Source organism: Daucus carota, chromosome 6 (assembly GCF_001625215.2).
Source record: "Daucus carota subsp. sativus chromosome 6, DH1 v3.0, whole genome shotgun sequence".
NCBI lineage: Eukaryota > Viridiplantae > Streptophyta > Magnoliopsida > Apiales > Apiaceae > Daucus > Daucus carota.
The window spans coordinates 23,119,884-23,241,779 of NC_030386.2; the positions used below are offsets into that span (position 1 = coordinate 23,119,884).

A 121,896-nucleotide genomic window follows, 5' to 3' on the forward strand; every position below is an offset into this window, starting at 1 on the left:
CATAGTAAACTCTCTTATTACAAAGAGTTCATTCACAAGGCTTAAAACATTTCACAAGTGTTTTTATTTTATAAATCTTATTTTTAAAATGTTTTGATGACTAAAATAGTTAAAACCTTGAAATTGGGAGGTCTGCAATTTGTATACATATTTTGTTACCCAGTCTGTTTAATCTGTGAAAATTATACATATCATTGGTTTCTGAAATGTCTCAAGCAGAATAGTGCATTTTACATGATTTCAATGAACTTGTAAATTCAAAAGATTGATCCCAAATATAATATACTTGTAATTTCACATGTTTTATCAATACATTCTGATGTACTTAATTTATTTTTTTCCCAGATGAGAGCTATGTGACAAATGGATATTTGGATACAGTAGTGGATGGAATTCCAGGAATGAAAGGCATGAAATTGAGAGATTTCCCAAGCTTTGTCAGAACAACAGACATCAATGATATTTTGTTTAACCACCTGAAAAACGAAGCTGAAGCCATTTCTAACTGTGATGCACTCGTTATACACACTTTTGACGCGTTGGAAAAAGATTCTCTGGATGCTATTTTGGCCATTCAGCCACAAACTTACACAATTGGTCCATTGCTTAATCAGATGCAAGACAAAAACCTTGAATTCATGGGCTCTAATTTATGGAAAGAAGAAGTTAGCTGCATTGACTGGCTCAATCAGAAAGAAGCCAACTCAGTTGTGTATGTCAACTTCGGTAGTATTACTGTAATGTCTAAGCATCATTTATCTGAATTTGCGTGGGGACTAGCCAACAGCAAGAAACAGTTTTTGTGGATCATTAGGCCTGATGTAGTTACCGGTGACTCTGCCATGCTTCCGCCAGAGTTTCTGACAGAGACAAAGGATAGAGGCATCATTGCAAGTTGGTGTCCACAAGAACAAGTACTGAATCATCCGGCAATTGCTGGATTCCTGACTCATAACGGGTGGAATTCAACAATTGAGAGCATTTCTGGTGGAGTGCCAATGATCTGTTGGCCGTTTTTTGCAGAACAACAGACTAATTGCCGATACTGTTGTGTAGAATGGGGAATTGGAATGGAAATTGATAACGACGTGAAAAGAGATGAAGTGGAAGGGCTTGTGAGAGAATTGATGGATGGTGAAAAGGGTAAAGATATGAGGAAGAATGTACTTGACTTGAAGAAGAAAGCACAAGAAGCTTTAATGCCTGGTGGATCGTCTCTGAAGAATTTGGACAAACTTATACATCAGGTTCTACTACATAATTCTAATAGTTCCTGAAATGAGTGATTGATTTATGGAATCAATCATTTGTGTATGAGCTCAAATTGTCAAATGCATTGTGTGTGGAGTTATTGAAGCCTTTTGAGTTGTGTTAAATTTATGTATTAATCTTTTTTCTGTATTTCACTCTGTTGACAATCCACCAACACTGTGGTATGTGATAAACCCAAATACAATGAAGGTCCTGATAAAACTCAAAGACACAGTGAGTGATTAGTAACCCTCCAAACCAGAATAGTTGCCAAGAACATGTTGAAAATATAATAAACACTCTGATTGATAGCCCGGAATTTTTTTCTTTATAATGTCAAAGAAAGTTCAGAAAGAATGATAATTTCCATCGAGAATGAATAGTCTGCGACAAAGATATGATTCAAATCCTGCAGCATGAACAACACATGCTTAAAATATTTAGTTGAATGTATTATGTTGCTCAGTGGCGGATCTGACTATAAAGTTAAGGGGTCAATTTTTTTGTAAAAAAATTAAGAGGGGTCACAAAAAAATTAAGAGGGTCAATTTTTTTTGTAAAAAAATTAAGAGGGGTCACAAAAAAATTAAGAGGGTCAATTTCAATTTTACAACCTAAAAATACTAGTTGATAACCCGTGCCAAGCACGGGTTTAAATAAAATTTTAAAATTTGTAATTTATTAGAAGAATAATGTTTTTTAGTTACATTATCATATTTTTATTATACCTATTTAAATTATTGTTTTTAAATGATATTTAAATTATTGTTATTTAATATAAGACTTTCTATATATTAAAATTTGATCCAACTTTAAATTTATTTTCATAACAATATGGGTATCCGTTCTATGGAGTTCATAAAATAAGAGTATTGGCGTCCAAAATTATATAAAAATAATCTACTCGTCTCAGTTTTAATTCTAGTTGAAGTTTTTGTAGATCTAACAGCTGTTGTAGTTGTTTGACAAACTGATATTATAGTTTGACAAAATTAATTAACTTTCCAAAAGTAATTTGATATCAAATATTTTGACGTATGCATAGACTTTTAGTTCTTTTATTATGTGTTGCAATATGGATAATGACTTCATTTTGTTTGAGTTTCTATTTGTCAAGTCAGTGTTACCACCGCCTTATTTGTCTTTATCGCAATCTTCTGAAAAACACTGAATAATAATAATTATTATTATTAAAGAAAATATGACCAAGTTTTTTGGTACTTTGGTATCAATATTGAATCTTGTTTATTTTAATTCTGAAATATGATAGAAATTTTATAAATTTGTTTCGTAAATTAAATTGTATGAGTTTTAAAAATTAAAACGAATATTTGACGTATGTCTAGAGTTTCGGTTCTTTTATTATATGTTGCAATATGGAAAATGACTTCATTTTTTTTGAGTTTTCATTTGTCAAGTCAGTGTTACCACCGCCTTATTCGTCTTTATCGTAATTTTCTGAAAAACACTAAATGATAATAATAATAATTATTAAAAAATATATGATCAAGTTTTTTGGCATGTTTCAGAGTTCAAATAAATAAGGAATTCATATTGATATTAATATAATATCCTATCAATAGAATAATAATGTCAACGAAATTATTCGTTTTAATTTTTAAAACTCATACAATTTAATTTACGAAATAAATTTATAAAACTTCTATCATATTTCAAAAAAAAAATAAACAAGATTCAATATTGATACCAAAGTACCAAAAAACTTGATCATATATTTTTAATAATAATTATTATTATCATTTAGTGTTTTTCATGAAATTACGCTAAAGACGAATAAGGCGGTGGTAACACTGACTTGACAAATGGAAACTCAAAGCCATTGTCCATATTGCAACATATAATAAAAAAAACCTGAAACTCTAGACATACGTCAAATTTTCGTTTTAATTTTTCAAACTCATACAATTTAATTTACGAAACAAATCAATAAAATTTCTATCATATTTCAAAATTAAAATGAACAAGATTCAATATTGACACCAAAGTACCAAAAAACTTGGTCATTTCTTCTTAATAATAATAATTATTATCATTCAGTGTTTTTCAGAGGATTGCGATAAAAACAAATAAGGCGGTGGTAACACGACTTTACAAATAGAAACTCAAAGAAAATGAAATCATTATCCATATTGCAACATATAATAAAAGAATCAAAACTCTAGACATACGTCAAAATATTTGATATCAAATTACTTTTGAAAAGTTAATTAATTTTGTTAAACTATAATATCAGTTTGTCAAATAACTAAAACAACTGTTAGATCCACAAGAACTCCAACTATAATCATATATAATGTTTGCCTATTAGATTGAATATAACAATTACGACTTAAAATTTTGAATTTTATTCAAGATTTAAGACGCCATAAACGAACTTATATGTGTTGATCTTGAATATATTTTCACAATTTAAAATATCAAACAATATAATGATTTTATTAATATAGAATAATTTTGGACGCCAATACTCTTATTTTGTGGACTCCAAAGAACCGGGACCCATATTGTTATGAAATAAATTTAAAGTAGGATCAAATTTTAATATATAAAAAGTCTTATATTAAATAATAATAATTTAAATATCATTTTAAAACAATAATTTAAATAGGTATAATAAAAATATGATAATGTAACTAAAAAAGACATTATTCTTTTAATAAATAACAAATTTTAAAATTTTATTTAAACCCGTGCTTGGCACGGGTTATAAACAAATTAATAAACTTATACCTCTTATTAATAAGCGAAACCACGTTTCAGTGGAACATCGGTACCAAAGTACCAGAATTTGGTCATCTTATATCATATTTAATAATAATAATAATAATAATAATAATTATTATTATTATTATTATTATCCCATTAAAAGTATTATATTATCATTAGGAGACTTATATTGGTCAGTAATTTATAATATTTAAAGATATTATAATTAAAGACGACTTCTATAGTTATTAGGATTTTATAATCAATATAAAGTTTTAACTTAATAATGATAATCATTAAACTATTATGAAAAAAATGTCGTATTGGTTAGTATTTTATAATTTTATTATATTATTATGAAAAAACTTTCATATTTATTATAATTTTATAAATAAAGATTTTAATATTGATTAGGATTTTATAATTATCGGACTTTGATATTGATTAGGATTTTATAATTAAAGACTTCAATGTTATACTATTAAAAAAAGACTTCTAATGTTGTTAGGATTTTCGGCATTCAAATAAATAAAGGTTTATATTGATATTGATAGCCAAATCGATATTATCCATATATATACTTTTTATTAAAGTGCAAAATTTTTCTTGAAGAACATTGGTACAAAATAGTGAACTATCAGAATTTGATTATTATCATGTAATTTAACGTTATCCTACTCTTCACAATATTATAATATTATTATAATAAAGGAAGGGGGTGGTAGCACTATCATAACAAACGCAAATTCCAGCGAGAATAAAATTACTGTGAATTCTCTGGTTATAATCATAAAAGGAGGTTTACAAGACTTTGTCAAAAAAATTTATAAATAAATTAATTTTTAATTCATTCAATTTATAATCTCTTTATAAGTTTATATTAATTTGACAAATATCCATCAATATTAAATTTATAAGAACTTCAATTAGCGTTACAGTTAATAATATTTATTAGACGTCTAAAACAATTATGAATTAAAAAAATTAAGTTTTATTAAAGATTGAATACACTCTCAGCCAATTTATATATGCCGGTGTTGAAATTTTTTTTCCATTTATCTAGAATCAAAAACAACATAATGATTTTATTAAAATAAAACGTACCATTTTAAAATAAATTCATATAATAACATGCATTTTGAAAATATTTATTTTGAAAAATAAAACTTAAACATAATTAAATATTAATATGTTAATGCATAATAAGTTTTGTATCTCAATAATAATAATTTAAATAACTAGATCAAAAAAATTAGATTTCTAATAAGTAATAAACTTAAAAAATTCATATAATCCCGTGCTTGGCACGGGTTATAAACTAGTATCTATAACTAATATTATTGGTCTTTTTTGGCTAATTTTTTTTCATGAAATAAGGATTTATTTGGTAAAAAAAGTACTCACTTATATATATATTTCAGTTTTGAATAAATAAGTATTTAAGAGTGTTTAGTATTTTTTAAATTTTCTTAAAAATTATTTGTTTAAACAAAGTGTATTTTTTTCAAAAATAAATATCACATGTCCAGGGATTACTTATTTCTGGTTAAATAGGAAAGTGGATCTCGCAGACTTCTACGTACACCCCAAACGTTTAATGATCAGCTGCTAACATTATCATGCAGTTATTCAAACTTCGCTTCCTGTCCATTGATTACATTTTTCATCTTAATTGGGCTGAGCTTTATATCACCATCATTTAAGGTTCAAGGTCAAGTCAAGTTCAATTAGTATAGATAAACTGCAAAATACACTTGATCCACGATTAAGTTTATGGTACCAGAATTATTCAATTATCTGCAGAATACAGATATTCAGTTATTGGTGCATGATGATCAACACATACATATCAGATATATTCAATTATTGATACATGATCGTATTCATAAATGTAGCTTTACCAATATTTGTGACGACAGAAATCAGTAATCGGACCTAATCGATTAAACTACCGATTCCGGATTTATGAAAAAAGAGAATTAATTGGAATGAAAGCTGGATGTATTATAATATTAAGATATTATTTAATATTTAGTTATTATTATATTAGTTATTTATTAATAAATATATATTTACTATGTCATAGTTATATAATTGTTCAATTTAAAGCAATATAATATTTTAATTTTAATAAATTATATACTTTGATCTAAAATGAAATCAATGAGTAATAATCGGATGTCAAAATCGAATCGACCGGTCACCTCGGGAATTAATCAGTTTAATCGGGAATTTTTAGAACATCGTGTACATGCGAAAATTAGGAACTAAATTTCGAGGAATCAGCAAATCTCTGCAGCAGTTTCCACTGTTACCCGGTAGAAAGCACAACTCACCAACTCAGATACGGCCTCAAGCGACCGGACACGGCAATTTGGTATCATCGAAACTGTGGACATGAAAAATGTACTTTAAAATATATATATTTGTGATAATCAGAATTTTATATGTAAAACACTTAACATTTATTTTCATTCATAAATCACAAGTTCATAACTGAGTAACGAAAGCTTCATTCATTATTCAAAATAAGTGGAAGACTAATAGTAAAAGCTCAGTCAGTATTTAACTGATCCTTTTCCTAATCAGCCATCACCCAGTTTTTGACTAAAACGATCCTTATAATTTGAGTATCTGTTCTAAGATATTCTCGACATAAGCCATACTCGAATCCAAGATATAAACCCTTAACTACTTGGACTATGCAATCGTGCTCGCCATCCAGTTTTATTTTCAAAAGTATTTATTTAAAGCTTAGATTCTTCTCCAAATTTTTCCAGAGGGCTCAAACGAAACGGTTTGAAGAAATGAGGCGCCTCTTTCTCCAGAAAATCCAAGTGCTTTTCACAAAGATGCATGAACACAATCCAATCCCCGTTATTCGTAGGGCTGGGCATTGGCATGACGAATCCCGTGTTGCCTCTCCAAGGAGAAAGAAAGGACACGAACGAGGGGTGACCCCAACCAAAGTTTAATTTAGAGACCGGAAAAAGCTGGCCCGAGGAAATGACCACAGCCACGTCCTCTGTGTCACTTGGATGGAATGAAAAAATCGCGTACATTGCTCTACAAGGACGGTGAGTTTCGATACAATCAACAAGTCCCCTGAAATGCTCCTCATTTGCTGCGCTCTCCACGCATGCACGCACTTTATCTGCAGTTTCAGAAAGAGCCATTGATTTAAGTTCATCAACACTAGCATTAATATACGGAACTGACAACACATTTCCGAAGTAATTGTTCGTGGATTTGCCAATAATATTTCGTCCATTGACTACAATTCCCAGTTTGCATCTTTTTTCGTCTTCTGTGGCGGCTTTTGCTAGTAACTTCCATAACAAGGCACTAAAGGACTCGAATTTGGTTCGACCAGGTCCTGCTAGAGATTGGAGATGCTGGATTTGGCGAGCACTGATCTTGTAAATGCGGCTTTGGAGATGGACTAATGGTGGTGCACTGGTGCTTGTGGGGAATCAGATGATGCAGCTTCGAATAAAACATAGTTGTTGTCAATGGTAGCATCAGGGTGGCTGATATTTCGAGGATGGAGGAGTGAACGGAGATAGTCAGGGGAGGATACTGATGCGATTTTATCATCACCGCAGTGTTTGGATCTGGTCATATAAGCCCATGCAACTAGGAAGATGCTAACTGAGTGAGGGTCAGCTACGCGGTGATCAAAGCTGCAGCATATCACCAACGCGCCACACCTCATCTCTGTCACCTGGATCATTCAAAAATTAGTACTTAACATTGTATCAGAGCTAGGGACGGAATTTGGGGTCTTCCATATTAGTCCTTCTATCTCAATTAAATTAAATTGTTTACTTGGCTGTTGATCTGTATTTGTGCACTCTTGTGGGTGATTTGAGTGTTAAGAATGATAGTGAAATCCACGTCATTCTGTACATATTTCTGTATCTGTTTCCGTTTCTGTGGACTTAGCATTACTCATGAATCATGAATCATGATATAATCAATCACATTATAGTTTTGTTAAGACAGTTAAGTTAATAAAGCATGCATACGCACCTGTACCGAAAGAACACCACGTTTTCTTACAGGAAAAAGGCAAGGATAGACAGAAACATCTAGTTTGTGGAGATCAAGACATTGGAGATCCATATCCGCGATAGCCTGGACAAAATCCACACCGTGATTATTGCAAAGTATTTCAGGTTCGCCTTCATTATTGAGAACTACTTCTCCAGCAAGCGAATAAAAGGGTACCAATACTTGACTCAGCCCTCTCTTCACCATGCTTATCATCACCTCATTATTCATGCTTCCCGCGTTATAGCAGAACAAAATTCCAATGTCACTAGGGGGCACCAAAAGGTCCAAATTCAACATGGGTAGCCGTTGCACTGTAAGTGGCACGAAAGGTGCCACCACCTCTGTCCTCTTCACTACCACCTCAACTCCTCTTTCAGATGAACCCATTGTAGCAATTTTTAGCCAACTACTTGAGAAACCAATCATATATACATGATCTAATAAAGCTCTACTGAAGCCAGTCTTCTGTAGTACAAGTACGTGGAAAATTTTACACCCTTAAGCGCTCAATTATCAACAGATCACATTTTTCATCTCAATTGGGCTAAGGTATACAGGAATCACCATCATTTGAGGTACAAGGTCATGTCAAATTCAATATTTCAACTGCAAAATACGCGTGTCACGCGACAATTGAGGTTATGGTACTAGGATGATCCACCAGACATGCATAATAGAGATATTCAATTATTTGTACATTATCAACACATACATGTCATTCAATTATTGATACATGATCATGGTCGTACATATAATTGTTGGATAGGCGGATTTTGGTATTATTACTATTGAAATTACCATCTAAAATTCATCTGCAGAATTTGTGAATAGAACTGATCATGTAATAGAAATACGTTTCTGACTAGTTACATCTGTCTTCTCTTCACTGCTTAAACAATTTTATGCGCTCCTCAGATTGCAGAAATTTATACAACAAATGTGGGCTCTGTATCAGGGAGTTCCATGAGTTCAATTGCAGTTCTCAGATGATACTGAAGAGACCTTTTGTGATGCATTTTTATTGTTACATTTACAGGCCGGTGCTCATTCATTTATGTTTTGAACCAGTCTGCATCCATTTATCTATGAAATTGTAGAATTTTACTAAGATTCATATAGCCATGAATATATTGAGATTAAAAGGGGAGGCTGATTAGATTGTGAATTAAGTATTGTGTTGTTATTGGTGTGTCAGATCAAAGTTTAGACACTTTCAAAGGGCTAATGAAAGCAAATGGCGTGAAGATACGAGGCGCCTCTTTCTCCAAAAAATCTAAATGCTTTTCAGTAAGATGCATGTACACAATCCAATCACCATCATCTGTAGCACTGGGCATTGGCATGACAAATCCAGTGGTGTCGCCCCAAGGGAAAAGGAAGGACCCGAATGAGGGGCGGCCCCAGCCAAAGTCCATTTTGGTGACCGAAAAATTCTTGCCAGAGGAGACTAGGACAGCCAGCTCCTCTGTGTCACTAGGCAGGAATGAAAAAATCTTGCACATTGCTTGAAAAGGACGGTGATTCTCAACCCAATCGACGAGTCCCCTGAAATGCTCTCCATTTGATGCGCTCTCCACACATGCATGTACTTCATCTGCAATTTCAGAAAGAGGCATTGATCTGAGTTCACCAACACTAGCATCAATATACGGAACTGATAATACGTTTCCAAAGTAATTCTCCAAGGATTTGTGGTTTATAGATGCAGAATTTCTGAGAAAATCTCTTCCATTGACTACAATTCCCAGTTTGCACCTTTTTTGGTCTTCTTCACTCTTCAATATTCATTAGCACAATGAAATACTTCTGTATTGATTAGAATTTTACTCCTGTTAAAGACTTCAATATTGATTAGGACAATGTCATTTAATTTTTTTTATTTAATAAAAATAATTATTATAGAATTATGAAAAGTTTTTCGTATTGTTAGAATTTTATAGTTGTTATTATAACAATTATTAATATTATACAATTATGAAAAGACTTCTATGTTGATTCAGATTTTATTATTAAAAATTTCAATATTGATTAAGATTTTATAATTATTAGTGTTTAGGATTTTGTTATGTAACATTTATCACACAGTTAAATCGCTAACAATTTAACTTATGAAACAGTATTCATATCAAAATTTGGGTATCATCACATTATTTTTTAATTTAAACTTTCATATTGATTAGGATTTTATAACCATTATTATACTATTATCAAAAGACATCTATATTGAATAAAATTTTATTATCAGAGATTTCGATATTCATTAGGACAATGAAAGACTTTGTATTGATTAGAATTTTACTCCTGTTAAACACTTCAATATTGATTAGGATAATGTCATATAATTTTTTTATATAATAACAATAATTATTATAGAATTATGAAAAGTTTTTCGTATTGTTAGGATTTTATAGTTGTTATTATACATTGTTAGGATTTTATAATTATTATTATACAATTATGAAAAGACTTCTATGTTGATTCAGATTTTATTATTAAAAATTTCAATACTGGTTAAGATTTTATAATTATTAGTGTTTAGGATTTTGTTATGTAACATTTATCGCGCAGTTAAATCGCTAACAATTTAACTTATGAAACATTATTTATATCAAAATTTGGCTATCATCACATTATTTTTTATTTAACAATTATTACTATTATCAAAAAATTTCTATATTTGTCATGATTTTGTATTATAACAATTATCTCACTAATAAAAATATATTCCCAACAAAATTATTTGTTTTAATTTCTAAAACTCAATAATTTAATATACGGAACAACTCTGTAAATCTTTTATCATACTTCAGATTTCAAATAAATAAGAAGTTCATATTGATATTAATATAATATCCATATATAATTTTTATCAATAAGCCGAATCAATATCATCAAAATACTAAATATCAAAATGCCAAAATTTTATTATTATCATATAATTTTTAATAATAATAATAATTATTATTATTATCATATAACTATGAGAATACTTCCATTTATGATCAGAATATTTGTAATATATAATGATTATCACACTAACAAAATTACGGTCAACAAAGCTACTCATTTTAAATTTTAAAACTCAAATAATTTATTTTATCAAATAACTTTAATTTGGTTATCATCATATAATTTTTTTTATTCAGCAGTAATAATAATTATACTATTATAGATTTTATAGTGAAATAATGTCCTACCAATAGAATAATAATGTCAACGAAATTATTGGTTTTAATTTCTAAAACTCATAAAATTTAATTTACGAAACAAATATATAAAATTTCTATCATATTTGAGAATTAAAATAAACAAGATTCAATATTGATACTAAAGTACCAAAAAACTTGGTCATATATTTTTTAATAATAATAATAATAATCATTCAGTGCTCTTCAGAAGATTGCGATAAAGACGAATAAGACGGTGGTAACACTGACTTGACAATGAAAACGTTTTCAAAGAGAATGAAGCTATTGTCCAGAAGATTGCGATAAAGACGAATAAGGCGGTGGTAACACTGACTTGACAATGAAAACTCAAAGAGAATGAGGCCATTGTCCATATTGCAACATATAACAAAATAACTAAAACACAAGACATAAGTCAAAAAATTTGATATCAAATTAGTTTTGGAAAGTTAATTAATTTTGTCAAACTACAATATTAGTTTATCAAACTCCAACTAGAATTATATATGATGTTTGCCTATTAGATGAATAAAATAACAACAATAATTTCAATAAGTATATCAAAAATATGTTTTGTCCAATAAATAATAAATTTGAAAAAATATATAATCCCGTGCTTGGCACAGAGACCCATATTGTTATGAAATAAATTTAAAATAGGATCAAATTTTAATATATAAAAAACGTCATATTAAATAGAAATATATGAGAATACTTCCATGTATGATCAGAATTTTTGTAATATAATGATTAACACACCAACAAAATTTCAGTCAACAAAGCCATTCAATTTAAATTTTAAAACTCAAATAATTTATTTTATAAAATAACTTTAATTTGATTATCATCATATATTTTTTTATTCGGCAGTAATAATAATTACACTAATATAGATTTTATAATAAAATAATATACTACTAATAGATTACTAATGTCAACGAAATTATTCGTTTTAATTTTTAAAACTCATACAATTTAATTTACAAAAAAATTTTATAAAATTTCTATCATATTTCAGAATTAAAAAAAAAAACAAGATTCAATATTGATACAAAAGTACCAAAAAAATTGGTCATATTTTTTTTAATAATAATGATTATTACCATTCAGTGCTCTTCAGAAAATTGCGATAAAGACGAATAAGGCGATGGTAACACTAACTTGACAAATAGAAACTCAAACAGAATGAAGTCATTGTCCATATTGCAACATATCATAAAAGAACCGAAACACAAGACATACGTCAAAATATTTGATATCAAATTAGTTTTGAAAAGTTAATTAAATTTGTCAAACTACAATATTAGTTTATCAAACAACTATAACACCGTTGTTAGATCTACAAAAGCTCCAACTATAATTATATATAATGTTTGCCTATTAGATGAATAAAATAATTGCGACTAGAAAGTCGTATATTAAATAACAATAATTTAAATATCATTTAAAATAATAATTTAAATAGATATAATAAAATATGATAATGTAATTAAAAAAGACATTATTCTTCCAATAAATAACAAATTTTAAAATTTTATTTAAACCCGTGCTTGGCACGGGACATTATCCTAATCAATATTGAAGTGTTTAACAGGAGTAAAATTCTAATCAATACAAAGTCTTTCATTGTCCTAATGAATATCGAAATCTCTGATAATAAAATTTTATTCAATATAGATGTCTTTTGATAATAGTATAATAATGGTTATAAAATCCTAATCAATATGAAAGTTTAAATTAAAAAATAATGTGATGATACCCAAATTTTGATATGAATACTGTTTCATAAGTTAAATTGTTAGCGATTTAACTGTGTGATAAATGTTACATAACAAAATCCTAAACACTAATAATTATAAAATCTTAATCAATATTGAAATTTTTAATAATAAAATCTGAATCAACATAGAAGTCTTTTCATAATTGTATAATATTAATAATTGTTATAATAACAACTATAAAATTCTAACAATACGAAAAACTTTTCATAATTCTATAATAATTATTTTTATTAAATAAAAAAAATTAAATGACATTGTCCTAATCAATATTGAAGTCTTTAACAGGAGTAAAATTCTAATCAATACAGAAGTATTTCATTGTGCTAATGAATATTGAAGTCTTTAATAATAAAATTCTATTCGATATAGAAGTCTTTTGATAATAGTATAATAATGTTTATAAAATCCTAATCAATAGGAAAGTGACCAAATTTTGGTACTTTTGGTACCGATGTTCCAAAACTTAAAATTTAAGCGAAATATTCTATCACATAACATTTCAGTGGAACATCGGTACCAAAAGTACCAAAATTTGGTCACTTTCATATTGATTAGGATTTTATAGTCATTATTATATTATTATCAAAAGACTTCTATATTAAATAGAATATTATTATTAAAGACTTCAATATTCATTGGGAAAGACTTCTATATTGATTAGAATTTTATGAAAAGACTTCTATATTGATTATAAATAAGAAGTTCATATTGATATTAATATAATATCCTATCAATAGAATAATAATGTCAATGGAATTATTCGTTTTAATTTTTAAAAATCATACAATATAATTTACGAAATAAATTTATAAAATTTCTATCATAGTTGATTCATATTTAATTGATAGATTTTTTATACAGTTAATTTTATGTTAAATTGTTCGATAAAATATAATTTGTAATTAATTTAGAGTTATAATAGATATATGTCACATATTTCATATTAATATCGAAGTCTTTAATGATAAAATTCTATTAAGTCTTTTGTAGTAGTATAATAATGATTATAAAATCCTAATCAATATGAAAGTGACCAAATTTTGGTACTTTTGGTACCGATGTTCCACCGAAATGTGGTTTCGCTTATTAATAAAGAATCAATATTGAAATCTTTAATAATAAAATTCTAATCAATACAGAAGTCTTTCATTGTCCTAATGAATATCGAAGTCTTTAATGATAAAATTCTATTAAGTCTTTTGTAGTAGTATAATAATGATTATAAAATCCTAATCAATATGAAAGTGACCAAATTTTGGTACTTTTGGTACCGATGTTCCACCGAAATGTGGTATATCAATATTGAATCTTGTTTATTTTAATTCTGAAATATGATACTCCCTGCGTTTCTTTTTTCTTTTCCTGTTTGTGATGTCGGTACTCTTCATAACATGAGACAAATTACTAATTTACATCTAATCTATAAAACTAAATATAGTCATGAGTGATCTTGTTGAATTCGTATTCACGAGTATTTTAATACGGTGAAGTTTTTATATTTAATGCTAATACGAAATTGAAGATATTAACGATCAAAAGTGTGTGTTGGCAAACGTGAAAAACACAAATAGAAAAAGTATTTAGAGACAGAGGGAGTAGAAGTTTTACAAATTTATTTTGTAAATTAAATTGTATGAGTTTTAAAAATTAAAACGAATAATTTCGTTGACATGATTATTCTATTGATAGGATATTATATTAATATCAATATGAACTCTTTATTTATTTGAACTCTGAAGCATGATAAGATTTATAGAGTTGTTCCGTATATTAAATTATTTGAGTTTTAAAAAATTAAAACAAATAATTTTGTTGGTAATATATTTTTATTAGTAAGATAATTGTTATAATACAAAATCTTGTAAAATATAGAATTTTTTTATAATAGTAATAATTGTTAAATAAAAAATAATATGTTGATAGCCAAATTTTGATATGAATTTTATAGAACAGTTTCATAAGTTAAATTGTTAGCGATTTAACTGTGCGGATAGGATAAATGTTATATTACAAAATCCTAAACACCATGGAAGTCTTTTTATAGTAGGATAATAATATTAACCAATATTGAAATTTTTAAGAATAAAATCCGAATCAATATAAAATTCTGTTCATAATTGTATACTAATAATTATAAAATCCTAAAAATGTATAATAATAAGTATAAAATCCTAACAATATGAAAATTTTTTCATAATTCTATAATGGTTATTGTTATTAAATAAAAAATTTATATAACATTGTCTAAATCAATATTGAAGTTTTTAATAATAAAATTCTAATCAATACAGAAGTCTTTCACTGTGCTAATGAATATTGAGGTCTTTAATAATAAAATTTTATTCGATATAGAAGTCTTTTGATAATAATATAATAATGAATATAAAATCCTAATCAATATGAAAGTGACCGAATTTTGGTATTTTGGTACCGATGTTCCACCGAAACGTGGTTTCGCTTATTAATAAAGGGTATTGATTGATGTAAAATATTAAAAAAAATATAATTAAGGGGGTCAGTTGCCCCCCTTCCTCTACTAATTCCAACTTTGATGTTGCTTCATCCATGAAACAGATTGATAATGATAAAATCACAACTATGATCATAACTTCTTACATCTACAACTACGAACCAGAAAGCTCCGCAACTTCTACGAATGCAAAAAACAAAATTATCTAATATACTACCAAGGTCTAGAGACGATAACCAAACAATGCGAGTTTAGTGGAGACGCCAAAGAACTTGTCTTCATCTTCTTGCTGCTGAGTACACACACCCAAGTTCTTGATTTTATCTATCGTTGATGTGGCGGTAGACGACCAGAATGCTTATGTTTGTGCCCATGTTTACTCTTTCTCACTCCACTGCGCTGCTGATGATGATGGTGGTGGTGTTTCTTTTCAGAATTTTCGGTAATCAAGATCTGCTTAAGCCTGATCTTTAAGGGATCGGAAGTGGGTATGACTGTGTAGTGGAAACGAGGAGAAGAGAGTGGATGCTTGATGATCAGACGCACCATGATTGTATCTCAGTAATCAACTAGTTAAGAAGATGTAGCTTCGAAATAATAATGTGTAGAGTTGCATTGCAAACGCTCTGTTTTTATATGGAGGTATGCACTGATCACTTGATCATCAAGTCAAGGAAATTTTTTCGAGGCCTTTTCCCCTTAGGAATATCATTTGGTTTGTATATTAACTATGTTCATGTTTTTTTACTGGTCTAATTTTTCTTGGTTGGCAAACGAAATCCACTGCTATTTAATATTAAATTATTAAAATTTGATATATAATTAAACATTTACGTCTTATATTAAATTTAAACATATCCGAGCAACTCATATTTATACAACTTTGATATTTATACAATTTGATGTGATTACTACTAGTTATAGTATTTTGTTGTATATGCTCCTCTCCCACAGCTGAGTATCGCTCCATGGGTGATGTATGCTGTGATTTTCAATGGTTAATTAATTTATTTCTAGAGCTTGGGTGTCTTGCTCTTACCCCAATCACTCTCTTTTGTGACAATAAGTCTGCTCACTATATTGCCTCCAACCCCTTGTTTCATTTTATGAACGTACAAAGCACATCGATATTGATTGCCATATTGTTCATTCTAAGCTTTAGAAGGGTATCATTAATTGCTCATTTACCCACTAACCAGCAGCCTGCTGATCTTCTTAATAAGTCCTTCTCTTCTGCTACTTTACAATTTCTATTGTACAAGATTGCGGTCTGCAATCTGTTCCAACCCTCAATCATGAGGGGGATATTGATATAGACACTTCATCAATAACAGAAAAGCTGGTCAATGAGAAGGGTCAACAGTACACAGGCGGGGAAGTTAGTTAAATCCTGTATATTACAGTTGGCAGCTTGTGGTGCTTCATATAGCATACAGATCAGGACACTGCAGTATATAGAGTATATATTGTAAAGTTGGAGTTCACAAGACAAGCACTGAATCATCCGCCAATTGCTGGATTCCTGACTCATAACGGGTGGAATTCAACAATTGAGAGCATTTTTGGTGGCGTGCCAATAATCTGTTAGCCTTTTTTTGCAGAACAACAGACTAATTGCCGGTACTATATATTGTGTGTGGAGTTATTTAAGCCTTTTGACTTGTGTTAAATTTATGTATCCATCTTTTTTTGTATTTCACTCTGTTGAGTGTTGACAATCCACACAGTATAACACGTATGATTGAACCTGTAAATACCTCCACCAACACTGAGGTATGTGATAAACCCAAATATAATGAAGGTCCTGATAAAACTCACAGTGAGTGATTAGTAACCCTCCAAACCAGAATAGTTGCCAAGAACATCTCCGAGGAACTCATATTTATACAATTTGATGTGATTACTACTAGTTATAGTATTTTGTTGTATATGTAATCATTTGTATTTTTAATATTGTTCATTGCAATGTTCCTCTTCAACTCTTTAAAATTTTTAACAAAAATCCAATAAATTATATTATAAATAAAAAATATTCTATGTATCCCTGCATTACCTTTATCTAAAAATATAAACTCTGCTATATTTGGTGAACAATATATTTTATCAATCACAAGCATGCATGGTTATCAATACAAAACCCATCTGATTGGTAATGCATCACATTAATATTTGCAAAAAATACAATTAAACGGTGAAAGTAGATTAATTAAACTTTCGGTTGATCAGATGATAATTAATTACCTCAAACTTTACCCAAGAAGCTTTATAAATTTACCCAGAAAAATTTTGTTGCTTAGTTCATGAGAAACAGATTGATAATGATAAATCATAACTATGATCATAACTTCTTACATCTACAACTACGAACCAGAAAGCACCGCAACTTCTACGAATGCAAAAAAACAAAATTATCTAATTTACTACCTAGATTCTAGAGACGGTAATCAAACAATGCGAGTTTAGTCGATACGCCATAGAACTTGTCTTCATCTTCTTGCTGCTGAGTATACACACCCAACTTCTTGATTTTATTCATCATAGTCCCCTTTGATGTGGCAGTAGACGTAGCCTGTTGATCCTTCCCAGATAAGCCCAGCCTTAAACTCAAATCAAGCGACTTACGACCAGAATACTTATGTTTGTGCCCATGTTTACTCTTTTTCTCTCCACTGCGATGATGATGATGGTGGTGGTGGTGGTGGTGTTTTTTCTCAGGAACTCCGGTGATCAAGATTTGCTTAAGCCTGATTTTTAAGGGATCGGAAGTGGGTATGACTGTGTACTGAAAACGAGGAGAAGAGAGTGGATGCTTGATCATCAGACGCACCATGATTGTATCTCAGATATCAACTGGTAGTTAAGAAGATGTAGTTTCTAAATAGTCACTTGCATTAGTCTGTTTATATAGGGAGTATATGCTGATCACTTGATCATCAAGTTACTAGTTGGAAACTTTTTTCTAAGCCTTTTCCAACTAGAAATATTTTGCTGTATATATTTATATCTTAAATATAATTAATTGCAATGTTCCTTTTCTTTACTGGGTGTTTACTAATCTCAACTCTTTCTCGTAAACAAATCAACATCAAATATTAAAATTTGATTAACAAAATTTTATATATTTATATTTTTTATATTAATACACATATTACATCTCCTATTGTTTTAAAAAAAACTCATACAATTAGTCCTTCAATTTATTTAGAATATTAACACTTTTATTATTAAATTAACACCTAATTTGTTTCAAAAAATAAATTCTTGTAACTAGTATTAATTAAAAAAAAATTATATCATTAATTAGTTAATTATATCAAAATTTTAGAACAACAGATTAATCTTAGAAACTTAAGATATCCTTCATAGATCATCTGGCTCCTTCAGTACCCCTGCCATTGATTTTTACTACATGGCCAATGAGCATGTAAAAAGTTTTGAGAGTACATGCTCTGGAGAAATCATTGTCCGAGGTTTTAACGGTTCTCTACGTACCCCTTTGCAGGTAGATTCCTGGAAGATGATCTTTTAGTTCGTTGCAACAACCAAGGAATTAAATACATAGGAGCCACAGTTGATCAATGTCTGAAGGACATTATCAAAAGAAGACTTGAGTGGGAACTCCTTGATTGTCTTGCTGCGGATCATGATGAAGCAGGTTATTCAAACTCAAGTACTCGTCCTCTCTTGTCTTCGTTCAAGTAAACACTTTGAAATGTGGTGGAGTTGCGTTTGCAGCCAAGGCTCACATAAGATAGCTGATGCAGTCACTTTCAAATCTGTCTGTGTTTTTTGCTCTAATTAATATTTCTAGCAAACAACACAGACAGATTCCATCCGTTATGGTTCATCATTTGAATTTTAAACTTTTACGTCTTAGTCCAGAAATATGACATGGAATCAATCTCTGAATAAGTTTCCCCAAAAATGATGATTTTAGAATTACCATTTGTATTTGTTCCTGCCTTGGCTGGCATTTTAACATTTTACACTTTTAAATTATTTACATTAACCTCTATGAAAGCTAATGCCTAATTTCTCATATTCTTAGTTCTGTTTCCTCACAATCTGCTGAAGTTTAGTAACAAAAAGTAACCATAGGTGGATTCTACAAATATTTGGAGTAGTATCAAAAAAAGAACAGTAAAGTGAATATTACTTTACTAAGAGTTAAAAATGGATTCTGTTTCTCTCTGCGCTCTCATGCATTCAAACTTCCTTTGAAGATTTCAAGGGATGAGCAAGAGCATGGTGGTTTTAACACTTCACAAATCATATCAAAATTATCTATCAATAGTCAGAGTGTTTTAATCATAATATTGTTTTCTATTCACCTTCTCTTCATGTTCTTGATTAGCTTCTATAAAAGGAAACACATGATATGCCATTCGAAGATAAAATTCCACGAGCACAAGGGTTTTCTAAAATATATACTGTTAAACATAAACATATATAATGTTGCTTAGTTCAAAAAGAAAGTGATTGATAATGATAAATTGCATAAGTACGATCATAATTTCTTACATCTACAACTGCGAAAAGAGAAAGCTACTGCAACTTCTATGCAAGAAAAAAAAAAACATCTGAGACGCCAACTAGAGTCTAGAGACGATAATCAAACAACGCGAGTTTAGTCGAGACGCTATAGAACTTGTCTTCATCTTCTTGCTGCGGAGTATACACACTCAAGTTCTTGATTTTATTCATAGTTGATGTGGCGGTAGACGTAGCATCTTGATCCTTCCCAGATAAGCCCAACCTTAAACTCAAATCAAGCGACTTACGACCAGAATGCTCGTGTTTGTGCCCATGTTTACTCTTTTTCACTCCACTGCGGTGATGATGATGATGGTGGTGGTGTTTCTTTTCAGAATTTTCGGTGATCAAGATCTGCTTAAGCCTGATTTTTAAGGGATCGGAAGTGGGTATGACTGTGTAGTGGAAACGAGGAGAAGAGAGTGGATGCTTGATGATCAGACGCACCATGATTGTATCTCAGAGATCAACTAGTTAAGAAGATGTAGTTCAAAATAGTGTGTAGAGTTACTTGAAAACGCCTCTGTTTTTATAGGGGAGGTATGCGGTGAATGGTGATCACTTGATCATCAAGTCATTACTAGGGAATTTTTTCGAGGCCTTTTCCCACTAGAAATACATTTTGTTTGTACTGTAAGAAAAGAAAATCTTAAAAATATGTTACGGAATTATATTTTATTGAAGTATTAAGATATGTGCCTTGTCTTCGTCCCTGATGTATAAACTCAATGATGGCAACTAAACACGAGGATTGCGCTCGTTGCGGGACTTAACCCGACACCTTACGCACGAGCTGACGACAGCCATGCACCACCTGTGTCCGTGTTCCCGAAGGCACCCCTCTCTTTCAAGAGGATTCCGGCATGTCAAGCCCTGGTAAAGTTCTTCGCTTTGCATCGAATTAAACCACTGGGACTGAGGGAGTATGTAATAATTTATATTTTTAAATTTTAATATTGTTAATCGCAATGTTCTTATACCTTAATGGTACGTAACTTATTAATCTAATTTTTCAAAGGGATTGCTGCCAATAAAAGCATATAATAATTATATCGAAAAATTTATTTTGGAAATTAAAATTGATATTTATAAATTTATTTTTGATATTATTTAATATTTTTTATCTACAGAAATAAAATATTTATTTTAATATATTATTACACATTGATAAATAAAATAGAAAAAGGGGACTTATTTCTGAACATAATCGCCGGCAGCACGGCCTATATTACACTGGAAAAAGCAAATTTAACAAAAAGGGGTGGTGGCGCAGTTGGCTAGCGCGTAGGTCTCATAGCAAAGAGTAATCCTGAGGTCGAGAGTTCGAGCCTCTCTCACCCCATATCCTTTTTACTGTTTCATTTTATCTAAAAATCTACCATTTCACTCTTTACAATCAAACATGGCGTCAAAAAGAAGCGGTGGCAAAGGGGAAAGGAGATACTAGCAGCACTACAAATCAATAATGCCTGTGTCTCAAGACCAGGGAATTTATATTCATGCCAATGGTCATGTTAAGTGTTTAAATTTACAGTTCATGTGAAGGAATGTCATTGTCTCCTCACTTTTAATGCAAGTAGCATACATATACTATTTCTCTCAAAAATTCCCTTGCACTACCTGCAAGACACACAGTCACAGAGTGTCGTAAATAGCCACATCTGATTTTTTACAGCAACAATGCCACATCGCTTGAACCCTGACAAGAACATATTCCTAATTAACGAGAATAATAGCTCCTCTCGATTATCTCCTGCTGTTGACAGCTTCACCCTTGTTTAGGTTGGACAGTTCTTCAATAAGCTTCCTCTCTTCGCCACTTAACCTTTTCGGTATCTCAACTTGAACTCTCACCAGCTGATCACCCCTCATATTGGTTTTGTTCAAAAAGGGCACACCTTTTTTGGCCATCACCAGTGTTGTCCCTGGTTGAGTCCCGGCTGGAATCTTCAAGTCTACTGGTCCGTCAACTGTAGGAACTTTCGTGGTGGTTCCTAAGATAGCATCAATGTAGGAAACCTTGCAGGTGTAGACAATATTGGTGTCCTCACGTTTCAGAACTGGATCTGGCATTACGTCAATCATCACAAAAAGATCTCCGGGAGGTCCACCTCTTCTTCCTGCGTTACCTTCTGATCTGACTCGCAATCGACTGCCACCATCCACTCCTGCTGGAACTTTTAGGCTTATCCTCTTCGACTTTCGTACCCGCCCATCCCCGCTGCATGTGGTGCAAGGAGTTGATATCTCTCCAGTCCCATTACATGAAGAACAAGTCATTACCTGCTGGAAGACTCCCAACGGGGTTCTAGCTGAAGATACTACTTGCCCTTGCCCGCCACATGTGCTACATCTTGATGGATTGGTTCCCGGTTTCGCACCCGACCCATTGCAAGTGCCACAACTCTCGAGTCGTGTTATTTCTATCTCCTTTTCAACCCCAAATACAGCTTCCTTAAAGTTCAAAACCAGATTGTATATCTGATCCTCACCTTCCATTGCTCTGTTTTGGGAGGCCCTTCCTCCCATGCCACCCATGCCACCGAAAAATGACTCAAAAAGATCGAAGGGGTTGCTGAAGTCCTGTCATAGAGGAACAATTGATTTGAACAAACAGTATAAAGAAGTAACCTTTAATAATCAAACCCTCCGTGAGATGTTAGTTTCAAATGAAGAAAAAACTCACCCCTGTGCCCATCCCAGCACCTTTAAGCCCAGCCTCCCCGTACCTATCATATATGGAACGTTTCTCGTCATCTGATAAAACCTGTACATCAGGATTCAATTAAAAACGTAAAGCTGATAAAACTGCAATACTTCAACTAGGATATTGAACAAAATTGCACCTCATAAGCATTGCTTATCTCCTTAAATTTTGCTTCAGCTCCAGGTTCTCTGCATAACAAGAGCTAGACTTCAGAAAATACAGAGACTTGTCTTAATGAATTGTTTAAAGAAAAGAGTTGCAGAAATAGTGCTTGGGCAACCCTCTCACTACAATTACTGGCCAAGGAATCTTCATTGAAGAGAACCCTATACTACTGTTGCTGTTAAACCCATCTTGCACTAAATATTACATAATATTATAAGTTGAAGTTTATTGCATCACTCTATATTGCACCATAACGTATATGTCAAATTTAACAATTTATGAAAAGAAAGATACAATATGATAAAATAAACAGAGCAGCAAGATGAGTAACTGTTTAGAGTTTTTGCCACTTCTAAAACAAATAATCTCTAGACTGTTAACTATTAAAACAAAGTATCACTTCTGCTTATTTCATAAACCAAATATGATGATACACACCTATTCGAATCTGATTCTAATTTTACAGTAGTCCTAGATCTCAAACTAGTGGCATATGCTTATAGTGGGTCAAAATTCAAATAAAGGCTTACTGTGCTATTACCCCACCAGAAGCCACTTGAAACTCAAAGACATGTTAAATTTTAAAAGTTTGACAACCATGTTCAGAATACTTAAATAAACATGTTCGGGGTGAACAGAGATAACTTCATGTTTAGATTTAATTTCAACCTACACATTTCGATTATAATACCCTGCTTATATTGCCATGTAAATGATATTGTTCAACACTTACTCCTGCATAGGACAACAGGGCTCCCATTCTAATAGGCTTTGTCCGATACCATCAGAAACGACCATATTAGAAACCAAGAATCTACTAGGCTCACTCAACCACAAACCACAAAACTAAAATGCCCATCAGCTTTGAATTCAGCCAGAGGCTTTCAATCATCAAGAGGATAAGGTAGTAATCTCCGTTGGTAGCATAATGCAACCACAATTGGTCAGGGGTCACCCTACAGTTAATATAGGGCCCCTGCTTAGTTTTCCAAATAAATATAGCTTGGAGGGTTGCATCTATCATAGATCAATAGCAAAAGAAACTTAAAAACTCTGCATCTTGGGATAGGCCAAGAAAGGCTAATCTGCCAGTAAAGTCCTTTATCAGGATCTAAGAGTACAGATCACTTACTTGTTCACATCGGGGTGGTAATTCCTGGCAAGCTTCCTGTAAGCTGAAAACATGAACACTAAATCAGTCAAGTGTAGCAAATAATGGCTCATACAGCCATTACTATTAACTAAAAAAGATGAACACGTTTTTTACAAGTGAAATCAAACCTATCACAGCATCAGTGTCCTACAAAATATCATATGTCATGTACTGCTTGACATAATACATGTGTTAAATATATCTATACCATACTATACTATTAAAGCCAAAATTAATATTTTGGTCGCAAATCGGGCTGGCGGTAGGTCAGTATTTGGACCAGTTTACCGGCCTTTTAAACTATAACGTGTTGGGCCGGTTTATGGGCTTTTTATATTATAACATGTTTTAATTAGTATTTGTGATTATAACTAGAATACATAACCATTCGCATTAAAATCTATCATTGGGGCCCATTTTGTTTATAATGATATATACGAGTTTAACTACTAGAAACTTATTTAACGTGCCCTGTAAAAAAACTATTTAAAATACATTATAAAATTATATCAATCCAAACACGTTTATTGATTATTTAAAATCTATATTAATTAAAACACATATTATTCGAACAAATGTATCATCAAAATAAAACATAAACAATAAAACAAAAAATATTGAAGTCACCCGTACATCACAGGGGCTATATATATATACTAGCTTATAGCCCGTGCATGGCACGTGTAACTTATAATATTTGTATTTTTATCGTATATATTTTAATATATAGTTTTATTGTGAAGAAAAGATTATGTTAGAATGATATATCTTTTTTAATTAAAATAGAATTCTAAAAATTTAATAAACGTGTTTGGGTTAATTAAATGTGCTTTTATACAACATATTTTTGCTTGCAAAATATACCTAATTTGCAAGATTTTCAATGGGATAGTGATTTTCATAGAACATGTTTTACAAAACAATACATTTTACAACGTTTTTGCAAAAAATGTATGGTCTCTGTCATCTCCAATAAAATAGTGGTCTCCATAAAACTTTTATATATATATACACACACACATTAATACATACATATATGCAAATGATTAAATAGAAACCAAGATTAAAATAGAAACCAGAAACTAATCTAAACCCTTTGATGCATCTAATCTAATAGTTCCCTAGAAGTCACCACACACAACTAAAATACACCCTCTCACACGTGATCCTACATAATCACCTCTTTCTAATTTGATTTTTCCCGTCAATCGGTGAACTTTTTTTAAAATCTGACTTCCCTATATTTTTCTTCATCTCCCAACCATCGATATGCATACCATATGAGCTATATTTCAATGCGATTTAGAATTTTTTAATTTTAGTTTCAAGTTTTTATTTTAAAGAGGTTTCCAGTGGAGTGGGACCCTGTATATACGCGCGCGCGGGTGTGTGTGTATCAAGTACAATTGTATAACATTATATGTGATATTTCTGTTACGAGAGGAGAGGGTCTTGTGAGATACAAAGATAGGGTAACGAGAGAGACTTGGGTTAAGAATATATGAAATCACGAAATATGACGAAAATGGAGGGGAGCAATGAAATTCATTGCCACAAGGTCATGGCTATATTCTTAAGTTCATCATAAGCCCTCAAAGTGCTAATAACATCAACTATATTGACACTGCTCACAGAACGACTATTATACTAATTGAGACTATTATACTAATTGAGCTACTACCTTAAAATTGTGTTCTCGAGTTGAGATTCATATAGATTAGAGTTAACATAAACGATGATCTCACACAGACATGTTTTAAAATCTTTTTAATGACGTAGGCCAACTTCGCTAACAAAATCTTCGAGGAATGCTTGGGAAAGAAACCAAACATCTCTATAAATTAATCACAATGGTATAAATAATTTTGTCTTTTCTCCCTTAAAGAATTTTGAATGGGAACACGAAATAACATTTAAATCTCCTAAACTCCTAATATATACTTCTCCATGAAAAGTGAGATCAAAGTTCATAGACAAGAAAAGAACTTAATCACCCATTGGTCAGACGACTGTGTAATTTGTACTCCCGGATCAAACAAGATAGTGTGCTGTGTGGGTGTTTGGGTACAGAAAAATGGGGCTTTTCTTTACTTTGAAGTAGTTCCAACTTTTCCCTAATGTTTGGACTACACAAATAAGCAGCTGAACTTATTTTGAGCTTATATACGGGAGGTTGAGAAGCCATCCCCCAGCTTTTTTTTCCTCATGCAGCTTTTGTAACTAGTAATTCACTGGCTAAGGCCCCATTTGCAAGCTAGACATGGTATATTTCAATATCAATTTTATAAAATGATGCATTTGTGACTAAAATTTCATTATAATAAATTAATGATATACATGGATCTAGGGAGTTAGTAATAGTATCCTGGTACATGTAAATTATGAATCGTTGTTTTCAGTAACCAATTTTGGCTGGGAAGTTTAGATATCTGAATCCATTATTTGCAAAGCCGGATCTCATGACATGACATTTACAGAAGAATGTGCAGAATGAAAAATGTGTTGACAATCAAAGTAATTTCACCGAAGTGTATGCAAACAACGTAAATCAAGTAATGGTTGCATGTCACCTTTCTGTATTTATACAAAAATAAGGGCCATTGATCGACACTTATGGTGGAACTGATTGATATTTAAATGTATTTTAATAGCAAAGAATTGGTTAAACATACCGCTTTTAATTTCTGATTTGTTGGCATTTTTTGATACACCAAGGATAGAATAAAAATCCTGCATAATACAAACAACACAATTGCACTGACCTCAAACACTAGAAAATTTGTCAATCACATAGACAAACCAAAAATATATAAACACAAATATACTTGACTTGAAAAAAGAAAGAAACAAGTAAAAAACTTACACTATTAGCTCTAACAACAAGGCGCGCTCTCCTTTGATGAGAGGAATTATTATATAATCTGGTATTATATAATGCTGGCAAGGGAGCATGAGAAAACATTGCTGAACCAGAAGAGGCCAGTGCTTTTATCTTTGATGACAAGCTACACATAAAACAAAGAAACATTATATGCCACCTCAAGCAAGAACGAGTGCAGGTGTAGTGGGAGAAATTTGCACAGCAAAAATAATGTACCCAAAGTCCAACAGATAGTGATTTAAGATATTGTCTATAAAAAACGATTCAAGCCACTTCACTGCCCATATAAATTAACTGAATTCATTACTGAAATCCAGTGACTCTAACCTTTCAAAGACAAACCTTTGAGGTTTTAACCACAAATGCATTTCTAGTATTTTACACCTATTACATTCTTTACACAAGATATCTAACACATATTAGCTTGCCTCATTATAAAGCTCTACTAAATTTTAGTGAAATATTATGAGCAAAGTGCATCATGTGTACTTAAACTTGAGCCGACATACCAATTGTAATACCATGTTTTCAAAATTACCATTTGCAATACCATAGATCACAATCACCCATCACATCCTGATCCCCTCAATTATAAACCCTAACTCTATATACAATTAAAAATCAAAGATAACAATATATATATATAGGCTCATGATCAAATAGAAACCACTCTTAAAATAAAAACTAGAAACCAGTTTCCCTACCACTATTTATAACTACGGGTATCACTAATTTATACTGCACTAATCACTGTTTTTATACAGTATGTAAACAGCGATTTTTATTGTCAAAATTGAGAAAATCTACTAATTTAAACTATTGATAATCGATTATAGATGATCAATTTAATCCGTAGGAAGGTTCTTGACGGTAGGAAGCCGCAAGAGAAGTTGTATGATGATGGTAAGTAGTCGTTAGTTTTGTAAGTTATGATGGAAAGTGTATGTGACTATTGGTGATGATAGACAATGGTGGCAAGTCATGGAAACGTCTAGTAATGGTGGTAAGAGGTCTATTATCACGATTTGGGTGAAGATGATGGTCATATACGTTGCATATATGTGTATATATATATATATTTATATCCGCGAGATATGCTATATATAAATTAGTGATATGTTATGTACAAATTAGTGATATCTGTAATTAAAAATAGTGATAAAATACTGTCCAGAAATTGGTTTTTAGTTTTTAGGCTAATTTGGTTTCTATTGGAGTAGGACTCTATATATATATATATATATATATATATATATATAAACTAATCAAAATTCAAAGAATCCAAACAACGAAGATTAAGGATATATGCAATAACATATATTGATCTCCCAATAAAATAATAATTAGTCATCCACTCCTCTAGATAGGAGGCCCGTCAGCTGCTAAGTAAGCAAAAAATTGACATCCAACCATCGGACTTTAATGGATGGGCCTAATTTACAAAAATTGAAAGGTAAATGACATAATCTGGTTTTTTGTTCAGTTGGAAACATCAAACTCAAATAATGAATTTATTTTCTTTTTCCAGTTTTACAAATCAATATTTATTTTAACCCATTATAAATTACATATGTAAAATTCTATTTATAAAAACACGTCATTTTATTCCGATTATGGATCTTAGCTCGATAATGTTTAATAAATTATTTGTGATCCTATTTTCAAAATACTGTTTTGTATATAATGTTCTGTGTATTTAGTTTATATATTCATTATTCGATTAAACATATATGTTTTTGCAATAAAATAATTGTAATAACTATGCAAACATAGGTTATTTGTAATTAATTTGCATACTAATGAAATAAATAACATGGCAACCTATTCCAGTTGCCAAAAATCGAACACCAGACTTTATTAATGGGGGGTTACAACCAAATATTTAAAAGAAAGCATGTTTGAGTTAAAATCGGTAAAGATGATGTCAACTTTTCCATTCTTCACAAATACAGTAGTGTTTACATCAGATTCATTTACAACTCTACAACCCTGGTATTGACAATGCAGTGCAATGACATTTTTTGTTCCCTAACATGTGATATCTTTCATTTGCACGAAAGAAGTCACCGAAGAGATGTAAGAAAACAAAAGCAACTGGAAAAAATGTGCAGAACAAAAAAATAGCATGGTTCTAAAATCCTTTAGAGTCTAGACAGTAAACAAACATATTTTTTGAAACAAATACTCACTCATGTGAAGATACCGATAAATTGCTCCTTGCAGAAGCTCTCATAGTTAACTGAGGTTGCCCTCCCCATCGAGCCACCCATGTACTACCACAAGGAACGACTGCCATTTGATATGATCTGTAAAGAGACATAATGAAAAGTTTGGTAATTTTACCTGTCTTCTGCAAACTAGAATATAAAAAAAAAACACTGTAAGCTGGGAATCGATAGTATGCAAAACTTTTGCTAATCATGTCAAAGGACTCGGATTACCATCCCCTTAACTGAATATAGGTACAATCAGACCAAAAAGTATGGTAATAGAAGATATTAAGTACTATCGATGTCGGGAACTATCAAGGCCACATCTAAGATGGTTGGCTTCCAAAATTGAACACTGGCCTCAATAAAACTTTTGCAGCAGCAGATTGTTAAAAGAGAAAGATTATATTTAATTGTTTGCTTCAACTGCAAATTCAGACTGTAAATTTAAACTTATAGCTATTTCCACACGAAATTCAGATGCTCAACAACAAAATCACAATAGACAGAATAATATTTAAACCTTCGGTAACTGCAAAAGTGTGCATCTAATCTTCCCTAAAGCATCATTCCAACTCAAATGACAAATTCCCACTAAATTACATTATTATATACCATACCCATTTAACAAATACACACACCAAATACAAGAAAGTGAGCAAGATTTGATTTTTACATGAAAACTGAATTTCCCAAGTCCCAAAATGAATAGAACATACACTATGCAGCTTAAATTTAAGGGTCTAAAACATGGGTATTATAAATGTATAATCAAGAAAAGTAGAGTATTTTAAAATACAGTATTAAGACAGAATTAAAAAAATTCAAACCTGGGAAATGAGAATAGGATTGAAGCAAGTGTTGTGAGGTTGAGTGTTGGTAGTTTAGACAGTGATTGGGTTTAACAAGAGACTCCCACCAGATGGAAAAGAGGAATTTTCTGGAATATTATAGATACACAGACACGTATGTATAAATCAATATTTGTGACCTGAAGTATAGTTTTGGACTTGACAGGAGTTCTTGATTTTGTGCGCTCATCTGTATGGAAATATCCCTGCAACCGCATTTTCACACCATTAAATATATTCTATTTGTCTTTTTAGAAAAGAAAATTGTAAATCGGATCCGAAGAAATTTATGACAATTAACAAAATTCAAAAAACGATCTCGGTACATTTTTAAGTATTGGTCATCGTATGTGACAAAAAAAACCACTATTGGTCGTCGTAACAACTCATTGAGAGCAAAAATTTTATGTATTTATTGTCCTTGAAATTTCATGTAAACTTTTTTTACCAAAGAAATAGGTACTTTCATAAATTTTTATCATTCTCAAGTATATGAATAATTTCTGAAGAAACATCCTTTGCCTTCCATATGATTGAAGTTGTGAATATTTAAATGATAAACTCAAAAGATAAATGAAAATAATGATTGATATTAATTTTATAAAAAAAATTGAAAAAGTAAAACAATTCAATAATAAAAAATCACAGGACATTCATATATATAGTCGAAATTGAACAAACTCTTCCTATTTGAATAGGTAATCAAACGATTTTTTGAAAATATGCATCATGTGATATTTCAATTTTTGTTTTGAGCAATCAACCATAAATACATCATCATAAGAATCTATGTCACTGAATAGTATGAAAATCCCACACATTATGATCCTGATTATGATGAACAACAAATTAACTTGAACAAAAACCAAATCACACCAGAATAGACTAAACAAATCACAAATAAATTAGAAAATTATTATAAAAAAAAGAATTAAGATCAATAAAAAGAAGAAAAAATCAGGATGAAAACCACCCTCAGATAACAGGACGCTACTTCAAGAGAACAGAGACAATTTTAATATCTTTATAAAATTTTGAATAAAACATTGAGAGAGACGTCTTAAAAAATCCGTAAGAAATAATTCGGAACATATGTTTTGTAAAGAGTAAATAACTTATAAAAGAGTTACTCCCTCCATTTTGAAATACAAGTCTCTTTTTTTAGAACACATTTCTAACTCTTTTGACTGTTTAGTTAAAAAGAATAATTTTTAATTTTTTTTAAATTATAATATTAATCATACACTGTTATTTTAAAAAAATATTAAAAATAATGATTTTAAATGTACGATCCACATAAGAATGGGCGTCAAAAAATCAAATGACCTGACAAAGCACATTAGACCAAAAAATACGGTGCAAACGCTCAATGAAATGAGCAATGCTAGGTACCCCAAAAGATTTTCCCAAAAATTGTTACCAAATGATGTGGCAAACAAGTGGAGAGTTATGATTGGGTGATGAATGAATCTACAAGGGGGCCTCATTATTTTGGGAGTAAATGCAACCAATCAGGATTAGACACCTCATTTGGGAAAAAAATTTGGGACAATTTTTTGGGGTCCCTAGCATTTTCCCAATGAGATACAATCGGACATGCTTAGCAAAAAAAAAAAAATACAATCGGACATGAGGTGGCTGTAATAAAACACCCGGTATCTCTCTGTCTGGTCCATCTATCTTTCCTCCTACATACAAAATCCCCGTCTCACACTCCCTAGTCCCTTGTAGTTGTATGTAGAGCACTCACATTCCACACCGTGCGCATTTCCTATAAAATATTACTAAAAAACAACACACACTCAATTTCACACACAATTTGCCCAAAATGGTGTCTGCCACCACCGGCCTTACTTTCGAATCCCTGCCGGAAATTAACTTATCTGACCTCTCTCAATCCGAGCTGCACACTCTCTCTTTATGCTCTGTTTCTGCTTTTAAGCTTCATAATAGCAATGATATTATTACCCCTTCTGTTAATCCTTCCATTTTCAACAAGTCTGCACGCCAGAACTACTCCCGGCCTTATCGCCGGCGCCGTATTTCACCTAAACCTCTTAGTTCCGACCATTGTGGTCCGGCCCATGACCCTGCTGAGGTAGAAGATAGAACCATTGTGGGGTATTTGAAGAACCTTCTTGGTGATCAAGAGCGGGAGTTTTCGGGTTTAAAGAGAGTGGTGGAGGGTGATTCAGGTGAGTTTTTGAACCCTGGGAGAGTGGTTGAAGGTAATTTTGGTGAGTTGTCGAACCCCGAGAGAGTGGTTGAGAGTAATTCAGGTGCAATTGTTGTGTATGAGGATGAGAGGAATGGGAGGAAGAGAAAGAGAGGGGGTGGAGGTAAGAGTGATGTGGAGGTTGAATTATCGAATGTGAATTCAAATGGGGTGGTAGTTAATTTTCAAGAATTAGGCGATTCAGATGAGTATTATAGCGAGGAATTGAAGAAGAGGACCGAGGGTTTAAGGACTGAAGAAGATGGGTTAGGTTTTTTGAGGGGTTTAAATGGGAAATGGTGTAGTAGGAGAAAGAAAAGGAAGTTTGTGGATGCTAGTGAATTTGGTGACAAGTTTCCTGTTGGTTGGAAGATTATACTTGGTTTGAGGAGGCGAAATGGATGTGTTTCACTTTACTGTCGCAGATATGTAAGGTATGGATTGTTAGGATATCCTTGTGAGGCTACTTTCAAGTGCTTGCATTAGTTTATATATTGTATGTGTGTTTTGATATTTTTGTGCATGGGACGTGTACTATCAACTATGTATGTGCATGCTTTACATGTTAATGGATGATAAACTAAAATGAGTTTGCAAATTCGATTATCGATTGATGATAGTGTTGTTTTCTGTTTTTACGAAGCAATTTAGTTTAAGACGTCCACATTTATCCTTTGGTTACATGGATTCCATTCACTATACATAGTGTTGAAGTATATGAGGTCATCAGTCTACATACAATCTTAACTGTGTAGACTTGTCGTGTGAAATCTTTCAGTATAGGTTCTTTTGGCATTAACCTCATTAAAAAGAAGTATATATGATTGTCCCTTTTATAATATATGTGTTCTGGAGAAGGTTAAGATTTCTGCAATCCCCTAATCCTCATAAACGAAAATGATTTTTCTTTTCCATCACTATATAAAGTAGGTTGCCATCACAATATCTTTGTCTTTTCCATCTCTATATAAAGTAGGTTGCGCACACTAATCATCTGCTGATGTCTGCAACCCCCTAATCCTCATAAAAGAAAATGATTTTGTGTATAAGTTTGTGTGAGAAAGTGTCTATGGCTGCTAGTTTTTACAAAGCCAGCAAGGCAGGAATTATAACGGTTATAGATCTGCTCGCAGAAAGAATATGTAACCTATGGATCAGGCTGGACCTATTTTAATCCAATAATTAAGTGCAATACTATTACCATGTCACTTTGGACTCTACTCTATATCCTTACTTATGAAAAGGTACAATGTCAGCATGCAAATTCATACAGTATGTTGTTTATGTGACCTCTGTTAGTCCAACTTTCTAAATATTAAGCTTCAAAATTTTGGATCTGCACAATTTGTTGCTTGTATTCACTCCTGATTTGTTCTAAGATCTTTCTTGATATTGCTGGTTTGTTTTATCAGACTACTTTTTGATATATGAATTTAACACTTAAATAAACATCATCCATATAGGAATTGTTATTTTATTTTTTTGGACCAGCCATAGGGAAATTTTCCTTTCACCTATGAAGTTTTGACTGCATATGAATACTTCTATTATTTTTCAGTGCAAGTCACAGAGATGTAACAAGTAAGCATTGTTGTATACATTTAAGTAAAGAATATATTGTTGAGTCAGCATACTTGTAGCTCTTTTAGTTTGTGTTTATTTTGTTACTACTAAGAGTTTATAAAGCTTTTAGTGAACCAACTTTTCAGCTGCCTAATTACTGTTCTAGATTATTTAATTATATTAATTTACAATATTGCTCTCAATGGTCTTTTATGTACCATATTTGTATCTGTTCATTGAATAATGAAATCTGGTGGAGCTTGTATAGTTTGTGTTGGTATATTTACTGTTCATTCGCATCTACTTAGTTTTGGTAGTGTTGTTTATCTGAGCTGCGCTTATATAGTCTAAATACACACACGCGCACAAATATATATGTGCGTGTGTGTGTGTGTGTGTGAAGTCTTTTGGTTCTCATGAGAACGTAAGAACTATTTATAAGAAAAAAACTTAATTTAGTTTTGTATTATCAAAACTGATCTGAACTCTATATCCTTTTATCATCTAATGGTTTAGAATTAGAGTTTTCATATTGAGTAGTCCCCGTTTACTGCTACTCTATCTATGAAATGTGTTTTCCTGTGTACGTATTTCTTTTTTTATCTGTATCCTGTTTCATGCTTGCTGCAACTGAGTGTTTTTCGATTGATATGATGCAGTCCTGTTGGAGAACATTTTGTGTCCTGCAAGGAAGCTTCTTTGTATCTGCAGTCTTATTTTAGAGATAGAGATAACCAGAAGACTGATCAGATGGCTGCAAATGTTGAACAAGTTGGCAATGTGGCCTCCATAACTGTGAGTAAAAATACGAGTGTCTACCTCATTTGCATTGTTAGTCCTTATATTGATGTTAAAGTAATTTTCTAGCTGTTTGTTATTTATTTAATGTAATGGAAAAGGTATTTATGAGATCTTCAACAGCATGCAGGTGTTGTTGATAAGGAAAGTGACATGCAGGTGGATAGTATACCCAGTTCATCTTTAAATGTCATAGAACATAACATTTTGAGTACGGAAAAATTGTATGAGGTTCCAATTCGTGCTATTTTTGATTGCTCAAAATGTGAATTGACTTTCGAACAAAAGAGCAAATATTTTGAGCATATGCTTGAAGTTCACTTAAATACCACTAGAATGTACACACTTGACAAATCTGCTGGGAGTGGTTTGGTTATTGATGATGAAATATATAAACGGAAGGAGAGGAGCACTAATGAGGCTCAAGTGGGAATTCATTTGAACAACAAAACAAAAATCTCTAAAGAATCACCTGTTCAAATAACAGATCAGAAGAGTTCTGAATCTCCATCAGATAATGGGCTGCTGTCGAGGGCTTCTATGTTGGGTGCTGTGGAAGAGATTGCTTACCATTCTATGTTAGAGTATTCTAAGGACCAACCAACTGGACAACCCTGGATTTGTTCGTCTTCCAACAATCTTAACCCAGATATCTCTGCGGCCAACTCTGACCGTGAACAGAGCTTGGATTATCATCTCACTGAAATGGGAACTGGAAAGACCACGTCAGCTCTGGCCCCAAAGATGAAGCTACGTGATGGTGGACATATTACTCCAGATGAGAATATTATAAGAATAAATGGTGTTTCTGATATTGGGAATGGCAATGTCATGTGCACCAGGACTTCGGATCATCCCAAGCTTGGTGAATCTAAAAATTATCGTAGCACTGAGCAGGGAAATTGTGGAGTAGATTATGATGACTCAAATAAACTAATTGTCGGTGCAAAAAAGGGAGCTACGGATTCTTCAGTACTCTGTGTGCAGTCATTGCACTGCAATCCTGCAGCTGAGCCTTTATCATACAAGGTAATGAAACATGCCGTGGTGTATGTGGTACAGTAGAGTTTCCAATGCCTTGATATGTGTCTGTGCTACTTAAGGTTTACTCACATATCCTTAAAATCTGCAGCATAATGTATTAATCATTTCAAATATCATAGATTAATTTAGCTGACTTTTTGGTTAAACAAATAATGTGTGTGTGTGTGTGTGTGTGTGTGTGTGTGTACTTGCGGAGTTTGTGCCAAATTATCATGTCAACATGTAGAGTATGTTAGACAGATCATTTCTTTGTAAAGCTTCACATAAATATTGTTGTGTGATGTAAGATATCTGTTTTCTTTTTAGCAGCGAAAAGAGAGGAAATTGCTTTCTGCTGGTCAAATAAATGACGATTTTTCGAAGTCTGAGGAGTTGAGACTTGATAAAATAAAACCCTTAAATGATGGTTTTGTTAATGGTCCACAATCAGTATCTTTGCCACAGGTATCCATGGAGTTGCCTAACAAAGCAGCGACGTTAGAGGTTGAACAAGAAACAGTCCTGTTAAATAGTTGTGGAGATACTAAAGAAGTTGAACCTGAAATTGTTGCGTTGATCCATGGTGACAATGTGGAGATGGAAGAAGTTGACAAAAAAAGGGTTGTCTTAACTAATTGTGGAAGTGCGAGGATTGAAGAAGTTGGACCCCAAATTGTTTTGTTAAACGATGGTGGCGATGTAGGGATGGAAGATGTTGCACAAGAAATAGTTGTGTTAAAGAATCACGAAGATGAGCGGATTGAAGACGTTGAACCCCAAGTTGTTGCCAGCATCGGTGGCAATGTAGAGATGGAAGACGTTGAACAAGAAACAGTTGTGCTACACAATCATGGAGATGCAAGGATTGAAAAAGTTGAACCTCAAATTGTTGTATTATACGATAGTGGCAATTTAGAGATGGAAGGCACTAAAGAAGAAACAATTGTGTTGAACAATCATGGAGATGCACAGATTAAAGAAGTTGAACCCAGAATCGTTGTGTTAAAGGATGATGGTAATGTAGGGATGGAAGACGTTGAACCAGATTTTGCTTTAAGCAGTAGTGATGTGTGTTTAATTACGAGTGTGTGTGTATGGTGTGCAAAAAAGTTCACTCGTGAGACTGTTGAATCTGAAGATCATTCAGAATCAGTTGGTTTCATGTGCCCAACCTGCAAAGCTACAATCTCTAAGCATCTTGACAATGGTTTTCATGATTTCTGATCCTTGCAGTGCTTCCTATATTGCTGGTAAGGCTTCCTCTAGGACCAGGTACTTGCTAATTATGTTTTCTTTTACCTCATATTACATTTTTTAAATTTTGGCAAAGCGAGTCTAGTGAAAAAGCCACATACTTCTTTAATAAATGGTCAAGAACATTGATCAGTAGAATCTTGTCGCTTCTTTCGTTTAAATTGCAAATTTGCCCAACTCTGAAATGCAGAAGGCTGGAGCTGAACTTGCCTATATATAAAAAAAATGAAATTGATAATCTAGGAAATTTCTTACATCTTTAGACTATAAATCTATACTTACTGCTTTGCTCCTCTTTCATATGTTGCAGTGAAATAATGATCGGATGTATCAAATGCAGTACAAATTTATGTTGTTGCAGTAAATTGATGGCTGAATTTGTCAACTGCACCATAAATTTATGCGATGAAATCTTGCTTGCGATCATGTCTGTTACACTGTATAAGCAGATCAACTGGTTCCGGGAAATAGAACAGAGCTTTTAGACCTAGAAGTTTCATGTATTTCTGTCATGATGCTTAAGATCAGATCTGTGTATAAGCAGTTTAGTTGGTGCCGGAAAAATAGAACAGAGCTTATCTTTTAGCCTACACCTAGAGTTTTCTCGTACTTCCTGGTCTTGGTATGGTGCTTTGATGCACATCAGGCCTACTCATGCTTTCGAAGTCCAACTTTTGTAAACAGTGGAGGTATTACATATACATCAAAATATAATGTTTTCTGGTGAATATCCCTCAGCTAGTTTTTTTATAGATATATTTAATTTAGACAGTGATTTTCGTGAGAATGATATATATTTGTTTTACTTTTACATGCGTGTTAATACGTAGTCATTTCATTTTGTTACTCACCGGAGGTAATCTGAGGAACATTATTCTCTTTAAATAATGAAGATTGAAGAGAATTTTTAGATTCTTCTCTTACAAGCTGAAAAGCAGGTAGATGAAACTGGTGAATCTGGTCTCAGACGTTTTGATTCATTGGAAAGCAAATGAACTGTTGGGACAATCATTGAATCAGGATACAGCAGAAAACATATCCAGCAAAGGGCTTGATACTTTTGCTTTCTTTTTTGACATTTCCTTGGCCAAACATTCAAAATATTCTGTAGGAGTTAGCATCCATGAAAATGAGAAAAGTTGGAAACCTAATCTGTCATCCACTATATTTGAGTATGGGCATCAGGTTCTTCACTCTTTTTCTTGCTTACACTCCGTTTGGTTGAATTTGATCATGCTACTTTGAAATCCGATGGTGTTTCTCGTAGTGAAATAAAAAACTGTGAAGAAAAGGGCGGAATAAACATTGTCGAAGAGATGTATTTAAAAGGGAAGAGACGAGCTACAAGAAAGGCACGAGAAGTAAGAAATATTGAGGTACAAGAAAGGCATGAGAAGTAAGAAATAATGATCATTTCTTTGTATCGGAGTTTGAGCTCTAATTTCAATTTATTTAGAGATGGAGAAATAAAAAAAAATGATGAATATTAAATTCCCAGAAAGTACATAAATAATTTCATCTTCACAGTCTCATTGTTTCAATCAACATGAAGCGTCAGAATCTTTACATACAGTAAGTATTGAGGTAAAGGACCAAGCAAGGAGATATTAGTCAGAATCTTATTTACCAAACATTAATTTATGCATGGAATTTCTGCACAGAGCAGCATTGCATTATTTAAGTTGCATTGCATTAATCAAGGTTCTAAAGTTGAGTTGAAATTAACCTATGCTTAAATCCCACTTCATTGCTTAGGGACCCTGGAGCAATATTCTTTTGTCAAAAATTGAGGGCACACACATACATTTGTGTATAAGTACTACACTGTTACAAAGTTTGATTGGTGAGTTGTGTGACTACATGTTGATGAATGCAAGTGCTATATGCAAGCACTGCAACATAAATATATCACCTACACCACATGCTCAGACACTCTGGTGTCATGGATGTGGAAGAATAATAACAGTGTGCAGATATCAAGAAACTTGGAAGCAGGGAAAAGTTGTATTTGAGACAAAATTTTATAAGCATTCACTCAGACAGAGATTTTCAGAAGATAATTGTCAGAAGAGTTTGATTACAAGTACTGTTAAGCACATGCATTCTGAGACCATAAGTTCCTGGGAAGCGCCTAGAGGAAAGCGTGCACTTCTCTGTGGCGTTGTTTACAGTAAGCAGAAGTACAGGCTTAAGGGAACTTTTAATGATGTTAATAACATGAGACATATGCTGGTGGAACATTTCAAATTTCCAAGCAGTTCCATCCACATTCTTACAGGTAACTGTAATGTTATGAGCATATTTAGTATTACATTGTTTAGGTACTCTCTTTTTATGTACTTGATGAGAAGGTTCTCTTTGAGTAGCAAGTTATGAACTCAAAAGATCACTCAATCTGTGTTTTTTTGCAATAATGGAACTTGAGTGCAGAAGGGGGACCATATTTTCATCCAACTAAAAGGAATATACAGGCTGGTTTAAAATGGCTTGTGAAGGACTGTAAGGCTGGGGACTCTCTGGTGTTCTACTTCTCCGGACATGGATTAAGACAACCTGATTTTGATAATGATGAACTTGACGGATTTGATGAAACCATCTGCCCTCTTGATTTCAAGACAGCTGGGGTGATACTCGACAATGAAATCAATGATACCATTGTCAGACCTCTTAAACCAGGTGTCAGACTTCATGCCATCGTTGATTCTTGCCATAGTGGAACCATTCTTGATTTATCATATGTCTATAACTTGAAAGAGTACGTACAATATTTGCTCATTATCTTTACAAGTTTGTGAATTGCTTTATTATAAGTGTCTTCTGGTGTCTTCAACTTAGTAGTCTAGAAGGTGTACTTTTATGGTTTTGCAGGTTATTTGAAAACACAATGTCTTAGTAATATAATGTAGCTGACATAATATTCTGTTATGAATTATGATATTGAAATGGTAGGAGGAGGGGTTTGAAGTTTAATAAGTAACAAGAATCGACTTGTTCTGCTAATCCAAATAAACTGATCATATATAGAAAGACCTAATTATGTACTGCAACACATATATCCAAGTTTTATACTGCCTGTTTGAGTTTCCACAGTAAGACATGGATGAATAATCACCCTCCATCAAATGCATATAAAGGAACAAGCGGTGGACAAGCCATCTGTTTCAGTGCGTGTGAGGATGATCAACTTGCTGAAGATACATCAGTGAGTTATCTTTACTATAAAAGCCACTCTTATAATTTGAACATCAGCCTGCTTGTTGCTTACACTACTGTGCTGGCAACGACAGGCTTTCTCTGGAAAGCAGATGTCAGGTGCCATGACATACACTTTTATAAAAGCAATTCTGGAGAATCCTGATATAACATATGAAGGCATCATGATTTCAATGCGTACAGCCATCAGACAGGCGAGGGCAACTGGATGTCTCCTTAAGAGGCTTTTTCGTCGAAACATATTGCAGGTAGGTGTTTATCTTTTCTGATATATATTTTTTAAGTTTCAGGAGATATCGTATAAGATAACTTTGTAGTTACTTGGTATTTCTTTAAATAATTTTTTTTTTTTTGTTCTTGAAAAAAAATTGTGCAGGAACCTCTACTGTCCGCTTCTGAGAAATTTGATACGAATGCAACCTTCAACTTGTAGGCTACTGGAGTTCATGTTAACTACGAAGCACTGGAGTGTCTGTGACATTGAACAGCTTTCAATATATATAAAGATTAAATTTTTTTTCTATATTTGTTTGTTTGTACTAAATGTTACTCACCTAGTTATGCAATACAGCAGAATCACATTACTGAATATCATGTTTAGTTTTACCACCATATTTTCTTTGCACTTCACATTCTGACATTATTAAGGAAAACATATTGTCAAATTGTACTTTAAATAAGACACAATAGACACAATCTGCTGGCCTGTTTCTTACCAAATTAGTCCAAGAATACTCCTACTGCTGCAACCTGGACAAAATATGTATCCAAGTTTCTTAAACTAGCATGTCAGATTGTGATTCAGCGGGATCTTATAAACAAAATATCAACTAGATTTTTTGCATTGGAAGAGTTCCCATATTGCAAGGGAATCATTGCCTCCCATCATATACAGTAGTTACACTGCATTTTACGTGCCCTTTCTATAGCGTAGACAGCCAATACTACTTTGCACCTTTAACGAACTGTCTATCCACTCAAACTGAATTTACCTTGCAGATAAGACTAAAGTGTATTCGTATCTGGTTCTCTGCGAAAGCAGCTCTAATGGGGGCGCCAAAGTGTCATCAGGCATGCCTCTCTTGTTGGCTCTCTGTTAGAGTGGTATGACTCGTATGAGGACCAACTAGACTCCCAAATTGGACGTACATTCACGTTAAAGACATATCCCTTCATATCGAATTATAATTATGCTTGTAGAATCATATTGACAGCATTATAGGAATATAACTTTAGCTTTCTTCTAACAGCAAAACTTCAATCAACTCAAGAATATAGCAAAAATTGAAAAGAAAAAGAATTAGCATAAATCCATTACTGCGTATAAATGGCACCCAACAAACCAAAACTAGAAGTCACCAGAAAATTAACCCCATATATTCCAGCTTTCACAAAATCCAATAATTTAGATCAATAAGCACTCCAAGGCATATCATACCAGAGACATGTCTACTCGAAAAGAAAAATGCAGCTGGTGCAGAACCAAAGTCAGAGTGCCAATTGAGGCACAATCCGTGAACTGTCCAGCCTGTGGAACTGTGTTTGTTGTCCCTCGGAGAAACAGTGGCTACAACCAGAACTCTGGTTATTATCAGCAGCCTGCAGCTCCTCAAGCAACAAATCAGTATCCCAGTTATTACCAACAGCCTGTGACAACTCCCCTGACATCCAACCAGAACAATTATTCTTATGGACGACCATTTTCAACTCCAACTACTAATAATTATAATGGTTCTTACCAACAAGCTTCACCACCATACCAACAGCCACAAATTTCAGCTCCTCCTGCTCAACATAATGGATATTCCTGGCAACAACAAATAGCTCCACAGGTGGCACCTCCTCAAGTGTTTGGAAAAAAGAGGGCTGTGTTGTGCGGGGTGAGCTATCTTGGCCAGAAAGGTAGTCTCAAGGGAAGCCTAAACGATGCCACGTCCATGAAAAAATTTCTTCTCAATTCAATGGGATTTCCAAGTGCTTCCATAATTGTCCTAACAGGTAGAAACATACTAATTATCTTACAGGCCTTTTCAGATTCAGAGAAAACTCAGTATTTCAATATCTTTTTAAAAATTTAAGTTGTGGTGTTTTAACTGATCATATTGTACAGAAGAAGATTTGGACATCTACAGGACTCCCACTAGGCGAAACATTGAAATGGCATTGCGTTGGCTTGTTGAAGGTTGCCAATCAGGAGACTCGCTAGTTTTCTACTACTCAGGCCATGCCTCAAGGACTGTAGACCTCAGCGGAGATGAAATGGATGGGTATGATGAACTATTGTGTCCTGTTGACTACAAGATAGCAGGAAAGATTTCAGACGATGAAATCAATGCCACAATTGTACACCCCCTTCCCCGCGGAGCTAAACTGCATGCCATCAGTGACACTTGTTTCAGCGGAACTATTGTGGATCTGCCATTCATGTTCAGGATGAACTGGTTGATCATTCTTTACTAAATTTACTGCCCTCTTTGCCTACTGGCATCAGAGCTCATATGCAAAGATTTTATAATTTTTATTTATGTTAACAACTGCAGGCAAGGCGCTGTATGGGAAGATCACCGCGTTCAGTACAACTCATACAAAGGTACCAACGGTGGACAGGCGATCTCAATCAGTGCCTGTGATGATCATCAGAACTCTGGAGATACCACGGTATGTAATAAATAAATGGTTTTTCTAGTGTGTGCCCATGGACACACAATAATAAGATTGGAGCCAACAGAATCCGCCACCTAACTAAAAGTGCTTGTTACTCTGTACAAAATCTGATAAATAAAACATACTAACTGCAAGTATGATTAAAAATAAAGATGCAACTGTGGTCTGTTCTAATTTCAGAAATTTGTTTGAAAATGCAGTATTTCACAGGTGAATCAGGCGGTGCACTAACGTACAGCCTCATTCATGCTGTGGAACATGAGCCTAATCTGACATACGGGCGCTTACTGAATGTCATGTCCCAGAAGATCTCTGAAGCTCAGCGGCAACTAGGCCAGCCACCACAGGTACTTGCTGATTCCTTCTCTGAGCTTGCCATTTCTCAGCTGATGCTATAGTGAGTGATTTTTCGCGTAATCTTGTTGTTTGCAGATGCCTCAGCTGTCCTCGAGCGAGAAATTTGATGTGTTTTCAAAGCGTTTTGTGCTGTAGAGTTTCCTCCTCTACAATCTTGATCAGTGTCATTGTTAAATAATAAAAGGGTTTGATATCTGCATCTTACTAAACGGGTTTCGTTTAGTTCTCTGATATGTGTGATTTTAAAGAACGTTGGTTCTACTAGTGGCTTCATAAATATTCGTTGTAAGAATATGATACAAAGAAGAGAGTGATGATGATTTGTATTATTATTACCATAAGATTGATGAACAAATTAATACACATGTTTGCGTAAATTAAACTTCACCTGTGTACATGTGGCTTTTATCTTCCTCTCTGCATTATTTCAGTGAATGTCAAATATTATTTAAGGCCGCCGGGAGCGCCTATCCTTGAACCGGTTTGAATCATTTTTATCTGTTTTGACCTATCACAATATAAATTTCTATCAAAAAAAGGAAAATTAGAAGGGTGAAAATTTTACAATTATTTGATTAACAAATAACATCATATCTGCCTAAATCTCGCAGACAGGACCTTATGATCTGCCACAATGTTTAGTTAAGTGTTATGCATATTTTATAACAGAACATTACTAAAAAAGAGTTTATGGAAACACAGGTGCAACATTGCAATCATATATTTCTGGAACAAAATTCCTAAATGGCTAATATATACACCGGTCTAAGTTGAATCCAGTTTCTGAGCCTTACAATGTTATAACAGGGTTGTTCAATCACTAAGAACAAATAATTTGCACCAATTGCAAATGAGGGAAATCACTATCATAATATATAAGTAACGGTCCATTATATAGCCACCTTGGCAATTCTTCTTTGCCACCTCAAACCCCGACAACAGGGCTTTCACCATTCAAAATTTTCCACAAATTACCTTGTAAAACAAAATGCTTGAAGGCATTCTATTTTTGGTTTCTATTCGTTATTATTGTAGGACGGGATGGCTTTTTTACAAAAAATAGAAGGAAAAGGCTGGCTTCATCTCATCATTTTCCTTAGCCTCTTCTCAGCATAACTGGCAGTCTTGTTCTGTGGTTCAAGAACGCACACATGCTTAAAGTCTGCAAATGCATGACAAGCACATTTTATGAGAATAAATACGAGAGTTAATACATAACACAACATATAAACATTTTTCTACTGTTTTTTTTGAAGCAGCTAAACTGATGTTACAAATACTCGAAGGCTATAAACTTCAAACATTATGATGTCAATAGAAAGCCTGAAGTTATAACCCAATGTGTACCATAGTCCGCATATCAATAGGCATTCCGGTATCTTAATTCTTAATTTTCCAGTTGCTTGAAAGAGAATCTCCACAGGGGTGCCAAGAAAGGTCCCAACATTTCTGTGGCTTGGGGCCTTCCTATTGGAGTTACAACGGTGGCCAAAAGAAGTTGCCAACTAAATACTGGCACCTCCATTGAAATGGTAAAAACACAATTCTTGTATTAAAAGTATATAATCATCCATACCGATTGTATTATATCTAATTATTTATTTATAAATTTCACAATTCCAAATATGGGAACCATTTAGGCACCTTTTATATGTGCCAACCATTGGAGTTTAAAAGTTTTACGGATAAAAAATTATTAATTTTGATAAGTTGGCAATGTTTGGCACCTCTTGAGGCCTGAGGGTGCCTCTGTTGGAGATGTTCTAAAGACTAAGATTAGGTGGATGAAATCAAATTTGTAATCAAGTTTAAAAAACTTTCAGTCTTTTATCCATTCCGTTGCCTTGCAAATTCAAACTAAACTCAATCAGATAAATTTGCGGACAAAGCCTCATACAGTCTCCTGCCACTTATCTTCAAAAACTCATCATAAAAAATTGCACTCATCAGTTTTGCCATTTACATCCTTTCCATCTTCACTATAACATATTTTGCTTACAATTTTTCACTCCACTCTTGTCCAATTCTATTTATTCTACCCAGACATGTAGTAGATTCAACATCAAAAGGAAATTATCTTACAACAATCTCCTTAAACTTTCCTGCTTGACCGGTCAATTAATCATTTTTGCAGTTCACCTTCTCCCTAGTTTCCCATTCATGAGGAAAAAACTAAAAAAGCATAGCAGAGCCTCGAGGAGAAAATCACGATAACTAGTATTCTACATCCTCATAGATTCGATTAATGTCATATATAGTTAAGAGATTAGAAAGTGCACAAAGATAGATATTAATAAAAATACAAGAAAAGTGAACACATATTTTTAAAAAGTACTAATGGTTAGTGCAGAGACAGAATCAAGACAGAAAAAGGGTTGTCACCTTGAAGAGCCTCCTTTACAAAGAGAAGTGATTCCCTTGCTGCGCCTCGCCTCATATATGCCTTTACATTCTGCAAACAGATCAAACAGGATATCAGTGCTCACCAACTAATAATAAAATTTTGTACGCCAGACCAATGGCTGAATTTGCAGTTACTGCCAAGGGCCCAAAGAATTAAAAAATAACATATATATTCCAATCCAGCATCACAAGTAAACAAATATCTATCTCAACACTCACATATTTTAGACTAGTGACACAACTATAACTATCTAGGTTTAAGAGTTAATTTCCAAAGTTTGAGCAACTTTCAGAATATATAAAAAAACAAAGGCTAGCCGCAGTGTTCTGGTGCAAAGTTTGAATTTAATACACTCTGGTACGAGGCCGAATTTCTACTTCGCACCAATCCATACATTGAATACAGGAGAACTAGCTTAATGTAACTACAAGTACAAGCTTATACCCGTGCACGGTGCAAGCAATTTTATAATTCTAAACTAATACACACGCACACATATAGGGTCCTACCTACACTCCTACTCCACTAGGAACCAAGTTACAATAAAACTAGAAATTTCATCCCTTGCTTCAAGTTAGTTTGTTCAGTTTACTCCTACTTTGAAATTTCATCCCTCGCTTCAAGAATCAATATAGTGACAATGGGATTCAATTATATCAATGTCGGTGCTCTCTTGCATAATCTTATCACTAGTTTTCAGGGGAGGAACCACCAGGGCAGGGAGGTGTATCACCGGATCCCAGTGGAGCACTGATCTAAAGTGAAAGATTAGTTGGAACCCTGGTCTGGCAATCTTGCAGTTATGAGGAAAGGGGGAAAGAGATGAAAGGGACATTGGAGTATGGACTAGAAATTTTGTTACAAGTCTTAAATTGGCTCTGTTGGATAACTATTAACACATAAATAAGCCCAACAATTGAATCTGTTTGTGGTTGCCCCTCCAAATTTATGTATTTACGCATATTATATTAATGCTTGTCAAAATCCAAGGCCTTGTCTGTTTAAGATAATATTTTTATAATATAAACTTTATCTAGGGATTTTTTTGAAATAGCTTGCATGGCGCATATCTATTTTTTACATTGGAGTGATTTTTTATGGCTTTAAAGGATGCGTCTCATATAAATATTAATGTATAAGTTCATATACTCTTTTTAAGAGCGATTTTCATAGCCAGATGAGGGAAGTACTTCCCAAGATACATTGCACTCTACAGACATTATTATGGTAAGGTGATGGATATACGAGTACCAATAGTCTAGTGCAACAAAACATTTATTAGCTTATCAACTAACCTTCTTATCAAGTGATATTGCTTTGGTGCAATCTTCCTCAGCTTCCTGATAGCTGATAAATAATCCAGTCAGTCATGTATGCGAACTAATACAGAATATACACATGAAATATCTAGTGGAGAAGAAAGAATACCATCCTAATTCGAGGTAAGCAGCTGCGCGGTTGCTATAAAATGTCGCATTTCCCTCATTCAACTTTATAGCTTCGGTATAATAACTTACAGCTTTATTCCATTCCTTTTTTTTGTATGCAGCATTTCCCTGCGACAGAAGCTATCATTGATCAGGAATCTAAATGCAAAAATTATATTTCAGAATCGTGCAGTTTCAGAACAAATTCTATGACAAAAAAACACACAAAACCTTGAGTGCGCTTAAGTGATATTTAAACAAACAACTTAACCTACAAACAAGTACCAGGAGTATTTTACTGTATATCAAAAATAATGGACAATATTCCAAAAAGAACAGTAATAAAATGTTCTCAAGGAAGAACTCATTTATTCAAACAAAACAATAACAATAAGAAGATACAAAAACAAAACTAATACTTCAGCAGAAAGGTTTATGACTTCGTCAATTAGGGACCTACTGGAACTAAAGAGCAAAATAACCTGCCAACATTGCAAGATAAATACTTGCAGCTAAGACACTATCATGTAAGAAATTAGACCATGCAATCTGGAAATTTTGAAATAGTGTGGATCTGTGGCGAGAGGGAACATTTTCAGGATAGAACTGCCAGTAAGCGCAGGGATTAGAGAAAAGTTGACCCTTTATTACAGTTCAATTGCAACTGTAGGAAAATTACATGTACCGATCTAAACACCGGAGGAAAAACATTAAAGCATGTTCAATGCTACTGCTAAAATTAGTAGAGCTATTGTTATATAATAAGATCAAAAGTGAATTTTGATGTTAAAATTGAAATTATAGTCTAGTGCAGAGTTTAAAAATGACATCAAATAGATGCAAACCTAGCTACTTTTTAGCCGCCAAACTTTCAGTAACACCATTTTATTTGTCACTGTTACTTTAAAATCATTCATTTCCATCAATTTTCCCACTTGCATGTCTACGTGGCAATTATAGCAACAATTATACTTGATTCAATATTTAAAACCTAGTATAGCATTTTTATTTTTTTTACTTTTTACAACCTTGTTTAGAGCAAGTCCAAGAGATGCCTTATATCATGTCCTAAGTTATAATTTAGGGCATTTGATGAAAAAGTTTGATCCGACAATGTCCTAGTGATGCCTTTATATCACTAGGGCAACCTCTTCAAGCCCTATTTTTGAGGTACCTCTCTCCTTGCCCTATCCCATATTTTATATTAAATTCTCATGAACACTCTCTTTCTCTCTCTCCTTTATATTATGTTTTAATGATGAAAGAGAATCTTTAATAATAAAATAATTAAAGATATAGTGAGAATAAGGCACATTGTTGGAGTTCAAGTTAGTAAAATATGTCCTAAATCACTAATACATGATAATTTATATTATATTTAGGGCTTGAAGTAGGACACTGTTGGACTTGCTCTTAGCATTGCACTGAAGATGCGTGTTTTATAGTTCACGCTATCTTACAGATATAACATCTCTTATAGCATTGCATTGGACACGATCTAACAGAATATAAAAATACTCAAGAACGATTTTATTCACAAATAGAGATTATAGCCTGGTGTCAATACAGATATATGGACGCGAAGAGAAAGTATCTCACACCTTTAGAACTTAGAAGTCTAACTTTAACATATTAATCGTCTCGAGCATAACAAAACCGACAATCAAACACAAAGATAACCAAAATGCCTTATAAATGACACTGGTTTGTGATGAGGAACGAATATAAAGAATTAATACTTATGTTAGTAATTAGTTTATGAGTGTTAGTGCATTTATCTATATGTTTTTTTGTGGGGTGAGTAATCATTATACAAGTAGTTCAATTTTAGTAAGCCAAATTGTTTATGGGCCTTAGTCCATCAAATAATATTATTAGGGTTTCTATTCCCTATATAAGTGATGTAATCCCCCACATATTAGTTATGTGCTGATTATACACATTTCTTAAGAATAATATTGATTAATTGCTCTTGCGATTGATATAATCTCAGCTTAAATATTGCTTTTATCTATTGTTCTCCATCAGTCTTTATCCCTATCAATAGTTAAGTTGGGTATCTTAATGCTATTTACTAATCCAGCAAACCTTGATTAAAAAGGCGAAAATCATAATGCATAATAATGAAACCACCGTCTCTTCAGCAAGTCCGCGATGCTTGATTGGCTCCATTTTTTGTGGAGCTGTCCAGGGAATACAGCATTTGGCGTAAAGATAGTTTGACCAAACTTCATATCATACATGTAGCACATTTAGGATCTCAATTTTTTTAACTAATGCGAGCATTATATTAAAGCAATTATAAAGCAAAGATTGCACCATTTCCCAACAACAATTAAGCAATATTATTCTCTAAAAAAAGTGTGTAATTAGAGCGTCTCTAATATGTCGGAGATTACATCACTTATATAGGGAATAGAAACCCTCATAATAAGTATAACCTAATGCACCAAGGTCCATAAACTATTGAGCTCATTATAACTAAAGTACTTATACAACGATTACTAGCCCCACATATAGAACATATACATAAAATACTAATTCTTTCTACATCAGATAGCCAAATCCTTGTCAACTTAATTATGCTACATGGCAAGGATATAGATGGAGCCGATCAACAGAAGCAAGTGATGAGGCGAAGCAAATGCATTAGCAGATTTCCTTGCTGCAGCAAATCAAAAACTAATCTCTGATGTCCAGATCCACATGATTTTCAGCATGGCTAGCAGGTTAACCGGATTTTTGAAGAAATAGGGTGAATCGTAACAAGTTTGTAGCTAGTCTTATTTTAGGTACAAACTCCAGAAAAAACACAAAAGTCTGTGTTTTTTTCCTGCATACAAGTACTTGACTATAAAATCTAAGACTAGCCAAACACCGCGTATGGACAAATTTTCCTTCCCTTTCCAAAACTTCTAATTAGGATGAGCAAATATGTTTCAAATTATAAATTAAAAAAAATAAAAAGATGCATAAAATTGACGAGTTGGTTCATAAGATACTTTTCAAAAAAATTATGATACACGTGCATGAAAACAGAGAATTACATGAAACTTCACATCAACAATTAATGTGAAAGAATTAGGTAACACCATGAGAAAAACCATATAGTGGTAAGCTAAACATTTGATTGTGTACAAAAAAAGATATGAAAATACCTTCACTGAAGAGACAAATATCACATTCAATAATCAGAAGGGAATCTAACCTTTTCTTTTAACAAGTCACTAGCATCCATGTTGCCGTTCATATCTGGTAATGGTGCAGAATTGGAGACAATGCTAGCTTGATCTTGAAGAGATGAGTACATGTCTAACACGGTATCCAGCAGAAACTTATCACCTCCATGGCTTGCAATAAAAGAAACTGAGATTGGATAATCATTATGATTTCCTATGGGCACAGCAACCTGGAATATAAGTTAATCCAAATAAAAAATAAGAAGTCTATTTCTGACCATAGGGATGTATAGAAGACGAAAACACTAACTAAATACAATTACCTGACAGCAGCCCGACATACTTGCGATGCTCAAAAGAGGAAAAGCTCTATCGTGGAACTCAGATGACACGCCCTTCTTTGAGTTTAGTCTTATTGGAGGGTCAGCAACAGTAGGAATAATTAAGATTCCATCATCCTAGCAAAACGATTAGATTTGAATATAATATCAAGAAAAGGTTGCTTTGGTTCAAAAAAGCAAACATGTACAGAAAGTCAAGAAGTTGAACACGTTTATTTTACCCAAGGCAATTAAAGTGATTCTTCATGCCACACAAGGAAAAGAAAGATCTTTCTACTGTATGTGCTTCTATTATATGAGAAAATTATTGTGCAATTTAAACAAAGGCTCTGTCCAAGTAGTAAAAGGGGCCAGCTGTTATCAAATTCTAATCATACAGCATAGTGAGTAGTGAGTGCTAACAATTACCTACTACAAGTATCACTGAATGACTGTCCTCCAAATAAAGTTGAATTCACATATATACTTCATTAACTATATTTAGTTGTCATTCTGTAACAAACTAAAAGTGTTTAGGCACCAAGGAGATCATCATGTCTTAGTTATATTAAATGACTCCAGATGTTGTCAAGCGCATGAAAGTATGGCACAATAATCGTATATCCTTCAAAACATTGTCTATACTTCTTATAATATTGAGGGTCATTCTGAAGCCCTGTCTTTTGCAAAGCAGGTACTTAAGCTACACCCATATACTCCAGTATGCATGAGCTCTCTTTCATATAAGCAAGCCCGTCAACTGAATATCACTAAATTTAGCAAGAAATCAGGAACTTAAAAATGGAGCACTCCAAGTCCTTAAATAACAAAATGTTCTCTGCAAAATGTAAAACTAAATTTTCTATAACGTCTAGTTGTGAAGAAAGTAGCAAAAAGAGCCAAAAAGATGAGAATATATTGCAAGAAGACAATTTGCCTTGGTTTTTCTTTTGACTAAGAAGTGAGGAAAAAAGGCCATAGCAAATCTATACCGACTTGTAAGCCATAGCAAAAATGAAAACAAAACACTCCCATGGAATTCAGAGATTAAATAATGTGGAATATCTATGTCAGGGATAGATCACAGATGCATAAAAAATTAAACATTTCATGGAAAAGGATCTAGATGCTAAAAATATTCAGATTCCTCTTGCAAGATATCCCTAACATAGGATTCCTCTTGCAAGATATCCTTATTATAAAAATATCAAATTAATACTAAAATCCTTGAGAAGTACAAGGTGTCTGTATGAAAGCCTAGCGCAATGTGTGTGTGTGTGCACTTTAACAAGTGAAAAGAGTTTGACAAACCTCGGGATGGTAGTTGCTTAGCCAGGAAATATCAAGGATAAAAAAGAGATATATATATATATATATATATATATATATATATATATATACATATCTATATATATATATGTATGTATGTATGTATGTATATGGGTCATGTTCCTCTTAGAACCCTTAGCCTAAGAACCCTTAGTTTTATTCCTAGTATTAATTAGGACTTTGCAGCAGAACTGCACATGCAAAAAAAGGTCGAGTTTATGTATTATATTTTGAAATTATTTTTGAACACACACAACGATGCGGAAAACATGTATTTAGATCTAGATCCTGAATATCTATTTAAAATTTAGGGTTCTGCAGCGGAACCTCAGTGGTTCTAAGGTTCTATTTCAAGGCTGGGTTCTCTCTTGAGCCCGACCCTTCACACACACACACACACATATATATTAATGGAGATATTCGGAGGACAATATTCTTCACATTAACCTAGATGATAAATTCGAAGATCATTGCCTTAAGCATCATGATATAGGTTTTTGGACAATAACATATAATTATAATATTAGCCTTTCGAAATATAATAAAACAAGAAAATCTGATAAAAAAACAGATTCTTTATACAATAGATAATCCATACAAGATTACAAGCACGCACATTTCATTGCAATAAATGTTCTTACAAAATCCATTACCTTCAAAAGACTCCTGAGAGCAGCTCGAATTTCAGTTCTGACTTTGTACAGAGTTTTTACATTGTCATGTGTAGTAGTGAGTGCTTCAAGAACCCGAGCAGATACATCAGGTCCTACCTTCGGTTCGGTTGATTGGACCCATTCGTGATGATTACTTTTAAACTCATGTCTAAAGGCAAGCAAGACATGCAGGTCAGGATGTGGTCAAAAATCAAGCAGTGATAAGGAAGAGAACATCCCCCTTAATGCAGCAGAATAAAAGTCTAGATAAGGTATCCACTAAGCTCAATAGTTCATAACTGTTACAACTTACAAACAGGAGTGGACTTCCTCAGAGATGTAATATACTATCTCCACTCCACAGTAAGGGGTTTCACTTAAAACTAACTCATGTTCAAGATACAATTCAGCTTTGTCGTACTTAACTGACACATAATTCTTAATGTATTATGATTTCATGTTGTGCAATGACAACTCATATTCTTAATCTAAACTAAGGTAAGTACACGTATAATATGTACAGATTTGTCAATGACACTTTTCAGTTAACTAGAGCATATAAGATGCAAGTAAAAAATAAAAGGACACTCTGTTCATCTGTCACCATCTTATTGTGTTTGACATGTCAGGTAGGCACAATCTAGAATCATTCGAGAGGGTACCACATATCCCTTGTTATCTTGAGTTTTATAAGATTTCATGGACTCCAAATGTAGGAAGGAGTTTCAACTCCTCTGTTCAGTATCCTCTCTTTTTTTTTTCAAGTAAGAAAGTAACTGTTTAAAACTAACAATAACATAATACCTCAACAATGAAAACATCGCAGAACATAGAGCTTTTAAAGCAGAAAATCCGTTCTGTAATTTAGTTGATTCCTCTATGAAGTCTTTCAGGCTAGGGACATTTGCTGCAATATACTGAGAAAAATTCATGTGGTCTGGAAGCTGATCTGCAGAATATAATGAGTAAAAATGTCAATATTTGTAATTGTAAGCATGACTCTCTTTCTTTTATTAGTAAGCAATTAATTTTAACACTATAATGGTTCGATACATTAGTGTTATCCAGTAAAAAGATTCAGTTATATTTTTATATTTTATACCATAAAAGAGGAGATATGATTGCATATATACAACTTTACCTAATTTTTTAAAATAATTACAGAAGTCGAGCAAGCCTGGAACTTACAGCCTTTCAAATCTTTAATTACTTTGCATACAACAGATAAAATATTTTGCTTTGGAGCTTTAGAAAGCTGAAATAGATCATCAGCAATTATACAGCGTCTAGTCCTTTTAGGTTCCACCTGCTTCAAGTTGAGGAGCACATGTCCAACGCGATGCATAACAGACGGATCACGAGCAAAAAAACCTGAAATAAAATAAGGTTGTTGCCATGCACAACCAGGAGACGTAATAAAGACATCATAACTTTATATATTTGACGACGTGCAACTCACATGCAAAGCATCCTATATGACCTATTTTGTCTGAACAAACTTTTACTGGGTGCAAAGCAATTCGGCAGAGTAAATCATATTGTATATATAATAGGTTTCCTTACCAGTCAAATCACAAAAACTGACCAATTTCAAGACTTTATTGAAAATGTTCAACTGAGTTCCAAGTCGTTGGACAAATATCATTAGAGTCATGGTTGCAAGACAACATTTATGAATAAATACAATTTTCTAAAATTATTGTGAGTACATGTAAAAATTAGCACTCCAATTACCTACCAACAGTATCTAAACTCTGTGAACTTGAAATAACCCCAATAGTAGATATAACTCCGTGAGATGGTCGGAATCCAATGACACCACAATATGCTGCCGGGATTCTGATGCAACCGAACGTATCGGTACCTAAAACATCATGAATAAGGAAAGTGACAATCTGAAAGAATTGGCAGAACCATAAATCAACACTACAACTTGCAGAATTTATTACTTAATGCAAGGAAATAAATATTTTAGTCATGTGCAAATATTATTCACCTCTTGGTAGTTGATATATATAATACTAACCCTAAAACGAGAGGTGTGGGCCGTGGCGATACTAAGTGATACAAACAGAAAGTTTGACAGAATAGAAAGTGAACTTTAATATAGGATAGGAACTAAAACAATGTTGCATTGTTCATGGTCAGCCTATGGAACCGCGATCCAGTTCCCTTATTCCGCAACACGATTCCTCCTCAACCCGGATCACCAGGGATCACGTTCCAGTTTGCGATATACCTTTAACTTGGCGATATAAGAAAGGAACTATCTTGATTGAAATTGTTTTTTGAAACGTACTTTAGTAAGAGAAATAAGAAAAGATAGGTATTCGAAAGATGATACAGATGAAAGAAAAGACACACGAGACTTGACTTTTTACAAAACAGATTTAGATCCCCTTATAAATACGTATTGAAGGTCCTTACCATTTATTAAGTAACCTTAAAATCCATTTTCTGGTTAATTTACTTCTCTATTTTCGAGTAAAATAAATATTTTAATTATGAAAATCATAACTAGACTATATATTGTTTAGTAAGAAATCACTATAAGGGATCAAGATATCGAACCGCGAATCCGCAGGTCATCGTACCCGATTCATGAGAACTACGTTTTATGTACCCGCTCCCGTACCATGTACCTAAACGACCCGTGAAACATGCAACACTGACTAAAAATGTACAATGAATTATTCCTTGAAATTTGAATTCGTTACAAAATAAAGAATGCAGATAGAACAAAGTAGGAAAAAATCAAATTACAGTTATTACTTATAGCTTAAGCAACAAGGTTGTGGAGCCATATATAGAATAAATCATATTGTTAGCAATCATACAGAGACTTTAATAAAGAAGGTATTACTAAGTTTATGTGATCACATTTTCATCACAAGTATACTAAAACCCTCAGCTTTAAGTTTACCAAAAAGTGGTACAAATAAAATTATTTTTTATGTTAATTAAACTGAAAACCCATACCAAGAGCAAAGTCAACAAGCTCCGATGCAACAGCCACAGCTGACCCACTGGATGACCCACCAGGAACATGAGCTGGCATTTTTGGGTTTGTAGGGGTTCCATAGTGCACATTCTCTCCCGTAATCCTAGAAGCAAGTACGAGAAAAGCATTCATATACTTCATTTCTCAATGACATGGACGAAGATAGGTTTAAAAAGATTTCAACTAGTACGTGATATTTCAGGGGCATCATTATTACTTTAAATCCTAAAGAAACAACTTTTAGAAGGTTGAGATTTTACTTTAAGGTTTTCATCTTCACAAATAAAAAAAAATGAGGTAAAAAGCCCAAGTCCAGGATTAGTAGTTCAAATATTATGAACGCATATTCATCTTCATTTCTGGTGGTTTCCAAATAATCAATATAACTTTTAAATATATTGATATATATAGGAGAGGACTAATACCCAAAAGACAGTTCATCCATAACGGTCTTGCCAACACAGGTAGCCCCATTCTTCAAAAGCATAGTTATCACTAATGCAGTCCTGTCAGCAGGTTCATGAGTATTCTTCCAGTCAGGATTACCAAACCCGGTCACATGGTCCATGACATCAAAACTGCAAACAAAAACCTACCACAGCTTCATAAAATGCTCAAACACAAATAATTATGTTCCAGTACAAACCGTTCTAAGCAACATCCTCGACATACTTAGGACAAGCAAAACATGCTTATCATATAAAATTTACACCAAAAAGAGTAAAATACTATGTGGTCACTGAAACCATAGTCTTGTTCTGCAAAATGATGATCTTTTCAAGCAAAAATGCTGACTTTTCAAGAATACTGCTCTCAGTACGTGTGTGTGTGACTCCAGCAAAATAGAGAGAGAGAGAGAGAGTTACTAACACATCTTTAACAGCAAAAGTCAAGTTAGAGAGTGACAGTCTAGCAGCAGGAGGAGGGGGCTGAGGAAAAGGAAGCAACTCAAATCTTTCAATAAAAGCCCCGAAATCTTCTTTAATCATCAGCTTCTTTGCTTTCATTTTACGCCGTTGTGATTCCGCGAGAATCACAATTCCGGCCACGCTAATTCCGATCACTACCCATAATCTTGGGTTTTCAAGATTCACCAACTTTGTGCTGAGCTTCGACATATATGTACGTGCGATTGAATTGATAAATTATGATCTTGATGATAAATTAGGGTTTGGTGAGTCGGCTAATTGGGGGTTTTGGTAGGGTTTAAGAAGGGAGAGAAATGATGGGGAAAGGGTTTTAGAAGAGAGAGAAAATTAAAGATTCTTCTCGCCCAAGTCAAGCACTTGTAAAACTTGTGCTTCGACTATATTTTTCGCTAGATTGGGCTTCCACTGTTTTTCTTTTTTTCGGATCTTTCTCAAAAATAATCGAGTTATAAATACCGGAAATTGACAAATAAGCTCCAATTTTTACTATTTAAACTCCAAATCTTATTTTGAGATATTAAATGTCATAACTATCCTTATTTTATTTGTTTTAAATCTGCAGCACCATATATAACAGCATACAAGAATACAAGTATTGAACCATTAAATGGTGCAAAAGCCTTCGAATGAGTTTGTTTTTTAGACCCAATTTTTTTGACCAAAGCAGCAAAATCCCTGACTAAAATTTTAAGGGAAGGGGAGCAAGACTAACAGAGTGTTGCAGCTTCATATGATATTGAATAGCTAGCTTTTACATTTATTTTTCATGTTTAAGTTAAAACCAAATAGCTAGTATGTTGCATGTAAGAGTGGTAGTAAAGAATGCAGTTATGCATCTTGTCTTATTTTAGGACTTGTAACTGAAACTAGTCCCTGAAATTTGCTACTTTAAGCAGGAGCTAAGAGAAAGTTGAATGAAAATAAGTGGATCTTAATTATAATAACTTCTAGCAAGAACATGGCATGACTAAAAAAGATCCCCACATTTTATATGCATGAGAAATCTTGAGGTAGTATTCTGAAGGATACTGCAGTAGCATAATAACAAATAGATTGATAAAAGAAGTCTGGTCACTTAGTTACAACATAATCTACTACTCTAACTCAATCCAAATATAGCATTCCATCCCAGCCAATCATTTCTTATGTGTCTTGAATACTTCTCGGACAAGTACGAGAATTATGTCCAGTGCCTTGACATGTACTACACTTTCTCATGTCATGTATCTCAAAAGCTGATGGATCGCGGGTTGTAGAGCTTTTATTTCTCTTATTTTTGAGCCAATAGGAAGCCCTTTATGTGGAATCATCTCTGGTTCAAGTATCACAGCAGGAGGAGCATCAAGAAACTGAGTAATTTGTCTTCTACTGTCTTCCTTTTGTACCAAAGGCAGATTGTGATATTTATCTCGAAACTCTTGAAGAAGTACGTCAATGTCATCATTACGATCATTCAATGAAGTATTACTATCAAGGAATGATTTTGTATCAATCCTCCACTGTGGATGAATTTCATTAAGATGCAATATGCCTTCTCTATCCAATTCTCTTATCTTTGTGTGCACATGGAAGTCCCATAGAATTTGAAAAATGTGACTTACAAGTGATTGTTAAAACTCCTGGTATTGTTGCTAGCTCATATTGCTTATATCATTGACTAAGAGCAAACACTGAAACATGACAAATAAGTTCCCGAAATAAAGGAATACGAAACTTATGTGGTATACGCACCTTTTCACTTGCAACTCTTGTTTTGATTTCTTGGTACTGATTCTCGATTGCCAGAGAAATTTTGTCTTTTACATCACGAAAATCACCTGTAAAAACATTCAAATATTGCTTCAAAACGGTGTGAGCACCTTCTGCCCTTGACGTAACATGATTACCCAAGTGCATAAAATTATTTGTCCATGCAAACACAAACCTCTCTTTGTACGGAATCCATGTAGTATTGATATAATTCAATAAAGAACCTTTCTCTGCATACTGAACTTCAAAAAGACTCATATTCTGGTCAAAAGATAACTCATCAGGAGATTGAATCAAGCTAGTCCAATTTAACAAAAATGTGTCCCATGAAGCTTCATGGTTATGAGCCAAATTTTTTATGTCCAGCTTCCATACTCCATCCCTTTTTCTTTTTCCCCAAACTTCAAAGGGACAATTAATTAGTCTAGAGCCTGTCACTTTTCTTCTCATTTCCTCAGGTGGTTTATTTGATAGTGATACATACCTCCCCTGTCGCAATCAATTATAACGTAACAATTTGTCTTTGATTTTTTAATTTTTGTCACAAATCCTTGCCTCAATACAATCTCACGAACACTATTCAGAAGTTCCTCACAAGTTGAAAAATCTCTGGTTGAAATGACTAGTAGCGTATCACACCCATTTGAGCCTTGATTTTCGACTACAGAACCATCTATATACACATGACAATGATTAAAGTCTAATTAAGTAAATGCTCAATGTAAAACTAAGAATAATCACAAGTTTTTATGCTAAAAATTTGAAGCACAATTTGGAGTTAGATTCTAGCCATAGAATTACCTTTTTCCACTGTCTGATTGTTATGCCCCAACTCGTATGATTCATAGAGTTCCTCCACATCTTTTGTCCGAAGAAGTTTAGTGATGTCATTTAGATCTGCTAAAACTTCGTCTCCACCTTCTGCATCCATATTTTAGAATGAGAGGGAAAAAAGGTGGAAGACGGAGGGTTTATGGAAAGAAATCAATTCCTCTTGTTTTTGAGAGAGGGTTTTAAACACTGAACTTCTTGATATATATAAAAAGGGAATTAAAGGTTAAGGGTAGTTATGGCATTTAGTATCTCAAAATAAGATTTGGAGTTTAAATAGTAAAAGTTGGAGCTTATTTATCAATTCCCTAGATATTTATCCCAAGAATATAACCATTTAGATTTTTTACAATAGCTTGCAACGAGGTTACAGTTTCATGTGTAACTTCGATCACATTTTTAAAAACAAATTTTAAAATAAGGGTATATTTACAAATTTTGTGTTATATTAAACAATAGTTTTATAACAGAAGTTTGTGAAATCATATTTTATAGTATTAAAATATGTATCGAGTCCATCAAACTCTAATGTTAAAAATCAAGAGGGACAGAGAGTGTACATGACATTTCCAAGATATTAATCATTAATCGTATAAAATATACATATTACAAAATAAGGGTCGCGCTTAAGGAAGAACCAATGTCTGGAAATAAGGTAATGGTTCCCTGGATTCTATGTCTGATGGTTCTTTCCAACTTTGTACTTATGGCGATCGTGGAATCAAAGAGTTTGATTATGTCCCTTCTTTCACGAAACTCGTTATCACCACTAAAAAGGCCCGATTATATTCTTGATTATGTTGTTTATGAATTTTGTTTTTAATGCTGTTTAAGGACTTTGTTTATGGATTGTTGGTGGCGGTTGGTGTACGGTCGATTGTTGTTTTTATGTTATCTCTATGTTATTGTGATTTTTAATTTAATGTTATTGGTTATTGTTATTATATTATTGTCATTTTATTTTGCATTGTATTTGATTTTCGTATCTTATTTATGTGTGTGTGTTTTTGAATTTATATTTATAAATGAGAATCAAAATACAGATGAATGTGTATGTATGTTGTTAATAATGAATATATCATTTATTTTATCTTGTGGTTTTAATATCTACTTCTACTTCTACTCTTATATATAAAAGGAGAACCAAGAGCAAAATATGTCAAAAAAATGCCCGTGAAATCTCAATTATGCCCTTAGTTATAATGTAATTACAAAAATACCAATAATTAATGTAATTATTATATTCCCACTAATTAATGAACTATGTACACAATAAATACTTCTATTGATTGCTCTCATTAATAAAAGTATTATTGTAATTTATTCATTTGCATAAAATAATAAATTTTCTGCACATAATTTGATATCACTCATAACCAAAATAATTGGTTTTACTGAACTGAATTTAATATTTCAATCAAAACCGAATAACGAAACAAAAAATCAAACTTTTGTAGAGAATATTACTAGCAAATTAGGAAAAAAAATTAAATAAATACTTTATTTTATTAATATTAGTAGTTTCGAACTAAATTACTAAAAATAAGATTAATATACAATCGAAATTACAAATACTAATAATATTGAAATATACAAAAATCATAAATGAATAATGAATAAATTAATTTGCTTCGGTATTCAGTTAACCAAAATAAATGCTCACTCGTATGTGTGTGACCTAAAAGAGAACAAATAAAAAAAAAGGAGAGTGAGGGACCTCATCTATATACCGTTAATCAATAAATAATTTAGTGAATTCGAATTGCACATTAAAATTATTCAGCTTAATAAGCATGTCTAGAATAAGTACTTAGACTTGAAGGATCAGAATGAGATGTATCAAAATGTTTATTTAAATTATTTATGATAATTATATGTATATTTATATATTACATGTTACGACACTACTTCAAACTCAAAGTGTAAATTAATTTAGTTATATTGATCTTTATTTTATTTTATCTATAAAGATCATATTCATGTATACTTTTTAAGGTCGGATCAATATGGCCCAAGTTTATTTAAGTGACCGGAGTCAGACCAAAAATCAAGTTACATGTCATGCAAATAATGTAAAAATCAACTAGGAAAATAATTTCGAAACACCAGATCTAATAGATATATAATCATCGTAAAAATTTCTTAAAGAAACATGTAATATTTTTTGTCAAGGCTCCGTACAGGCCCGGGACAAGCTCCAGACAGTCTTAAGAGCCAAAACTTGGCCCCACCATTGTCCCATTAGGTCCCGCCCCGACCCTACTAGGTACCACTTAGACCCCGTCTAGGCCCATCTCGGGGTCCATCCCCGATCCCGAAACCCTTACCATTCTACTTAATCGCATTAGTTTGTACTCCCTCCGTCTCAATTTATAGGTCCATTTTGGTATTAAAAACGCATACTAAGAAAAAAGTCGGTTATATATATAATTTCATCTCATCTATCATTAATTAATGCATTGAGAAGTGAGAATAGAGTTGAGTTTCAAAAAAATCACAATAAATAGAGAGATTTAGTGCATTGAGAATTGAGAATAGAGTTGAGTTTCAAAAAAATCACAATTAATATAGAGATAAATTTGTATTGAAAGAAGAGAGGGATAAGTATTTTGAGACAAATATTTTCCCCAAAAGGGACCTATAAGTTAAGACGGATGGAGTATTTAGTTTGTATTTTAGTATTTTGTATTAGAGTAGGATCCTATATAATATATTATGCATGTTCTCTACCTAAAGTTCAGTTAAAGATCGTCTATCATATTTTGTCAAAAAAAAAAGATCGTCTATCATATGATTATATCAAATTAATTTGACCCAAAATTAATTTTAACTATCGAATTTTGATTGAACAATCGACTGGACAAATTAATATCAGTATAACGTTTCATATATAAATTATGTTGTGTTAATTCATGTTGAATAATAATATGTCCATATAACAACTTGAATCATGTATTATTAACACTATTAGTTGATTTTTAAAATAAATTTATACTTATAAAATTATAAAATCAAATATATTATGCAAAAAATTAAATTAAAATTAAAATATATAATTTTAAAATAAGTATTATAAATTATGGGCCCGTGCCTAGCACGGGCTTCTATGCTAGTTGATTCTTGAAGTATAACAAGTGTATTTTTAAAGATTTAGCGTCTTAACTAGTCTGACATAAAAATGTTTCTAAAAAATTAATTACGGGGGTGTATTCGATTGGGATTTTAATGCATTGTTTTTAGTCTATGGATTTTAATGGATTGTATAGGATTTTGATTTTGTGCGTATTCTTGATGAAATGTCGTAGAGTTGATAGGATTTAGGTACAATGCTTCAAAATCTCATTGAATTTGGTGAGATTTCAAAAAACTTAAAATACACTGAAGAATGCCACGAAATCCATCATTTTATGAAATGAAAAAAAATCCATCAGCATTTGAATACCATCATATTTTAATGGATTTTAAACAATCACAATTGAATATCATCGGATTTTAAAGCATAATTTAAAATCCCAATTGAATACCACCAGATTTTGTAGCATAATTTAAAATCCCAATTGAATACCTCAAGATTTTAATGGATTTCAAACAATCCCAATCGAATACCCTCGGATTTCATGAATGCAAAAAAATGCTTTAAAATCCCAATCCAATACACCCCTCTTAGTGTAAACTTGACGGTGATACACAATATGTTTAGCGGTTAAGATGTGTGTCAATTGATAGTTTTTAAAAATAAGTATGCTAAGAGTAAGTCCAGTGCAATGATATAAGAGTTGCTATTATAATATAGCATCACTTGTAGAAATTAGCACTCCAATACAATAATATATGAGATGTTTAAATAGAAAAATGCTATACTTGGTTCTAAATATAGAACCAAGTATAGATGTGATTATCCTGACAAAAAAAAAGGTGTATGGATGTAGTTATAATTGTCCCATGAGCAATACAAGTGGGAATTTGAAGGTAAATGAATATAAAAACAACTTTGTTTTAATCTTTTATACTTATGTTCATATTTTACATTTCTTTGAATTTGTTTTAAAACCAGGCATCTGAGTATGAAAATAATTTTAGTATCAAAATGTATTTTTTTCATTTCGTATTATAGCAATAAGTATATCTATTTTATAATTTATTTTTCTATATAAAAATTTAAACATAATTTAAGAGAAAAAAATAATATAAATTACGAAATTATATTTTATAAAATTTTTAAAATACGTGCCAAGTCTTTGATCTCCCGTATATGATGCCCATGAAAATTTCACTCCAATGAAATTTTACGGGTATTCATAATTTAATCAAACTCATGTTCTAGCTATATACACATCATGTGACCATATTTAAGTGATATACATTATACTCACAACAATCTAAAATAATAGCTCGTTGTAATTTTACAAGAAAAATTAATTTAAAGGTCACTAAACTATTAGTGTCCTCTTGTTAACTGAGATTCTAAGATTCTAACGGATGTTAGAATCTCGATCACGTGACAAGTCTCTTTTACATGTCATTTAGTATGTGATAAAAAAAGTAATAAACAGTGAATTAAGACACATAAAAACATGAGTCAAAACAGAAATATAATTTATTACATTAAAATAAGCATATCAAGACAGACATAAGTGCCGGAAATTCTGTCACGACATCGAGATTCTAACATTAGCTAACAGAAGAACTCAAATAGGAAAATCGAAAACATAAGCGACAATATTAAAATCTTTATTTTAGGAACTCATATAATCTACTTATCTACTTATCTACTTCTACTTATCTACTTTCTACTTATATATATATAATAGCCCAACACATTCGTGTCAAGTCTCCCTCCTGAGCAAATAAATTACCTAGCTCCGAACCCGAGCCTAACTCCGAACCTAACTCCTCCTCATACATATAAAAAAAATGTTATTCATGGGACTCGAACCCAAGCCCTCTTCAATACATTTACACCACTCAAACCATTTGAGCTACACAGGCAATTAAATTTTTTATTCAAAAGCACTAAACTCATACGTTAAAACTGTTGTATTTATATTATTTTCAATATCTTATTTATTTGAGATAAGTTATTATTTCAGGTAAGTCTCATATGTTTTTTACATGATAGATTAATATCCATAAATTAATTACTTACGTAATAAATTTATATTTGAAAAAGACTTTGAACAATTGGGCTCGAGCCATGTTTCGGACTTCAAAAAATAGATATAATTCATATTTGAATAAAATTAGATGAATTCAAATCTAACTTAATACTTAAAACGAGTACCGATACAATATTAGAGAAATTTAGTCATGAATGTGAGAAATGAGCACAAAAACTAAGATTTCGATGAGCATCTTTGAAAGGAAAAATTGATGGACTTTCAACATGGACTATGTCATTTTTTTTGAATCATAAAAGATGACTTATAAAGAGATTACAATATTTTGAAGAACATGAAATAAGATAACTGAAAGAATATTTTTTATTTAGATTACTTTTTATTTTAAACTCATGAATTCGGAATTCGACGTGTAACCAAATCTTTTCAAATTTATTTTTATAGATATAAGAATAATGACAATAAACATCAATTTTGGTGTTAGAAAATATGTCTAAATGATGTGATTTTGGTGATATATGAATTTGAAATATTATAACCTGTGATACAAAGGTGAATTCAGGGAATTTCTATGTTGTTAATCAAAAGTCAACCAAATAATAAAAAGAATTGAGTTATAAATTTTACTTGCTTAAAATAAAATAACACAGAGAAATAAGTTATATATGTATTAAAGTCTTAAAACTGTAATTTTAATATGTCATCCATCAATGTATAACATGCGAGTTAAATAAAATGATTCAAACTATAATTAAATTAATTAATCATTTACAAATTAAACTAATAAAATATAATTAATTCTGAAATGGATAATCCGACGCGATTAGGTGAAAACTAATATCTGATTAAACGGGAATTGAACAAGAATAGTTTTCCATAATCCAGAATATCGAACACCTGATTTGATCTTTAACAATTGAACATGATATGCTACATTGCTCACCCCTAAGAAATAAGAGTATCAAAATATTTAAAAACGTGAGTTTGCACAAAGCTAAAAAAGTAATTATACGACTAATTAAACTAAATATTTCTTATTTTTATGAACTTCATGGTGCCTAACTGACATCTACTCTATTTTTGCTATTTGAGATCTGGTTTATAACAATTACATGAAAAATCATTAAAAGTCTTAATCAACAAGCTCAGAAAACTAATGATAAAAACTCAATATTTTATAACAAGACAATATTATAACACGCGATATCAAAATAATAATAATCTAATATTTTAAATTAACAAAAAAAAAGACATTGAAATACTATATAATTGATGAAAATTAAAAGGGTAAGCCACATCAAACGTGTCGGAATTTTTCGGGTACAATTATAAGATTAGTAATTCAATTGATGCTTTTATAATAAAGTAAGGTAGGGTCTTTTACATACAATATATGTTTCAGTTATTATTTATACAAGGTGTGTGCAACATATGATAAAAAAAGAATGTGTTGATGGTCTGTACATCATATATCACTTATAACTATTACACAAACGTACGCTCAAAAAAAGAGAAATAAATATAAAACAACGCGGAGCCCACATCTTCATCTAATTATGATTTAGGATATCGTAATTCACATATCAAGAACAAGTTTTCATATTGGATGAAATAATTAATAATTTTCAACAATAAATTACAGATCTTTTTAATGAGGTATAATATATTTAAATTCTAAAAGTTTTAGTATTAATTTCGAATATAATTTTGAACATGTAGATAATATGGTAGTGACCTCTATATCCTAACGAATTTGAATATGAAAAAATCAGTTCAAATGTTGTTTTTGATCCATAATTTTTTTTAAAATATAGTACATATTATTACTATCAATTCTATTAGATTTCAAATGTTGCATTTCATATTTACATAGTCTGTTAAAAAATAAGACGTAATAGTTATGCTCGAAATAATATGATGACACACGGATATTATTTAAAACACAACAAAAACTAGAGTCCCGTGCCTCGCACGGACTTTTATGCTAGTAAAATACTAATAGAGGCACCTTTAAGTTAATTTTTTCATAAAAATATATAATTATATATAATAAATCCCGCCAACATAAAAATCACCAAATTTTATGTAATTATTTATTTTTTATTATTTTAACCCATCACGGAAATAAATCTCAGGCCAGGCAGTCGAATCGCACGATAAATCCGTAGGCTGATTGCAAACAAAGCAGCGAACAAATACTTAAACCAAACTAACAAGTCAAGTCATCAGTTTATCTCGAAGCCACGTGAACTTCATCTCTACTCCTCTCTACACGTGTCCCTTTCTCTTCTCTCCCCCTCTCCATCTCCCACTCATAAGTTCATAAAAACAACAGAAACCCACTTTCTCTCCCCTCTTCTTCTTCCCCATCACTGTTCACCCACTAATTTTTGTCTCAGATTTTCACACATCAATGGTGTTCATCACAAATATACAGAGTCTTTTGTTAAAAAGCCACATGGGTTTTGATAGTGGACAAGATATAGGGTTCTTGAATGAGCAAGAAGAATGGCACAAAGCCATATTCTATGCCCTCTGTGCTGCTTATGCACTTGTCGCTCTTGTGGCATTGGTATCTCTCTTTTCTTTATTTATCTACATTTATGTGTGTATTTCTTTCATTCTTTGTTTTTCTTTTTTGTATCTCAAATTATTATATGGTGTTAATTATATCCAGTTGCTATGATTTTTGGATAAGTCTATTGGCGGATTATCTGACTGTTTTTCTTTTTCTGGAGAACCCATCTTGGTTACCAGGTTTTAAAAGTTTTGGTTTAGAGTATTTGACAAACTATCAATTTGGGTTTTGTTATTCGAAAAGTTGGGGAATTTCGAGAAAAATGGATGGACCGGGAAAATTTCAAAACGACCATATGAATATGAAGTAATAATGTCCTGATAAGAACTAGTGCCTTGTTTCCAGTTTTGTGGCTATAAAATTGAGTAAGGGCAAGTCGAGTTCTTGGCGTCGCGACATTGCCACCCTTAATTTGAAATATCAGGTTAGGACGCCGTCTAATTGGGAGAAAGTTGTTTTAATGCCTCAAATGCATAATCTTCACGTGAAGAGTCAGGAAGAAGATGTAGAAATTTCAAAAACTAGATTTAGGTACAAGGTGGAAATGGGGAAGAATAACTATGTAAATAGTTCGATTGTGTTTTTGTATAAATAAGTAGTCCCCTAGCATACAAGTATCTTGAATGTCGTGAATGCATCCTTTTTTGGGGAGTGATTGCAAGTGAAGACCTATGCACACCTATATGTATCCAGAAAGTAGGGGATCATCAGCAGGGAGGCTTAGAATCCATTCTTTCTGCTTATCTATCAGATTGATGTGTGTTATTACCAAAAAATTCTCAAGTGAATTTTCGCATATGATGTTATTGGAGCATTAGACAGTAATAGAAGAGGGCAATATAGTTGACAGGCTCACACTGTTTTTTATACATATCAGTGTGCTGAGACTTGGAAGATATTCTATCAAGCCATTAAATTATCTAAGTTGATGCAAAAAAAAATTCTTATATACCGGGACACCATAATTTTTTATATATAACGTGTAAATAAATGTTGTTGTTGGAAACTTTTTGGATGTTTGCTCAGAGTATAAATTAGTTTGCTTGTTCTGGAATCAGGATTGTATTTCAAGATTGATCCACATTATTGTTCTTGTAATTATTATTTAGGTTTCTCAGTTGATTTTATAGCCAATTAGCCAGCCTTCCATAGTCGGAGTCTCTAAAAAACTAGAGGTGTAGCCAAAGTGTATGGATGTTGATTTGAAAACGATAGATAGTAGAAAGAGGACCTTAGGTTACAGTGATATAAAGCTGATTATATGATGCTTATTTAGACATTTTTGGTTCCCAAAATTCTGAGTTATATATTCAATTCTGTGGATAGTACTAAATTCTTTAAACACATTACTGTCTCATCGATATAGTGGATAGAATATCCTCAAGTGTGTACTGCCTGAGCAGTGGCAAGGGTGACCCTTTTGCAAAGAGAGGTTCAAAGTTTGATTCTCATGTGTATTTTTGAGTATTATCGTGAATGGTTGGCTGAATCATGATACTTAATGCTATGAAAATGTGTATTTTCTCAAAAGTAAATGTCCGCAAAGAGAATTACTGCTTTAACTGCTTCATACTGTCTTTTTCCCGAATTCCAGGTGCAGCTAATCCGCATTCAGTTGAGAGTACCGGAGTTCGGTTGGACCACACAAAAGGTTTTTCACTTCATGAATTTTATCGTGAATGGAAGTAAGTTATAGTCCATGTACTTTCTTAAAACTCTCCTGGCAATCCTTTTGTGGAATTATATTAGACATGATAAATTGTATCACTTTCTTACAGTACGAGCTGTCCAGTTTGGAGTTTACAAAAGTGTGTTTAGCACCAGACCAAAAGTAAGTTATGATTTCATCCTATAATGCAAAAATGTAGATATGATTATAATCATAATGCCTAGGCAGTCAGAACAGATATCAGAACACTATACATAGCTTCTGTTTTGAAGCTGGACTACAATGTGATGTGTTTGTCTTGAAACTGGAGAGATGCAATCATCTTTTTCAACAATGTAATATTTGTCGTCGGAAGGAATTTATTTATACTCAGTAAGAGAAATATTTATGGATTACTACCTATTTACAATTTGGCAGTAACAGATCAGAGATGGTGTTTAACATATTCATCTGGATGTACGAGTCAGAATTGATATTTCCTTCTTATTTATATAAGATATTGGCCAGAACATTGTTTGAATCGGGCATACTTCATTTATCTTTTATTTCTATATGATTCTTCAGTTATGAGTTATGACCAATCAATTATCAGCTAAGAATTTTTGTGTTATTCAGGCATTCAGTATGATTGTCCTAGATCTTCCTGGGCTTCTGTTTTTCTCGACATATACTTTACTTGTTCTGTTCTGGGCTGAGATATACCATCAGGTACTTTTGATATAGGCGGTGTGTTAATTTGCATTCCACATAATATGCTGTACACAGGCTAAAGCTACTCTGTCTGATTCAGTTTATGGTTTTCTCAGGCAAGAAGCCTCCCAATTGACAAACTCAAACCTTCATACTTTATCATCAATGGAATTATATATTTTGCACAGGTAGAATGAAACCTGTTAACTTAAAGTCACATCATACAAGAATAAGAAACTTTAGAATAGAAATGCAATAACTACCATGTTAATGTATTTAAAGTTTTTCTAGATACCCAATTTTCTGCTCTGATCAAGAAGTAAAAGCTGTCTGATCCCAAATTTATGCGACAATTCGGCTGCATTTGTAGGTCTGCATTTGGATATATATGATAAGTAGCCAAAGTTCTGGTGCAGTTGAAGTGGCTAGACTCTTCCTTGCAGGTCATAGTTGTTAGAATTGATTACATTGAACTAGATCAATTTTTCTGAGCTAAATCCTAGTAGGTTATCCATAGATTTTATATTGGAGTATTGGCCTTAAGGTTGTTGGTTTTTACTATTTTTGGCTTGTCATTAACAGCTATAGCTCTTTTGCAGTCACATCTTTCTGTGCTGCTCTCGGGTTCATGATATATGGTGGAAGGTAATAAACATTCTCATTGTGTAACTTTCAAGCTTGACTTCAATTATTGAGTTGTGTCATAAACAGTTTACTTATTACAATTTAAATAGGCTGTTTATCATGCTGCGACGGTTCCCAATTGAGTCTAGAGGTCGCCAAAAAAAGCTTCATGAGGTATGTACTTTTATCATGCTTGTGTCATCTTGATCTTTCGTTTGTAGCTTGGGTTTTTAACATTATCAGATGTGTAATTGGTTCATTCGTTCACCTTTTTTCTAATGAACCTATATGCATCCAATGTTGTCCTCAGAGAAATCAGATTATGTTTCTATTGACATTATTTTTGAGATGTTGATATTGTAGTTAAGGCTTCTTTTGTAATTGTTTCCTTCTTCCCTTCTTGTATAATAGTAGTTCATCTTCTTACCGTTTGCTAGAGCACAATGAAGAATATGTAGACCGAGAGCAATACAATGGTAGTGTGTCAAATTTATGCTAAAATTAACATACTCATTAAGAAATATCACAGCTATTGAGATGAATTTTTCATATTGTGGGGGCCTCACACCTCTCATGTTTATCTGCTAATTAGTGAAAAAGGAACGTGTGCTTGAACGGCTGCCAATGATATGGCCATTGTGGTTATGCGCCAGGATAATAATATCTGGCGTTTCTACATGTAATCTAGTATATTCTTTCATTATTTTGTCCTTGCATGTATCGATATACATCTAGTTTAAATGTCTCTGCGGAACAGTCAACACTGAAGACTGGAAGTTTATATACTGACTTAAAAATCATCTGTAAAGAGTAGTCTGTGTATTACACAAGTTATAAATGATGTTGGTTGTGGGTCTTACCCTATATCTCGTTCCATGTCCTGTAATTGCAGGTAGGCTTTGTGACAGGAATCTGCTGCACTTGTTTCTTAATAAGATGTTTTGTGGTGAGTTTTCTTTGCTGTGCGAATGAATGCCTTCTATATTCTTTTTATGCAACTTTAACATCGGTATGTATTTATGTTTAGGTCGGCCTCTCTGCTTTTGATGAGCACGTTGATGTTGATGTGCTGGGTCATCCCATATTAGATCTTATCTTTTATGCAGTAAGTTCTTCTTTTTGTTTGTTTCATCAGCACCTGGCATCCTAATAATATGTGTTGTGTTTTGTTGGGGAGAATGCGAAATTTATTTGATGAAATTTTGAGAAGAAATTGGGTATGGGAGAGAATGAAGTATTCCTTTTCAAATTTGGGGGCCTTGAGCGCTAGTTAGGTTGTGAGAGCTCTAGTTTAGAGCAAGTCCAACAATGTCCTAGTTCAAGTCTTAATATAATATAAAAAAATTATGTCCTAGTGATTTAGGACATATTTAACTAACTTCAACTTCAACAATATGCCTTGTCCTCATTATATATTTAATATTTTATTACTAGAGGTATTCTTTCATTATTAAAGGACAATATAAAGGAGAGAGGGAAATACAGTGTGTATAGTAAAGAGGTGCCTTAAAAATAAGGCTCGAAGAGGTTGTCCTAGTGATATAAGGCATCACTAGGACATGGTTGGATCAACTTTTTTTTATCAAATGCCCATCATACAAGGAATCTCTTGTACTTACTCTTAGGTTTTAGGAATGGAATATCTTAACATTTGTCCATAATCTATTTCAAATCTCATTTCATTCCGTCCAAAGTCATTCACCCCAACCAAGCATCATAGTAGTGTCAGATTAAATGGGAGTATATCTGTCAACTTTCAACACAGTACTGTTCTTTGTTTTCTCTTAGCACGTACAGTCTGCGACTGTACTGGTACATGCCTAAACTGGGGATGGGGCCATGGGGGGACTATTTATATAATCTTATTTAGCTGTTGCAGATTCCAGTTCTTACAAGGAACAAATATGTGACAATATCTTTAAGCTGTGATTCTAGTTAAAACTATTTTTTGTCCCAAACTCCAAATAACGAGTCCACTTTTATAAATAATAATTTGAAGTCCCAAGGTGTTCCATTTTGATATTATGATTTCATCAACACACTACGGTTTCAACTTTTTGGTGGAATTGCTATCATTATGCTTACATATATATTGTGTGGTTTTTATTCTGTCAGGGAGTTGAAATTTTGCCATCTGCCTTGGTCCTGTTTATTCTGCGAAAGTTGCCTCCAAGACGCGTGTCTGATCAATATCACCCAATAAGTTGATGCTCAGGCCTGAGAATACCCCTGGAGATCGGGTGATGAATTATCAAGATAGTTCAAAGGCGGATAGATAGTGACGACTCTAGCTCTCTTTATGGTGTATATTCCTCAATCCTCATGTTGCTATCTGTTCGTAAATCAAGTAGTGGCACAATTTTTAGCCTCAGAAGAATTCTTGTATCACGGTTCAAGGATGGGGTTAAGCAGCTGCCCTCACGTTCTCTTTATCTAAATCTTTTGTGTATATAGATGTGATGGCATGCAAGTTCTTTTCTCGTTATCCATCTCTTATACATAGATGTGCTGGCATGCCGCATGCCCTGGTTAACATGTGTTACGTCTTCGCCCTAACAAGAAAAGTTTGTGAAATGTGCGCGGATTTTCGTGAGAAAATGGCAAAGAAAAACATTTGGAAGTTATGTTACTTCCACTTAACAGTTCAAATAAGTTGCACTTTTATCAGTCTTTACTCTGTATATGGTGATGGTGACTATAGTCTGCCCGTTGTGTATATATCCGTCTGTCCCACCTTTTTTGCTTTTTTGCCTTGGACTTATTTTTTATGGTTAACTTTGACTAATTATTTTTACATGATCTCTAAAAATCAAAAATACATCTTAAAGTAGAATAAATGTAGATTTTAGTAATATATTATTATAATTTTTTTCAATTTTTTAATATGTGTAATTTTAGTTAAAAGTTGGTCAATTTGACCAAAGAAGTCAAACAACCTAAAAGAATAGTCGGAAGTAGACCTAGCAAACAGTTCGTGTCGTGTTTTCGTGTATTATACCTTAAATTCGAACCCAAACTGTTTGGGATTCGTGTATCAGTTCTGGAACACGTACACGAACCGAATTATTTCGTGTCAACACGAACTGTACACGTTAAGTACACGAAAAATTTCGTGTACATTCCGTGTACCACGAACAGTCCGGATGAAATGTACACGAAATACACATTTGTACACGAAAATACACGGATTTCACACTAAATCTATTATTTTTACAAATTTTCTATGACATGCAATAGATTAGACATATAATAAATTCATAAGATAACAGAAATGAAATAATAGAACTGAAATTGAATTAAAGAATATATAAAAATAAGTATAATATATTTTTTAATTTATATTTATTTATTTAGTTCGTGTACTTATATTAAAAACCAAACCCGACACTAATAGTAACGTGTATTTTCCGTGTTCGTGTACTTTCGTGTTCGTGCACCGAATATTGCAAATCAAACCCAAACTTTTTGTGTCGTGTACCGAATTGTCAGGTCTAATCGGCATTTTGGGCTCTATCGCCTCTATTGCGACAACACAAGGATTAGGATTGGCCATGGCAATATGCTAACGTGTCATTTAATTTTCAAGGCCTGTGTTACACTTTTCTGTCCCATTTCTGTGATCTTGTTTAATTTTTTGTGATATACAAATATTTTGAATAAAGACCATTAAATTTTCAAAATTTATTTATATGTATCTATACTATACTATAATAAGCCAACATAAGTATAATTTGTAGTCCCATTTTTTCTTCACGTTTTTTGGTTTGGTCGTACTTTTTTTGGTCCTATTTTTTGATCTATCTTTAGATTACTACTAAAAATACGTGTCCTATTTTTATTTTAGCTTTTAAAGAAAGTCTCCGATCAAAATTCTATCTCTATAGATACAAACAAAAATAAGTACTCCCTTCGCACCTATGTGACTCTCCATCCCTACGTGACTCTCCATCCTTTCTAAGTTGTGGCTGTCAAGTAGCGCGGCACCAAAGCTAAACGCGTTTGTTTTGCAACTTGAAGCAAACCCAGTCGAAGCGAACGGTACTTCCTAGCATATTTTTTTCTTTTAATTTCTTTTAATAAAAATCAGCCTTAAAGTTTTACCATGAACAGAGATATACAACAACAACAATCATATGAGAAGAAGGCAAAGGCAGATCAGCGACAGACCCACTTGAGTGCTGAACAGCTCCGGAGATTCTTGGTTGAAGAGCAAGGTGAGCAAGGAGCCACACTGAGTGAGTGTGAGAGTATAGTTCAACAAGTTCTTGATAGGAGGCATCACATTGCTAGGTTCACAAGACATTCTTTGAGTCTTGACGACTTTCATCATTTTCTGTTTTCAACTGATCTTAATCCACCCATGTTGTCTAAGGTATGATTTAAGTACTTTGATTTCAATTTGTTTGGTTTTTGAGTTGGGATCTTGCTTAGTTGACCTTTTCCACTGTTTTGGGATTTATTTTAATTTGTTTGTTTTTTATCTTGGATTCTTGATTGGAATTGAGTTACGGATAAGTGGTAATTAGGAAATTGAATTTGATGATTAATCTTGGTGTGTGGCGAAATGGACAGACAGGAGATATTAGGAGTAAATTAGGACTAAATAGTATTGATGGTATCTGTTTATATGATTGATTAGACATCAAGATTGTTATTGCACTTAGGGGGATATATGGGGTATGTTTGGTGTGATTTAACTTATATTTTCGAGAAATTTTCTGGAATAGTTTAAGATTTTCTGGCATTAGACTAATAAGATTCAACTGTTTCCCCAAGGGGGTTGGTTTAGATATTAATCTTTTAACAATGATTAATGGAAATCTGAGGGCAGCATCACGTTGTTAGTACTCAAATTGTGTATATCTTGATTTAACAATACTGAATAGTAATTAGGTAAAATATTCAGCAAAAGAAAATTAGTAATTAGGCTGGCTCAGTTTTGAAATGAAGATATTCCGTAATGATTGTAACTTTGAATGTAACTATTTGATTTTTGTTTTTGTTAAGCCTTTTCTATTTGCATTTGGTAGTCAATAGGGAGGGAGGGAGGGAGGGAGGGAGAGAGAGAGAAATAGTTTCATGTTTTTTCAGCAGGTATGCTTTATCACAAACTTTACAGCTAACATGGACACTTATTCTATTTTTAGGTCAATCACGACATGACTGCACCACTGTCACATTATTTCATATACACCGGACATAATTCGTACTTGACCGAGAATCAGCTCAATAGTGATTGCAGTAATGTTCCAATCATAGAAGCACTTAAAAGAGGTGTGCGAGTTATAGAACTTGATTTATGGCTAGACTCAAACTCACGCAAGGGCGCTATACATGTTAAACATGGAGGGTGGGTAACCTAGATTAAGATTTTGCTTTATAGTTCTTTTGCAGCTTGATATGTATGTTTGAGTAAAATTGGCAGTATTCCTGCTATTTTTCGTTGAATTTGTGAATTTACTTAGAAGTTAGTTGTTTAGACAAGGCTAGAACTTCAGATACATTAAACATTATGTCAATTACTGATATGGCTTAATTACCTTCGTTGATCGTGTAAAGAATTGAAGAAATTTGAATTACTGATTAACACATTGATTAGTAGTGTTTCTCATTCAAAATAGGGTCGAGAAGGATGATTTATGTGCAGACTTTCGACTATTGAGGAAACCTTGAAAGTTCAGAATTTTTTGGAGTCTGAGGATTTTTGTTTTGTAAGAAAGTAAATCGGTTTGAGAAGCTGCAGTCTAGATGTATAATTGTTTGATTGATTCAAGTATGAGGCCAGTTTATATATATATTGATTATTTTCTGACCTCACATTCTCTTGCAGGCATGCTTAGAAGTGGATATAGTTGCATACGGAGGTATATATATTTTATATTTGGAGTAGAATTGTTGTTTTCAAATTAGAAGATATTTTATTAACTTTTATGCATAATTTAAATCAGTTATCTCTTTGTTTAGTTATAGGGAAACCATATCAATCTGGAAAATGAGTTTAAAAATTTGTAACACTCTTTTGTGCTAATTGTTTTTCTTGGATGTATGAGTAGGTTCAGGCCCTCACTCGGCTGTATTAGAGCACCAATATATCCATATTCATAAATGGTACTGCTTTTTGTTAATAACTATACCAAGTTAACTTGAAACTCGTGTATTCATTAAAGGATTGTTACATCCTTCACTAAATATGAGTTTTCTGGTTCTGCAGAAACCCTGGCCAGCAATCCCTCATATGCCAAAGATACTTCAGCCTTTGATGCTTTTATTTAAGCCTGTGTTTCAATTTTTAATGATGCTTTGGTTTCTTTGTGTTAAAATACCCGCTCCGGATGTTTTCATTGTACAGGTGAGTTTAATGTTGCAAGGTTTCAAATTTTGGAGTATCATACTGTGACATTAATATGGTCTTTTATTCTTCTTGGACATGTTCTGTTGATAATTTTACAATAATTTATATACTATCAAAGTATCTATCGTTAGACCTAAAATTAGCTTGATTTATTTGGTTTTTAAGTTTTAATTGTTGGTTTAGATACACTCACGAGCTTCTCGAATAATTACTTACGAAATTTGAGTTTGACGTATTAGAGTTACAGGATCCTACTGAAAGAGCAAATTTGATCGTGGAGCAAGCTGAGAAAATGGACTGCAAAAGATATTGTTGATGGCTCAACAAACTTAAATCTTGCATTTGTTGCAGAAATTTTAAAACTATCCATTTCTTTATCATCGGTATTGCAAGGTCTGTAATTTCTGTCATTATCAAGTGATTAGATTAGGATATATGTATGTATATTTTTAGTCAGTGTTTTATTGTCAAACAGGTTGTAAGCATACACATTTATGATCGGTTTCATCTTCATCTTGAATGATTGATTTTCATCAGCGATTGTATTCTATATAGTGATTTAGGCTGAATGAGTGCGATTTTGACAAGGCTTGATGATAGGCAAAAAAACAGGGACGTGGGTTGTGGGACAGTTAAATATATGCTTTTACTGCAAGATGTAACCGCTGTTTTCTCATGTTCCTGTGTAATATTATTTCAAGGGTGATAAGTGTTTGATAACATTCTATGCATTTCTGGAAATTTCGCAGGGAAAAGGTAATAATCCCGGCATCGAAGCCGTATATCTCTTTGATTGGAAATCAGAATGCAGCAAGACAAACAGTGATGGCTTAGGGTGACAAAGCTTCTGATATATCCAAGGATGGCACTGTTCTTGGCACCTACAGATCAGCTTCCATCACTGTCCTGTTCGATTACTTCTGAGCTGCTGGGATAACTTTTGAGGTACTTATCAGGCCCTTTCTTAGTAACTGAATTATACACATTTGGTTAGTATGTGATGTGATGTTTTTGCAGAACTCAGTAAACGCTGCTGTAGGTAGTACTGGAATGCTAGCAGTTGCATTGGGGATCGCTGGTGATACAGCCATGTTTTACGGAGTTAGAATTGTGGGTACGCAATACAAACTCTTAGATGACACTGGATCTCATTATTTTTACCAGAGTTATATTGAGTGAACCGTGGATTTCGTATTTGGTAAAGCAAGATCACTTTACAAGGTATGCTCCGAAAGTTCTGAAATCTACAGTTTATGACGAGGTTTAGCTCATTGATAAAATCCGGTGAATGTTTGCAACTGTTCACAAGAAAAAAAAAATTGTTTATACTTTATATCGTGCAGGAGAGACGACGGTAGTCCATTATCACTACTCACAAACTTTTTAAAGATGAATTGGGTCAAAATTCTCTAATAATAAAAGAAAATATGATCATCTATTTAACAGTCCTAGAGGCTTCACCCTCTCAAGGTTTAAGTCTTTATGTTTTGTAAATTTATTTTTACGGAAGATAATTATGCGCAGACTTGGTGTGTCTGGAGGTTCTGTCCAATCACTTTTTTAAAAAAACTTAAATTATTAGTCACCCACATCGTTGCATGTGTAACAGAAATAAGATCCATTCAGTTTTAATTTAGGGAAGTTGATTCCATGCTGTTTATTTTTTCTTAATGTGGGTGTACCACTCTTCCCTAAAAAGATGTAGAAAGGGAGTTATCAAGTCAGGTCTAGGTCTCCATTAAGAGATTATAACTGAGAAAAAAAAAGAATAGAATTTATAAATTTGTTCTGTATTGTCTGATTCGTAAGTGTGTTGTGGATCATTCGGCAATTTAATACAAGGGGAACAAAATTATGGAAGAGAAGTGTCACCTTGAGCTTGGTGAGGTGATTTATTTTTTCATTTATTTGTGTTGTCATGGATAGTTTCAGTTTTAGATTATATCTAGAATATGAATGTCGATATAGAAATGTCCTATATTTTTTCAGTTTAAATCTGTATATTGCAATTTGGCCTGGCTATGCAATAAAACTTCACCTAATCGAAAACGAAATTGAAAGACAGTTGTTTGTACCTTGAGAATATTTTTAATAGAACTTTTACATATCTATCTATATGTTTATTGTTAAGTATCTCATGTTAAGGTTAGTTGCGGTGGACCTTTTTGGATTAAAGCATCCTCCTATTTGGTTTTCAATTCGATATGTTATACTGACTTTCAGAGTTTTATTTAGTCACTGCCAATGTTGTAATTGTTTTGTAAGTATTGAATTCCTAAATATGTTTTAGAGTAAGCATAAAAAACTATACTATATACTTTTCCATAGGCATCTGTGGCTGTGTATCTCTTTCATCAAATGAAGGGTTTTCGGTTTATAAGCTGTGTTGCTATACATGCCTGTAGAGAAATAACAGACTGTTGTTTGACATTTTATGTCCCAAATAGTTGAGATATAATCATTTTATCTCTTTCATCTGTGGCTAGCTTTTAGTGCACCACCTGCTCACAATTAACAAAGGAATTTTAGGTGGCGGAAGTAGCAACTCCGGGGAATGTTAATGTTAAAATTTGTTTTTCGTTTCAGGTGCGTAAATTAGTTGTCTGTGTATAACTCTTACTATGTTACTATAAACCACTAAATGTTCCTTTTCCTTTTATTCTTTTGCGAAGTAACCTCCAACTGCTGCTACTGTGTTTATGTTCCTGCTACTATGTTTATATATATATATTCTTAAATGACTTTTTGTTGTGTCCGAGAGAATCAACTCCGAAGTCTTGACTACTAAAAATGCCTATAATAATAACAGACTGTTGTGTGACATTTTATGTCCCAAATAGTTGAGATACCAAAGTATTCTCAGGAATCTAATATAATGGAAGGCCTGGTGTTATTAATTGGTGGTTAGTTTTAAATATTTTGCCTAGATTATTTTATAAGGTCTTATATACCTATAACAGACTATGCTTGGGACAACCATGAACGACTTGCTCCTCTGGATTACATTGTAGCATTGTGGCAAAAGTAGTGCAGGGTCACCTAAAATTTCCCTCCCTCCCTGTCTGTTAGCTGAAGTGCCGTTTTCTATAATTTGAATCAATTGGTGATATAGGTCAAAATCATCAAATATGTCATAATGTTGGCATTTCATATAGATGTGTTGTCATTTGTTTGTCAGCAATATAGTTGTGCTATTTTTTAATATAACTCCTAGGTAATGTTTAAATTTAATGTTGCCCATTATAAAGAGTGTCATAATACTACACTTTTTTAATTTGTTTATAAAAAATGTAGGTGCAGAGTCCCTTATTCATTCGTCATCTTCACTCTACAACATGGCAATGGTGGATGAGGCCGTGTCGTAACAAAACCTGGCAAGCCTTAACAGTACAAAGACGGACCGGAAGATTTTGATCTGTGTAATCAGACTGTGATTGTCTATATCTATTGAAGATGAATCTTTTGATGGAGCCAATCTAATATTTCTTGATTGAAGGTGTTAACATTGAACCTGAGAGGAGAATGCTGGCTATTTAGGACTATAGTCCAGCAAAATTGTTTTTTGGTTCCAGAACAGGAGGTCTTGGTTGAAGACTAAGCAATTACAGGGAGACTAATATTCTCACAAGACATATATATTTTGAATTAGAATTTATGGAAATAAAAAATTGTTATCCATAATAAATAGTGAGCATCTAAAATATTTGTACAATATTAAAATAATTTATTTATTTGTCAAAATATCTTTGCTTTTTCTTTGTATCCTTATATCTTTATAATATCAATTTAATATTTAACATTATAATTTTTTGTGACCTTAAACAAAGTTATGACTTACAAGTTTTTAGTTAAATTAATTTAACTTTTGAGTTTTGGAATGTCAACCAACTATATACACATAGTTCTATCATTTAAGTATTATTGAATGGGCGATTAGGTGATATTGGTAATAAATTTTTATATAATAAAATATTAAGATTAAATTGTATATCTCAACAAAGATTTAATAAAATAATTTTATTTTATCTCAACAAATGTGTTAGTTCACCTGCACAAAGAGCTCTTGCTCCGGAGGTATCACCCTTATTATCGTAGCATTTTCCAATATTATCATATATTAATATTAAGAGAAAATTCACATATGGATAATAAAAACATTTTAATAACTAAAATCTTTAAATAAATAATTTTTTTTCCAATAACTAAATTTTTTAGCTCAATATTTTAATATAACTAAATTTTTTCCAATGCAAAAATATCATGTGCTATGCAATGAAATATGAAAAATATGAAGTAATATTAGTCAAAAACCACATTATCATATATTAATATTAAGAAAACATTCACATATAAAAAAAAATTGATTGTTTATACTAATATCTTATAATACAGAAAAATATTGTACAAGACAAATTTTTAAAAGGGAATATAACCAATCGACTAATATAATTTAATATCATTTTATTTAATTAATAAAAAACTCTAATAAAATGATATTAAACTTATAAATAATCAAATTAAAATTATATGGTCGCCGTGCTTCGCACGGGTTATAGGCTAGTATAATTAATAAATTCAGGGGAGAAAGGGTTTTATAAAGTAAATAAAGAAAGCACACTTCAATCTTTCGATTGATAATAGATTGCGGCGTTTTCTAGATTGCTTTCGATTTTCTGGGCACTCCGGAAGTAAGTGGGCTATCATGTTCGGTGTGCTAGTAGCCTGACCAGATTAGTTGAGCATATTAGTCGAAGTGCGCGCAAACGGATACGGACACCGGTTTAACACACTGGAAAAAAACGATTACCGTCACTAGTCAAGTCAAAAGTCTTCGTTTTTTTTATTTTTGCTGCAAGACCGAGTGGGGGAACAATAATTTAAAATGACATATAGAGGGGTGTATTGGATTGAGATTTTTAAGCATTTTTTTTTCATTCATGAAATTCGAGTGTATTCAATTGGAATTGTTTGAAATGTATTAAAATCTTTTAAGTATTCGAATGGGATTTTAAATTATGCTAAAAAATCTGGTAGTATTCAATTGAGATTTTAAATTATGTTTTAAAATCCGATGGTATTCAATTGAGATTGTTTAAAATCCATCAAAATCTGATGGTATTCAAATACTGATGGATTTTTTTGGATTTCACAAAATGATGGATTTTGTCGCATTTTTCAGTGTATTTTAAGTTTTTTGAAATCCCACTCAAATCAATGGGATTTTGAAGCATTGTGCTTAAATCCTATAACTCTACGACATTTTATCAAGAATCCGTCCAAAATCAAAATCACATATAATCTATTAAAATCCATAAACTAAAACAATCTATTAAAATCTCAATCGAATACACCCCGATAATATTTTCTGTAGGCAACCTTTTTTTTTTTAAAAAAAGGGGAGAAATTGAGTTTTAATATATATATATATATATATATATATATATATTAATTTTGAGAAATTAATATATATTAAGTTTTAGCATGTATTAATTTTGAAAAAATCATAACTAACGATGACATAAGAAGCGAGTATATAAAAACCGAGTCAACAAAAAAGAGGAGAAATTGAGGAGAAACAAGCAGAGAAGGCCGCCCCGATCAAATCAACAAAATGATGATATAATCATGCTAATTGCTCCGATCGAAATTACCTCAGATTTCCGACATACAGCTATCTACGTAGATATATAGATACAAAGATACATACATAATAAACGGAGGAGTTTTGGTATTTAGTAGATGGTCTGATGGGTGCTACGGGTTCTAAACTCGAGAAAGCTCTCGGCGACCACTTTCCTGAAGGCGAACGTTACTTTGGTCTTGAGAATTTTGGTAATACTTGCTATTGCAACTCTGTTCTTCAGGTATCTCTTCTTTTTTCCCCCTTTTTTGTCTGTTTCTTTCATTTTCTGATTTATTGCGTGAAATTGTGAAAAGGTGTTGGCTTAAGCATGCTTGTTTGTGGGTATTTGTTTGTTTGTTGAATCCTTGTGTTTTTGTCGATTTTTTGTGTTACAAATGAAACTTACTATGGAGGTTGGAGGATTATGTGGCGATAGGCAAATAGATTGGTAGGTTTGGTAATTGATTGTGAATCGGGACCCAGAATTATAGGATATTGTGATTATGGTATGATTTGATTTTCTGGTAATGGAATTTGTTGAGATGCTAATTAACAAAATTGTGTATATAGGGACGGAATGAGGAATAGGTAAGGGGCATGGGTATTATTCCTTTTGTTAGTTTGTGAGTAATAGGACAGCAGTGAACTTGTAGAGTTTTGATTCATAGGGTGATATTTATTTTGACTTTCATTTGCTGCTTACCAGCTGGAATCCTCTTAAAACGAGCTATTATATATTGATCTGGATGATTTTGGGACATCCTATTTATTCACATTATATTTGTCCTTGTTTATCTGCTGCTTTTTTGTATGTCTACCTTCCAATTACATCTCCTTGACTTGTGGATGTTACAATTTACAAAAGCTTCTTAGTTTTGTCATGTGGTGGAGGCTCACCAGTTCTGTATACAAGTTAATAGAGGCACATATGAAAGAACTTAGTATATGCTTTGTTTTTTCTTATCATAAAATTCAGTGCTCCTAATTAGTACTTTTTATCACTTACGATGAATTTGTCAATTCATTTTCAGGGTTTGAAGTGAAAATTGTCTTCTTTTTCTTAGTTTCGTAGTGAAAGGGGTACTCCATCATTTTCTCTTCTTATTTGTACTATATATAGTATAGAACCCCAGTTTCTGTGTGATTTCAATTTGGAAAAGATTCCTTCTCGTCTTCTCTGTTAGGAAGTCCAACATACCTCATTGTGAATATCTTAATCCTCATTTCTTAGTAAGCTCAAATGGGATTATGGAAGATTCTTGGTGCAAGCTACTAGCAATAGAGAGTTCACTTAGCTCTCTTTGCTTACATTTGGTGAAACTATAAGAGACATGTAGAAGGATGATGTACACAGAGGAATGAGATGATTTGAAAACAATATAGAAGACTTTCGATGCCATTCAGTTATGATAATATATCATCCTTCATTGTAGAAAATAATCTTTATATATCTTTGTTCAATTTAGTTTTTGATTTGCACTAGGAGAATAGTTTATGTTTAATATATATAAGAACTTCGGCTCCCAAGTCATTTAAAGTTCTCTTATATAGCTGAAATTGAATCCCAAAAGCTTATTTCCCTTCAGAAAAGAAATATTTATAATTATTTCTTCCATTTTTTTTCCATTGTGCACTTATATAGTTCTATTATATATGACAGGGATAGTGAATCTAAAAACATTTCTTTTCTAAATATGCCGTAATAGTTGATGATATCTGAATTGGACAAGGGAGTTAAGCTTGAGATTGTGAAAGTAAATGGTTACATTAATAATTTACAAATGTGTCCGTCCTCGATATGTCTTACTGTGTTGCCAGTTTAATGCTTCTGTTGCTAGTTCCGTAGATTGAATATTAAATTAGCTTTAGCATGAGCATAGATATTACATGGTCTTAACTCTTAACGATTTATTCTACACTTTATAATATTCTTTTGTGTGGTACCCTGATTGAAAAATTAAATCAGTTACAGCATCAGCAATTATGTGGAATACTTGGTTTTCGTTACACTTCTATTTTCTTTATAATTTCTCTTATTTTAAGACAAATTAAATCAGTTCCAGCATCAGCATTGGTGTTATGGAGTACCTGGTTTTCTTTGCACTTCTATCTTCTTTATAATTTCTCTTATTTTAAGACCTTATTTCTATTTAAGGAGTACCTGATGTGTGATGTCATAATATATTATGGCCATATCTTTCAGGCGTTGTACTTCTGTGTCCCATTTCGTGATCAGCTGCTAGAGTATTATGCAAATAACAAAAGTTCAAGTGATGCAGAAGAAAACCTCCTAACTTGTTTGGCAGAATTATTTTCGCAGGTAAATTGAGCAGAAAATGAGTAATTTGTTTTTTGGTTTAATTTAAAGTGTTTTTCCTTTTTGTGCTGTGTTTATTCTATATGCATCATATCTTTGAGTTTGATGTATTGTTTTTGTTTTCTTTAGGTTTCTTGTCCTCTGTTAAGTATAATAAAGTTCCTTAGTCTCTGTAGTTTAAATTTTCCAATTTTGTAGTTTCCTAGCGGAGGAAAATTCCATATATAAGCATCATGAGTTTCTGAATTGGTCATGACTGGTTCCACCAAGTATTAATATAAACTCGTAGTAGAACTATGTGCAATGTCTGTCTATTCAGGCCTCATTTTGCTGTCGTAGGTCGACATGACTTGGGGTTGGTTTTTGACATCTGAGCCTATCCTTCATCTTTGAAGTGGACACTTCACAGTTTAGCAATCCAGATTGAAATTAAAATCTAAGGCTACTGCACTTATTTATTCGGAGCAAAACCTATGGAGGACTTTAATAACTTGTCAATGTGCTATGAATTAGTATATGTCCTTGGCAGGCTCATTTGTAATAGACACTTTTTTTCATTCAGAATAATGAATATGAAATAAGCATGTGTTTCACATTCATCCCACTGACGCCAGTGTCCAATTTTGAATACATATCTGAGAATATTATTATTTTTGAAATTGGTAATCGGACACTGGGATCTGTACCTTGTTCGCACTCCGCACTAGAGTCCACACAACTAAGTTTGCAGTCTATCAAATTTGATATAGAAGAAGTTACTTTTCCCGTCCTTTTTGGTTATTGCACTTACAGTTAATGTAAGAGTTGTACACTGTCTTGTTCACTCAAGCTAACAACTAAAGACGTCATTTCTGGCATTTTAGATGAAAATTATGATGTTTTTCTGACTGATGGCCATAGAAATGTGTAATCTAATACCTGTTGTTTCTGTATTTAGATAGGCTCTCAGAAGAAGAAAACAGGTGTAATTGCTCCGAAACGCTTTGTTCAGAGAGTGAAGAAACAAAATGAACTTTTTCGGGGATATGCACATCAGGTATGGTATTGCCTATTGAGGACTTGTATATGTAGACCTGTTTGTTTTATTAATTCTGTCCCTCTTATTGAGACAATATACTAATAGTGACCTGATTCTCGTTGACATTTTATAGTTCTTTTTTGCATGTTTGAATCATATATTATTAGTGCAAATGCAGTTTAGATGTTGGAATTAGATTTCCTTATATTTGAAGGTTGTTATTATTAGTGATGTTGACATACTCAAATGTAAAATAAACTCATTTCTTCTTCCATTTGCTGGAAGCCTCATTTTGTTTATATTGCTTATTGCATATGCATTAGCCATTGTAGTAGTGTAATGAGCAGTGTAGGATTTTACGTCTACTTTAGTCTAGTAAGTGTGGTTCTTCATGCACTCATGCTGTTGCAGTAATAATCTGAATCAACATTTTCTGTTCCTGTAGCTCTGTTCATCCGGTTGCAGCTACTTATAACCTGTGACTCATGTTGCTTAGTTCAATTGCTACTATTGTATATTTTTGTGTGTAGGATGCACATGAGTTTTTGAACTTCCTGTTGAATGAACTGGTCGATATTGTGGAGAAAGAGCACCAGGCAGCAAAAGATCCTTTAGGAACTTCACCTCCTGATAAGATTGCAAACGGGGTAAAGACTTCTCAGGCCAATGGCGTGAAGAAGGAACCATTAGTTACCTGGGTTCATGAGAACTTTCAGGTGAGTTGTATCTAGATTGTTGCATATGGGGATCATTTGAATCTGTTTGTCTAGTTTTATTTGCACCCACTGCAGTATCATGTAATATGTGCATGACGTTTTGATGACTTGGTATATATATCTACTTGATTGTGCTAGATTTTTTTTGAAAGAAGTATATGATGATCTCCCAACTTAAATACCTGCATTGTGTTATTTTTGTACCTTGTGGATTACCCTGTAGAGGCATATTTCAAGCAATGTATGTAAAGTTCATGTTTTATTTGGGGAAATGACCATTACATATGCCCTGTTTGACCAGGTAAGTGCTTATTTCAGATAGAGTCCTTATAGTTACCCCTGTCTTTTGCAATTAAGTGTTTGTATTAAGCACTCTATTAAACATTTTTAACATTTTTTGTTGAGTTGTCAGTTTGTACTGTGTTGGCATTCAGTTGGATTTATCTGAGTTTCATCTATTGTATTATCTCTGCTGTAGTCTGTTGTACTTGGCTGTATACCGTCAGGAAGTAATGTGATTCCTGTTCTGCCGGGTTGTGGCCATAGACATTGTTGTTTTCATTTTGTTTAATGTATTAATCATTCAAGAAAAGATGTATATGTTCAACCAAAATAAGTAAATCCAAACAGGCTTAATATAAATCATATTCTTATCTTTCAAAAAGGTATACCATATCTATTATTTGGTACATCCTATCTTTCATTGTATGATAGTGTTGCGACTTGATGCATGTTAGTACTAAATGATGTTAGTAATTGACATTCTTGAGATATATGCATGAAGCCTAATATGACTATCTATTTTGTAAAAAGGCAACCTTTCTGTGGACAATTTTGTCATCTTTTTTTACAAGATCATTTCAATGCAGGGGATACTTACTAATGAGACTAGGTGCTTAAGGTGCGAGACAGTAACAGCAAGGGACGAAACTTTTCTAGATCTGAGCCTTGATATAGAACAGAACAGTTCTATTACCAGCTGCTTGAAAAATTTTAGTTCTACCGAGACTTTGAATGCTGAAGATAAATTCTTCTGTGACAAGTGCTGCAGGTATCTGTTTGATCTCGTCTTTGCCTTTGAACTTCTGGGACTATCATATGATATTGGGAATATTTACATGTTTTCTGGAATTGCAGTTTACAAGAAGCACAGAAGAGAATGAAGATAAAGAAAACACCCCAGATTCTGGTTATCCATTTGAAGCGTTTTAAATACATGGAACAGCTTGGTCGGTATAAGAAGTTGTCATACCGTGTTGTGTTCCCGTTAGAGCTGAAATTGAACAATACAGTGGAAAACTCGGACTCTGAATACTCTCTGTTTGCCGTCGTCGTTCATGTTGGGAGTGGACCCAACCACGGGCATTATGTTAGCCTGGTGAAAAGCCATAACCATTGGTTGTTCTTTGACGATGAGAACGTAGAGATGGTTGATGAATCTGCAGTACAAACTTCCTTTGGATCTGCACAGGAGTATTCAAGCAACACGGACCATGGATACATCCTTTTTTATGAGCGAGCTCCCAGCAACGGCTTAATTAAAAACGTGTAGTCAAGTTTTATGTCAACATTCTGGATGCAGGCAGCGGTCATTCATTTGGGTGAGCTCCCTCTATAATTGCATCTTTGGTTCTTCTACAGCATGTATGGCCATTGTAGCCGGCACAATGAGAAAGTTAAGTTTGAGACGTTTTACATGTACAGTTGTTAACGGTCTCTTTTTGCTGCTTAGAGCAACTCCAAGGCATTAGACCTCTTAGGTAAAAGTGTTTATGTGGCAACTACATGGCATCTATGTGGCACATTTTAGACAATAGGTAAAAATTCTACACTCCAACCATGACCCCTTAGCAAAAAAATATAGATAACTAAAATTAGGGTTGCTACATTTGTAAAACATCTAAACTATTATGTATAATTTTAGATAATATAATTATACATAATACTATTGGAGTGAAACTAGAACCTCTTAGCTATGATTTTAGATGATTATTTATATATCATATTATAGCTAACAAATATAAATAAGACCCTTGGAGATGCTCTTATAACATGAATAAAAGGACTGTAAATGATAACCAACTGAAGTTATTAATAACTATAACTTGTAACAGAAATGCAACCTGTTTGCACTCAGTTTTGCTTTTATTGGTATAGGATAATTTTTGTTTTTGTTTTGCTACAAATTATCCAGCGCCAGTTTAGCACCAAGTTCAAGAATGAATCAAAAATTGTACGAAATGTCCAACTTATTCACCGTCTCAATTTTTTCTAAAATGCCTCACTTATTCACCGTCTATTTTTATCTAAATATATATTTGGAATTTTTTTGGATGTTCTAGCGTTTTTTGGATTCTATGGTATAGGAATAGTCACAAGCACTTGAAGGGTGTTAATCGAAACTGAAATTCATTAAAAACCTCTGCCGAATATCGAACCGAATTGATTTTGATTTTATAACCGAACCGAAATTTAATATTCTATAGATGCCGAAAACCGAATTTTAAATCAAAAATTTTAAAAAATATGAAAATCGTTTAAAATAAAACAACAAATTAATTGGGATCATTTATTTATTACAACAACAAATTAATTGAGATCATTTATTTATTACAAGTCACAACTGCAGTGAGTCGTTGAGTTACCAATTCACTTGCATTCCAGATTAATAAAAACAGAAGTCTCAGCCAATCCTGGAAATGGTTCTGGTGGTTCTTTGTCTGCTGGTCGTGGTTTAATACGTTACATGTACATCATATATGTATACTATATATATTATCAACTAACATATTAAAATTTAAATAAAATATATAAAAATTCGGTTAACCATTCGGTTTTCGGTTAACTGCGGTTAAAAAACCGAAAAACCGAATAACAAAAAACATAAATTTGGCTTTCGAAACCAAACCGAAATATAAATATCGGTTAATTGAACTTAAATCATGAGATATTGACATGCGCCCCTTGTTGTATGCGCGTGGTTAGTCCTTGTGCATGCCTCAAGATCTGGGCTCATAGCCTCGTACCACACTTATTACTTGTTAGAGGAAGCCGTGATACGGTTCCATCATTGAATTGCTGCCTTGCCTTTTCCATGCCAAATGTTAAACATGCGAATCTATGTGTTGGTTTATCACAACCCCAGGCAATGCACGTCCGCACTTTACAAACTCATGGTTTATTTTGTGTTGGTGTTGAGCTAGGCACTTAAAAAAAGGGTTGCTGTAATAAAAAGGTTAGACTGCCTGAGTAAACCTGATGCTTGTAATTTTTGTACAAGTTGGTAAAAGATGATGAGCCATTTTTAAGTCTATTGCTTGTGATTTCATAACAGATTAACGGATCATAACATTACATGTTAATGATGCATCTAATTCTGAACAGAGGTTCTTTAAATCATTTTATACAAATAAAACACTTTCTCAACTAAGTAACAACTAGTTTTCTGTGTTGATGGTTGAGGACAAAAACTTACCATGAGGCATTCATGTCACTTTCAGACCAATAGCACACTACAATTACTTTTAGCTTCAATTATTTACTGGACCATTTAGGCACCATATGGAACTCTTAATCCGACTCAGATTCGCCAAGATGGGAGTTTTGGCAAACAGAACAATGTATCTAGTTTTCGGTTTCCTGTTACTTGCAGGTTAGCAAGTAGCTCGTATAATTTCAGACAGACCGGAATTAGTATCATGCTTCACTGACTAGCCTGATTAACTATAATTGCGTATTTTGTTGCTTGAAACAGGATTTCAAACCGAAGCATTGTCCTACAACGACTCTGCAAGCATAAAGGTTTGCAAATTAATGATTCAGATATATCAATAAATGGTTAACCAGTTCAGTTGTTCTTTGTTTTCTATGTTATGTGTATCTGCAACTAGTTTAACCCTGATTTCTTGATGTTGGTCATTTGTATTTGTGTTGATTTAGTGTCTAGAAAATCCGTATAGACCTCAGTATTCGGGAGGAATACTTAGGAATCCAAAATTTGATAGGGGACTGGAAGGATGGAGTGTACTGGGAATGGGGACAATTGGTTCCGGAAGATCTACCACTGGCAACAAATTCATTGCGGCATACAACAGAAGGTCGCCAAACGACAGCTTTACACAAGGGCTATACTTGCAAAAAGACATCTATTACATATTTTCAGGTATGTCAATTATGTGATAATCTTGTTATGCATTTTTTCCTTTAGTAAGGGTTCTGACAGAACTCCGGGAAGTTTCTAGCTTGGGTGCAGATAACTGAAGGCGATGAGGCGGTTGTTGCTGCAATCTCATATTCAAGAAACAGTAGAAAGATCATAGGTTCAGTAATACCTCAAACTGGCTGCTGGTCCATGATGAAGGGAGGTTTTGTGCTTGATATTAGTACACCAGCTGAGCTTTACTTTGAGGTCAGCTATGAATAACATCTTTTGCTAGAACTTTCAACATAAGACAGATCACAGACATCTACCACGAAAGGCTTAAATGCTGAGGAACATATTAATCAAGATCGCTCATGAATTTGATCTTTTTTGACAGACGAACAACACGAATACAGAGTTATGGGTGGACAGTGTTTCTCTCCAGCCCTTCACTAAAAACCAATGGAGAAAGCATCAGTTGAAGAAAACAAATCAGGTTACTTTCTGTCTCTTTGTTACTTAATTCTCCTCTGCATTAGTCTATAATCTACATGTTGGAAACAACGATTTGCAGCTGAGGAAAAGTAAATTAAGGCTGCATGTATTCAACAAAGACGGATTGAATATCCAAGGCGCGCATATCATCCTCAACCAAATGAAGCCTGCTTTCCACCTTGGTTGTGGCATTGCCCTCACTATTTTAGATAACAAGGACTACCAAAAATGGTTCAGTTCACGGTTCACTGCAATGACATTTGACAATGAAATGAAGTGGTACTTCACTGAGCAGACACAAGGAGAGGAGAACTACACCATTTCAGATGCCATGTTTGAATTTGCAGAGCAAAATGGTATATCTGTAAGAGGACACAACATATTGTGGGATAACATTGAACAAAACCCCAAATGGGTACAACCATTATCTGGCAGAGACCTGGTGCATTACTCTATCCAAAGGATGGGTTCTGTTATGTCGCGCTATTCAGGCAGAGTCATAGGGTGGGATGTTCTAAATGAAAATCTACACTTCAACTTCTTTGAAGACAACATAGGACCAAATGCATCAGCAGTGTTCTACAAGATTGCACAAGCCTTAGATCCTGAAACGCATAGGTTCCTGAATGAGTACAACACTCTGGAATATCCGGAAGATCTGGCATCAATACCATCAAAGTACATAAAAAAGGTTCAGGAAATCAGATCTTTTCCAGGAAATGAAGACATGGTTGTAGCAATCGGATTACAAGGCCATTTCCAGAGGCCAAACATCCCATACATTCGCGCATGCCTAGACACTCTTGGCGCAATGAACATGCCTATATGGCTGACAGAGCTAACAGTTGATCAAAAACAACCAAATCAAGCAAGTTTCCCTCTCTGTCTCTTTTCTTGCAGAGTTCTCTATACTCCCTCTATTCCAAAATAATAGTCATTTTGACTTTCTGCGCGTAATTTGAGGCATAAAAGAACATACTTCTACACATTATTTTTGAAAATTTTCTTTTTCTCAAAAAAGCTTAACATCTCTATTTTTATTTAGAAAAGAAAAACTAAAAAATAATATGATACGTTTTTTTCCACCTCAAAATACGTGCAAAAAGTTAAAGCGACTGTTATTTTAGAACAGAGGGAGTATTGTATTTATTAAGAATTCTGAGACGACTTTTGTTGAAAACAGGCTGAGTACTTGGAAGAGATCATGCGAGAGGTGTACTCCCACCGTGCAGTTGAGGGCATGATTGTTTGGTCTGGTTGGAAGCCAACAGGATGCAGAGAGATGTGTCTGACAGACAACCAGTTCAAGAATCTGCCCGCTGGAGATGTGGTAGACAAGCTGATCAACGAGTGGAGAACGAAAAAGCTGGAGGGAGTCACTGATGAGAATGGAGTGTTTCAGTGTCAGATCGTGAAGGGGTTGTATAATGTGACAATAGAACATCCAAAGACTGGTGAAATCATACAAAGGGAAATCAGTGTTACAAGGAAGAACACTGAGGACATATTTGTCCTACTGTAAGACAGTCCAGTTTTATCCAGTGTTCTAAAAATCGCCGAGTCGGCCGAGTACTCATTCCGAGTACTCGTTTTTAACCCCTCGTCCGATCCGAGTTCCGAGTAATCGGGTTCAAAACCGATTTATTAAAAAATCGGTCAAACTTCGGTTTGACTCCGAGTACTCGAGGTCATATCCGAGTTTGACTTATCAATTTTTTATTGTTTTATTTGAAAATTATTTCAAAAGAGACTAAACGTAAATTTATGTATGTTTTGATCTTTTTTTGGTAAAGTATTGACATTAATTAGAAAGTATATGTGTTTTATGATTAAAATTTGTGAAGGATTATTATGTCAAAAACTATCAAACAATTAACTTATATTTGAACTTCATTATTTCAAGTGTTTTATTAAAATATTAATATTATTAGATAGTTTTATTATTAATCAGTATATAACTATATATGAGAGAAAAAAATTAATTAAAAAAAATACCCGATTAGTTATCCGATTACTCATTCCGAGTACTCACCCGAGTTCCGAGTACTCATTTTTCCGGAACCAAACCGAGTTGGACCGAGTTCCGATTTTTACAACCTTGGTTTTATCAAAGTTATAAAATCGAATTTTCTATGGTGAGAATTCTAACTTTTGATTGGTGGATGGATAATAAATGTAAATGGTCCCCCTCCCATGAGCACACTAGAAAAACCGTTATAAAATCTCACCTCATTAGTGGTTGTGAGTTTCGATATGTCAGTAATATAATAAAGGTGTTTTTTCACAAATACCAAAGCTTAAAAAGTTTTTGCTACTGTATTTTTTTTTAAATTTGCAAAATATAATAAAAAATTGAAAAAAATACTTTTTTTTTTGAAAAAAATTGTGAAATAAGAAAGATGCATTTGCAAACATATCTGCAACTGCTAGCAAATATATCTGCAACCACAAATGAATTTTTGAAAAAATTTATTAAAAATTACGTTTAATTACATAATAAATTACAAGTAGTCGTAAATGTCGAAAGATGAGGGCCTGCGAGACCAATACTCATATCACAAACATAACCAAAAAATTCAATTAAAATCAGATCAAAAATCAACAAAATACTAGTATCTAAAAAAAATATACTACTCCGTCCCACCCAATTCTTTATATTGGGTTTGGGCACTGAGGTTAAAAATTATGTATAATGGAGTGGAAAAAAGAAAGAAATGTTGGTGAAGTGGGGAGTCTGATTGATTTTTAATACTCCCTCTATCTCTCTTTAGTTGTCACATTTCTATTTTTTTGTTCAAATTGACTAAATTTTGACCAAAGATTATAAGTCACTCACTGATTATTTTAAAAAACTGAAAATTACATCTTAAAATAGATTAAAAGTTATTTCCGGTGATATATTATTTTTATTTTGTCAATCGATAAAATATTAATAAATTTCAGTCAAATTTTGATCAATGTGATCGGCACAAAACCAAATGTGACCACTAAAAAAGGACGGGGGAATATATATAAAAGAGAGATAGTGGGGTAAACGTGGTGCGAAAAGGAAGAATAAGTGGGAAAATGGCGGACCCATTAACTATTTTAGAATAGTTTTGTAATGTAAAAAATTGAGTGGAACATCTGAAAGCTGAAACTGTAAAGCATCTGGTGGGACGGAGAATTATTATATATTTGTCCACAATTTTTTTTTAACGTAAGAATTGACGGCCGCTACACTCTGAATGCGCACCGGTAAACTTTTATCCAGTGCAAACCACGTGAACCAAAATAAATACAAGTCATCTTTTTTAACCAACGGGCTGTCCACAATTCTTAAACCAATCATAAATGTAAAACACGTTAACCCTATAGTTTAGGCACTTCAAATCTAAAATTAGCAGCCCACGAGCTAGCCACGTTCAGCCAACAAGACGGACCCACGTAGCAGATCCGTGATCTGTTCCCCCACTAAACTTGGAGAACAAGGCACTTTTTATAGAGTAAAAATGTCTCTAAAGAGAAAGTGGTGTTTTATCGGAATTAGATGAATCAGATGCTACTGGATCATAATTTTTTTTCTTCCTCGCTAATAATTTACCGTTTAAATTCTACTCCCTCCGTCCCTTTGATTTGTATACGTTTGGATTGGACACGGAGACTAACAAAAGTGTAGTACTAATATAAAGTGAGAGGAAAGAGAAAGAAAAATGGTAAAATGGTGGGACCCATCAATATATAATTGATAGATTTGTAAAAGTGGATGAAAGTAGTGGGTGGTTGTGATTTTTATATTATATAAGGTTAGCATTTTGGGAAAGTTTTGAAATGTATAAAATTGAGTGGGACATCCAAAAAAGGAAAGTGTATAGAAATCAGAGGGACGGAGGGAGTATATTATTAATTCAATTTTTTATTACTAAATATGTAATTTTAGATTATAAACAGACTTTTTTTCAAACCAGTGGTTATAATTACGTGAACAAAGTTACAACACGTACAAGAAAGCTGCACGACGGTCAAATGGTGAAATCTCGACTTTATTTCCTCAACAACACAAGACGCTCTATTTTCCACCGCTCGATTAATCACGATTAGTGCACACGATTACTACAATGCACCCGCGGGACATGCAATCATATTCCGGCGGCTTCTTTTCCACTCCTTGTTTATTGGACTTGTCATCCACAGAGAGACACACAGTTTGCGTGACTACACTAAAATAGAATTTTCTACATTACTTAACCAAATAATATACTCTCGGTTAACACACATTTCAAAAACAAACACCATGAATCATCTGTTAGCCAAGTCTGTGATGCGCCGTTTGATCAGCGGCGGTGGCTCCATCCGCTCGGCGTCTCCGGCGCCGGCGCTGACGATATTCCGGGCAGTGACTGAATCGGCGACGGCGAGGAGAGAGAGCTTAGTGTATGTGAGGGGAGGAGGTGTTGAGTTGATGAAGAGGATGATGAGCAGTGAGGCGGTGAAGGTGACGGAGGAGAAGAAGGAAGTGAAGGAGGAGAAGAAGAAGAGTGAGAGTAACGTGGTGGTGTCGAGTTATTGGGGAGTGGCGAGGCCGAGGATTACTAAGGAGGATGGTACTGAGTGGCCTTGGAATTGTTTTATGGTAATCTCGCTGTTCACATCCTTCATCTTTTGTAAAATTTGTGCAGTTAGCAGTTTTTTCTTGTCTATTTATGCACCTTTTTGTAGTAGTGTGTGTATTTTCCGCGTCTCCAGTCGATTTTAATTGCCTTTTGTCTTTATATGCACTTCTGTATGTTAGTATGTGTGTGTGCGCGAGAGAGAGAGAGGGAAGGGGAGATAGAGAAAGAGAGCGAGCGGGAGAGTGTAATTATGTATGTATTAAAATGTCGATCGAGATCGAGAGAGAGAGAGTATGTATGTATTAAAATGCCTTGTCAATTGCTACATCATCTGTTTATGCTCTGTACAGTAGTCTCTGTGTTTGTGTTTGCCTATTGAGTCTGCTGCTATCGACTGTTTATGCAATCTGTACAGCAAGGTATCTGAGGTGTGTATATTTTTTGCGAATAGAATCAGTAGGAATTCTCAGCTATCTGTCAAAGTTGATTTGTAACTGTAAGTAGTACTGAATTACTGATGTGAGTGATTCTTATCATTTGTGTAATCTTTAGTCTGATACCATATTATAGGAAAAAACTGCACAATCAGATCCAAATTATGATGATCTCTTACATAGTCTCTTGTTTATTATCTCACTTTAATGTTTTAGTCAGCTAATCACTTCATGCGGAATCCTTTATTTATTAATACATAATTAGATTGCTCGAAGCGGAGGCACTTTTGTTAATTCATACCACTTGTTAATGTAGTAAACGACTCTGTTCATGTACACATCAATTTGATATAGCTCCTTCTTATAAAGAAATGTCCTGATAAGAGTCTTTTTAGAAGAGGTAATAGTCACGGGTTCAAAACCTTCTTACATCCCTGTAAAAAATATGAAATTATCAGAATGACATGTAGCTATGCGGATACTTTGGTAGTAACTTTTCTGAGCATTTGTCCGAAAAGCATGCACACTACATGATTTTGTAAAATATTTGATTTATGTATTAAGTTATTCTACATGTCAGTTGTTCAGATCAGTCAATCACACTAAATTCAGTCCAGTTAAAAAAAAGTCCATTTAAAGTTGTAGGCAAGTTACAAATGACATCAGCATTATTTCAGAAATGGAAATGCTAATCGACCCACCGATCCATACTTGACAGGTAAACGCCTACAAGGCACGTTTATCAGCTTAAACATCCAAAGAGAGTTATTGCAGCCGATTCTTTGACTTTATAGTGTTAATGGTTGAGTGCAGAGTAGCTAATTAGTGTGGTAGTAGTAGTTCGGGACGAATAAGCTTTTTTTTTTTTCTTTGGGGGGGGGGGGGGGGGGGGGGGGCACTAGGTTTAGTCTCACAGTAATCATGTGATCGTATTTTTCTGTAATGCAATTTTAGGAGTTTTTGAATGCTGATATATTCCAGCATGCTACTTGTCAATTTGGTTTACCATATCAGCTTCATATAATTACAGGTTATTATCATGATAGCCACGTCGTATGTGACAGTTATTTGGTGGTCTTACAAATTCTAATCGATTCTTAACATTAAAACTAATTAAGGGGAATAATTCAACTTTAACAATGTTTCACTTCAACATATCTTTACTTTGTCTAAGATGGTTTTTACCTAATTCTTTTGATTAATTTGTACATAGAACTAATGTATTAGAGCTGAATTTTAGCTAATATGACAGGCACATGAATTTCAAAGATTGTAATCTTGTTTCTTGATAGCAGATTACATGTGCGCATATATGTAGTCAATGCTGTTGTACCAAACAAGATCATCAGAACTCTTACTCCATTATTAGATTATAAAAAAATATGAAGATAATATATTCCATGTAGTCCTCTATGAAGCTAAGAGTGTATGAGATAATTGAAGTATCAGATGATCTTATGTTAAGATGTAATTTTGCTGCATTTTCTATTTTTATGATAGATGCAATTAAGTTTAGTTTTATGCTCATCCACGCGCACTCTCAGTTCAAATAAAGTTGTAGAGCATCTTGTGTTTTCAGTGCGGGTTATCTTAAGTATATATCTGGCATTCTTCAGATTTAAAATTTAATTCCCTTGTTATATCTTTTGTAGCCATGGGAAACATATCAAGCTGACTTGTCGATAGATCTTGGTAAGCACCATGTACCAAAGACATTTCTTGATAAGGTGGCTTACAAGACTGTGAAACTACTAAGGATTCCGACGGATGTTTTCTTCCAGGTAAATACCTAATATGTTATCATCTTCTGGGTTTCCCTGGTTTAATGTTCTGACATTGTAACTACTGATTAACTCTGTTAGTGGGAAAATTAGTGGCATTTATGTTAAGAATCATTCATAAATTGCAAGATCATGATGCTTGTTCATCTGCACTGATATAAGTTATCTCAGAACATGTCTTGTGCGTATATTTATTAAGTGAGATAAGTATCATTCCTGTTACACGAGCTTAAAAAATGAACTTTATTTCTAGTTATCTGGACGCAGCAAGATCTCTATAATTCTCCTCATTATTTGCTCTTCAGTTAAATAAAAACTGTTAATATCTACAAACCACATAGCGTGTTGAGCAAATTGATTCAATGTGTATTATCTTCATTAAAAGAACTTGTGTATAACAGTATTTTTCTACAGTGTTGGATGTTCTTATGAGATTTTATCTCTATCTGGACTGGTAGCAATAGTAGGATGAAGAAATAATTATTCCTCATAGGCTCTATGTGTTGGATCTTAAACTTTAGGTAATTAAGTGTAATTTAGTTGGAGTTGGTTATATCGTTTATGCTACTATGTTAGGCAATTGCTAAGTTACTCATGTGTCTTAAATCTGCTCTGACAAGTGTGTTTATTGAACACTTTGACAGCACAAAAAATACATTCCTACTATTATAAATAACCCCAGAATAAATCGATAAATACTATACCATGTATCGAAGTAGCTATGTTCTTCATTTTCCTCCAAATGAAAGGTCGGATACAACTTACTACTATATATAAAAGCTAATGTAGACGGAATATGCTACTTTGTTTTTTTTTTATTTGCCATAACAAAAAGAGTTATATATTACACTAGGTGATCATTAATATAAATAATGATGCTGTTATATTTAATGCTGACCTGGTATCTCACAATTTACTGCCATTTGAAATGATTTGGATATAATAATTATGTTGTAGAGGCGATATGGATGTCGTGCAATGATGCTAGAAACTGTAGCAGCTGTTCCTGGTATGGTCGGAGGTATGCTGCTGCATCTGAGGTCTCTCCGCAAGTTTCAGCAGAGTGGAGGTTGGATTAAGGCGTTGCTAGAAGAAGCTGAGAATGAGAGGATGCACTTGATGACTATGGTTGAACTTGTGAAACCAAAATGGTATGAGAGGTTTCTGGTTCTTACCGTGCAAGGAGTCTTCTTCAATGCTTTCTTTGTTCTTTATATGATGTCCCCCAAAGTGGCACATAGAGTTGTTGGGTACCTGGAAGAAGAGGCAATACATTCATATACCGAGTATCTGAAGGATATTGAAAGTGGTGCAATTGAAAATGTTCCTGCTCCTGCTATAGCTATTGATTACTGGAGACTTCCTAAAGATGCCAAACTAAAAGATGTCATAACTGTGATCCGTGCTGATGAGGCTCATCATCGGGATGTTAACCACTTTGCTTCTGTGAGTATAATTAACCTTCTCTTTCTTATTTCCTGAATTTACATGGCTTCATTGCATTTGTGCTCTATCAATTATGTGTCCATGTAACCTCAATTTAAGTTTCTGTGTCCACTATAGGTCAAGTATATTAATATGTAAACAAGACTACAAGAGTGAAGAAATATAAATGAATGTTGGTTGAAAATAAATTAATATGTAACTAACAAGCACCGTACCTCACCTCATTAACGTGGGTCAGCCAGTGAACCTGTGCATGCTCCTATTATAAAGTTTGTGACAGGTTGATTAGGGTGTTCAAGTAAATATTATGCTATATTAGCATGATTACAGTTGTTTATGTACTACTAGAATACGGCTAAAAGATTTATTAAAAACAAAAAAAGAATACGGCTAAAAGAATAATTCACCTTATCTCTTATGTTCCTCTGTAGTTCTGTTGTCCAGGTGTGATAAAGATATGAAAAAGGAAAACCGTTATATTTCTTGCATGCCTGACTGCCTTCTCAATTTCCTTTGATAATTTACATATTTTCAAATGCATTAATTTTAAAGTACATGTGGAATGGAACTGGAGGGGTGTGGGACTTGAATAGAGAGGTCTAATAGCTCTTGTCATTTTCAATATTGCTGTGTGAATTGTGAAATCAAAATTTTGTGGAAGCTACTCCCTCTGTTTCATATTACATGTCCACTATTGATAATTAAAAATTGTTTCAAATTAGTTGTCGCATTTCAACTTTCAATGCAATGTAGTCAATAGTTGTATTTCCAAAATGAAGTTTATACCACATCTTACTATATTATATTTCCTAGATCAAATATATCCCACATATTATACTTGGTCAATGCAATAGATACGATAATAAATGAAGGTTTTCTACAAAAGTTAGTTTTTCTTAATATGTGTGATTTGTTCAAAAGTGGACATATATTATGAAACGGAGGGAGTATTAGACTGACATATATTGAACTTCGTCCAACGGCAGTGTTGTCTCCCAAGAATGATATCCTTAGCCTGCCTGTGATCAGTCATGGTTTGATACTGTCTGGTTGTGTATCTGTTCCCCTTCCCCCTCTCTAACATCTTGTGCCATATATATTCTGTCATGACTCTTCAGTCAGATATGAGTGTTATTGCTTACTTACATGTCATTTAAAAAAGATCTGTTTTTAATTAATAAAACCCTTGGGGTTGTTATTGAATATTTTTGTTTGACGATATGCAGGACATTCATTTCCAGGGGAAAGAATTAAGGGATGCACCAGCTCCGCTTGGTTATCATTGACACTATTTGACTACCACATAGCTATATATCTCTGAATATAATAAGATCTTTGTATCTACTGTATATGCCATACCCGCTGCTGGATATCGTAATTCAGAACAAGTCACACGACTATAGTAGAGATGCCATGCCTACTGCTTAATATTGTGTCACTCTGAAGTAAATCATGATAGTAGAGATTCTTATCACGTTGTCGCCATATGGTCCATTTGGTTGAATGCCGTGCACAAGACAGGTTGTTTGTGTAGAATTGATTGGATTTTTAAGAAACAATTATTGTTTATTTTAATGTGTGCATGCTTTAGATACTCATTAATCATTATATAAGCATATTAGGGCATTTTTAGCTCACCTTTTAGGGGAAAATAAGATTTTTTTTTATTTTTAGTTATGAATATTTAATATTTCTTCGTTACAAAAATTAATTACTTATATTCGGAAAAAATATGTAACTAACTTATTTTAAAGGTAAGCTAAACATTACAAATAAAGATGGTGTTTGGTAGAGTTTAAAAACTAGAAATATCTCATTTGTACTGTTTGCATAAAAATATTGTAAGCGCACTTCTGCTATAAGTTAGAATTTGACAAGTGGAAAATTTTAGTTGTTTTAGTGACTTATTTTTATTTTTGAAATTTGATTTTTTAAATATATAAATTTATATTAAAAAAATTGGTAAGTTTTATAATTGATAAGTTATAAATATAAAAAAGCGTAATCTAAATACAGAAGACTAAAAATGGGCTCCAAAATAACTACAGTACAGATGCTGTGATGCTGTGATGCAAATACTGAAATTGAAATACTTGCAATGAAGCGTTTCTGCCTATCCCATGATAAGGTTGAAAAGACTGTGAGCTGCATCTTTTTAGTCTTTCGGTGTTGGGAGATCTGAAACATAACGACGACGCTACCAGAGTGCCGTGCCTTGTCCAAAGTTGATCTATTGTATGAAGAACCCCTTTTGTCTCACTCAGGCTAACAGAGAAGAGAAGTATGTGAATAGGCAGAGGCCGGAAATCGTAATTAAGGTGGACTAATAACGGTAATTGATTTCTCGTCCTTGCAAAATACAGAATGTCGAAGATCAGTTGGACTTGCTGGACCAGAAGCATTCAGCGGGGCCAACGAGGGTCTCTTTGCTATATTTCTTTTATATGGGAGTCTTAAGCAACGGCACCAGTGGTCTAGTGGTAGAATAGTACCCTGCCACGGTACAGACCCGGGTTCGATTCCCGGCTGGTGCAAAGCAATGAAGAATCTTAGCACTCGATTGCAGTTGGTAGGGTCCGCTGCTGATTCTGCATATTAATGCAGAAAACATGGTGCTTCTGAGCTTTAATATTTTTTTTACTTTTTTCGGCAGGAAAACATCTACCCACACTGGTATGATTAAAAATTTAAAACTTTACAAGTTGGTGAAGAATATTAGTATCTAGATTCTAGATCTATATTCCCCTTGTGACTGCACTTCCCAGTAATCTTGTATACATTCTCTGGACATTTCCAAGATTCTTCTGTAACAACACACACTCAACACCTTACCAAAAAGAAAAAACAGGCTCTGAACTTACATATCAGCATCTGTCCTGATCTTGTCCAAAACTCAACAAGAAAAAGAAAATAAAGCAGCCCGCATGTGACCCTTTATAGGTTTTCTAGTGCAATAAAAAATGAAGCTCCAATAGGGCTTTAAACTTTGCTGCTTTTAAAAGTTTTGTAAAAAAAACTTAACCTTTTTAGGTGAGAGCCATGAGATTGATAAAGGGTCTTCAATGGCTGCTGTTTGATTTCTTTTATGAGTTCTTTACTTCTTTAGCTTTAATGTCATAGATTTGCTAGAACTTCTCCCAGTAGTAAGTTTTATCCTAAATGTAATTAATGCAACTATTTTTTTTTATATTTTTTTTGCATGCTTCTATGTTTTAACAGTTCTTGCTCAGACTTGGTTACATTCTGTGATCTTGTTCCAGGGTAATTTAGGACATTTGGGGTTTTGTGTTTTGGCATATGAGATGGAGTATAACAGTGGATATATCGACGGAGGATATGGAGCTTTCACATTCAAGGTACTTGTAATTGTTCTTTGGTTAAATGTATGTGATGCTTGAGTCCCAAAGATCAGCATGTCTTTTAGTGAAAATGATTTTGCTATACTTTCACTAAATTATGAAAGTGATTTTGCTATACTTCCATTAAATTCCTACGGCTGAATGCAAGTTGTCTAAAGGTTAAATCTTCGTGAAATTGCACAGGACTTATATTTATTTAAGCTAATTGCAGTTATTTACTCATAGACCATAGTAATTGATAAGTAATTTACCAATATGAGATTTAAGCCTTGGAGCACACCGTATAATTAGCTATGCAAACGAATCAGTTTTATTAATTCCCTATGTTCACTTGCTAGCCCATATGATTGCCCTTTGTTTACTTTCCATCACATTATATTTTGTTACAGATTAATCCAAATAGAACATTTGAACTCCTATGTGACCCAAATGTTGATTTCAGTAGATGGTGATTAATACCGACTACAGCATGCAGAATGTTCTATTTTTCACATTATTGTCTTTATTTTGTAGTTGATTTCCTGATAATTAATTACTTTTCCTACTTGTTGCTGTGTGCAGAATCCACTGTCAGAGTACGAGAACGAAGATGTACACTATGCTGCTAATTATACTATCCCAGAAGCAAACAGTCCAGAAATGAATTCTGAGGGTGAGCAACTTATTGTTCGAACTGTAAGCTGAAATGTTTACTAATATGCAAGTAGGTCTTGATATTATTGTTTCTTGTTATATGTAACTTTAAACTTTCTTGGTGTGTCAAACATGTCATGTATCTTGAATCATGAACTTCCAGAATTTTTACCTCTAATATTGTAATGTTGACCGTGATTTAATTAATTCTTACACACCGTTTTGCTAATATGATGAGAATGTATAATATGAGTTGAATTCTATGGAGTACACTTATCTGAACTACTAACTGGAGACTTGGAGCCATCTGTGTCCTGCAACATGTTCATCTTTTGTTTTACAATATTTATATGCTTGAACATGTTGCAGGACATATTTGTATTGAATTAGTGCTCCGTATAAGATATTTCGCAATATTTGCAGGATATATATGTCTTGAATTAATATTCCACACATATAAGATATTTTGTAATATTTTCTATACAGAATATGTTGCAGGACGTATATTTCTTTAAGTAGTACTCCATGTAAGGTCCTTATCCATCATTCTAAGTTTTCACTTATGACGCAGAGTCTTCGTATACAGAGGAAGATGAACAACACACGGGATCTATCCAAGGAAGTATGAAATATATAGATGAATCGATGAGGTTAAGGCGGTGCAAACCTTTATTTCTGATATCTACATTTTTATATTACCTGTGCATGCATTCTTGGAATATAAGTGAATTGTGAAGTACTTAAATGTTTGGCTCATAATAGATGAGTATCTGAAACATATTTGCACAGCATAAATAGGTTTTTACTGGCAAAATATATCTTTTCAGGAAAACAAGCATGACTAAAGGAAAAAGATGGTGGGGAAAACTATTTAGCGGCCTAAACATCATCAAGAAGTTTAATTTGTTTGATGCGGCATCATGGTAATATTTATCCTGCATATGGTATATTCAACAGTCGAGAGACATCTCCCATTAGAATTTGATTGAGTCAACCTTTTTACAGGGAATCTTCCACATCAAAATGGGATTATAACTGTCAAGCTGATAAAGTTTGTGATGTTTGTGAGGAAGCAGTAAGTTTTCTATGTTACATGTTATTTATAAAAATTTTACGTGTACACCAATCAAACAATGTTTTCAGTTGACTACTAGGTTAGTCATAATGCAAAAGGCACAAAATTTGTCTGATACCTTTGCACTTCTCCAGTTTTTATCAACCAAAACATTGATAGAATCGATAACGTGGTAGCAACTGGTTCTGGCACTTATACTTTATGATCAATCTACAGATACATTCTAGTTGGGTAACCCGTCCCTATTGGGGTCAGATAGTCTGTTACAAACATATATCAGATGGGACTCCGATGTGCTGCAGCTGTTTAAGATTCAAGGTTTGTGGTAGAGATTCTCCACTACACTAGAAATATACTTTGAATTGTTGAAAGCAGATATAATATACCTAGTTTTAATTTAGAACAAAAAGAGTGGTCTTCCGTCTTGTTTGCACATAGTTACAAATTTCCAGATGTATGTTTAAGTTGGAAGGACTCTTTTCCTTCCGATCTGTGAATGTGGTGTTTGCAGTGAGCAACAGGTTTCCCAAACTTCTGCAAATTTAAGACTACTAAATCGGTTGTGTAAGTAGCTAGGACAAAAAAATGCCGAAAGTTATAGCTAAAAAATTAATCTTGCTTCTTTTCCTTTCTTCCATTGTTTCTTTTTAAAAATCATCCCATATTTTGAAATTATACTCTACTTGAGCTTTGCAGTTAGGGAACACGAGATATATCAACCTCAGTGATGGTCGAAAACTTTGTTCTGAGTGTCACTCCACAGCAATAATGGATACTGAGACATGCATTCCCCTTTTTCAAGAAGTCTATAGATTTTTTGAAGGATTAAACATGGAGATCATCAAGGATATACCAATTTTCTTAGTTGATAAACATGAGATTAACAAGATTCGTTATGAATTTGGCGGAAAGGTGCATACATGTTGTACTATGTTTGATCTTATAACAAGTGCATTGTTCTACATCTAAAACTTTGCTTAGTTTTTAATGTTGTTTAATCAATCATTACTGTGACAGGACCATCCAGGATACCCATTGGGTATGGCCACATGTAGAGCAGGACTGGTTGTGCAGAGTGTAAGGATTTCATTGTTTCTCCTTTTCATATATTATTCTTTCAAGGAGCACGGAATAAGTTCAGGAAATGATAATATATACTTGTTTGTGTGCATGCTTTTTATATCGATACATAAGGTTTAACTAAATCATCACTCGTTGAGTCCTTGAAACAAGATCTTATTTTCTGCAAGAATTTAGGTAGCAAGATCCTTTCAGAGGGGGGATAACATTCATGTAGTGAAAGAAGTGCAATACATACAACGTATTTATGAGGTGACATCCCTACTGCTTGTGTATGGTTTCCCCAGGTATATACTTCTTAGTTATCAAATTTAGTTTTTCAATTTCCCTTATCACACCGAAAATCATTAACATTCTAGAAGTTCCACTAAACATTTAACAATATGTAATTATAAGCCACACACTGTTTTCCTAAATTATGTTAAAAAGTACTTTACATTCTAACTAGGTCTTTAAAATGCCTGAGCAGATAAGTTTATGAACCTAGCTAGTTCCAGCCACTGCATTTATAGCTCATTTAAGAGATAATGAAATCAATTGTGAAGTTCCAGACATGTTAAAAAATGTTAGATCAAAATTTGTACTATTCCCATCAAGCTAACTGCTTCAGAGAAGCTACAAACTTGACATGTTAAAGTCAGCAAAAACTTGAACTGAAGACCACTTTCTAACAATTATGTACCAACTACATTTCATAATTTCTACTATATGTGCATCCACATTGGAAGGTTAGCAATAGGCGCAACCTTGGCTCATGAGATGATGCATTCGTGGATGCGTATTGAAGGTAATTTTCCTGTTTCTTGGCCTCTCTAGTTGATAAACTAATCATGTCATGTTCACTGATCTGCTGTATATTTTGTGCCTGATTCTAATAGGATATAAAGGGCTTAGAGAAGAAGTGGAGGAAGGTATCTGCGAAGTAATGGCACACAGATGGTTAGATTGGCATGCATTCATCGGAGATGATTTCTTACACACTACGCCAGAACAAGCTCAGTTCCTGAGGAACTTGAAAGAGGTTTTAAAGAATGACATAGAAAGAAATTACTGCAAGACTTATGGTGGTGGTTTTAGAGATGCTAAATGGGCTATTGAGAGATTTGGGTTGAAGTATACAATGTCCCATGTGGCTCAAACCGGAAACTTTCCACAATAACAATAGTGAAATTAGTTAGAACTTTGGAAACACAATCAATACACTGCTAGAAGAAATGCAATATCTGAGAAATTTTATGCAGATAAACAGGATGCTTATGAATTATGATCGGCTTTAGTTTTTTGCTCAAAGACTTGGTCTTGTATATCCCATTTTTCTAGATGATGAACAAATATCTTAATCAGACAAACATTAATGCTGAGATTATAAAATTGAGAACATACCTACAGGTGCATCTTTCTGTTAAACAAGCTTACTTCTCCTATGATCTGTGCGTTTACTTGCATGTTTATATAATGATAGTATGAATATTATTGGATGTAATAATAGTTTCATATATGTATACTTGTATAGTTGTATTGTATCATGCAAACTGGTGAAGCTTATTTTACTTCTCAAGGCAAAATAACATAATTTAAATGAGCCCGGTTGACAGTATAACGGTAAATGGTTTATTCTGTTCGAACATCACTCATCCAGAGATTTATTATTAGAATTTAATATTAGTACTTGGATATCCATGTGATTGTCTTCTCAAGTTGCAATATTTTTGTTCCTTATTGCACTAGTATATAACATTCTCCACATCTCAACATTAAAATTTAAGGAACTGCTACATTTTCCACATCTCTTAATATTCTGCCCTTTTTAGGGGAAAAAATGAAGTTGACCAAAGAAAATTAACAAGAAACAAAATGCATGAAAAGAATATTCCAGATGTGACCCATCATGGTTTGTTAGGTGCAATAAAATATGAATCTTCAAAAAAAAAAAATTGGCCTAACCTCTGTAGGTGAGATTCCTGTTGCTCTTTTAGTTACAGAGTTGCAGTATAATATGTTATATGAGATAACATACAAGAGCTTGTCTTTAGACATTTGTGATTTTGTACTTGAGCAGATAAAATGGAGTATAACGATGAATATATGAATGCAGGATATGGAGCCTTTTCTTTTGAGGAGGTAACCTCAGTCCCCAGTTGTTGTGTTGTTGGTATCCAGAGATGGTGATTGACAATTTACTAGAGTGTACAGAATGTCTGTTTTTCGCATCATTGTCGTTATTTTGAAGTTGATACTTTATCAAGCGTATTCCCTTCTTGTTGTTGTTGCAGGATCCACTGTCGGAGGATGAGAACGAAGATATACACCATGCTGTTGAACATTTTATTTTTGAATCAAACAGCTCAGAATTGAGTTTTGAGGGTGAGCAACTGAAGCTAATTTTCAACTGTAAGCTGTATTGTTTTAGTATTTAGTATCTAGTTATAACTCAAAAGTAAGTTACTAATTTCTAAGTCTGTCGAATATGTTCTGTCTTCTGAATCATGAATGCCCCAAAATGTTACCTGAAATAGAGAATCATGTAGAATAGTAAATACTGCTCCAGATGAACAAAAGAATGACATGTAAAATAGTACATTATCAAAGATGCTTTACTCAAGTTTTATCTTTCCAAATTTTTCTATGATGCAGAGTCTTCTTATACAGAGGAAGATGAACAACTCACCGCGCCTACACAAGGCAGTATGGAACATTCAGATGAATCCACGAGGCAAAGGCGGTCTGGAAACTTTCTTTCCGTATTAACATTTTTTATATCACTCATGCATCGATTCTTGAATGTAGAAAAAAAATGTTGTCACTCAAGTACATATCTGTCTAACAATAGGTGATTACGTTACATGTTTTCACAGCATTTAGATTTTACTCGCAAATTATATCTTTTCAGGAAAGGAACCCTGACAAAGAGAAGGAGCTGGTGGAGAAAACTATTTAGCAGCCTAAACATCTTCAAGAAATCTAAGCAGTATGATGAAGCATCATGGTAATATTCACAGCCTATTACTGATATTCAAGAGAAACCACCAGTTAGAATTGATTGCGTTAACCTTCTTGCAGGGACTCTTCCTCATCAGAATCGGACTCCAACAGTCATGTCGATCAAGTCTGTGATCTCTGCGATGAAGCAGTAGGTTTTCTATTTCAGAAGATATTTACTAATATATTTTTTTAGTTTTTAGTGTATGATCCAATGGGACAATGTTTTAAATTAACTTTTAGATTAGCCATAATGCACTTATGCAAAAGGTATGAGATTTTCTAATTATCAGGCACTTCTCCTATTATTATTAACTAAACATACTGAGACTTGAGAATGAAGCACTAATTAGTTCTGCTACTTACACTTAGTGATTTATTAACAGATGCCTTCTAATCGGTTATTGCCTTCCTATTGGGGTCAGAAAATCTGTAATAAACATGTGTCAGATGGGACTCCGATGTGCCTCAGCTGTCTCAGATTCAAGGTTTGTGGTGGTGATTCCCAGCAACACCAGCAAAATACTTTAAATTGATAAATAGAGATATATTATAACATGTTTTAGATGCCATTGTGTTTGAATATCATTATAAATTTGCTGAAGTTGGGTAAACTCTCTTGCTTTCACACTACTGATGGTAGTGTTTGCCAGTAAAAGCTTTAACAAACTTACAGGACATCTCAGATTAATGAATCGGTTTGCAAGTAGAACAAGAAGATGCCAGAATGCAAGTTGTAGCTGAGGAATTAATCCCGCTTCTTAGATATTTTAGTTTTTCCGTGTTTTTAATGCTAAAAATCATCCATTTCTTGAAATTAAACTTCACTTGATCTGTGCAGATAGGAAATATGAGATATGTCAACCTCAGTGATGGTCGAAAACTTTGTTCTGACTGTCATTGCACAGCAGTAATGGACCCCAAGACATTCATTCCCCTTTTACGCGAAGTCTATAGATTTTACAAAGGATTCAACATGCAGGTCATTGAGGATATTCCAATCTTCTTAGTCGATAACGAGGAGATGAAAAGAATTGCTCATGAAATTGGCGGAAAGGTGTGTACATATGCATCATGCATGTCTGATCTCAGAACAACTGCACTGTCCTAACTGTCACACTTCGAGTATTTGATGCTGATCAGTTAAACCCTTACTGTGTTATAGGACCAGCCGGGATACCCAGTGGGTGTTACCACATACGCATCAGGATTCGTTGTGCGGAGTGTATGTGATCCTGATAAGCCCTCCTCTTTTTCTTAATTTTCTTATAAGGAACACAAGACAAGTTCAAGAAAATATGTTATATGAATGCTTTTGGTATTAATGAACAAGGCTAACTTATATAAAACTCATGTAGTAAAAATTCTCATGTTCAATTCTAATTCAGGTTGCGAGGTCATACCAGAAAGGGGAAAACATTCATGTTGTGAAAGAGGTGCAGTACATAGAACGTATATATGAGGTGACATCAATGCTGATAGTGTATGGTTTCCCCAGGTCTACACATCTCTCGTGTTCGATTTCACTTCCCACTTTCACAAAGCACATCTCTTATTTACTACAATTCTGTCATCCATGCTGACAGGTTAGCCTTAGGCGCAACCATGGCTCATGAGATGATGCACGCATGGATGCGCATTGAAGGTGATGTTCTCTTCCTTGGCCTCTCTAATCGGAAAAATAAAATGAATCAAGTTTGCTGATTATGATGTACAATTTGGATCTGAGTGAATAGGGTACAAAGCAGGACTAAGAAAAGAAGTGAATGAAGGTCTGTGTCAAGTAATGGCACATAAATGGATAGATTATTATGCATTTGTTGGAGATGATTTCTTACACACTACACCAGACCAAGCTGAGTTTCTGAGGAACTTGAAGGAGGTTTTGAAAAATGAAATAGAAATTAGAATGGACAAAATTTATGGTGGTGGTTTTAGAGATGCTAAATGGGCTATTGAGAGATATGGCTTGAAGTATACAATGTCCCATGTGGCTCATACTGGAAACTTTCCTCGATAACTTTGGTGCTGAACTCAGTTAGGACCTTGAGATTTTGCAACAGCAAATTTATTGTGAATTCCTTAAAATTTTTGTCATGTCGCACACTGCATTTTCAAATAGATTGGTACGGTATTGTCGTCCGAATGTATTATATTCAAAAGATATTTTATTATTATTTTCAAATAATAGTTAGAGCAAGAAGTTCAAGAGCACCCAGCTCTTTAGAAGAAAAAAGAGGGTCACTCTAAACTCATGGGAGCACTATTTCTTCACATGGTTTTTAAATTTAAAATTAAGAGCTTATTTGAAGAGCTTTCTCGAAATGCTATAACCACCTAAAAAAGGAGTTCTAATCTTGTACCCAGAAGAATGTCCTATCATTCCTATAATTCTCAGTCCCACTGGCTTGTTCTATATTTCCAGTGCTAATTATTGCTTAAAAGGCAAAAACAGAGTTGCGCAAAGACCAAATGGTAACATGAAGAAACTAAGGGGTCGTTTGGCTGAGCTTAAAATAAGTGCTTTTTGCTTAAAATAAAAAAGTGGAGTAGAAGTCAGAAGCAAGTTAAGACTTATAAGTGATTAAACTGTTTGGGAAATAAGCAGAAGTCCTGAAACAAAAGCTAGTAATCCTAACTTCTTTTAAGTGCTTCCTGACTTTTTACACAAACGGTACAAATAAGTGCTTATAACTTATAAGCCAAGAAGTCGACTTATTTATGTGATCCCAAACACCACCTAAATAACCATAATCTTTAGTTTCACGAATTTCACTTCATTCACTATTCCAAGTTCCAACCTATTACTGCACTCAAGACATCTAGATACAATTACTATAATAAAGAAAAAGAGTAATTACAATATTCATTCTGTAAATTTACCGAGCCTATAGGAACATACAAAAGAACCTACAAAAACCTTTTAATCAGAAATATTTAAAACTAGCACAAAGTACAAGGACAGTACAACAAAATTGTCAATGTTTCTCTGCATCAACTCAATGGATTGTTATCAGTATCATCTATAGCACTTCCGTAACCAGACTTTGATCAAGTTGATTGATTCGCCTATGATGCAATACTATTCAAACCATGTAAGTCATGCCAACTTGAATCAGCTGCTGATGAGGCACACTCAAATTGGCAATCCCCCTTCTGCAATTCTTTCTCAAGAAAGCATAAAAGTAATTAATGATTAGCTTTTTGATGAACCATGAATCTTTTTTCGCTCTGATATCCCCGTGACCAAGAAGATAAACCACCCCAGATTCTTTGGCTTTGCGTATAAATGACAGTTCCTTTTCTAGACTCTGCTCTGGATCGGACGCACTTGGGTCTTCCCGGTTGACCTCATCTGAAGTGCTTGCTTCTGTAAGTGACTGCATGGGGTCATTGTAGTCAGCCAAGAGAGGGATGCCAAGTGAATAGACACTGCCGTTGGGAGCAACAAGAACTCGTGACTTAGAAGCTTCATCTTCAGAATCTGAATCATCGTCACCATCACTCTCCAACGACCGTTCCTGGGCTTCTCTACGGATGAACTTTTCAAGGCTCTCAATCAACAACTGCTCAAAAGTCTGATGATTCTCTTTGCGAACATCCTTGTAGCCATATCTGTTCATGATTTCATCGAATTAGTAATATAAGGTACAACGCTTAATATTTCTATCATAGAACATGATTAATGCACATAATAAATTTATTTAAACGTCGTAATATTTCAGATGATTTGATTTGGTGATAATTTAATCAATGGAACACATTTATACTACAGCATAGGCAGAGGACTGCCGAGAATAATTTTTCCCTACTTCTAAGCTGTGCCTCCTCACCTCTTTCCATCCACTCTTAAAAGAAATGAAATTGTTGGGTTGGGCCTATAAGGAAAGAAAATACCGCTTTATTCATCTGGTGCTCTTACTAATTCCTCCTGTCAAAAACAGGATATACTATCTCACGCTTTGTTTAATCTCTTCTTCCTACCCATGATGCAAGTTGATCTCTACAATAATTATTTTTCTACCCACTTATATTTCTATTGACTCGGTACTTGTTGCCCACAAATCAGTCAAAAGAACTACTTCAGAATTTCACACCAGATAATCAGAGAGTGCTCCAGTTTAAGAAATTTTACGCGCAATTTGTAGTTATGACCTCTCTAATGTGCGATGTGCCATGCATCATGACTTGGGTAATATTAGCAACAGCAAAAGATAAACATTTCTGCCTCTCCTAAAGGTATATAAGTACGACTAAAGGTATATAAGAACGGATGCAGTTACTAGTTAGGGAAGAAGTACTTAGTAATGTTTGAGAATTAAGGTCTTCCGGTTACTAATTTGATGCCTGACTTCCTGGTTTCTCTTAATTAATCACATATTACTTTGCCTACAGTTGAATAAATATAGAATAATTGCATACACTTTAAGGTTTTGCGTTGAATGAGTACAATTGAACGCACTGCTTAACGCTCTTGTGTCTCAACTTAAGTAAGAAAGGCAAGTGAAGAAAAATTGTCATAATTAGAAGCATAGAGGATGATAGTATTACACTACATGGACCCTTCAATATTCTAGACTGCATTATACTACAAGAAACCTTTACTCAAACTAGTGCGAGGATCATTTTCTTAGATACAATTACTACAAAGGATAAGAATTGAAGAGCATTTCATTGTAGATACAAAGAGTAAATATGTATAGCTTAATATCAACTTGAGAGCAGGTACAGTTCAAAGAGATATCATAGAACCAACACAATTAGTGAAACTAATAGCTCAGATCTGGTTTCTTGTGCAACGTGTAATCATAGAGGCGAGAGCTGTATATTGCCCATGTAATAGTAACTAAAGATCTAAGCCTAGTCATCACACAACTCAAACCATTATAGATTACCAAATTACAAATTTGTTATATGCCGAAGGAGAAATGATAAATAGCAAGCTCGTATATTAGGTTCTGGCACCATAAAAGCACAGATGTTTTATATATCGCTAAAAATCTACAAGGGAGGGACAGGTAGGCGGCAAACGTGATTACACTTACCTGGCAATGCAACGAAATATGTGATAGCTTTTGGAACAAACACGACGGAACAGGAACCTTTCGCCCTGTGGCACCACAGGAACAGGAACATACTTAACACAGACAAAAATAATCATAGAATGAACAGCGGGAAGACTTGTCAAAAAATGCCCGAATATTGCTGGTACACCCTTCACCAACTCATTGTAGAGCAAACCAATGCCAGGGGCTCTAACAGTTCCAAGATTGCAGCCAAGCTGCCGCATTAATTCCATGGACATCTTTTTCCTGACTTCAGTTTCATACTTAAGTTTACTTCCATAGTTCCAGATAAACATTATTAGGAACATAACAATAGCGAACACTAAAATAATCCAACTTCCGTCACCAATACTTGATAGAACTGATGAGAAGAATGTTAGTTCCAACCCCAGGAAAAAAGTAACAAAAATCAGCACAATAACAATGTTTATCTGCCATATAAGGAGCATTACGAGGGTAACTAAGATTGTGGTCATCATCATCACTCCGAGCTCAGCAATGACTGTTAAAAGATCACATAAAATAAATTAATATAACTTGCGAGATGCGGCAGTATGTGCAATCATAAAAAACCATATGCATTTCTCACTAATGTAGAATATACACGCAGACGTAACTTTAAAGTTGAAGTGAATCTTACCATATGCATTTCCAATCTCATATATGTTTGAGATAGAGCACACCAAAGCTATGGTGAATGCAAGTAAAAACCAGTTGAGGACTGGGATATAGATTTGACCCATGAACTTCCGAGAAGTATGAATGATTTTAAGCCGAGGAAAACAACCGAGTGCTGTGGACTGTCTAATGCAAGAGAAAGTTGCAGTTGTCATTGCCCGACTAGCAATTAGTGCGGCAACATTAGCAATAAGAAATACAGGCCAGAAAGCACCACCTGCAGACAAACCAAAACCCTCAAATACAGAATTACATGCAAAGCTACAACTGCTAATATAAACCCCAAGTTTTGACATGTACAACATTCTTTCAACAGCTGATGCATGCAGCTGAGTAGGGACAAGCACAGAATCACAGGAAAAAATTTCACCCTGTACAGGCTAATAATGATAACTAATCAATTTTTTATTTGGGTTTTTTTTTTTTTTTTGAGAGGGGGGGGGGGGGGGGGGGGCATTTATGATAAAGAAATGCTTTAGGTAGCATATAACAAGTCCTCTAATTTAATCCAGATGCATATGCATTCACTTATTCACATGATCCTGTATAGACGAGATCCTTTGGTATCCTTAGGCCCTGCTCCCGAGTTTTTTTAGGAGAGAAAGCAAGTGAAAGCTAATGTGCTTTCACTTTCATCCCACTTTTGGAGTGAAAGTATGTTATATTTGCATCCACTTTCACTTGTTTTCCTCCTTATAAAAATCTCGGGAGCACAAGCAGGAGTGAAAGTTACATGACTTTACTTCCTTTTCACTTGCTTTCCTCCCTAATTATAACTCGGGAGCAGGGCGTTACTTCTCTAATTTAGTATTCCACTTCTTCTTTTTTAAATATTTAAGATGTCTAGAAATGCTTTAGGTAGCAAATAGCAAATCCTCTAATTTAATACACACGCATATATATATTTACTCATTCACATAGTCCTGTATAAATGAGATCCTTTGGTATCTGTACTTTTCTTATTCAGTATTCCACTTCATCTATATAAAATATTTATGATGTACAATTGGGCCCTGTCTTTTACTGGTTTCACTTGGGCAATTATATGTTTCATATCTAATATCATAAAAAATGAGGAAAAAATTCCAAGATGATCAGGCCAAATTTTACATTTAACAAGCCTTATGATTTGGTACCACAGACTACAGAATACATAAGCAGATTTTGATATTGAAAACAGAGATGAATCGGTGAAACAAAATAAAAGCTAACATCTTAAAACATACAAGTTTACTTGCTCAAGCGCTAAGATAGAAACAAACAATAATCAATTATCAACCCAAAGGTGCACTGAGAAGTACACAAATTAAGAAACTGTGTACAAATTATCTTAATTCTTGGATAGACTCAAACTTTGGAATTAGAGAATACATACTTCACTGTATACAAAAGAAATACCAAATAGAAGGAACAAAGTCTTTTCAGGAAGTGCCATTCATAACTCGGGTTTTCCTATCTTAATTTTGGAAACATATAATCAATTCACTAAAGAAATCAACTACTTAGCAATGAACATGACATGATTTATTGGCTACCTACGAAATTTTTTAATTCCGTCAAAAATCTATTTTGCGGTATGTTCATATCATATACATGTAGTTTAGTTTGTATTAGCCAGCGATGATATGAACCTTACTTGGAGTAGAAGCGAAGAAAGCTTGAGTAGTGTCAGCGTGGTTATTCATAAGGTATGCAGCTTGGCCCAGGTACCCCAGCAAAAGGCAAGGCAGAACAAGTAACACAAAGGTAAGCTGCATATATAGTGGGCTGATTAAGAATATGTAGCTAATCAGAGCAGCAATAGATACAAAGAAAGAGAAGCATGACTCTATACATAATTGCTACTCCGTCCCACACGATTCTTAAATCTTTGTTCGGCACAAAGTTTAAGAAAAATGAAAAAAGGTAAAGAAAAGATGAGAAAGTAGGTGTAAGATGGTGGGACCTATCAAAAATAATATATGTAAAGAATAACATTCTATTTTAAGAAATATTGAACATTGAATAGGACATCCCAAAATGGAAAGTGTTAAGAAATGAATGGGACGGAGGGAGTACTAATTAATATTAAAAGCAAGATGCAAACTGTTCCATCAACTGCCTATTGGCACTATACCTGCACAGATCTAACAGAAAAATAGCAAAGATCAGCAAACATAGCCTCGGAGCCTGTGAACACATAACCAGTAAGTGAAAAATATCAAGCAAAGAATTAGAAAACATACATATATAACTAATTGTGTATATACATAGAGAAAAGTAAATAAAAAAATGAAAATGATGGTACGGAGAAGGTGTACACATAAGCAAAACATTACAAAGTAAAAGTATCATAACAAGTGAATAATAACGAGTTTGTCTACACATCATGCATCTATAATAACAATAACCACGCAAGAGATCGTAACAAACTACGGTTATACTTGTAAACCTTTATCCACTGCATCAAACTAGGTCATATATGGAATGGAGACAGCATCTCCAAGAGACTCTTAAATGAGCTCTTAAATTGAAATTTGAGGAGGGAGAAAGAATTTGTTGCTCCGAGAGACTCTTAGTAGCTCTTAAAATCACTAAGAACCTCTTGTTTCTCTCTCCTCTCTCCTCAAAGTTAAGAGCCACTGCATAGCTCTTAACTTATTTTTTTAAATAAAATATTCATTCCCTCCAATTGCATTTGAATTTTTGTAATATATAAGTCTAAACAAGAATAAAATATAAACTTAAGAGCAAGTATAAAAAACATTGTTGGAGTTGAGGCTCTTGAATTTGTATTAACTTACTAGGAGTCTAATATTTTATATTATATTTAAGAGTTAACTAAGAGGCTGTTGGAGATGCTCTTATAAACTAGAAGACCAGAACACCTGGGCGTATAATTTTCCGGAAAGGGAACATACAATTTAGGGACAATTGGTAAAATATACTGGAAAACCATCGGCAAGATTCTTCTTGCAAAGATAAGATCCTTCAAAGTATCAAAGAAGAGCACACTTCACCTATATTTCCTTGTTTATTTATGCATCCATTATATTACATCCTGTACATTAGCAGTATGCTGGCTTGAATTTTGCAATTTATTGTACTGGTGTTACAATATGATTATATAGGTCAAAAGGCTTCGTTTTTTAAATAAAAGGGAAAATGTGACAAGGCAAATATATTAACTTCTTAGAAGAAAGCTCAATTAATGAAGCAATAAAAAATATGAGATGAAAAGTATGCTTATAGACCTACAACTGTAAGATAAAGTGGCTACCTGTTGCACAAAGAAGGCAGCCTCCAAGGGAATACCAAGCCTTAGTTGAATTCCTCTTAAAATAATAATAGATGTGTACAGGGTTAAATGCCTTTAGGACACTAGAGTCATATATTACAAGGTTGTAGATGCCAATGCCCCCAAGTAAGCAAAACCATATGAACAAAGCGGGACCAATTACTAGCCCCACTTTACTTGTCCCGTACCTCTGTAAACTGAACAAAACTATGAGAAAAGCAACTGATATCATCACTACGTGATCTGCATCAAAGGAACAAAAATATATTAACACGGAAATAAATTAAATGGTATGAGCATAAAATCGTGCACATATTGATGATAAAGATGGAGAGTAACCCTAAATGCTTATGTTGTGAATTTCCTCTATTAGGAACCTCAATCCTGGCTGGTGTGAGGTAATTATATGGGAACTTTCTATGTATGCTATGTTAGTTACAAGTATTTATAAGATGAAGAATTAATACAAACAAACCTATTAAGTTAGTTTTTGATTTAAATTAATTGCAAGCAGACAATTTCTGTTACAGACCATTAAGTTTTGCTGAAATTCAGCTGACAAAATCATAAAAATAAGATAGAACAAAAGATCTTACATACTATTTCCTAGTAATTTGTGATAATTTCTTTCTTTCTCTGTACTTCCTCCATCAATATACAATGAAGAGTTTGTGTTATATAAACACTGTTCAACACAAACTTGTCTGCATTTGTTTCATTACAGTATAGCCTCAAAAACTCAGTGCCTCTCACAAATTCTATATGAATGTGCAGCAGAGAATTATGCTATTGTTGCAGATTGCAAATGCAACAAGTAGATCATGTCACCTTGTTCAATCCCAGGAACTCCGATCCTCAACCCACCAACAGCAGACATCACTGCAATCAGAGGACTAAGATAAGTTGACTACAAGATAATACTTGGTCAATCAATCTGCAAGCAATACTGCTAACTAAGTTCCTACTTAAAAAAGTAATGAAATTTGTCTTTCATTTTCCAATCCACACTATACTATCTTTTTCAAATATACACAAAATACAATAAAGAACAGTATATGAATAAACGGATAAAAGAGAATTTTAAGTAGAATAACCTGACATCGTTGGCGTGACAACACCATCAGCAATGACCATGGAAGTTCCAGCAAGAACTAACATCAAAAGAAGTTTTTTCAGTGTCAAAGAAGATTCAAGTCGTTCCTTGATCTTTAATGACCTCTCAAGCTCTGGAGATGGCACCTTCAGTCTAAAGCTTGAAATACGAGCATCGGATGGTAGTTGATTTGGTAGAAGACTAGCATTAGCATGTCTACATATCAATGAGTATAAAGCAAATGTACCACCTGCAGCAAAGACACGGAGAGAAAAATGAACTGACTCAGTGGCACTACAAGACAAAGCTGAAGCATAATATGTGATCTAATACCATCATTAACATTATACTGAAGGCTTGGTATAATATACTTCATACCTTCACCATCATCGTTAGCCAGAAGAACAATTAAGACATATTTTACTAGTGGAACCAAGAGCAGTGTATACAGAACTAGTGATAGCGCCCCAAGAACATCCTCATTTCCATTTACTGGAGCCTTGCTGAACATCACACTGAATGTATATAATGGGCTTGTTCCAACATCGCCAAAGACAACCCCAAGCGTCTGGAAGGCCAGAAGAATGCTCCTTCCCAGAGTGACATCCTGCATAGTATTTTACAATATCAATATCAAGCATCAACAGTTTATCCTCCCGATTTAAAATTCCAAATAATTTCATCCTCATTGCATGCGGCATGCCCGCCAAAATTTTAATCACCTCCTTCTTCCCCTCCCCCCACCCCTCGAGAGAATAGAAGATGCTTGACGGTTTGTTAAAAAATCACAAGTTGTATAACAAGACCTACCAACCAATAAGCAAAGAAACATCAAGAATAGATGTAGACGAAATCATAAACATGCTACTAGAGGTTTGATGTGAGCATGACAGGGTTCTTACAAACTAATAATTCTCATTTTCTAATATGCATGAACTAGAGCCTGGAACAATCTGGAGACTATATCAAGTAAATATCAATTAAAACCTACAGAGAGTTGTTCCAATATGTTTCCAGCAGTATGTTCTAGTTCTCCATAATATGATAACTGGTACATGGTAATCAGAGGTTTCTGCTGGAGCTCCTGGGAGATATTGGCACAAAGTCTTCCAAATTCCAGCAAGCCTTCCTTAAATCATGGTTGAGCAGATCAAACATCGGGAAGTTTGGGTTCTTTAAAGATAATCTAAGTATTTCAACTTTTTCCTACTATTCGTCTCGCATGTTTATGTTCTCTGCTGCTTTCTCAAATATATATAATTATATATATGTGGTTTCTTACAACAAAAGTCCAAGTCCAACATTCCCATATGTATTTAATTACGAAAACAAATATATTAGTCAGGTCATCTGGTTTTTTTTGTCATTCCATATACATACACATATATGTGCTGCCTGTGCATATATATAAACAGACATGCATATATCCAATATGCTCACATGAGAACCCAGATTTATATTATAAGATCTAATCCCAAGCACAAATATTTTTAACTACTTATAATATAATATAAGTGAATCCTTTAAATCTTATCACCTTCATCTCCTACCATCACACCTTCTTCCTCCTCACTCTTCCCACCTTACCATAACTTATGGCCAAGTCCACCGTCAACCTACAAAAAACTTCCCCACACCCACCGCGAGGCCGGCTACCACTAAAATGTGGCGAGTTTGGACGTGCATTTTGGTTATGGAATTTGTGTATATAACACCTGTATGTTCTTGGTGTAATTATAATTGAAAAAGTTGTCGTTGGTTGACTGACATTTCAACAATCAACAAGTCAACCTCTCCACTAGATTATCTAACAACTAGTTGCCCACACTGACAACAGTTCTTAAAGTTCAAAACTTCATATTTAAAGTATCAAAGTTCTTCCTTGGGTCCCTATCTCCCGGCCTTATCAAATAGAGTAACGAAATTCTATTTGAACAACTCTTGACCAAAAATTCAATATTCATTAGAATAGTTGAAAGAGAACAGAAAAAATTCCAAAAGAAATTCGAAAAATTCACCCCAAAATCTTCTTCCCAAGATGATATGATTGTGAGGGAAGTTCTCACATGACTTCTAGAAAAATTCCCCCATAACCTTTTTTTTAAAAAAATATCTCCTATTCCAATAAAAACTCAAGAGCATGCTAGAGAAAAAAAAGTATAAGGTTCTTGTTTCTTTTCTCTTCTCCTGCCTTCTTCTAGCATATTAAATTATCTGCAGTGTTTTAGCACTCCACTTCTTCAAATGTTCCAAATATGACTCATACCTCTCTTCTAAAAGAAAATTTCTGTTAATATAACAAATAATTTGTACATCATTATAAAGTCATTGCACTTTATTAATTCAATAGGGCTGTCTTATCTCCTAAATTAGTTTAGTTGCATACATCCTTCCTTACAAAGTTCTGTCACCAATTCTACAGGTTGTGTATAGTACATTAATGATTTAATGACTACTGTCTAGCATTAAAGGAAACCGTCTTGTACAACAAGCCACATGAAGGCATATATACTAGAAAACTTAATGTTTTAACTTACTAATAAAGATCAGGTATCTATAGACCACATAAAATAGGCTCCTGTTTCCAAGGCTGTTTTTAACCTTCTATAATTGTTAGAACTTAGAAATTAAAAATCCACACTCACACATGATAGTCTCTTGTACATCCCTCTTATTTCCATTGCTCAGTAAATAATCATTACATATATGAGATGATATATTATGTTGTATGAACTAGAAAGAAAAATTTACTCTATTAAGTAGGTGGAGCCGAGCCACGCCATGCCACACCAAAAATCGTCACACTCAGCTCCTTTAAAAAGAACCTTGAGCTCGAGATTCCTAAATTTTGAACTTGAAGATCAACTCCACTAAATCTCGAACAGACTTCAGGTTAGCTCAAAAACAAAATATTATGTTCATCTTAGTCCGAAAGCTCAAATCCAATAATGAGGCCTATAGCTCTACTCAGATTAACATAGATATCATGTTTAAACTCAAGCCGAATTCACTTTCCAGAGTCCAATTTTTCAACGGATGAAGCTCATAAACACTACACAGCGAATTATTCAAAAATAAACTCGTACAATTATCACAGTATGAAAACAAAATTTCAGAGTAGAAATCAAAAACCTCATAATATTCGTTTCGATGAGCGCCGGGAACATCAAGTGCTTCGACATCGAAAGAATCAACACGAGGACCAGTGCGAATCAGTCTCATCTCGCCATTATCATCCTCATCGGAATCAATCACATCGTGAGGATGCAAATCTTCGTAATCGTCATCGTTATCGTTGTCGGAATTGTCGTCGTCGTCGTCGTCCTGGAAGACCCAGCGTGAATCGATTGAATCCATAGACGAGCCTCTCTCTCTATCGGATCCTGTGAGTTCCGCCATGTCGTGTCTTCTCTCTCTAGACGACACTCACTCCATCTCTCTCTCTCTCTACGTATAGATGCAGGTATAGGTATACACGTATTGCTATTTGCACACCGTACTTTCGACTTTTCTTCAAATAATGGCATACTTACCGTATTTTAATTTTTTGTGGGGAAGAGTAAAATTCCCGATTTAACCGACTAATCCCCGATTAATTCACTGTAAGGTGATCGGTCGATTCGATTTTTGAAATCCGATCAATCCTTATAGAATTTTTTTAAATCAAAGTATATATAAAAATTTATTAAAATTAAAATTTTATATTGCTTTAAATTGAACAATTATAGAATTTATTAATATAGTAAATATATATTTATAAATAAATAACTAATATAATAATAACTAAATATTAATAATATTTTAATATTAAAATATATCCAACTTTTACTTTGATTCATCCCCGATTTTTCATTAATCCTGAATTGGTAGCTCAATCGATTAGTTCTGATCCCCGATTTCTGTAACACTGGAGAGGAGGTATAATACTAACCGTATACTCACTCCGTTTCATAATACATGTCCACTTTTGAACAAATTACGCATAGAACTATCAACCAAAAAATCCAATCAACTTGTATTTTTTTTGCCAAAAACCCTTTAACTATCAACCAATAAACTTTACTAAATTTATGAAAAAATTAATCAGAGTTATTTATGATCGACATACACTAAACCATGATCAACAAACAGATACGAAATATACCCACGTATACAGATTACTCGAACACAATCCCCGCCAT

General features: G+C 33.4%; 15 protein-coding genes, 1 long non-coding RNA gene and 2 other non-coding genes across 42 annotated transcripts in view; 13 read left to right on the forward strand and 5 right to left on the reverse strand.

Annotated features, from left to right (window-relative positions):
• Positions 1-1,401, forward strand: part of LOC108224565 (UDP-glycosyltransferase 85A8) — a 2,680-nt gene extending 1,279 nt beyond the window's left edge. The window contains exon 2 of the mRNA XM_017399228.2: positions 346-1,401. Coding sequence (XP_017254717.1) covers positions 346-1,277 — 932 coding nt within the window. The 3' untranslated portion in view covers positions 1,278-1,401. The remainder of the gene's footprint in view (positions 1-345) is intronic.
• Positions 1,402-6,565: 5,164 nt separating this feature from the next.
• On the reverse strand, positions 6,566-8,564 carry LOC108226646 (coniferyl alcohol acyltransferase). The gene is made up of 2 exons (XM_017401637.2): positions 8,011-8,564; positions 6,566-7,702 (listed from the first exon to the last, which is right to left on the reverse strand). Exons 1-2 carry the CDS (start codon positions 8,458-8,460, stop codon positions 7,421-7,423), a joined length of 732 nt encoding a protein of 243 aa, XP_017257126.1. The 5' UTR covers positions 8,461-8,564; the 3' UTR covers positions 6,566-7,420.
• Positions 8,565-21,264: 12,700 nt separating this feature from the next.
• TRNAM-CAU (transfer RNA methionine (anticodon CAU)) lies at positions 21,265-21,348 on the forward strand. The gene is given in 2 exon segments: positions 21,265-21,302; positions 21,313-21,348. It is a non-coding gene; the product is annotated as a tRNA-Met (tRNA).
• Positions 21,349-21,459: 111 nt separating this feature from the next.
• On the reverse strand, positions 21,460-30,104 carry LOC108224276 (chaperone protein dnaJ A6, chloroplastic). Its single transcript, XM_017398805.2, has 8 exons — positions 29,953-30,104; positions 29,102-29,218; positions 26,895-27,036; positions 26,704-26,761; positions 24,011-24,053; positions 22,853-22,901; positions 22,693-22,773; positions 21,460-22,589 (listed from the first exon to the last, which is right to left on the reverse strand). The coding sequence occupies exons 2-8, from the start codon at positions 29,206-29,208 to the stop codon at positions 21,753-21,755; spliced, it is 1,317 nt and encodes a 438-aa protein (XP_017254294.1). The 5' UTR covers positions 29,209-29,218; positions 29,953-30,104; the 3' UTR covers positions 21,460-21,752.
• A 1,247-nt stretch (positions 30,105-31,351) lies between these two features.
• LOC108224725 (uncharacterized) lies at positions 31,352-37,554 on the forward strand. 3 transcript variants are annotated; one of them, XM_017399431.2, is made up of 5 exons: positions 31,352-32,622; positions 34,411-34,546; positions 34,673-35,578; positions 35,900-36,844; positions 37,137-37,554. In XM_017399431.2, the coding sequence occupies exons 1-4, from the start codon at positions 31,802-31,804 to the stop codon at positions 36,794-36,796; spliced, it is 2,760 nt and encodes a 919-aa protein (XP_017254920.1). In that variant the 5' UTR covers positions 31,352-31,801; the 3' UTR covers positions 36,797-36,844; positions 37,137-37,554. The 3 variants fall into 3 exon arrangements, with proteins under 3 accessions (XP_017254920.1, XP_017254921.1, XP_017254922.1); XM_017399432.2 differs by having other exon boundaries at positions 35,900-36,822; XM_017399433.2 differs by having other exon boundaries at positions 35,903-36,844.
• Positions 37,555-38,498: 944 nt separating this feature from the next.
• On the forward strand, positions 38,499-40,630 carry LOC108226755 (metacaspase-1). The gene is made up of 5 exons (XM_017401753.2): positions 38,499-39,104; positions 39,257-39,581; positions 39,917-40,028; positions 40,114-40,287; positions 40,416-40,630. The coding sequence occupies exons 1-5, from the start codon at positions 38,687-38,689 to the stop codon at positions 40,470-40,472; spliced, it is 1,086 nt and encodes a 361-aa protein (XP_017257242.1). The 5' UTR covers positions 38,499-38,686; the 3' UTR covers positions 40,473-40,630.
• Positions 40,631-41,379: 749 nt separating this feature from the next.
• LOC108227741 (metacaspase-3-like) lies at positions 41,380-43,321 on the forward strand. The gene is made up of 5 exons (XM_017403050.2): positions 41,380-42,037; positions 42,150-42,480; positions 42,580-42,697; positions 42,904-43,050; positions 43,136-43,321. Exons 1-5 carry the CDS (start codon positions 41,485-41,487, stop codon positions 43,193-43,195), a joined length of 1,209 nt encoding a protein of 402 aa, XP_017258539.1. The 5' UTR covers positions 41,380-41,484; the 3' UTR covers positions 43,196-43,321.
• A 426-nt stretch (positions 43,322-43,747) lies between these two features.
• LOC108227740 (outer envelope protein 64, mitochondrial) lies at positions 43,748-56,718 on the reverse strand. The gene is made up of 13 exons (XM_017403049.2): positions 56,244-56,718; positions 55,799-55,951; positions 55,352-55,476; positions 54,111-54,236; positions 53,561-53,743; positions 53,177-53,321; positions 52,373-52,541; positions 50,394-50,528; positions 50,100-50,300; positions 46,893-47,020; positions 46,760-46,811; positions 45,443-45,512; positions 43,748-44,222 (listed from the first exon to the last, which is right to left on the reverse strand). Exons 1-13 carry the CDS (start codon positions 56,489-56,491, stop codon positions 44,140-44,142), a joined length of 1,818 nt encoding a protein of 605 aa, XP_017258538.1. The 5' UTR covers positions 56,492-56,718; the 3' UTR covers positions 43,748-44,139.
• A 569-nt stretch (positions 56,719-57,287) lies between these two features.
• Positions 57,288-59,039, reverse strand: LOC108226783 (uncharacterized). Its single transcript, XR_001807722.2, has 3 exons — positions 58,853-59,039; positions 58,227-58,724; positions 57,288-58,119 (listed from the first exon to the last, which is right to left on the reverse strand). It is a non-coding gene; the product is annotated as an uncharacterized LOC108226783 (long non-coding RNA).
• Positions 59,040-66,213: 7,174 nt separating this feature from the next.
• On the forward strand, positions 66,214-72,045 carry LOC108225205 (tobamovirus multiplication protein 1-like). The gene is made up of 11 exons (XM_017400029.2): positions 66,214-66,571; positions 68,172-68,262; positions 68,356-68,408; positions 68,862-68,954; positions 69,053-69,124; positions 69,307-69,379; positions 69,536-69,581; positions 69,671-69,734; positions 70,453-70,506; positions 70,588-70,665; positions 71,676-72,045. Exons 1-11 carry the CDS (start codon positions 66,413-66,415, stop codon positions 71,766-71,768), a joined length of 876 nt encoding a protein of 291 aa, XP_017255518.1. The 5' UTR covers positions 66,214-66,412; the 3' UTR covers positions 71,769-72,045.
• Positions 72,046-73,433: 1,388 nt separating this feature from the next.
• On the forward strand, positions 73,434-79,674 carry LOC108227616 (phosphoinositide phospholipase C 2-like). Of its 22 annotated transcripts, none has more exons than XR_010284381.1 (10): positions 73,439-73,598; positions 73,671-73,932; positions 75,391-75,424; positions 75,614-75,668; positions 75,772-75,909; positions 76,160-76,305; positions 76,662-76,857; positions 76,930-77,133; positions 78,399-78,498; positions 79,207-79,674. XR_010284381.1 is itself a non-coding variant. In XM_064079313.1 (9 exons), exons 2-5 carry the CDS (start codon positions 73,921-73,923, stop codon positions 75,663-75,665), a joined length of 225 nt encoding a protein of 74 aa, XP_063935383.1. In that variant the 5' UTR covers positions 73,434-73,598; positions 73,671-73,920; the 3' UTR covers positions 75,666-75,668; positions 75,772-75,909; positions 76,160-76,305; positions 76,662-76,857; positions 76,930-79,674. The 22 variants fall into 22 exon arrangements, 1 of the variants encoding a protein (XP_063935383.1); XR_010284389.1 differs by having other exon boundaries at positions 76,930-77,026; XM_064079313.1 differs by adding an exon at positions 74,708-74,834 and having other exon boundaries at positions 73,434-73,598; positions 76,930-79,674.
• Positions 79,675-81,430: 1,756 nt separating this feature from the next.
• Positions 81,431-87,423, forward strand: LOC108193062 (ubiquitin carboxyl-terminal hydrolase 4-like). The gene is made up of 6 exons (XM_017359635.2): positions 81,431-81,776; positions 83,739-83,855; positions 84,790-84,888; positions 85,401-85,586; positions 86,456-86,637; positions 86,724-87,423. Exons 1-6 carry the CDS (start codon positions 81,660-81,662, stop codon positions 87,136-87,138), a joined length of 1,116 nt encoding a protein of 371 aa, XP_017215124.1. The 5' UTR covers positions 81,431-81,659; the 3' UTR covers positions 87,139-87,423.
• A 1,606-nt stretch (positions 87,424-89,029) lies between these two features.
• On the forward strand, positions 89,030-91,873 carry LOC108226605 (endo-1,4-beta-xylanase 5-like). Its single transcript, XM_017401592.2, has 7 exons — positions 89,030-89,238; positions 89,341-89,387; positions 89,526-89,748; positions 89,828-89,994; positions 90,125-90,223; positions 90,302-91,090; positions 91,406-91,873. The coding sequence occupies exons 1-7, from the start codon at positions 89,148-89,150 to the stop codon at positions 91,742-91,744; spliced, it is 1,755 nt and encodes a 584-aa protein (XP_017257081.1). The 5' UTR covers positions 89,030-89,147; the 3' UTR covers positions 91,745-91,873.
• Positions 91,874-94,384: 2,511 nt separating this feature from the next.
• LOC108224450 (ubiquinol oxidase, mitochondrial-like) lies at positions 94,385-100,050 on the forward strand. The gene is made up of 4 exons (XM_017399085.2): positions 94,385-94,834; positions 96,901-97,029; positions 97,987-98,475; positions 99,702-100,050. Exons 1-4 carry the CDS (start codon positions 94,496-94,498, stop codon positions 99,759-99,761), a joined length of 1,017 nt encoding a protein of 338 aa, XP_017254574.1. The 5' UTR covers positions 94,385-94,495; the 3' UTR covers positions 99,762-100,050.
• Positions 100,051-100,938: 888 nt separating this feature from the next.
• TRNAG-GCC (transfer RNA glycine (anticodon GCC)) lies at positions 100,939-101,009 on the forward strand. The gene has a single exon. It is a non-coding gene; the product is annotated as a tRNA-Gly (tRNA).
• Positions 101,010-101,250: 241 nt separating this feature from the next.
• LOC108226785 (protein DA1-like) lies at positions 101,251-105,912 on the forward strand. 2 transcript variants are annotated; one of them, XM_017401777.2, is made up of 12 exons: positions 101,251-101,618; positions 101,736-101,831; positions 102,396-102,486; positions 103,039-103,117; positions 103,295-103,390; positions 103,473-103,542; positions 103,759-103,860; positions 104,239-104,454; positions 104,560-104,619; positions 104,800-104,909; positions 105,351-105,409; positions 105,501-105,912. In XM_017401777.2, the coding sequence occupies exons 2-12, from the start codon at positions 101,778-101,780 to the stop codon at positions 105,779-105,781; spliced, it is 1,218 nt and encodes a 405-aa protein (XP_017257266.1). In that variant the 5' UTR covers positions 101,251-101,618; positions 101,736-101,777; the 3' UTR covers positions 105,782-105,912. The 2 variants fall into 2 exon arrangements, with proteins under 2 accessions (XP_017257266.1, XP_017257268.1); XM_017401779.2 differs by lacking the exon at positions 101,251-101,618 and having other exon boundaries at positions 101,663-101,831.
• A 204-nt stretch (positions 105,913-106,116) lies between these two features.
• Positions 106,117-110,067, forward strand: LOC108227044 (protein DA1). The gene is made up of 11 exons (XM_017402045.2): positions 106,117-106,743; positions 106,896-106,986; positions 107,257-107,344; positions 107,513-107,608; positions 107,683-107,752; positions 107,988-108,089; positions 108,443-108,658; positions 108,767-108,826; positions 108,990-109,099; positions 109,188-109,246; positions 109,338-110,067. Exons 1-11 carry the CDS (start codon positions 106,687-106,689, stop codon positions 109,619-109,621), a joined length of 1,233 nt encoding a protein of 410 aa, XP_017257534.1. The 5' UTR covers positions 106,117-106,686; the 3' UTR covers positions 109,622-110,067.
• A 355-nt stretch (positions 110,068-110,422) lies between these two features.
• Positions 110,423-121,229, reverse strand: LOC108227673 (potassium transporter 7). Its single transcript, XM_017402951.2, has 10 exons — positions 120,848-121,229; positions 118,094-118,322; positions 117,717-117,965; positions 117,451-117,501; positions 116,605-116,865; positions 115,462-115,514; positions 114,982-115,096; positions 113,308-113,562; positions 112,647-113,169; positions 110,423-111,216 (listed from the first exon to the last, which is right to left on the reverse strand). The coding sequence occupies exons 1-10, from the start codon at positions 121,112-121,114 to the stop codon at positions 110,688-110,690; spliced, it is 2,532 nt and encodes an 843-aa protein (XP_017258440.1). The 5' UTR covers positions 121,115-121,229; the 3' UTR covers positions 110,423-110,687.
• Between the last annotated feature and the right edge of the window lie 667 nt (positions 121,230-121,896).

Coding starts and splice junctions, on each gene's coding strand:
- LOC108226646 (XM_017401637.2), bottom strand. CDS start 8,460: ATGATTGGTTTCTCAAGTAGTTGGCTAAAAATTGCTACAATGGGTTCA. Junction 7,703..8,010: donor GTGGTGTTCTTTCGGTACAG/GTGCGTATGCAT, acceptor TGAATGATCCAG/GTGACAGAGATGAGGTGTGG.
- LOC108224276 (XM_017398805.2), bottom strand. CDS start 29,208: ATGGCAGTCGTTCCTTGTGGTAGTACATGGGTGGCTCGATGGGGAGGG. Junction 24,054..26,703: donor CAAATCAGAAATTAAAAGCG/GTATGTTTAACC, acceptor TCATGTTTTCAG/CTTACAGGAAGCTTGCCAGG. Junction 22,590..22,692: donor GTGCTGGGATGGGCACAGGG/GTGAGTTTTTTC, acceptor CCTCTATGACAG/GACTTCAGCAACCCCTTCGA.
- LOC108224725 (XM_017399431.2), top strand. CDS start 31,802: ATGGTGTCTGCCACCACCGGCCTTACTTTCGAATCCCTGCCGGAAATT. Junction 32,623..34,410: donor TACTGTCGCAGATATGTAAG/GTATGGATTGTT, acceptor GATATGATGCAG/TCCTGTTGGAGAACATTTTG. Junction 34,547..34,672: donor GCAATGTGGCCTCCATAACT/GTGAGTAAAAAT, acceptor GATCTTCAACAG/CATGCAGGTGTTGTTGATAA.
- LOC108226755 (XM_017401753.2), top strand. CDS start 38,687: ATGTTGATGAATGCAAGTGCTATATGCAAGCACTGCAACATAAATATA. Junction 39,105..39,256: donor TTCCATCCACATTCTTACAG/GTAACTGTAATG, acceptor ACTTGAGTGCAG/AAGGGGGACCATATTTTCAT. Junction 40,029..40,113: donor AACTTGCTGAAGATACATCA/GTGAGTTATCTT, acceptor TGGCAACGACAG/GCTTTCTCTGGAAAGCAGAT.
- LOC108227741 (XM_017403050.2), top strand. CDS start 41,485: ATGTCTACTCGAAAAGAAAAATGCAGCTGGTGCAGAACCAAAGTCAGA. Junction 42,698..42,903: donor AGAACTCTGGAGATACCACG/GTATGTAATAAA, acceptor TTGAAAATGCAG/TATTTCACAGGTGAATCAGG. Junction 43,051..43,135: donor AACTAGGCCAGCCACCACAG/GTACTTGCTGAT, acceptor TGTTGTTTGCAG/ATGCCTCAGCTGTCCTCGAG.
- LOC108227740 (XM_017403049.2), bottom strand. CDS start 56,491: ATGTCGAAGCTCAGCACAAAGTTGGTGAATCTTGAAAACCCAAGATTA. Junction 53,322..53,560: donor AATTAAAGATTTGAAAGGCT/GTAAGTTCCAGG, acceptor TATATTCTGCAG/ATCAGCTTCCAGACCACATG. Junction 52,542..53,176: donor GCGATGTTTTCATTGTTGAG/GTATTATGTTAT, acceptor GCTTGCCTTTAG/ACATGAGTTTAAAAGTAATC.
- LOC108225205 (XM_017400029.2), top strand. CDS start 66,413: ATGGTGTTCATCACAAATATACAGAGTCTTTTGTTAAAAAGCCACATG. Junction 66,572..68,171: donor TTGTCGCTCTTGTGGCATTG/GTATCTCTCTTT, acceptor CCCGAATTCCAG/GTGCAGCTAATCCGCATTCA. Junction 68,955..69,052: donor GGGCTGAGATATACCATCAG/GTACTTTTGATA, acceptor TGGTTTTCTCAG/GCAAGAAGCCTCCCAATTGA.
- LOC108227616 (XM_064079313.1), top strand. Junction 74,835..75,390: donor CATAGAAGCACTTAAAAGAG/GTGTGCGAGTTA, acceptor ATTCTCTTGCAG/GCATGCTTAGAAGTGGATAT. Junction 75,425..75,613: donor GGATATAGTTGCATACGGAG/GTATATATATTT, acceptor ATGTATGAGTAG/GTTCAGGCCCTCACTCGGCT.
- LOC108193062 (XM_017359635.2), top strand. CDS start 81,660: ATGGGTGCTACGGGTTCTAAACTCGAGAAAGCTCTCGGCGACCACTTT. Junction 83,856..84,789: donor TGGCAGAATTATTTTCGCAG/GTAAATTGAGCA, acceptor TTCTGTATTTAG/ATAGGCTCTCAGAAGAAGAA. Junction 84,889..85,400: donor TTCGGGGATATGCACATCAG/GTATGGTATTGC, acceptor TTTTGTGTGTAG/GATGCACATGAGTTTTTGAA.
- LOC108226605 (XM_017401592.2), top strand. CDS start 89,148: ATGGAACTCTTAATCCGACTCAGATTCGCCAAGATGGGAGTTTTGGCA. Junction 89,995..90,124: donor CAGCTGAGCTTTACTTTGAG/GTCAGCTATGAA, acceptor CTTTTTTGACAG/ACGAACAACACGAATACAGA. Junction 90,224..90,301: donor AGTTGAAGAAAACAAATCAG/GTTACTTTCTGT, acceptor AACGATTTGCAG/CTGAGGAAAAGTAAATTAAG.
- LOC108224450 (XM_017399085.2), top strand. CDS start 94,496: ATGAATCATCTGTTAGCCAAGTCTGTGATGCGCCGTTTGATCAGCGGC. Junction 97,030..97,986: donor CGACGGATGTTTTCTTCCAG/GTAAATACCTAA, acceptor ATTATGTTGTAG/AGGCGATATGGATGTCGTGC. Junction 98,476..99,701: donor ATGTTAACCACTTTGCTTCT/GTGAGTATAATT, acceptor GACGATATGCAG/GACATTCATTTCCAGGGGAA.
- LOC108226785 (XM_017401777.2), top strand. CDS start 101,778: ATGGAGTATAACAGTGGATATATCGACGGAGGATATGGAGCTTTCACA. Junction 103,118..103,294: donor TATATAGATGAATCGATGAG/GTTAAGGCGGTG, acceptor ATATCTTTTCAG/GAAAACAAGCATGACTAAAG. Junction 104,910..105,350: donor CTTGTGTATGGTTTCCCCAG/GTATATACTTCT, acceptor CCACATTGGAAG/GTTAGCAATAGGCGCAACCT.
- LOC108227044 (XM_017402045.2), top strand. CDS start 106,687: ATGGAGTATAACGATGAATATATGAATGCAGGATATGGAGCCTTTTCT. Junction 108,659..108,766: donor CTCATGAAATTGGCGGAAAG/GTGTGTACATAT, acceptor ACTGTGTTATAG/GACCAGCCGGGATACCCAGT. Junction 109,247..109,337: donor CGCATGGATGCGCATTGAAG/GTGATGTTCTCT, acceptor CTGAGTGAATAG/GGTACAAAGCAGGACTAAGA.
- LOC108227673 (XM_017402951.2), bottom strand. CDS start 121,114: ATGGCGGAACTCACAGGATCCGATAGAGAGAGAGGCTCGTCTATGGAT. Junction 115,097..115,461: donor TTTCTGTTAGATCTGTGCAG/GTATAGTGCCAA, acceptor CTATATATGCAG/CTTACCTTTGTGTTACTTGT. Junction 111,217..112,646: donor ATATTTCGTTGCATTGCCAG/GTAAGTGTAATC, acceptor AATCATGAACAG/ATATGGCTACAAGGATGTTC.